General features: G+C 37.0%; 9 protein-coding genes across 22 annotated transcripts; 5 read left to right on the top strand and 4 right to left on the bottom strand.

Moving 5' to 3' along the window:
* The first annotated feature begins 11,738 nt into the window (after positions 1-11,738).
* On the top strand, positions 11,739-14,067 carry LOC121260747 (protein TIFY 10A-like). Its single transcript, XM_041162753.1, has 5 exons — positions 11,739-12,022; positions 12,341-12,527; positions 13,121-13,404; positions 13,506-13,563; positions 13,780-14,067. Exons 1-5 carry the CDS (start codon positions 11,890-11,892, stop codon positions 13,904-13,906), a joined length of 789 nt encoding a protein of 262 aa, XP_041018687.1. The 5' UTR covers positions 11,739-11,889; the 3' UTR covers positions 13,907-14,067.
* A 2,883-nt stretch (positions 14,068-16,950) lies between these two features.
* On the top strand, positions 16,951-22,807 carry LOC121259822 (oligouridylate-binding protein 1B). Of its 2 annotated transcripts, none has more exons than XM_041161605.1 (12): positions 16,951-17,246; positions 18,913-18,974; positions 19,333-19,435; positions 19,591-19,667; positions 19,742-19,803; positions 19,889-19,976; positions 20,196-20,271; positions 20,365-20,395; positions 20,768-20,887; positions 21,120-21,202; positions 21,560-21,736; positions 22,139-22,807. In XM_041161605.1, exons 1-12 carry the CDS (start codon positions 17,142-17,144, stop codon positions 22,421-22,423), a joined length of 1,269 nt encoding a protein of 422 aa, XP_041017539.1. In that variant the 5' UTR covers positions 16,951-17,141; the 3' UTR covers positions 22,424-22,807. The 2 variants fall into 2 exon arrangements, with proteins under 2 accessions (XP_041017539.1, XP_041017531.1); XM_041161597.1 differs by having other exon boundaries at positions 16,954-17,246; positions 21,117-21,202.
* A 752-nt stretch (positions 22,808-23,559) lies between these two features.
* Positions 23,560-28,217, bottom strand: LOC121260580 (protein FLUORESCENT IN BLUE LIGHT, chloroplastic). 2 transcript variants are annotated; one of them, XM_041162526.1, is made up of 5 exons: positions 28,060-28,217; positions 27,313-27,422; positions 26,509-26,677; positions 25,581-25,901; positions 23,560-24,044 (listed from the first exon to the last, which is right to left on the bottom strand). In XM_041162526.1, exons 1-5 carry the CDS (start codon positions 28,154-28,156, stop codon positions 23,842-23,844), a joined length of 900 nt encoding a protein of 299 aa, XP_041018460.1. In that variant the 5' UTR covers positions 28,157-28,217; the 3' UTR covers positions 23,560-23,841. The 2 variants fall into 2 exon arrangements, with proteins under 2 accessions (XP_041018460.1, XP_041018465.1); XM_041162531.1 differs by having other exon boundaries at positions 27,305-27,422; positions 28,060-28,097.
* A 1,785-nt stretch (positions 28,218-30,002) lies between these two features.
* On the top strand, positions 30,003-67,671 carry LOC121257841 (nuclear pore complex protein NUP107). Its single transcript, XM_041159092.1, has 24 exons — positions 30,003-30,193; positions 31,144-31,511; positions 32,104-32,173; positions 33,092-33,207; positions 33,806-33,837; positions 33,965-34,090; positions 35,843-36,001; positions 36,498-36,590; positions 36,669-36,836; positions 37,051-37,149; positions 44,435-44,670; positions 44,766-44,823; positions 45,970-46,058; positions 57,500-57,631; positions 57,971-58,093; positions 59,501-59,599; positions 59,705-59,893; positions 60,384-60,558; positions 60,648-60,804; positions 61,018-61,220; positions 62,007-62,142; positions 66,171-66,331; positions 66,488-66,604; positions 67,230-67,671. Exons 1-24 carry the CDS (start codon positions 30,114-30,116, stop codon positions 67,296-67,298), a joined length of 3,255 nt encoding a protein of 1,084 aa, XP_041015026.1. The 5' UTR covers positions 30,003-30,113; the 3' UTR covers positions 67,299-67,671.
* Positions 67,672-70,883: 3,212 nt separating this feature from the next.
* On the top strand, positions 70,884-81,570 carry LOC121257767 (protein PHYTOCHROME-DEPENDENT LATE-FLOWERING-like). The gene is given in 14 exon segments (XM_041158987.1): positions 70,884-71,116; positions 71,228-71,470; positions 74,612-74,693; positions 74,809-74,873; positions 74,993-75,076; positions 75,541-75,621; positions 76,283-76,435; positions 76,532-76,630; positions 76,714-77,390; positions 77,392-78,099; positions 78,604-78,830; positions 78,922-79,064; positions 79,616-79,654; positions 79,753-81,570. Coding segments are annotated over 13 exon segments (3,984 nt in total). The 5' UTR covers positions 70,884-71,116; positions 71,228-71,344; the 3' UTR covers positions 81,253-81,570.
* Positions 81,571-88,088: 6,518 nt separating this feature from the next.
* Positions 88,089-95,243, bottom strand: LOC121260137 (peroxisomal (S)-2-hydroxy-acid oxidase GLO4-like). Of its 5 annotated transcripts, none has more exons than XM_041161989.1 (13): positions 95,056-95,243; positions 94,038-94,184; positions 93,835-93,959; positions 93,707-93,753; positions 93,559-93,636; positions 93,288-93,412; positions 93,120-93,177; positions 92,899-92,961; positions 92,571-92,640; positions 91,896-91,996; positions 91,468-91,572; positions 88,198-88,388; positions 88,089-88,113 (listed from the first exon to the last, which is right to left on the bottom strand). In XM_041161989.1, the coding sequence occupies exons 2-12, from the start codon at positions 94,178-94,180 to the stop codon at positions 88,209-88,211; spliced, it is 1,095 nt and encodes a 364-aa protein (XP_041017923.1). In that variant the 5' UTR covers positions 94,181-94,184; positions 95,056-95,243; the 3' UTR covers positions 88,089-88,113; positions 88,198-88,208. The 5 variants fall into 5 exon arrangements, 3 of the variants coding, with proteins under 3 accessions (XP_041017923.1, XP_041017925.1, XP_041017919.1); XM_041161991.1 differs by lacking the exon at positions 95,056-95,243 and adding an exon at positions 94,933-94,955; XM_041161985.1 differs by lacking the exon at positions 95,056-95,243 and adding an exon at positions 94,781-94,926.
* Positions 95,244-95,730: 487 nt separating this feature from the next.
* LOC121260175 (peroxisomal (S)-2-hydroxy-acid oxidase GLO4-like) lies at positions 95,731-100,961 on the bottom strand. Of its 2 annotated transcripts, none has more exons than XM_041162021.1 (12): positions 100,730-100,961; positions 100,053-100,201; positions 99,841-99,965; positions 99,716-99,762; positions 99,565-99,642; positions 99,360-99,484; positions 99,165-99,222; positions 98,424-98,486; positions 97,815-97,884; positions 97,047-97,147; positions 96,812-96,916; positions 95,731-96,222 (listed from the first exon to the last, which is right to left on the bottom strand). In XM_041162021.1, exons 2-12 carry the CDS (start codon positions 100,193-100,195, stop codon positions 96,043-96,045), a joined length of 1,095 nt encoding a protein of 364 aa, XP_041017955.1. In that variant the 5' UTR covers positions 100,196-100,201; positions 100,730-100,961; the 3' UTR covers positions 95,731-96,042. The 2 variants fall into 2 exon arrangements, with proteins under 2 accessions (XP_041017955.1, XP_041017958.1); XM_041162024.1 differs by lacking the exon at positions 100,730-100,961 and adding an exon at positions 100,355-100,678.
* Positions 100,962-101,711: 750 nt separating this feature from the next.
* Positions 101,712-106,065, bottom strand: LOC121259188 (zinc finger CCCH domain-containing protein 62). Its single transcript, XM_041160694.1, is given in 10 exon segments — positions 101,712-102,584; positions 102,714-102,841; positions 102,926-103,005; positions 103,008-103,023; positions 103,110-103,221; positions 103,598-103,649; positions 104,335-104,396; positions 104,475-104,589; positions 105,489-105,607; positions 105,769-106,065. Coding segments are annotated over 10 exon segments (1,608 nt in total). The 5' UTR covers positions 105,945-106,065; the 3' UTR covers positions 101,712-101,836.
* Positions 106,066-109,005: 2,940 nt separating this feature from the next.
* On the top strand, positions 109,006-120,436 carry LOC121258886 (3-oxoacyl-[acyl-carrier-protein] synthase II, chloroplastic-like). 7 transcript variants are annotated; one of them, XM_041160427.1, is made up of 14 exons: positions 109,006-109,028; positions 115,595-115,983; positions 116,452-116,663; positions 116,743-116,946; positions 117,081-117,191; positions 117,287-117,382; positions 117,520-117,601; positions 117,691-117,770; positions 118,361-118,429; positions 118,543-118,627; positions 118,908-119,062; positions 119,140-119,220; positions 119,791-119,850; positions 120,168-120,436. In XM_041160427.1, exons 2-14 carry the CDS (start codon positions 115,599-115,601, stop codon positions 120,282-120,284), a joined length of 1,737 nt encoding a protein of 578 aa, XP_041016361.1. In that variant the 5' UTR covers positions 109,006-109,028; positions 115,595-115,598; the 3' UTR covers positions 120,285-120,436. The 7 variants fall into 7 exon arrangements, with proteins under 7 accessions (XP_041016361.1, XP_041016363.1, XP_041016364.1 ...); XM_041160430.1 differs by lacking the exon at positions 109,006-109,028 and adding an exon at positions 115,057-115,406 and having other exon boundaries at positions 115,531-115,983; positions 117,556-117,601; XM_041160426.1 differs by lacking the exon at positions 109,006-109,028 and adding an exon at positions 115,057-115,406 and having other exon boundaries at positions 115,531-115,983.
* Positions 120,437-121,050: the final 614 nt, after the last annotated feature.

Genomic DNA, 121,050 nt, shown 5'->3' with positions numbered 1-121,050 from the left:
ATCTACCATGGTGGTTCCATGTTTCTGAATTATTAATTTACTTTATATTTGTTAAGACTTAAGGCTAAGACCTAGGCCAACCCCACCCCATTTGTCTCATCATCCCACGAGCCAAAGACATATTAATTGCCTTTCTCATGGCACAAGGAAGATTCGATGTATAAGGTTTATAGAGTACAGATAGTTGATTCACTGAACACTTCATTTGTTTTATCCTTTTTCAGAAACTGGGTGTCTCTAATTTATAGCAAGATTTGTAGCAGATCCTAAAGAAATTAAAGAAACTAGCTAAGTCACACTAAGACTGCCCCTTTCAAGTCTATAACCAAAACTCACATAGCATATCATAGAAGAATGATCCAAAACGAACACCATGACAAGCAACAGTTTGGAAGCCATGCCTTCAATCAATCCAGAAACACAATTTGAAGTTTAAAAAAATAGAAAATACTCAAAGAAGATCAGCTCAGAAACCTTGTGATTCATAATAGAAATGCAAGAAAAATGCTCTCAATTTGGGTGCTTAGAAAAATGCAAGAAAATACCCTCAAGCAATGATTTCCTATATTGGGTAGTGATTTCCTTGACCCCTTAAGAGCGATTTACTCGAACGACATCATTAAGATTTCCTCGGGTTCCTCAAGCGCGATTTAGCTGAGGAAGGGTGAGTCTATGAGGTTGGGTTTAGTGAAACCTAAATAAAAAATGGGGAGAATGGGAGAGAGAGAGTGTCGGGCTCTAGAGGGAAGAGAGAAGAGAGAGAAAGAGAAAGGGAAGATAAAAAATGGAGAGGAAAAATTGAAACGGAGAAAGGAAATTTTTTTCGGATTCACGGGCAAAATAAATGGGAGAAAGGGACACGAGAGAGGAAGGAAATGAAGAAAGGGAGAGGAGAAAGAAATGAAATTACGGGCGAAAAGGGGAAGAGCAGTTGAAAGAAGTGATTTTGTAATCAAATAATCGGGATAGATTGTGGCGCCCCCAATCCCCCTTATATAAATACACAGGGATCAAGACGCCAGGATGGTGACAACACGGTCACACATCCCAACGAAGTGCCAGTGTGTGTACATGCAACAGTGTACAAATAAAATAACGCAGCGGATAGTCAACTAAGTACCAGAATTTATTTACAATCAAACATCAATAAAAATTTAAATAGCAGTTATACAGTCATCCATAAAATAATTTTACAATAGTTTTGAAATAAACAAACGAGTGATCCCAGATCACTCCTCAGGCGGAGCCATCTCCTCAGGCTCGCCCTCCTCCTCCTCATCTGCATCAAAATCTGCGTTACCACAAAATGGTATCGCAGGTAAGTATGACCTCAAATAACAACGTAATATAAAATGTATTAAATGCAACTAACATGCATGCACATGATGAAATATGCATTTTTTCACAAAACATCATTTTCCCCGAAAATGATAATTTTCCAACACACGCCAAAATCCCATTTGGCCCAAAATATCCGTAAAACATTTTCCCAGAAAATGATTTACCCAAAAACTAACTCGGACTATTTTCCCAGAAAATAGTGCATTAATTCCAAATGCACCATGCATTATTTCCATATGCACCATGGCCTCCCCTATGGACCATCCGCACGTCCTGGCTTCGTAGCGGTGCTCAGTTCCGCGCCCAGCGCGTACATGGTCAAGCACCCACACTACGCAACGAGCGATGCTCAGTTCCGCGCCCAGCGCGTACGTGGCCAGACATCCTCTAGTCCCCGCCAGCAGAAGGACCACGGAGTCGGCACGAGACCATCTCGTCCGATCCCATTGTCGCCCGGCGACAATCCAGGGGACGTTACTCAGTATATTCCGCTCCCGAGTAACCAGAGGAGCTCCACCGAGTTAATACCCCATCTCGGCTTGGGGTCGTGATACATACGCACCAAAAATATTATCACATAAAATCATAGCTTTTCAAATCACATGAACATGAATGCAATACACGAAAACTCAGTTTTCTTTTACAAACATGATCATGCATGAAATAATGAAATGCACATGTACCAACACAATGTCCAAACCAACAATTACCAATCCAATCAAATTCAACCAAACAACTCCAATCACAAATCCATCCGACCCCCGAACTCCTCGGACTCAGTCCGGCATGCCAAAAATACAGTGAAATGGGTTAGTACAAAAATACATTTAAATTACGAAAGTTCTTTGGAGAAATACTTACAGTGCAATATAATAATTTCCGGAGGATCATGAAGCTGCAAGTGGTGATGTCTGAGCAATACCACAGTGTAAAATACACTGTGGCCGTGGGTCACAGATACCCACTTTTCAACGAGGACAAATGAAGACCCAAAAATGGTAGGGTAGGGCCTATGGAGGTCGGTGAAGCTAGTGGTGGTGGTGGTTTGCCGTGGGTGGCGGCGCAAGGGGTGGTTTTAGGCCAAAATGCACAAATCGAAAATGGGCTTGGTGGGGCTTCACCGGTGACAGATCGGAGGTGGGGTTGGGTCCAATGGGTTGCTAAGAGGTCGAGAATGAAGTGGTAGGAAGATGGTGGTCAATGGCGGTGCGACGGCGGCGCAACGGCGGAAAGAGTGCCGCGGCTTCGAAGGGCTACTGGTGGTTAACGGCGGCACGGATGGAGGTGAGGTTGGTGGGGTGAGGTCGCCGGTGGCTGGGGAAGCTAGCGGGCTGGGCGGTGAAGGCCACCGCCGGCTCACGGCGGTGATGGGGTGAAGGTGGCCCGCGGCTTCGTGGGGTGCGTGTGGGCTACCGGTGGCGAGGTAGGGGCTGAGATTTGGGAAGTGAGGTCGCCGGAGGGAGGGGGAGCTGGTCGGCCGGGCGGTGTCACGCACCGCGGCGCGACGGCGGCGGGCTGGGCGGTGAGGAAGAACGGACGGAGAAAGAGAGAGAGGGAGAGGGAGAGTCGCGCACCGGGGAGGAAGCCAGGGAGAAGAAAAAGAAAAAGAAAAAAAGAAAAGAAGAAAAGAAAAAGAAAAGGAAAAGAAAAATAGAAAGAAAAGAAATGAGGTCCAATCCTCATAACTTAGGTCACAAAAATGATCCAACGGAAACGATTTCAAAACCTCAAGTTAAATAAAATAATTTAAACGTAATGGTAAAGTCAAATTGAAATAATTAAATCCCACAGTAATTAATTTAAATATTAAAAGCAATTTAGATGCATAACAATAAATAAATATTTGGAAAGCACATAAAAATAATTTTCACCAAATTAAAATCATAGAAATAAACTTACTAAAAATCCAACCAATTTAAAATAAGAGAATAAATTTTAATTACATAAAAATAATTCCTTCAGTAAAAATACACTAAAATACGGGGTGTTACATAGATTATGAATAGTGAATCTTTAAATATGAAGATGAAAATAAATTTCCTGCAGCTCAAAGTTTGGGTTTTCATGTTTATCGAATTCAATGCTAGCGTTTTAAAGCTCTCATTCATCAAATTTTGGAGATTCCTTCATTTTAGGGAGACTGATGCGAGTGCATTAGTTAGTAAAACTCTCTCTGTCGATAGCTCTGCAAAAGGACAGAGTGTCGTGTCACAACAGCCCACCGCCATGACTGTCCGATGAACTAATCTTCTAGCTAAGTAGCTTTCCAGTTTCCACCGTCCCTAGGAATTTTTTTCATTTCTTTCCTGATATGAATCATAGACACCAATTTAGTGCATTATATATGGAATGCCATTTTGGGGTAGTCCGGCCACCTTGATGTTGTGTGTCAGTGAGGGTGGCCACTATATTCCTTTTTTTTTTTTCTAATTTTTATAAAAAAAAAATTACATATTTGGTTTTTCTTGCTTATTAAGAATTAATTTGGAAGGTTCATTTTCAGGAAAAAATGACTAAGATAGTTCAAAAATAGGGATACTCATTTTGCGAATACATAAAACATACCCAATATATTGAAGTAGAAAAAATATTCTCTTCAGTCACTATTTACTACCCTACACTCTACACCACACACCCTATGAAAAACATCTTCACACCCTATAAAAAATCTATAGATATGGGGTGTGGGGTGTGAGAGTGAATAGTGGCTGATGCATATTATTCCTCATTGAAGTAATGGCTTATTAATCCATGCTTTACGTTTAAAGGTGTAACCAGTTTGATTCATCTCATTTTGGATATTTTGTAGAACAAACGATATATACTAGTTTTGAAAATTTAAGAATCAATATTGAACCGATTCATCACCAAAATCAAAATTTCTGAGATTTTTAATTTCAATCCAGTCTGATTTCTCACGTTTTACGGATAAACAAAAGTGAAACGCTTTGAAGCAGCCCAGCTGGTAATGGGAGAAAAACAGCCCACCAACAGCACAAAGTCACATCAGAAAATGGAGAAAATATACAATACATAAACTCACACATGATTAAAACCCACAAATGAAAAGAGAAAAGTTCCCCCACTTCAGAAATCCCTTAGAACTTGTGCCTTCCCCATCGAAACCCCTTCCCCACTTCACAACACCGTGAACAACAGCAGAGAACAGTTCATCGCTGCCCGCAATCCATTCCAAACAAAACTAAACAAATATGGGAGAAGTGACACCAGGTGGTAAAGGATCTTCAAATTGTTCCACCATAACATTTATCCTGAAAAAGTTCTTTGAATCAAAATCTGCCAAAAAAAAAATTGCAAACTGAAAGTTCGTCGTCCAAAAACACATCCATGGGAGCATCCAAAACTTTTCCAACCAAATTTGTCCTAAGCCACAAGAGTGCTGGCTGTGGTAGGTTCATATTTCCAGGCAGCTTTTTTGTCTTCTTATAGTAGCGAGCTAGGCGATGGATCCTGCTCTCAACCAAAATAAACCTAAAATTGGAATCTTTGTCCTTTTTATTCCTCTCCAAATGCTTGTGAATCGAGACTGCTTTCTTTATGAGGTGGTATAGATTCTCCAAAATTTCAGGAGCAAGTCCAAGCTTACGATTTAGTTTGATTCAATCACTTAGATTCATAGCATGCAGTGTCCCACATATAATGGGAGTCACTTGGCCTATGCGGCCGAAATCCGATATTAGCTAATACCCACAACCAACAAAATCAAAACATAACAACGAAATTATTAATTGTAACGGTGAGGATAGAGAGAGCGACAACGAGAAAATGAGAGGGCTGTGAAAATTTCTCTGGGGGTCGAGCTCCGTTTGTGCCGGCTGGAGGGTCCAGCTCCGTCACTGGCTCAATGGGTCTAGTTGTCGTCGGGGATAAGTGTGGGGTCGAGATCTGAGTGTGAGTTGGGATAGAGTGGAAGACGAAGAAAGTGATGGAGACACGAGAGGGCTGTATGAGATGTTGATTGGGTGTAAGCAAATGCATAATATGTAAAATAGAAGGCTTACGTGGAGGGTGCTATTGGAGGCTGTTTATTGAAGAAGAACAGATGGACCGGCCTCTAGGTTTTCTCTAAACAAAATTATACTTCAACAAAACTTTAACAAGTGATTGACTCGTTCCCTCATTTTATGTTATATGAAAATCTAAATTTTATATTAAGAATTACAAGATTAATTTATGTTATGTAATAATCAAATGTTATATTAAAATCTATAAGATTAATGTTATGTTATAAAATTAATAAAAATGAATAATAAGATTAACATTTATTGTTATATTAATTAGCATATAATATATATAACATAATAAAAAAAATTATACATAATATAAAATATCATATAAGGATATATATACTATAAAAAATTAATATATATCTAGTGGTCCAGTTCGGTCCGAATAGTGTTATAAATATTAAAACCAAAATGGGACCAGTTTCTAATCGATTTTAATTAAGAGAAATCGGAATCGGACTGAACACATCGGTTTGATTCGGTTCAATTAGTAAAATTGATTAATCAATTTTTTTATAGCCCTAATTACGTTGGATAATTTTGACCATTTACATAAAATAATAAGATTTTTTTTTTTTTAAGGAAATATAGTACGTAATGCACATAATGAGATAGTCTCACCCCCTTTTATTTTATATTTTTTCGACATTTTTCATCTTCATGGCCATGATTAGAGTACTATAATTACATTCTTAAAATATACGAAAAGTTACATCTCGAGTATAGAATTTAAGAATGAAAAATATTATGATTATATAAATATACGAAAAGTTCCATCTTTATGAAAAAATAGAATTTTATAAAAATAAGTTCATGAATTGATATAATTTTATTTAATATATTGATATATTTTATAATAAAAATAATTTTATAATTTAATATATCATATTAAATCACGTTAATTGAAAATATAATTTTATAAAATATCATATTAAATCACATTAATTGAAAATATAATTTTATAAAATATATAAATTACTTTTCTTTAATAAATAAATAGTCCAATGAAAAGATGTAACAACAGTCTCCGGATGATATTTATGATTGCATTGGGATGACCTGGTTGGGAGGGAATAAAGAGGATTTTAACAAAGACTTTTGCATCAACCCCATGAATTATTATTTTTATTTTCTGGGGGTCTTAAATTGCATGGTTCTCTCATTAGACAATATCCCGATCCGACTATTCTTGTAAGTGAAGTGCGACATAAATTGATTATATAAAAATAAATTTATAGAATATCAAATAACACAATATCACTTTATAAATTTATTTTTAAGTGATAACTTTTTATTAAAGTATTATTCTCATATTTTTTAAAAAAATTTTGGATTAGTTGGGTTTTCTTAGGAGATGAGATAATAGTAAGTTGATTTATAAATAGTAATGTAATATTTTGAGTTAAGTATTTATTGAGTTTTGAAAAATAAGAAAAAAAAAGATGAATAAAACATATTATAAAATTTAAATATTATTAGAATATAATATATTATTTTTATTTTGATATTTAAAAAAATTAAATTATTTTTTATCTTTTATTTAAAAAATTTTAAAAGTAGTAAGAAAAATTATAAAAGTTATTTTAGAATTATTTATATTTAATTGATATTTATTCAAGAAATGAAATGTCACGAAAGGAGATATAATTATTTACAAACAACTTCTGAAATGGGTAATGCTAGGGATCCCGCTAGCTGCTTTTCTTTTCTCTTCTTTTTTAAGTTTTGATTTTTATTTAATCATTAAGAAAGTATTATTTAATAATATTATAATTTTTTTAAATATTTAAAAGTATTAAAAAAATAATGTAAAATTTTCACATCATTTTTAACTCTTTTAAATATTTTTGAAAAAGAAGAAAATTTATAATATTATTAAATAATATTTTTTTTAATTAAATAAAAAAACTAAAAAGTAAGAAAAGAATTCAGAGCGGAGCTCCCAGCGGATCCCTCCCTATCATTTTCCTTCTAAATTAAGGCTTCGCTTCATTGTTAAAATTATTTAAGTCAATTTAATTCAGTCTAATTTTAAAATAAATTTAATATTTAAATATTTAATTTTTAAATTATTAAATTTATCTCAACTCAAAATCTTTTTATACGTTAAACCTATAATTATTTTTAATTCAATATTTTTTTATACATGAGACTTACAATATTTTAATACATTTTATAAAACTTATTTTATAATTTCAACTTATTACTGTTTATAATAATTTTAACCCAATTTAACATCTAAATAGAATTTTAAGAGTCTTGTCCATCAATCTCAGAGTCAAGTCAAGTCACTGCTTTTTTGGTGAGAGAGGTCCAACACTTTTAATTGTCTATTTTTTTTTTGTATTATAACATCAATTGTAGGTTAGGAAATGCTATCTTACTGGAAGTTCTTTTGTTTTCTAGTTTTGAATATTCAAACTTTGAGTAATGTTATTACGTTGTTTTGTTTTTGACTATTTAAATTTTAAATTTTTTTGTTTTATTTAGATTCTGTTTAAATTTAAAAATGAGTCAAAATAATTTATAAATAATAATAAAATTTATAAGATGATCTCAACTCATCTTCTATTTCAAACCGATTTTTAATAGTTAAAAGAAGTAATATTGATATATTTTTATTTTTTAAAAATATTTAAAATAAAAAAGAACAATTTATACTAACAACACACAAAATAGAAACATGTAAGCCGCATAGAAACACCATTCTTCAAACTTTAGATCCCAAAAAAGCAGGCCCAAAGGAACTTCCTCTTTGTTTTACCCTTTTTTTTTTTTTTTTTTTTCCCTTTTTTGGGTTGGGTTTGATATCAACTGCCACTAGCTCTGGCCGTAGAAGATGAAAGTGACGAATAACTTACAATGACATTATATCGGTCATCCTTTTTCCTCTGGCCTTGTGTTCAAAGTTTACCAAGTCTCGAGCACCAAAAAAGTCCTTGCCCCTATCCTCCCGCCAAACTTGATAACGATGGTCGATTCAACTACTCTTTAGTCAATTAAAATTAAAAATTAAATAAAATATTATTAAAATATTTTTTATTTAAAAATTTAATTATTTATTTTATTCTGTATACAAAATTTTAAAAAATTATAATAATAAAATAAGATAAAATATTTTCTTATAGAAAAAATCGACAATAAAAAATTTTGATTTTTTAATAGATCTTAGGTATGTCTTACTTTTGTTTGAAAGAAATATAAAATGCTTGCATGTTGTATAACTAGATAAATTATTTATCTATTATTTATATTTTATTAAATTTCTATATTAATAATAATCTTAGGTACTAATAACTTACCAAGTAAATTTTACCTGCAGTGTTTTGTTCCGTATGTTCCTTCCCGTATCTCGAGCCTTTCTCAACAGAGAGAGACATGCAGCCAAGTGAAATGCGTGTCTCACAGCATTGGCGTGCAGGATCATGACACTCTTAGCAAAAGTAGGGCACCGTTGAAATGACAAAACCACCACTAGATTCGTAGACTAGTCGTGCTAGCGTACCGACCGCCTTGACAGCTACGCGTGTCTTAGGACTTTTCAGAAAATATTTTATCACATTTAATTTTATCATTATAATTTTACTAACTTCTAATATAAAATAAAATAAATAATTTAATTTTTTTAATTTTAAAAAAAAATAATATTAAAAAATATATTCTAATAATATTTTATTTATTTTTTAATTTTAATCTTAACTTATTTCATCTTATGCGAAAACAAATTATTCTAATATAAAATTATTTTTTATTTTTCATTATTTATTAGTTTTTAATATATTTAAAATTTAAATAAAAAATATTACTTTATTCATTTTATTTGTATCCTCATTTTGATATCTCATATATTTTATTTTATTTTTTTAAATAATTAAGAATGTGATTATTAGGTATTGATATTTTTTTCATATTTTTTAAAAATATTTTAAAATGATATATAAATATAAATAAAAAAATTGAAAAAAATTAAAAACAGAATTTGAACTAGCGGTCAAAATGAGCTGCTTTATTTAAATATTTTTAAAAAATAAAATAAAATATATATCAATATAATAAAATTTATTTTCTTGATTTTTAAATATACATGAATATCAAAATGAAGAATAAACTCAAAGAGCATATTAATATTTATTTTTTGTATAATTTTTTTCAACGTGCTCTATTAAAAAGCGTAGTCTGTAAGAGCCTCGATGAAACGTGACAAGAGCGCTTGCTTGATTGGAACGCTCGTGGGCCTGCGCACGTCTAGGTCAAGTGTCGGCACGGAAGTCCAAATCAATGCCGCCTAATCCCGTTAGACGTTTAACTCCCGTCAGTTTAGAAAAAGTATTTGCATTTCAAATTACATTAGTGATAAAAATAAATAAAATTCAATTTATAATCTATTTTATTATTTTTTAAATATTTTATTTTCTCTTATCGAATAATTGGATTATAAGTTAAAACTGACAAAAATAATCCTCCTTCATTTTTACATGAGAGTCTATTATTACTAAATTCAAATATAATTTAGAATATTTGGTTGAAAAATAGATTTTCAATACATTAAAAATATTGACAATGGAGACCTTTGAAAACTCGTAGAATCTCAATAAGTAATATTGAGGTCCAAGTGCATATTTGGTTTCAATAATTTCTATAAAATCTCGAGACATATTTGGTATTAAGTTTTGTAAAAATGGGTACGTAAAAAGTAGTAGTTTGGATAAAATTTGTTGAGTATTAATATGGAAAATGATTTACACATAATATTTTTTACAACATTTTATACAATTGTGTTTTAAATTAGAGATATTTTTTTAAAATACCTTATAAAAATAATATCATTTTACAAAAATATCTTTATTTTATAATATTATTGTGTAATATGTTATGTGTATATCATTACTCTTCTCAGGTATTCTATAAATAATAATAAAAATTAATTATAAAATATTAAATAGTAGTGAATAATAATAAAAATTAAGTAATAAATAATAATACAATTATTTACCTGACTACCTAGACTAAGCCTTAGACTAATGATTGGATAAATTTACTTTTAAAAATAAAGAATGACATCTTGTTATTTAAAAAAAAAAAAAACTAATCTAACATGGGATATATTTCAAATGATCTAGGTAAAATAGAAAAAAGTGACTTATTTAATCAAAAGTTGGCTAGAACTTATCTCTCTGAAAAAGAAAGAACAAGGTGATAAAAAAAGATTGGCTATACATGGTGCAAACAATGTTTGTGATTATGGTGAAAAATATAATTGATAGGTTTAGGGATTATAACTTAGAGAAATAATATTTATAATTGTGGAGTGAATAAGCACTGTGTAATTTTCTTTAAAACGATTGTGTATTGTTTGAATATTACACGACTGTATATATTACATTACTTTATAACTTATAATTTAAATAATAAGTTCTACGACTAAAAAGTTATTTACTATTTGATAATCATATATTTAAAATGCTTTTAAATGTGTTATATTTGTTTGAAAAGAATTAAAAAAAAATACTTTCTAAGGAATAAATGATGACCCTTTGAATTTAAAAATTGTAATCATATTCTTCAAAATTTAAAAATTATAATTATCTGAACGTTAAATAGATATTTTTACCCATTGAAAGTTTTATTTTTTAAATTGAAACTACATTTCACGTTATTCAAAAAGTACATCATACTTTTTAACTTATTTTAGATTAAAAAATAATTTGATAAATTACATCCAAATAACCTATTTTTTTTATTAAAGAGCTTTTAAAGTTATTTAAACACTTTTTAATACTCTTAACACAACTCCAAATAAACCCATAGCTACAGTGCCAAGATTAAAAAGCATATTTTATCGTCCAATGCTCATTTAAATCTTAAATGGTCAAAGAAAAATATAGAGAAAACCAGACCAAATTATTTGGACAGTGAGAAGAAATTTTTTAATTTTTAATTAAAGTTTAAATATTAATTTTTAATATTATTATTTTTTCAAGATTTAAGAAAATTAAATTATTTATCATATTTTATATAAAAATTTAAAAAAATTTTAATAATAAAATAAAATGAGAATCTTATGTCTCATTTCAATTGCCAAACATCCAGTGGGCTGATTGTCCCGTTTCCAATAGAGGGCAATCATGTAAATGTGTCGAGTTCCAGTAGCATCTCGGTGATGCCATCGCTGTCTTCGATTTCATTGACTTGTTTGGTTTGAATGCTATGCGTCGAGGACTACTTTTCTCTCCTTAATTTGTAGATGCAAAAAACACGTGCTTGAAACCAATAAATAATAAAAGGATTTGCATGTCCAAATTCAGAGATTTGCAATAAAAAAAATCCGAGGACAGCTAAGAGCCTATCGGGTTCGAGGCACGTGCTATTAAGTAATAATGCAAGTAAACACCTTCCAGTTCCAGGCCCCCCCATATATGTCCCATCCTCGCCTCAATTGTTCTCAAAGCAAAAGCCTGCAAGACACCACTTCATTCTTGTGGAGAAAACATTTCTTAAGCTTCTGTATTTCCACACAAACATGTCGAAGCCCGAATTTAATTCGTCGACACCGGAGAAGTCCAATTTTGCACAGACATGCAACCTCTTGAGCCAGTACTTGAAGGAGAGAGGAAATATCAGCCTTGGAATCACTCGGAAACCGGAACCCAAAGGTGCCATTTTTTTTTTCGTTTATCTTCCTATGTCTTTTGGGGTGGTCTTCTCCTTCACGTTTTCTTTCTGTAAATTGTTTGTTGGCTTGTGCCGGCAGTTCAGAAAACTAAAGCTAATTTTTGGTCTCGAAACTGGGTAATTAAATTCAGATGAACCGATTGTTCTCTCGTGTCCTTTGAATTTCTCATCAAGCAGACGGAAACGCCTTCTTAAACCTATGTTAATTTATATTTTCCGTCAATAAATAAGTCTTGCTAACAAGAAGTCTCGATTTAGGATCAAAGTGTCTTACAGTACTTTGTTTGGCCACGTTTCAGAAAATCCAGAAAGATCTCTTCCGGCGGCAACCACTAAAGATTTATTAACAAAAATGGAGATCAATTCAACCGAGGCTTTGAGACAGAACGCCGTGGCTCCCTCAAATGCGCAACCCATGGAGTTTCTTCCACAGTTGGGCTGTTTCCGTCCTTCAAACTTGGTCGACGTCGCTGCCAATAACTTCAGGTTTGTGGCCTTTTGTGTTTTCTTCTCTTCTCCTTCCGAAATATGCACGAAGATTGAGGAAGATATCCCTATTTTATTTTTTCTGAGGCCCAAAGTTAGTTTAGAGTTGAACTGTTGATGATTGTCGGCCTGTGACTCAATACACGTATGGAGTCATGTGAAATTACTGGAGACCCCTAACTTTTTGCACCAAAAGAATGCAAATGCATTCCTACATTCATATTATAGTTTAGGTTGCATTTGAATATTAAATTTGAGATGGATTGAGATGATAAAATATTGTTAGAATATTATTTTTTAATATTATTATTATTTTAAAATTTAAAAAAATTAAATTATTTATTATATTTTATGTTAGAATTTAAAAAAATTATAAAGATGAATAAGGATGAATTGTGATAGTTTACAAACCAAAGGGAGCTATCGGTGATGGGTATAATAGGGAAAGGAAAGTTCATGCATGTAATATATATAAAGCATAAACTGATTCAACTACTATACGGGCATTCTAGTTATTTTCTCAGCTTTAAGCTTCAATCCTTTAACTGTTTTTCTTTTTTCCTAAAATTATCAGTATTTTTTTATGCTATTAGGAAACTAGCACTCAAGGAGCCTGTAACGATAGCCCAGATGACGATATTTTATGCCGGCCAAGTACTAGTACTGAACGACTTTCCGGCCGACAAGGCAAGGGAGATCGTGGCTTTAGCTAGCAAGGGAAGCTCTAATACTTCCAGTGGCTTTATTTCTGCTTCCGGCATGGACAAAGTTAATTCAGGAAGATCTATGGCTCCTGAATCAACTGTACTTGTAGCCACGTCCGAAAAGAATACCACCCAAGAACGCCTTCAACAACAACCTCATGAAATTGCTTCTGGTAATTGCCTTGCTTTTTTGTGAATGATTTATGCGGAAGGTTAGTGAAGGGTTTCGAGAGATTTCGTACTAATGTTTTTAATTTCTTCTTCTACTTTTCAGATTTGCCAATTGCAAGGAGGGCTTCGCTCCACCGGTTCTTTGCGAAGAGGAAGGATAGGTAGGAAATTTTATAGGAGATAAAAAATTAAAGGAAACAAATTCATATATATGTTCTTTCAAAAAACTTCTTTTGCTCTGCTATCCAAGCTACCTGGGGTAGATTTTAGCAAAAGTTGTTGAATAGTGCAATTTTTTTTTTTCTTTCGTTTTTTTTTGATCGATCAATTACTAGTTTGTACTCGTTTTTAATTAGTTTTTGCTTCTTCCTTTTTAGGGTGGCGGCAAAAGCACCGTATCAAGTGAACCCACTTCCCCGAGCTCCTCCCAAGCCCGAGGAAAGCAATCCATGGATTGAGCTCATGGAAGGTGAATCTTCAAAACAGCTTGAGCTTAAGTTATAGTGACCACCTCGCCATGTTCTATGACAGAGATCATCGCCCTCCTGGGGCTTGAAATCCTAACTATACTTGTGATGTTGTTAATTTTTAATTTGTACCTTTTTTTTGGTTTTCTTATTTAGAAAACTTTGTATAAATTATTAATCCATTAGATCCGGTTTCTGGAAATAACTTGAAATCTCCCTACTGATCTTGAGTTGCTTCGTCTGATTGAAAATTTTTCATGTTAACCTTTCATGATCACGCGCGTGTAACCTAACCTAACATCCTTGCGTGTGGAAGCACGACCAAGGCAAAACCGTGTATGTAAAGAAAATGGGTTTATTGGTCGATCGATTCCTGCCCCCATTTTGCGGGTTGTGCTTCATGGATATATCGAGGATATCCATGCATAGGGGCTATGAATGGTCAGATTCGATGGGGATCTGACAGAATTCCAGTTCGGAGCAGCTATATGTAATATAGTACACGTACTTATATAGATCCATCCAGCCTGGTGGCAGGATCGTGAAAACTGGACCGGGTTTGACTTGGGTATATCCAAGACGATTAAAATCATGTTGGCGTGCATGTTTTGGGTCGCATACGACCTGGGTAAATTAATGTCCGGTCAACTAATCTGCAATAATTAATACGCCTCGACGAAGGAGGAGGTGCCTGATGGTTAGGTTGCTGGCGGGTTTAGGTGGCCATAACTTTGATACCCTGTGCTTAGGTTCGGTTGCTCATGTATGGCAGGCAACTTGGGTTTTGTGGCTTAGCAGATATCTGTTCTTGAGAATCCACATTATCTGTTTATGGGATTGAGAGGTTTGGTTTTGTGGAAGATCTGTGGGCTTTGAGTTGCCACCTGTCTGGACGGACGTATATTGGGTGATTTCACTGATATGTATTGGTGTTGATTGGAGCTGAGGCCGGCCGTCATGGCTTTGTTAAATTGTTGTTGGCCATTTTAGAGAGTTAGCATGTGTTTGGGCTTATATTACAGCGAGAGACAAATAGTTTTTTTTTTTTTTTTTCCTTCCTTTACGGGGTTAAAAAACGTGGGTACATGAATGGTTAATTACATTCTAAACATTAAGCAAAGTTTAATACAGTCAGACATATTAATTATGACCATATCAATTAATCAAATGTTAGGACTGGTTTGGATAGTGACATGAGATGATTTTAGATGAGTTGAATAAAATATTGTTAAAATATTATTTTTTAATATTATTATTATTTTTGAATTTGAAAAAACTGAATTATTTATTATATTTTATATATAAATTTAAAAAAATTATAATAGAGAGATAAAACTATCTCTAAATCCAAACAAAGCCTTAAATTAACTACGAGAAATACCTCCTTTTGATACTACTACGCAGTTTAATAGCTGTTAAACGGGAATTAGCCATCCACAAGCCACTGGATACTCTCTCTCATGCATTGAGAATGTAGCGGAAGCCCCTCTCTTGAACAAATGGATCATTACTCAATTCCTTTGCAACGATGGCTTTGGGCTGAGCCCCGAGCCCCGAGCGAGAGCAGCCAACCATTTGCTGCCACCTCTTAAAGAGTCTGTTAAGTACCATGATGATACCATTTGTTGGTGGTGTAACATTTTCTCTTGCCAAAATTTTCGTCGCAGCGCATTATTAGGTTGCTCTAATATCATTATCACGATTTGGGATATGATCACGATTCATGATATTCTTAATTATGCGATAATCTGACTCAACACATTTGATCATTTCCTTAATTTTTGTAAAACATAATTATATGTATTACACGACCAATTAGGAAACCTAATACCGTAATGCGTGAAATGCTGACAACATAAGGGCTGAATTGTATCATCTCCCCACATTGAAGTGCGTGCCTTATGTTTTGGTATCGTTGCGAACTTGCGTGCATCACTCGTGTAGTGCGCCTTTATTAGAGCACTCTCAATATCTTTTGTATTATATAAAAAATATAAATAATATGAAGAATTATTTCGAAAAGAAATTTCATCCAATTATATAAAATGAATTATAAAATATATTTAGTCATAATATTATGTAGTGGGTACTATTCTTCCTGTAAAAATTTTTTTATTGTTAATATTTTATTTCCTCTCTTATTTTTATTTACTTTAATTTTTATCATATAAGCAAATTCTTTTTATTATTCATCATTCAAAACAAATATATTTCATTTTCTTCTAAAAAATATCTTTGAAATTATTTTTAAACCAATTTTTTCATATTTGATTTTATTTTTAATTTTTATTTGGCTTATATATTTTTATTTTACGTGTATAGGACTGAATTATTTTATATTGTATATAAAAATAAATTGCAAATATAAAAAAATATGGGTATTGTAAATTTATTGGTAGAAATGAAATATTTAAAAAGAATATAATATTTAAATGATATATAGAAAAAATAGATAAACTGATGGATGACATATTGTAAAAGTCAGTATGTAAAATAAAAAAAATGAGTTTTGGTGATATATTTTAAAGGATAAGATAAAAAATCTATTGGGAGTGCTTTTAGTTGCTACTTCCGATTGCCGCTATTCGATGTACATTCATTTGTCGGTCTTTTATGATACGATGATCACGACCTTGGCATCAGGCAAAAAAAATTATTCATATCAGTCATTGTTCATCAATCTACATCTCATATTTTATAAAAAAATACTTTCATACTTATAAAAAACACTCATATCCTATATGAAAAATAAATAAATTTCTACGTTATATATAAGAAGTGTGTGATGTAAACAATTACTGATTTGTAATAAAATTATAGAAAAAAAAGGCCTAACCCTTGATCTATTGTTCATTATTTTTCAATTTTTATTGCATGCGCTCGATTAATAATTGCTGTAAAATTTGTGTTGGAAATATGTCACTCCTTCCTCCTGTATCCTAACCATGCCTAGTGTAGCATAACACTGTCAATAAAATTCTTTAGTCTTTTATTGGCCATACAATTTTATTTTCTTTTAAGCAATTTGTCACTCTCTCGCCCTTTTGTTTTTATCATCAGATTCATCATCCTCCACAGAAAAAAAAAGCTCTATAAATAGTTCTATTTCCCCATTTTAAGAGGCTTTCCCCCAAAAACTAATTTTTATTTATTTGTATTTTTGTTTCCGTCATATTGTTCTGTCCCTTTATCGAGGCGCTTCCTCGACCCTCCTCCCAAACTCTAACCTCACTTTCTCGGACATCGAATTTTCTCAGAAAATCGACTGGAAAATGCAGCAACAGAGGCTGAAGCAGCAGCAGCAGCAGGCTCTGATGCAGCAAGCTCTTCTTCAGCAACAGTCTCTCTACCACCCTGGCCTCTTAGCTCCTCCTCAGGTCCGAGCTCTCTCCTTCACACTTCCTCCGATTTTCGATTTCGATAGTGATCGGGTTTATTTGGTTCAATGATTAACTTCGATTCGCTTCTATCTTGTCTCCGGTTGACGAGTTTTGTATGTGGTAGTGTGGAACTGGATTGTTGGAGCTAGGGCTAGCTCAGTTTGTTTGGACCTGTTTTTGAAATCTAGGGTTTTGGATATGTCGTGTTTTATCTAGGGTTTTCTTTCTTCCAAAGTTTTTTAAAATTAGTGTGAATTGGATGGGGATTTAGTTCTAAAAAAAAAAAAGAATAGGATGGGGTTTCGAATTTGTATCAGCAATTTTTTCCTTGTTCTGTGTTTGTTTACTGTGAAAAGATGGGAACTGATTGGGAGTAAAAAATAAAATAAAATTATGCGACGTGCTGTATGAGACAAGTTATTACTTTTATCAAAACAAATTTATTTTCTTTTACTGGAGATCCTTGTTTCGATGTTTGGAGGCTTTTTGAATAGTCTGTATTACATATTTACCATTTCGTAATTTTTTTATCGGAAAGCTTAAGGTACTGCACCTTGCCATGTGTGAAATCTTCTTGTTAATATATTCTTTTTATTTTCTTTTTTGCATTTTTTTACGCAAATCATTGGGGCTATATCATAGAACTAGTAAAATCCATAAATAAAAGCCAATTCCAAAATAAGACCTAATCGACTAAAATTCTATAAATGAAGACCTAATGAGCCTAAAATAAAGCCTATATCAGAAATACTGGATTTACAAAAATGCCCCCGATTCCAAAAAGAAAATATAACTAAAACGAAATAAACAAGGCTTTTGCTGCCTGTGCATCATGGCATTAATTTTTCATTAGTAAACAAGAAGTTATTGATGAAAAACATAGGCATAGCCCAAGTACACTGGACATATACAAGAGAAATAAGCTTGATATAGTTCAGATTTTTCAATAGCAACATTGATTGTTATATGAACCTGAATTTGTAGTCACAAATGCTGTAGGATTCAATTATCTGACAGAAGAAGGGAAAATGTCTTTCTCATACCAACAAAAGAGGGGAGCATGTCTTTCTCATGTTGTAATATATGTTCTCTCAACTGCCTAAGTGTTGCTCTTGTATATGTCCCATGTACTTGGGTCATGTCTATTTCTCATCAATAAAATTCTTGTTTACTGATAAGATATTGATTTTTTATCAACTTGATCATGACATGCAGTATTTGGAAATAGAAGTGCATAGTAAATACTATTTTTTTGATAAGTAAAATAAAATTTTATCAAAACAAGTAAATAGGCATAGCCCAAGTACTTAGGAAGTATACAATAGAGAACACCTAGTTACAAGTTAGGAGCTAGAAAGTGATGAAAAGTAAATAATATTGATTAACATGATGTCAAAAAGGCATCCTTTTTACCGATATAAAAAAGACATCCTTTTGAAGTTCCTTGCTATTGTCTTGCTTTAGGTTGGAACAGCAAACTGTATTTTATTCATGCGCTTTTAGATCCGTTTGCATTTGGTTCTTTTGCTAGTTTACAAATACCTTCTCAAATTGTTTTAGTTATTGGATTGAAATAGTCTTCATGTTGGTAGATAAAGTGAGAGTTTTTTTTTTCTCCTTTTTATTTTCTTTTTCTTTTCCTTTTCACATTTTGATTTTGCAGATTGAGCCAATTCCAAGTGGAAATCTTCCTCCTGGTTTTGATCCAAGTTCTTGCCGCAGTGTGTGAGTGTCTGTCTAGACATTTTCTATTTATTTTTGTTTGCTTTTGTGTGTTTTTTAATGTTTGTTCCACCTTCATGTTTGTGAGCTTTTTCATTTATGCATCCCTATTACATTTCGTAACCAGAAACTGATGTTAACTCTCTCCAATGAACCTTGAGCCATGTCAATGACTATCATTTTTTAAGTCATTTTATTTTTTACCGTCGCTGCTAAAGTCATTCGGGATGGTGTAAATATTATAATTAGTTGTATGTTATCTTCTGTTTTGAGAAATGAGACTGGGTAGGTATTTTTTCCCTTGTTTTTTGTTTTTCTTTAGTTGTCTACAACTCATAATCTCTTTATTCTTGAAATGCAGATATGTGGGAAACATCCACACCCAAGTAACAGAACCACTTCTCCAAGAAGTTTTTGCAAGTACCGGTCCCGTGGAAAACTGCAAGCTTATTAGAAAGGAAAAGGTAGTGTTTCACTTGTCATGGATGGTTGTCCTATTCTTTTGGGATATTTGAATTGCTGTATATTTATTCAATTCTGAGTTGTTCAGCGTGATAATTTCTTTACTTAATTCACTGGCAATTTAACAGATTGTTGTCTGTTTCTCTGTTTTATGCAGTCATCCTATGGGTTTATCCACTACTTTGATCGCAGATCAGCTGCTCTTGCTATACTGCATCTGAACGGGAGGCATTTGTAAGGGGACTTCTCAATAAATTTTGTTGATCTGGCTGTTGACTCTCTCTTACATCTTTTTACATGATTTTCAGATTTGGCCAGCCTATCAAAGTTAATTGGGCGTATGCTAGTGGCCAGAGGGAGGACACATCAGGTTGATGCTTTTTTCACGTGTGCACTCCTATGCTTGCAATCCTTTGACATTTATCTGTATATCATATGGTTATAATTCTGTGCAGGTCACTTCAACATATTTGTGGGTGATCTCAGCCCTGAGGTTACAGATGCTACATTGTTTGCCTGCTTCTCTGTTTATCCTAGTTGTTCGTAAGCTTCATATCTCTGATCCCTCCATGATATCCTTTTCTTTTCTGGGTAGACCAAGAAGCCTTGATGAGGCCTTTTTGAAAACTTCCGGCATTGAAAAAGTCATTAGAAGCTACATTATTCATGATTGGATGATGCTGAAAAAGGATACTTCGTGCCTGAAAAAAGATACTTCGTGCCTTGATGCGTGGCACTTAACCTGGTGTTTGCTGGTTTCAGAGATGCAAGGGTTATGTGGGACCAGAAGACTGGGCGGTCAAGAGGGTTTGGATTTGTTTCTTTCCGGAGCCAACAGGTGAGAATCCTATCGGTGTCTGCTTGCTTTCATATTTCTTTACTGTAGCTTTATTCTTTATGATCATAATTTGACCTTTTCTTCTTCTACCAGGATGCACAAAGTGCAATAAATGACTTAACTGGTAAGGATGATGGTGCCAGATGCCACATTTTCATTGTTGTGTTGTAATGAGGCTGCAAGTATTAGCTCTTAAGTTTTTTTTTTTATTTTTGGGTGCTACCCTGAGGTAAAGCTGCAGATTTACCTCTTATTCACGAATCCATATGATACACTTGAGATTGTCTCGATGGTAATATAATAAGAAAAGAATTAGGTCTAGAAAATTAAGTTGGGAAAATAAAGTGTTATTAGTTATTACATATTTTTTTAAAGAATAGCTGATTCTGTCGTCTCCATCCATCATGTATATTGTTTCCGTTCAATGTATATGCCTCATAGCTAACTTGCTTTTGTTCTGTGTGACCATAATGTGAACCTCGAATTTAATTTTCAGGTAAGTGGCTTGGTAGTAGACAGATACGCTGTAATTGGGCAACAAAAGGGGCTGCATCCAATGAAGACAAGCAGAGCTCAGATGCCAAAAGTGTGGTAGAACTTACAAATGGCTCATCAGGTGAGTCTAAGTTGGGTGCAGACTACCCTTATCTTGTTTCCAGATATGGGGGGCTTTGATTACCTTGTTTAGTGTTGCATTTTCCCAGATTTTTCTTCAAGGAGAAGTTTTTATTATTTTCTTTATAAATGTGCTCTGTTTTAGTGGGCTACATGGTGGGAGAACAGATTTTTGGTTTACTTGATGGTGTGCTAAGCATGACAAATCTTTGTTTTACTTGATTGTGTAGAAGATGGCAAAGAGACAACAAATAATGACGCTCCAGAGAATAACCCTCAGTATACCACTGTTTATGTGGGCAATCTTGCTCCAGAGGCAAGAAACCATCTTCCTTAAACTAGCTTGTTGTTTTGCTCGTTTACACTTGTGTGTGCATATGAATGCAACACACAGTGACGCATTATTTTCTTTTCTGTGGTCTTTGTGAATGTTGTACAAACTTACTTTAGGTTAAAGCAATGAGGTGAATTTTGCACCTTATGCATCTGAGCTTCTCAGACCAATTCCCTAACTTTTCTTAGAAGAGGGAGGGGGAAAAATATGGCAATTTCTTTTATATATACGAGTTCTGTCCAGGGTTTTTCTTGGAATTGATATAGTATCCTTTTGGAAATGAGAAATACCGATGTTGGCGTTAATCTCTTAGAAATTGTATTCTTGCCTGATTTGCAGGTCACTCAACTTGATCTCCATCGCCACTTCCATGCTCTTGGTGCTGGCGTAATTGAGGAGGTCCGGGTCCAGCGAGATAAAGGCTTTGGTTTTGTCAGATACAGTAATCATGCTGAGGCTGCACTGGCTATTCAGATTGGAAATACCCCGTCATATCTTTGTGGTAAACAAATTAAGGTGTGTTTTCCTGTTTTTTAGTAAAAGGCTGTATTGTTGCTATGGAGCTATGGAAGGAAATAGGATATAAAATTATGCTAGCCCTTGATATTGATGATATGATACATGCGGAGGCATCCCCTGGCTAGTAGAGATATATTTGGTATACATCTTGGGTCATAGTTTTACGATTCAAGAATATTGGACATGAAAAAATATATTTGGTTTGTGCAGACTTCCCTCCTTGTTTGGTAGTGATTTCTTAATGTATACCATCTTTTGTATGATTGAGGAATCGGTAAAATATTCCCACGAAAAATGAAGATTAATGGTAGCTGTCATGTTTAGGGTGCTAATAGTAATTGTAACTGTCATGGAGAGTACTGGGTATTGACCATTTAGTGGGTTTCTGCTTGTTTTCAGTGCTCTTGGGGTAGCAAACCAACACCATCTGGAACAACTTCAAACCCACTCCCCCCGCCTGCAGCTGCACCCTTACCTGGCCTTTCTGCCACTGATCTTTTGGCCTATGAGCGACAACTAGCCATGAGCAAGATGGGTGGTGTTCATGCACTCATGCACCCTCAGGGGCAGCATCCTCTTAAGCAGGCAGCAATGGGAATGGGTGCGGCTGGAGCAAGCCAAGCTATATATGACGGTGGGTTCCAGAACATTGCTGCCGCCCAGCAGCTCATGTATTACCAGTAATATACACAATTGATAGTTTGGCTACATGGTGAAACCTGTATTTCCTGCCTTTGACAGAATTTATTTGAGTCTGTAAACCTCTAGGAAACTTTATATTATCTTTTTTTTTTGTTTTTTTTTTTCCTGTTCTCCAACGGTGAGGTTGTTCCCTATATTTTCACGTGCTTATTTTCTGTATGGATGTATGTATCCTCGTTTATGTTGTGTTCTCTACACCGCAGCGACAAGTGATTATGATTATTAGGGGTGATGCATACGATCTTCTCTTTTTGAAGGCTTTTTTAGAGTAACAATTTTCTCTTTTTAGAGAATATGTATAAATTGTTCCAAGCTAATATTAGTTGATTTACCCTTTTGTGGGTTATATTAATTTACCTTTACCCAGATGCTCTGTTACTCTTCAGGCCTTCATTACTTTTACTGTGGTTAAGGTAATTATTCTGCAAGATTGGGAGCTTGACTGAACTATAAACTTCCGGTTGCCGAGTGTTCTTGAATATAAGTAGTCACCTTTGACGGTGGTAAATCTAATCATGCTTCATTTGTTAGTCACTTGTGCCAAGTGAATGTTTTCTGTTCCTGAGCTCTTATGCTGTGCGTTTAAACACTGGAGACTAGCAAACCCTACCCCCATTACTTTTTGGAAAACACTATAGACACAAATGAATTTATCAAAGGGATTCTACACACTGATGTGGTACATTGCTAGTGTGTCATGTCTCTCTATTTTTTTCTCTTTCTTTCTCCCCCACCCCTCATGCCTGCCACCCCTACCCTCTCTCCGTGCCAGCCATGGTTGTTGAGGACCACCTTAGGGTGGGCAGAAGACGTCGGCAGTCCAAGTGGGCGTGGAGCTCATGGCAGCTCGCCATGCACGTTGATGCACATTTCGCACTGTGTGTGGTCGACCTTATTGGCCGGGGTGGTCGGGATCTAAGTCGACGACTCGTGTGGTCAACGGTCGTCGTCCTTAGGCTGTATGTGATGGTTAGTGTGAGATCCCTTTATCTCTAGCAGCCCTCATAAGCAACAGTAATTTTTTTCTCCTCCTGTGACGGCAGAGGCATGACAGCTGAAACATGAATCGGAAGAGCATTGAGCCATTCAGTATTAGCCCATCAGAACGCCAATGTCGGTTAAATTTTGTCAGTTGAGATGTTGAATCTTGAAGACTTGTTTAATGTACAACGAGAGTTTCCTCTACACAATTTTTTGGATGGCATACCAACCATCAACTGCGTAGATTTGCAGACAAATGGATAACCCTTGAAACCAAAAAGGATTTCCTAATGATATTATTCTGCATTAAGTGGCTTTCAACATCGATACAAAAATGAAATGATCCGCAAGACAATGTTGTTAAGCCAGCTGTCTGCAAACTCAGACTAATATTACAAACTCCCAGTTAGAGGAACATATCAATCTGTTTCCAATCTTGAAATATATTTGTCATAAAATTTCGCTGCCCGTTCAAGATCTCCAAGTTCAGTATAACAGTCAGCTATTGCTCCATAAGCTTCTGTGTTTCCTGAGTCCTCCCCTTCTCGCTCAGAGATTGCCAAAACCATGGAATGGTATTTGATGGCTTCCCGGTACTTGCCCTGCCTTTGCAGTGAGGCTCCTGAAATATCAACTATGCATCAGAAGAGCTTGAGATGGATTGCTACCGTGGAGCAATCACAAACTACACGATCAACTTCTGAGAAATTATGTTATTTAAAAAAACAACAAATGTCAGAAAGCATGAGTCGAGGAAGAAATTTCCATAGAAATTAATTTGAAAATCGTATTTTCAGTAAGGGGAAAAAAACAAAAGTGAAATCCAGAACACTGTACTTTCAAGTTTTCAACTCAAACGTAATGCCTCTAGGGAAAAAAAAATCCTCAAAACTAATGGTCAGAAAAGACGGAATAAAGTCAACTTGAATGGTTCTATGTTAAAGCTTGCAAGAATATATGATTCTGATTCTCAAAAGAAAGAAATAATAGGGTGCATGTACTAAAAAAAAAGGGGTGCGTGCTTAGCTTGTAATTAGATTCATCTCTTGTATACTTCCTGTATACCTGGGCCATGCTTAATTATGTGGATTAATAAATTCTTCTTACTTATTAAAAAAAAAAGGCGCGTGTCCTTGGTTTCAATTAGTTACCTAAGAGTATTGGCATTAGTTTCATCAAAATCATATCCAAAATTTAACTAAAAGTACATGTTTTGCATAAAATCAAAACCATTCAAGATACAACCCCACCTTGGATTAGCTAAAATAATAATATAATATTATTTTTTATTTTCATATTTTGCAATTACACTAACTATATATTAATTAATAATTTAATTTTTACTTAGATTATTTGTTTCCCAACTATTATTTTTCCTCAACTTATTATTTTTCATCTGCAAAAAATGTGCAGGAGGTATTAGTTTGCACAAAACTAATATACAAAAAATGTATATGTACATGAAAAATGTGCAGGAGATCCTAACCTCCTGCTTGTATATTGCACAAAAATGTACATGTTCCTCCTGCACATGTACAGGAACCTTACCTCCTGCTTGTATATTAATTTTAATAGTTTCCTGCGTGTGCAATATATTAGTTTTTCATATACAAAAAATGAAATAATTCTGTTGGTGTAGTTGGTGTATATTTTCAGAATAAAATAATTCTTTAAAGATGAACAGTGTATCTCTAAATTTGATGGAAACTTTGGTGGTACTGTAGTTCATGTGTAGAGTTTCCTTATTTTGACTACTCCAATGTAGACCATTTTATTGATATTTAGCCAAACTTTAGAGATGCGCTGGGATTTTGGCTAAGCCAATGTCAGTGCTCTAAGGATGTTTGTAATATTTCTTAGGCTTCTACCAATAAGGTTACTCGGTGGGAGATAAGAAATCAGGTCTTGGCATTGATTGACCCAAGAGAAGGATTGTTACTTGTAATCCATACCAGGTGGCACTTAGTGAAAAATAATAATAAAAACCAGTACTTCACCTAACCCAGAGTAAGTATAAAATTCTAAACCCCAACAGTACTAGATATTCATGCACTCATGAAAATAAATGCTGTATAACTTGCATTGGCTTAATTTCCTTTTTTGGTATAACAAAAGTATTTGTAAAAGACAAATAACAGGCAAGGGAATGCAAACAGACCTAAACCTCTTGCAGCCTTCTTCTCCTCAGTAGGATCCATTATATTCTGAGCAAGCTCAAGAGCTGTTTTAAACTCCATGAATGCTTTCTCCAGTTCTTGATTCCTCAAAAAATTCTTTCCGGTCTTCAATCGAGAAATCAACTCTTGCTTCTTTGGATCAACAATTACTTCGTTCTCCATTATTCTTCCACCAACAGGAGCATAACTCAAGCTGGGAGCATAGGACTCAATCTTGGCTTGCCTTCTTAGAGCTGCATTGATCTGGCGCAGCTGTTCATTCAGCCGCTTCAATTCCCCTCTCCTTTGCCGAGCAAGCAACCCTATCATAAAAGCACTTGACAATTAGGGGAAGAATGCGCATGACATAGCTATAGATATGCACTTACCATTCATAAAAATAGATCTCAGGCATGGAAGACTCGAAGAGTAGTAATGGCTTTCCTATATAGGTGAAGAGAGACAAAGGGAGTGAAGATATTGGCTCAAGCTGGCAGAGAGAATAACAAGTCATGCATGTTGGATTGGAAATTTAGTAGCACTTTCCGTGTCTCAATATCAAACTTCTATGTGGCTGCCTAGGTCATAAGCCCTGGCCGTGGGCCATCCTTTTGAGGAACTTTCTCATTAAGAGACTAAAATAAATACAACATAGACATGCGGTAAACAATTGAATGTCTTTTCAAAAAGGACAAGCAACCCAACTGAAAAAAGAGAGAAAAACCACACATATGCTTTTTTTTTTTTTTTTTTTTTTTTTTTTATGTCGGGGAACCTCTCCAAGGCAGAGCCCTTGGGACCCACCCCTGCAGAGTAAATCCCGATCCCGTTCACCGCACCCTTGGAAAACCATCATATGTACTATGAACACATTCTTCAAAGAGCTTATAAGTAATATTAGAGGAGACCATGAAGCCCATGGTACCTTACCTCCAACAGTGGCTCCTATAAGGGCCACAAATAGCAGTAAAGGCATGTTCATGTTGAAAACAGAGTTTTCAGCCTCACACGTTTCTGCCACAGCTTTAAAAGGTGTGGTTAACATCAAGGCATTACTGACAATAAATGCCATTGTTGGGGTCCTTAACTGTATGTTCCCCTGCCAAAGTGGAAACTATTGATCAGATGGCATAATTTAATTACGGCAATAGCCATCAAGGAGGGAATTGAGAATGTCTAATGGATGGAGATATAAAACAGACAGAAACTTGGAGCACGTGTATTTTTTCTTGAAGCATTAATACTTAGTAACTCCATTGTTTATGGTGCTATAGTTTGGTTGTTGTGGGTGTCTATTAAATGAAAACCAAACCTGGAAGATTTTATACAGGTAATTGTCTGCTGAACTTGACAGGCGTAGTTATCTTGAGGAGTAGGCCTACTTAATAACAAATTTAGAAACAGCAAAGTGGGAGTGGCTGTAAACGAGTTCTTGTCTTCGCTTTTCTAGTATTAGAATGTAACTAGATGTTTCTTTTGTATACTTTCTGTGTACTTGTGCTTCGCCTATTACATTGTGTTTAATACAAATTTTAACTTATAAAAAAAAAAACAACCTGCAACAAAAATTTACTCGATAATGTTCTCTAAAGTATTTCTTAGAGGGATTGATTCTGCATTTTTCCATTCGTTGTTGTCTTATTCTGTCACTAAAACAAGAAAATGCAACATATGTCGAAACCACAATTTGCAGGAATTACATAATAACTGATATAAGGGAACTTACCATCATACCTGACATTGTAAGTTTGGCAAAATATGGCAAATCTCAGATGGTATATCAAAAGTCTCTCTCGGGGACAACACAAACCTCTCCCCTTTAAATGAAAGAGAATCCATCTTCCCTGATTCAGTTAATGAATATATTTCTGTATTAGTAACAGGATGTCACTTATAAAAAAAAAAAGTAACAGGATGTCTGTCTACATTGCCTTTGCTTTACAAAACCGTTCAACTACACCACATTTTGCCTTCCTTTTATATGGATAAATGATGGAGGGTTTATGATCAATATTATACACGCATCATATAGAGTTCAAATTTTTGTAAAATAGTTGGTCATTATGCGGAGCCATCATCGTGGAAATCACGCAACACTTATATTCTCTTTTCATATCCCCCTATCACCATTCCTCAATGCTCTCAAATACCCTTTATTCCAGTAACGAATTTATCACCTTTTACTTGCAAATAAACAAAATTGTTGAAGCTCCATTTAAGACCTTCAATAATAAAAAATTTGCATCTTACATTTCCCTGTATCCTCGGGCAAACTTATGCTTACATTGACAAACTTATGCTTACATTGAGGTCTACTCCAGTTCATTCTTAATATTTTAGCTTACAGATAAATTAGGCACTAAAAAACCCAGAGCAGTGAGCAATAATTTCTTCATACGTCAAAAGAGATGAGAGCAATCAAAAAGTTCCAATAATGATTGGACGATAAAAAAGTGATATCAACCGACGAGGAGTGCTGACCTGTAGTATGTGATTTTCCGACTAATGGAACGGGCGGTAGAGATCGGCGAGGGTTCGGAGAAGTGAAGAAGCAGGAGCAACGGAGGACAACCGCCATTGCTTCGGATAAACGTTGGGGATTGGCCCGGTGGCCTTCTTTATAAGCAGAATGTTTCTATGTTAAATAACCTCGGATTGTAATGAAACAACACTAGATGCCACTGGCTTGCTGACTTGTCAAGACTGGCCCAACTGGTTCGATTTCTTATCATAATAGCTCCTACAATCCTTAGGTTTTAAGTATATAAATAACGAAAAAATCTTATCGTTGGTTCATCAATATTGATATATAATATATATATTTAATAAAATGATATAAATTAAAAATAAAAATAATTTTTATAATAGAGAAGATTTTCTTTTTCTCTCAAAAAAATTCTTTTCATTTTTTTTAAATTAAAAAAATCAACGATACGCGATATGGTGTACAAACTCGTTTGTACTTAGCAAAATTCATAAATAACATCCTCTTGTATAAAGGGAGATTATATTTTCATTTTTTTCGTACATTCATTTAAAAAAGTAAATAAATATACAATTCATATGAAAAATTATATTTTAATTGTAAATTTTTTTTAAAAAGAAAAGTCCACGTGGTTTACATACACAAAAACTATATCTGATACTGATATATATAAACTATATCTAACACTACTTTATATAAATAAATGAGTACTGTTATATCCATAAAAAAATTACACAAATTGGTATAATTTCATCTGATTTATTAGATTTAATTTATAATAAAAATAGACGAACCATATCAAATCATAACAGTTTGTATAATTATTTTTGTATAAATTTTTTTTTTTGTAGAGAGTATTTTCTTAGATGAATATATAAACACACACAAGATATAACGCTTGCATAAAAATATTTGATAATTATTATTTAAAGTATGAAAGTTGAAAAACTCTACTATCAAGATCTATAGAATCGAGTCTTAATTTTATTTTAATAAATTAGAATATAATTTGTAATCTAGTACAATTTTGAATAAAAATAATAGAATAATGTGATGGATTGTTAGGCTCATAAAGAGCGGTGTTACCATATTTCCTAGGTCAAAATGTCAGTTTTATTTTTTTCAATTTTTTTATTCATATTCTTTTTATCATTTTAAAATAGTTTAAAAAAATATAAAAAAATCAATACACTAATAATAATTTTCTTAACTATTAAATAAAAATAAAATACATGAATTATCAAAATAAAATGACAAATTAAGTGGGTAAACTAACAATTTTTTTTATGTACCAAATGCTGACAAATGATAGCAACCGCAAGTGTATGTTTGAAGTATGGAATGAGATATAAAATTCTCATTTAATCTCATTTTATTTTATTTCTAAATATAATCTAAATACAAAATTTTTAAATTAATCGTAATATTTTTAAAAATGGGAAGAGATAAATTGAGATAAAAATTAAAAATTATCATATTTTAAGATATAAAACAATTCAAATTTGTTCAAATTTAAAATGAAAATAATATAATAAAATTATATTTTTATAATATTTTAATTTTATACTATTTGTATTCAATTTTTTTTTATTTTCTAAAATTTAAAAAATACTCAATTCAAAGTATTTCATTATCATTCACAAATTATATTATTAATATTCATAAACTTCTCATTTTATTTTATTTTTTAAATTTGTTCTAATTAAGGTTTAATTTAGGTAATATTTTTAAAGATGGGAAGAGATAAATTGAGATAAAAATTAAAAATTAAATAAAAATTATTAAAATATATATTTTTAATATTACTTTTATTTTAAAATTTTAAAAAAATTAAATTATTTATCAAAATTTAGAAAAATTCTAATAATATGAGACGATGAAATGATTATAATCGTAAAAATAAACAGGTTAATTGGTTACCGGTTAATAAAACCTGCCCCCACTGTCACCGCGCTGCAGTTTTCTAGGGTTTAACTATCAAGCCACTGGCCAGTGAAAGCCCTAGGGTTTTCCGTTTGGAGTGCAAAAGCGACGTCATCTTTGCGCGGAAATGGACGTTCGCATGGACACTTCTCCCAGCTATTTCGACCCTGAAGACCTCACCATCAGGGAGCCATTCCGCCGATATGGGTATAAATCCGATCGTCCACTTTTTTCTTTCTATTTTTTTTTTCGTTTGATTTCTTTTCCTGCGAGTGTCGTTGTTGGATTCCAAATGGTGGTAAAAAGAAAAAACTGAAATTGGGTCGGATGTTACTTGGCTTTAAGCGGTTACAGTTAAATTAAGCACGTAGACTGTCGTTAGATGCTCTGGTATATATATAAGATTTGAATGATTGCTTTTTTCTATCTAATCAGAATATAATTTTAGGGCTGTTTTGGCTATTCCACGATATTTCTGTTTCATTTTCGTTTTATGGCAATTAGGGTTTTGGCGGCTTTTATTTATTGTAACTCTTTGTTGGGTTGATGGTTGCGATTCTTGAATTGTCCCATTCATACTGGTGCACTTGTACACAACATGTTATATAGAAGCAGAATGTCTCCATTTAAATTCTGTGGGGGTTGGATTGCTTTATAGGAGGAGGGGCCCTATATTTGTTTTGTGAGTCATAAGGCATTTTAGGAAAATTAATTAGTCTGTTTGGGTGCTTTTTTCTTTCTGAAATTATTTCCATGCGCAGCTTCCTTTTGTTGTGAATATTAAATAAACATGGCACGAATTTTTAACCAAAAAAATGGAACTATTCTACGGAGTAGATGTTTATCCTAAGACTCAAATTCAAGGACATGCGGCACTTGGTATTGCTCATTACATGAATACTAGGTTGCCTTTATATCCTCCCAGCTATGTTACTTTTTTGATGTTTGTCTCAGCAGTTAAAGGAAGGGAGTGTACCTTTCTGGGGGTTATTAGAGCACCAAATTTCATACTTATTTTCACTCTCATCAGGTAAAAAAAAGGAGTGTGCCTTTTTTTTACCTATAAAAAAATGACCCTTGATGGAATATGCATGTTTTGCTTCTGCATAAATATAGGCGTGCTTTCTGTCAGGCAGTTAAACATGTAATATGTGCAGGAAAAGGCACTCAGCATCAAGCTCATCATCCCATCATGAACACTCAACTTCTAAGTACAGTGGATCCAGGCTATTGTACGATGGACATAGCATCCATAGCCCAACTAATGCTGCCTTACTTCTTGAAAATATCAAACAAGAGGTGGAGAGCATTGACGCTGATCGCTCGGAAGGAACACCTGCAAGGACACTATCTGCTTCTAAAAGGAGACCGCCCATTGATAGTCACGGAATGGCTGACATGGATGCTGGTGCTGATTCAGTTCGCTATTTGCTGAAAGCTTGCAAGAATGAAGATGATTCATTGGCAGATGGTGGAGACACCACTTTTACCATATTTGCATCGCTACTTGATTCCGCTTTTCAAGGTGCTTGATGTATTTATGTAATAATGCATTGATGCAGAAGCAGCTTTTTTAAAGGGTTGCAAGTCCCTGCTCAATTCACCGCAATGGCACCATTTACAAATGTATTTGGCAATTCTGAATAATAATTCAGTTACAATCCTTAAGCTAGGTTTTATAGGCATGAATAGTCTAATAAAAATTAAATAAATATAAAATCTCAACTATTCGAAGTAACCCAAGCAAATGGACTCAAAAGGACATACAACCGGTTTTTGAAAAGCTACTGCTCTCACTTTGATCTCTTGATATCTCTAGTGCCAAATTCCGACATCAGAAATACTCAAATGTATACTTTTTCCTTCACCTTCATTGTCATCTATAACATCACCTTTTTTTTTTCCAATAATGTTGTCTCTATTTCATGACTGTATTTTGTTATCAAAGTTGGGGTGGGGTATGTAGTTATCTAGTCAAAAAACGTTCTTAGTTTGGAATGATTTGTAAATTAGAACATGTTGTTGTCGATCTGAATTTTCTTCATTTTTTTAGGGTTTTTGAAGTCTTGCAATAATGCTTGACATAGCATACTTCTATGGTGAATTTTCTTTTGCAGGTTTGATGTCTATTCCTGATATCATACTAAGATTTGAGGGATCTTGCCGAAATGTTTCAGAGTCAATTAGGTGTGTCCTGTAAGATTGAAAATGTGTATGTGCTAATACATATGTTTTTAGTGTGCAAATGCTCATATATTTGGCTATATTTTGATAATGATGTCTTGGTGTTAATTTTAGCCACCCATTTTACTAATCTACCTATTTACATTCCTTAAAGATTGTGATAGATGCAATGCCGTCTTAGTGGGTGGGGGGAGGGTCAAATTTTTAAGTTTGTCTCAAGTAGAGAGGACCTTGGTCTTAGTGGTAGGCTCTTTCCAGGTCTTAGGTTTGAACCTTTTGCTGCAAACAATTTCTTGGGGTCACGTCCCATTGATCAAAAGCCAATGATTTACCTTATTCATGTGATAAGGATGCGCTACACAAGTCTGGGGTTTAACCGAGTTAAAGACATGTTTGCGTAATCTTTGGGATTTTTCATCATAAAAATGAAAGAAAAAGGCGAAACAAGGGGCTGTGTGCTGTCTACCAGATCTTTTTGTCCCTATTTACTTTTTCCATTTTCTAGATATTACACAATTTTCTGAGGTTTGAGCATCCAAACATGAATTCCTATGCAAGAACAATGTCTAATATTTTTTGTATGAGTGTATGATGTATAATATTCACAAAGTGGAAGAGCACTATCACTCTTCTTGGCTAAATTATCCCAGATTGCTAGATTAAGCTAACTGAATAAAAGCCGCTCCTTTTTATACCTGTGACGATTAGGCCAAGTCCAAAAATAGATGCTTGCTTATGTATCGGTTACAATCGTACGAGTTTGTGTGATTGTAAATTGATCTGGATATTGAATCAAGCAGCGTTGCATTCCATCACTTGTGCAATTTAAAATAATACATACTCTTTGTTCTTGGCATTATATTGGTAATGTTAGTTTTATTCGGTGTCTGTTTGACCTCTTGATGTGCATTTCTTGTATAGGTATGGGTCCAATGTAAGGCATGGGGCCGTAGAGGAGAAATTGATGAGGCAGAAGGCTCAGCTCCTGCTTGATGAGGCTGCTTCCTGGTCTCTTTTGTGGTACCTTTATGGGAAAGGAAATAAATCTTTAATCTCTTCTACTTTTGATGCTTTTATGGATAGAATTTGTTGATATCTTCGTACGATATGATGAGATTTTTGAGGGTTTTGACTTGTTTTTTATGATAGCTTAAAACTTTCATTTTCTATATAGATTTAAAAGGCAGAGGTTTTGTGATTTTCTTTTTCCCTTTTCTATGTATATTCAGTCGCCCTCTTGTATACTAAGGCGTTGCCTTTTGTGTTTATTAATGAAATCATCAATTATTTATCAAAAAATCTTAGTAGGGAGTTTCTGTACATGTCTGCGTATGTTAATGTTTCAGAAGTGTAGATTCCTGAGTTGTTTAATTGAAATAATAGCATTATGCATTTCGTGTACTTGGCTATGCCTACACTCTATCATAACTAATTGTAGGCAATCCCAAAACCTCTTTATTATATAAGTGCCACTGCATATCTTTTTGCAAATGTGTTGACCATGAGATATTGTTTCTGTATAGATCTACTCTGAAATCTTGTTTGTGTTTTCTTCAGAAACAAAGATTTATTAAACTCTGATTTTAAAGATGAAATATTTGGTTTTAGTGCATGATGATTTTGTTCTTCTTGCAGTGTCTGAAGAACTCCCGAAAGAGCTAATCCTGGTAATGCATTTTTCCAGCATGTGCTGCTTCATAGGAATAGTCTTTCAAATTTTGTAAAGAAGAAACTTTCTGTTATTTGAATTTTTTAAATGACAGATTCTCATTTAAGGTGATTGGCTTATGACAGTACCCCCAAACATCACACTTGGAGGCCTGCCAGTTTGTTGCAGATGATCATACGGCACAATTGTGCCTCCGGATTGTTCAATGGCTTGAGGGTTTAGCCTCCAAAGCACTTGATTTGGAAAGCAAGGTGATCAATTTTGTATCTTTCTTTTGTTGGGTTTGAGAGTGTTATTGCTAATCCGTCGATCGATGGTCTTGTCTGTTTGTTAGGCCCCTTTCTAGACAGCATTCGTGTCTTTCTCGCTGGCCGAATAATTGCCTTCCCTGTTGTTAGTTCGTTGAGCTATAATTATTGCTGCTGCTGTTATCGTTATCATTATTTTTTGCATTTTCCCCTTCTGATGGGCTTTTAGTTGCATTGCCATATATGGTTGGTGACTCGGTGTTATGAGATGTCCATCTAAAAATCCTTTGAGAATTTAAAATTCTTGCAAATTGATACTATTAAAATGATTGACCTGAGGATTGCTATCACTGTAACTAAATAATTTTTTGTGTGCTGTTTTGTTACTATCACTAGTTCATACTGCAATAATGATTGATCATTAATTTACTGTCACACTTATGAAATATTTTGCGATCGTGGTTATATAAATGCTGTTAAAATTTTATCATGAAAAATAATGCTATTACAATTTTTTTTTATAAGTAATGCTATTACAAATTTTAGGTTGTGTTCAGGTAAACAATGGAATTTCCTGGAAATTTTATTTTTTTGGTAAGTAATAATTTTATTCAAAGTAATAGACATAAGCCCAAGTACACAGGACGTATACAAAGGAAACACCTACCACTTCCAAAAACAAAAAGAAACTGACACCAGAAAAACTAAAACAGAAGCTGGAAATTATCCACCATTACAAAAGCTTTAGCCCAAGAACTCTATGTACTCAAGAAAAGATCTCTAAGATCTCCCAAAGAGCGTTCTTTATCTTCGAAGCATCTACCATTTCCTGGAAATGACATGCATAATTGGTGTTTTGATGCTCTATGAAATTAAAGTTTGGGCATAGTTATTGCTAAAGGTCCACTTGTGGTTCAGATTGGGTTTAAAGGATGAGTGAGTTCTAGCTTTGAGGGTGCAGCCTAATGTTTAAAGGATGGACATGGGATGAGCTGCAGACTCAGACATCCTAGGCTCAAGTGCGCACTAAGAGTTCCCTTTGATTTGGTACACGGTTCTGATGGGTAAGATTGTGTATTTTTGTGTTTACTTCCCAGCTCCTATGGGTGGGTCCAGAGGGCCCTGCCTTGAGGAGATTCCATGTTGTAAAAAAAGGATGAGGGAGTTTTGATGTGAATGTGGTTGATGGCTATTGAAATGGATGTAATAGGTGTTGAGCCAACAATAAATATAACTATATACTAACCTATCAAAAAAATAAATATAATTTTTTTAAGTAAAAAATAAATATAACTATATCCGACAAGATTCTTATAAAAACCATAAAAAATATTGAGGCCAGAAAAAATACTCGTGGTTGACTTTAGTTTGTATAGCAGTTGAGCAGATCTTCCAAAATCCAATCTTTTGGTGATATATTTCGCAGGATATCCTTTTTATTGTCAATTATTCTTGAATTTTAAACTTAGGGTATAAGTCAGGATGAATCTATTGGCTCCCCCAACTTTGTGACTTTTGCCATCCACCCTCCCGTTTCGGTATTTCTCTTGTTCTCATTGGCGTGCAAGCTTTTTAATTAGTATCATGCAACAGTGGTCTCTGTTGCATTCTTTCTTGGGTAAAAAGATGTTTTTGTTTTCTTGATAACATTTCTGTTATTATCAGTAATGGTTTGTTGTTAAATTTTTACTTATAAAAAAATCAGTCAAGAGTTCATTGTTTCTGTTTGACATGGGAATTCATCAAGATTTTCAGGTGCGAGGATCTCATGTTGGTACCTATCTACCCAGCTCTGGTGTTTGGCATCATACACAACGGTATCTTAAGAAAGGAGCCTCCAATAAAAATACCATTAATCACTTGGATTTTGATGCTCCAACACGTGAACATGCTCATCAGCTACCTGATGACAAAGTACGCACTTATTATTGTCTTCCAAACTTCTGCAAAGCCTGTCTACATTTACAGTCATCTTTCACTACTAGTGATGTTATGTTTTTTTGACTAGTAATTGATGATTTTATTAAAAAGTGCCAGAAGCATAGATAGCCGAAGTACACAGGTAGTATACTTGAGGAACACCTAAATTAGAAATAGGAAGAGAGATGAAAGTAATGGGAACTCAGCTCATTACAATCTGGCGGTGCTTCTATTTATATTTTATTTCCTTTGTATTTATTGAATATGAATAGGAATATGTTTGAATGATGCTATTGAAAATGCACAACAGCCCTTTTGGGCGCGTGATGTTACTGTAGGGCACAACACAATGCTGAATTTCCGGTGTCTAATCTGAAAGTAATTATTTTGATGTAATTTCATGATTTGGAACTCTTAGAATTTGAAATGTATGCTTCTGAATGCATATGTATTTTCCTTAAATTCACCAATAACAGTCTTGGCTCAACAGAAACAAGATGAATCTCTTTTGGAAGATGTCTGGACTCTTCTAAGGGCTGGAAGACTGGAAGAAGCATGTGAGCTTTGCCGGTCAGCCGGACAGGTGAGCAATGTTCTGTATTAACTAGGTTACAGTTTATGTTTCTCGATGCTGTTCTGATACATGGTAGCATTTTGGAAGCCATGGAGAGCTGCAACATTATGCCCATTTGGAGGGTTGGACCTTTTCCCTTCTGTTGAAGCCCTGGTGAATAATGGAAAGAGTAGGATTTTGCAAGCCATTGAACTGGAAAGTGGCCCAGGACACCAATGGCATCTTTGGAAATGGGCTTCCTACTGTGCATCTGAGGTAGGTTATAAGGACACCATCAGATAAACTTCTTGCAGTTTTAGGTCAAGCCGTTATGTTTTTAATTCTGTTTTCTGTTCTCTATTTCCCTTTATGTGGTTATGCCTTAAATTCTAGACATTCTTAGCTTAATGATATTAGCTCTTGTAAGTTCTCTTTCATCCATCCATCCATTCATTCGGTGGATTGGCTTCTTCACCTTTGTTTTTTGAAGAAAATTGTGGAGCAAGATGGTGGTAAATTTGAAGCAGCTGTATATGCAGCACAGTGTGGCAATTTAAAGCGCATGCTTCCAATCTGCACAGACTGGGAGGTATTTTCTCCCTCTATTTATGCCCGTGATCAACTTTTAATTGCATTTATTATTAAATTTATGTTTATGCATTTTTAGTAGGTTTTTTTCTTCCTTTTGTTTTTGTTTTTGTTTTTTGATAAGTAAGAAAAATTTATTCATCGAATGAAATAGGCAAAGCCCATGTACACAGGAAGTATACAAAAGAAATATCTAATTACATTCTAGGATAATGAAAAGAAAATAAAAACTCATGAACAATCCCTCCGTTAAGTACAATAGCAGAAAACCACTGAAGCAAGTAGAACACAAAGAATTTCCAGATTTCATCTACAGTACGCTCCTTATTGTTGAAATACCGCTCATTCCTTTACATCCAAATACACCACATGATGCACAAAGGTATCAATTTCCATGCTGCTGCCACTTCAGAACAGCTATGAGGCCTATTCCAGCAAGCAAGTCAGTCGACCACTTTCTTAGGCTTTACCTAAAACAACCCGGCTCTACTAAACACACCATCCCATAAAGCCTTAGCCGCCTCACAATGTAAAGGTAAATGATCCACCAATTCACCATCTTTCTTACACATAAAGTACCACTCCATAACAATCATGCCACGCTTCCTCAAATTGTCGATCGTCAAAATATTCCCTAGTGATGCTGTCCAAGTACAAAAGGCCACTTTGGACGGCACATAAACTCTCCAAATACTCTTCCACGGAAAAAAAGTGTGATGCTGAACCGTCAACACCTTATAATATGACCGAACTGAAAACTTTTTTCTCCCCGTATGTTTCCATAACATTCGATCCCCTCTCATCTCCTCCAATATCCAGAGGATACAACAAACTGAAAAATTTTGCAACCTCATCAAGTTCCCAATCCTGAACAGCTCTAATAAAACTAACATCCCACTGCACAGCTCCATTAGAACGAATCAACAAATCTGAAACGGAAGCCTGCTGATTTGCAACCATTTGAAAAATAGCCGGAAAAGCTCTAAAAAGAGCACACTCACCACACGAAACATCAAACCAGAAACAAATTCTTGAACCCTCTCCAACTTTGAACTTAATTTGTTTCACAAAATTGTTCCATACCTTTCTAATAAATTTCCAAAATCTCACACCATAAGTCCCCCTACTCTCCTTTGAACACCAACCTCCCCAACCACGCCCATACTTTTTTTTTGATAAGTAAACAAGAAGTTTTATTCATAGTAATAGGCAAAGCCCAAGTACACAGGAAGTATACATGTGAAATACCTATCTATAATGTACAACAGAAAGAAGAAAGTCATGAACATTGAGTCCATTACAAACAATAGCCCCCACCCAAGAAAACAAAGTTTTAAAGAAAAAACGTTTAAGCTCCTCCATTGTTCTCTCTTGGTTTTCAAAGCTTCTATCATTTCACTCCTGCCAAATATACCAACACATACATATAGGGACCATTTTCCATATTACTGCAACTTGTATGTTTCCACGAAGACCTCTCCAGTATGCTAAAAAAATCCACCAATCTACCGGGCATAACCCATGATAAACCAAGTCCTGTAAAAAAATCAGCCCACAGGGTCCTGGCCACCTCGCAATGTAGAAACAAATGATCAACAGATTCACCATCTTTCTTGCACATATAACACCAGTGTAATACCATTACTCGACGTTTCCTTAGATTATTCGTGGTAAGAATTTTGTTCAAAGCTGCTGTCCAAACAAAAAAAGCTGCTTTTGAAGGAGCTTTGGTCTGCCATATGCTCTTCCATGGGAATGAGAGCTTGCCCTGATTTGATAAAACTCTGTGAAAAGAATGGACCATGAATCTACCCTTTTTAGAAGGGCTCCAAAGCATCCTATCCATCGTACCCTCTATCATACGTACTGAATACAAAGCCGCATAGAATTCTGAAATGACCTCCATCTCCCAATCATGGGCTGACCTAATGAAATCCACGTTCCATTGAGGGGAGCCATTAGAAAAAGCCAAAATGTCTGCTATCGCTGCATCCTTTACTCGTGCTAACTAAAAAATGGCTGGGAAAGTGTCTTTAAGACAGTGTCCACCACACCATTTATCATACCAAAATCTGACGCGAGAGCCATCGCCCACCCCAGAATGTGTCTCCTGAAAGTCTCCCAACCCTTCCTAAGGTTTTTTCACAACCCTACCCCATATGAACCACATACCTCTTTCGAGCACCAACCGCCCCATGCTTCCCCAACCTGTGCATCAATGACCGACTTCCACAAAGCCCCCCTTTCTTGGTGGTACCGCCACAACTATTTACCCAATAAAGCTTGATTGAATTTAGTCAAGTTATGAATACCAAACCCACCCCTAGAAATTGGATTGCATACCGTGTTCCAATTGACCATATGGAACTTGAACTCGTCCCCCAAACCACTCCACAAGAAATCACGTTGTAACTTCTCAATACGGTTGGCAATCTTTGCTGGGAGTGGGAACAGAGACAAAAAGTAAGTGGGAAGGTTAGAGAGAGTACTTTTGATCAATGTAAGCCTGCCATCTTTGGATAAATACAACCTTTTCCAAGATGCCAGCCTACGCTCCACCTTTTCAACCACAGGATTCCAAATCTGCTTTGATTTGAAGGAGGCACCCAATGGTAATCCAAGATACTGAAGAGGTAAAGAGGATACCTTACATCCCAAAAGAGAGGCTAGAGCTGCCACTTTAGGAACATTCCCCACCGGCACCATCTCAAACTTTGACAGATTAACTTTCAAGCCCGAAACCACTTCCAGCCCACTCTTCCCAAACTAGAACTAATTACAAAGCAAATAATTCTTAGTTTGTGGAGAGGGCATCATGTTGGGTGGTCGTATCTACCTTCTAAAGGTGCCTCGGGTGGTGTTCTTATCATGTTCGATAAAAGAGTGGTGGAAAGAGTAGAGGAATATGTGGGTGAATTCACTGTGGTGTGCTCCTATGTAAATGTAGAAGATGGGTTTCGTTGGGCTTTTGCAGGTGTGTACGGTCCTAATGTTGACTCAGAAAGAAGCTTATTGTGGGAAGAGTTGGCTGGAATCATTAGTTGGTGGGATGTACCAAGTTGTATAGGGGGAGACTTCAATGTATCCCACTTCCCCAGTGAACGATCAGGTACATCTCACATAACTCCCGCTATGAGGGAATTCTTTGATTTTATTTTAGAACAGAAGCTTATGGATATTCCACTAATGAGAGGCTTTTATACTTGGTCCAATACTCGAGATCGCCCTTGGTCGAGAATTGACAGATTTTTGTTAACTTCAGAATGGGAATCACACTTTCCGGATGTAATTCAAAGACGCTTACCGAGAGTTTGTTCTGACCACTTCCCTATCCTTTTGGATTGTGGAGGCATCCAAGGAGGTAGAAGGTATTTCAAATTTGAAAATATGTGGCTTAAACGGTTTTGTAGACAGGGTCAGTCTATGGTGGTCTTCGTATGAGTTCCAAGGATCTCCAAGCTACGTTCTGGCAAGGAAACTAAAAGCGCTGAAATATGATCTGAAGTTATGGAATGAACAAGTGTTTGGCAATATTGTATCACAGCGACGCTCCCTTATGGAGGAGTTACAGGGCCTAGAGGGTGAGGAGGAGGCAAGAATTCTTAATGAAGCTGAAAAAGTTCACAAGAGACAAGTAGTTACAGACCTTGAACGAGTGTTACTAATGGAAGAGACTTCTTGGAGACAGAAATTCAGGGCTCTATGGCTTAAGGAAGGAGATAGATGTACAAAATTCTTTCATAGGGTGGCTAATTCGCGTCGGAGGATCAATGCTATAGATACTTTGATGGTTGATGGTGTAGTTTTCTCGGATCAGCCAAGTATTGAGGAGCACTTGGTATAGTATTATGAACATCTTCTATCCGAACATAAATCTTGGAGACCGTTAATAGATGGGTTGACGTTCTCAGTCTTAGACGAACAGTGTGCAGGGTGGATGGTGAGGCCTTTTGAAGAAGAAGAAGTACGCAAAGTTGTTCGTGGTATGGCTGGTGATAAGGCCCCAGGTCTTGATGGTTTTACTATGGGCTTCTTTCAAACCTGTTGGGAGGTGATCAAGGGTGATCTTATGCGGGTTTTTCGAGAGTTCCATTATTATGCTAGTTTCGAAAGAAGCCTCAATGCCACCTTCTTAGCATTCATACCAAAAAAGGTGGGGTCAGTGGATGTGTGTGATTATCGTCCTATTAGCCTTGTGACAGGGGTCTATAAGATTCTCTCCAAAGTGCTAGCAAATCGACTGAGTACGGTGATGGAAAAGTTAATTTCGAAGCCACAAAACGCATTTGTCAAAGGTAGACAAATTCTAGACTCCGTTCTAATTGCAAATGAAGTTTTGGATGGATGCCTCAAATCTCGAGAACCTGGGTTAATCTGCAAATTAGACATGGAAAAAGCCTATGATCATGTTAACTGGAAATTTCTGCTCTATTTACTTGCAAGATGCGGTTTTGGAGAGAGATGGATGAAATGGATAGAGTTTTGTATCTCAATAGTACGATTCTCTATTTTGGTGAATGGTTCTCCAGCGGGCTTCTTTGACTCCTCCTGTGGGTTGAGACAGGGAGATCCGCTTTCTCGATCAATAACCTTTCTCCACATCGATTCCCCTTCCATTTGATACCTTCACAACCACTCTCCCAACAAAGCCTTATTAAAACTACTCAAATTATGAACCCCCAATCCTCCATCAATGATAGGACAACAAACTCTATTCCAATTCACAAGATGAAAATTTTTTCTCCTCTCCCATACCATCTCATAAAAATGCTCTAAATAACTTCTCAATACGATTTGCCACACCTACCAGTAATGGGAATAATGAAAGAAAATAAGTGGGGAGATCAGATAGAATACTTGTAATAAGGGTGATTCTTTTTTTTGATAAGCATGTAATAAAAGTGATTCTACCCCCTTTTGATAAGTATAGCCGCTTCCCACCCGCTAATCTTTTCTCAATCTTTTCTACAACCCCATCCCAAATATATTTTTTTGATAAGTAAGAAATTTTTTATTTATCCACGTGATTAGGCATGGCCCAGGTACACATGGAGTATACTGAAAGTAAACCTAATTACAAGCTAAGCATTGTGATAGACGCCCCCATCCCAAATATTATTAGCCTTGAAAGACGTCCCCAACTGAAGCCCCAGATAATTCATAGGAAGAGAAGCAACTCTACACGCCAAAAGTTCCGCCAAGCTGTTGATATTATGCATACCCCCACCGGAACTTCGACTAGCCCAAGTTCACCTTAAGACTCGAGACAACTTCAAAGCATAATAACATAGCCCTCAAAGCTTGAATCTGCTCACAATCAGCATCACAAAAAATAAGAGTGTCATCAGCAAAGAGTAAATGGGAAATTAAGATAATTTCGTTATTAGCATTTCTCACCGAAAAACCAGACCCCCCCCCCCCCCCCCCCCCCCCCCAGCCTCCACCATTCGGCTCAGCGCCTCTATAACGATAACAACGAGAAAATGAGATAACAGATCTCCCTATTTTAAACCCCTTGAACTCTGAAAAAAACCACAAGGCTGTCCTTTAACTAACACTGAGAACGGGGCAATCAATACACTATGTCTAACCCATCCACACCACCTATCCCCAAACCCACATCTTTAGAGCATGTAGAAAAGAAAATCTCGATTCACATGGTTGTACGCCTTTTCCATATCTAGCTTCCAAAGAACTCTCGGTACACTTTCCCTCATCCGACTAATTAAACATTCATTAACAATCAAAACTGAGTCAAAACTGAAAAAGTTTCTTCCTTTTGTTAGGGTCATGTTTCTGTGGATGCATGCTTGTGTTTGATAACAGTCAGCAGCCTGCTTATGTTTCCAATTTAATGGTCTATATTTTTAGGTTCTTGAGTTTTACTGATGGTTGTGTAGCCTAATGGTATTACTTCTCCTATTTTAGGGAGGGTTTAAGGTTTGACCCAAAAAAGGTTTGGGGTTTATGAGGCAAGGGGTACCTCTACTGTTTGACAGAAAGCAAAGAAGTAATATTTGAAACTGAGGTGAAATTCCTAGCTGGTACCCTTTGAACCCAAATCTTCTGTTTTCCCTTTATGAAAAGTGGAACTGGGACCTACCAAAAAAGGGATTTAGCTCTGTTACCTTCTTGCAACTATAAATATGTTTAGTTCATTAGATAACTAACTGGTTGGTTCTTTTGTTGTTGTATAATAAGCATCAGTTGAATGCATAGGCAACACTCTTGTATATGTGCCGTATACTCGGGCCTTCTGTCTATTTTATGCTCAATAAAATTTTGTTTACCGATAAAAAAAGAATGTATTTTGTGGAAGCTGAAGCTTTATAGAAGCATGTTTCCCCTGATAATATTTTTTACATTGACAAGTAGGTATGCCCAAAGGGCCTTGCCTTGGCTTCACTTCATATAGAAAAGGTCTAATGAGGCTGGTTTCATGGTCAAAGTGCTCTCTTGCATCAATATGTGATGTGTGCAAGGGCCTGGTTTTGTCTAATATGTGGTATGTTCCATAAGCTACATGAAACATTTCAAATGTATTTTTGATAAGGAAGCAATTTAAATGTTTAAGACTGCAGAAGCCATGTTTATCCATTTAAACTTGAATAGAGGAACAAAATTGGCACTATTCCTACTAAAATTAATGTCCTCCATTGGTGACCATATCTGTTTAGTTTATGTTATATGCTGATCATTTAGACTATGACTCTATATGGTTTTATATCTTGGGTTTGCTGATATAGAACTACTGAAGCGGATTTTGAAAAGCTTTGCTGACTAATCGCTTATTGTATAACTTTATCACCACAATGAATCTTCCTGCTTTTGAAGCAATGATTAAGCAGTGATTCATTGTATGCATTGAATTTGTTGATGAGTGAGAATGGATGATTTCTGTTCACTTATTATGCATGTAAAATAGTGGGTTGTCAAGGTACTAGGAGAGAGACAATTGTTTGGCTGTAATCGGCAACTAAATATGGTTGTGTACCAAAATAGTGTGGACATGTGGATCCTTGATTTTGGGTCATCAAGTTGGTGATCTGCCTTTGATTAGATTTTCATGCTACAAATTTCACCATACTGAAAATCTTAGTGCTTTCTATAAAATCGTGAGACATTTTAATTTTTGATATTTGCTGTATCCTGTTGCTTTGTGTTTGAGGTGTTGGCATGGATTATTTTTAGGTTTCTGATCATATTAATTATTTGCTGTCACATTCTTTATGATTACTTTCAATGCTGGAAGCTTTTTTTAAATTTTCTACACAATATCGATGCAGTCTGCATGCTGGGCAATGGCAAAATCATGTCTAGATGTTCAGGTGGATTTGGAACTAGCTCGTCTACAACCCGGGAGAGTGGATCAGATGAGCCGTTTTGGAGATGTAGCTGATGGAAGTCCTGGAAATCTCGATGGCAGTCATCAGCCTCCAGATGGGTCGGAAAGTTGGCCAGTCCAAGTTCTGAACCAGCAGCCTCGACAACTTTCTGCTCTTCTTCAGAAGCTTCATTCAACGTATAATGCAGTTTTCATTCAAATATTGAGTTCCTTTCTCTTTAGTAATGTTTAATCTGTTTAATCTTTTGGTTTAAAAATATATTTCTGATTAGGGAAACAGTGCACGAAAGTGTTGCTCGAGGATGCAAAGAGCAGCAACGTCAAATTGAGGTACTTCTGAAGAAGAGTATTTAGTTTAATTTAGCTGGATAATCCCTGTTACTTGCTTCATCCTGCCCTGCCTGATCATCGTTGAATCTGAAATTGAATTTCTTCTGGCATCTATAATGGCCTAAAGGAGGCCCAAGTCACATCTGGGCCTATATACTAAAAGGACTAGACAATGGTACAATTGGAGTCCTTTGGAATTAGTATGAAGAGCAAGAACTTCTTCTTCTCAAGCAATGTGGGATCCCATTCACCACCTATACACACTCACTATGGGTATGACAGGATTTGTCCCACTGGCTGTTGAAGGTGCTGGCTGATAATCCACCTTTCATTGTTTAGATGTTTTTTTTATAAGTGAGAAGATATTTTATTGATGTTGAAATAGGCATAGCCTAAGTACAATTGTTTAGATGGTTTCGCCCCAAAGAAATGTGTAGAATGATTTACTTAAAATGATCTGCGGCTGAATGTAGCTGGACAAGTCCCTATGAGATTGCAGTGCAAAGATATATAGGAACGTCCTGCTTGCTTAAGTTATTTCCTCATCAGTTTCCTTTAATTTCAAAAGGTAGTAGCCTCAAATTTATCCCCAAAAATGCTGTTGTCTCTCTCATTAAGCATGCATTCATGTGAGGGTGACTTGGAAGTAGTAACTAAAAGCGACTAGGATATGTTTGGCAAGTGGGATGAGACACAAAATTCTCATCTCATCTCATTTCATCTCATCATTACAACTTTTTCAAATTCCCACACAAAATATAATAAACAATTCAACTTTTTCAAATCTCAATTCAACTTTTTAAAATCCCAAAACAATAATAATATTAAAAATTAATATTTTAAACTTTCATCTAAAACCAAAAATTCTCTTCTCACTATCCAAACCTTTCCGAATTAAAGTTGGCATTTTGATTAGGATTTTATCGAGTGAATTAGAGAGGATTTTTTATATGATTGAAATGTGTCTTTCTTCACCTCCTTGCATATCAAAGATAGCACTTAGCTCAGCAATGGCTCTATATTTTTGTCAATTACTTTAGGTCCTTAGTTATGTTATTCTAATATTTCAAAGGAAAGAGACTGGTTTTCTTCTCATTTTGATTAACTTTCATTGGCTGTTTTCTTTAACAACACAATGCTTCACAGATGATTTTGATGTTAGGGGATGTACCACGCCTGCTGGACCTTATATGGTCGTGGATAGCACCTTCAGAAGATGATCACAATGTATTCAGGTAATGCCAAGTGTTGGGTCCCTTTATCTATCTGCTAGAATGGTGTGCACAAATTTTTTTTTTTTGATAAGTAAGAAATTTCATTGATCGAACAAAGCTAGACAAAGCCCATGTACACAGGAAGTATATAAAAGAGACACCTAGTTACATTCTAGAAAGCTGAAAAGATAGCAAAAACTCATGAACATTCCCCCCTTCAAAACTACAGCAGAAAGCCATTGAACCAAAGAAAGTACAAAAAAATTCCATAATTCACCCATAGCTCTCTCCTTGTTGTTAAAGCACCTCTCATTTCTTTCCATCCATATACATCACAATAAGCACAAATGAGCCATCGTCCACGTTGCAGCCAGTTGAGGGCTATGATGATGCCTATTCCAACATGTTAGGAGCTCCACCATACTCTTGGGCATAACCCAAGTCAACCCGGCTCTACTACATATGCCATCCCATAGCTCCCTTGCCACCTCGCAATGTAGAAAAAGGTGGTCAATCGATTCACCATTGTTCTTACACGTCTAATTCCACTCCATTACGATCATCCCTTGTTTCTTTAAATTGTCAACTGTCAAAATCTTTCCTAAAGTTGTTGTCCAAGTAAAAAATGCAACTTTGGGAGGCACAAGAACTCTCCAAATACCCTTCCATGGAAACGCAATGGGCTGATAATTTGTCAGCACCTATAGAAAGATTTAGCAGAAAATTTTTTACTCCCTGAAGGTTTCCACAGCATTCTATCGCTCCCATTGCCTCCTATCCTCGTGGAATAAAGCAAGCTGAAAAAACCTGCTATCTCCTCAATTTCCCAATCCTGTGCATTTCTAGAAAAGATCATATTCCACCAATGCACTGTACCATTTGCTCGACACAATGCATCTGAGACAACGGCCTGCTGATTTCCAGCCAATCTGAAAACACCTGGAAAAACAGAAAATAAAGCTCTCTCACCACACCATTCATCAAACTAGAACCTAATTCTTGTGCCCTCTCCAACCTCAAAATTGATGTGTTGCAAACACCTTCCACTTCTTTCTAATAAATTTCCAAAGACTCACACCATAATACCCCCTACCCTCCTTGGAGCACCAACCCCCCCCAATCACAACCATACTTCTGACCCACAACCATTCTCTACAACAAAGTCCCTTCCAATTGGAATCTCCACAACCACTTTCCTAATAGAGCTTATTAAAAGTGATCAAGTTACGCACCCCCAAACCTCCCAACTCCTTTGGACTCGACACTTTTTGCCAATTCACAAGATAATTTATTTTCCTCACCCATGCCACCCTACAAAAAGGCTTAAATAATTTTTCAATCCGATTAGCCACCCCCACGGGTAAAGGAAATGAGGAAAGAAAGCACGTGGAAAGATTGAAAATGGTACTTTTGATGAGAGTTACTCTCCCTCCTTTTGAAAGATAGAGCCGCTTCCAGCCTGACAACCTTTTCTCTACCTTTTCCACGGCACCATCCCAAATATTTTTCGCTTTAAAAGAGGCTCCCAAAGAGAGTCCAAGGTATTTCATAGGAAGAGCAGCTACTTTACATCCCAACAGCTCAGCTAGAAGGTTGATATTCGCCACCTCCCCTACCGGGACCAATTCTGACTTGCCCAAGTTCACCTTAAGTCCCGAAACAGTTTCAAAACACAATAGAACTTCCCTTAAGGCTTGAATCTATCTGCTTTCAGCATCACAAAAAATAAGATTATCATTCGCAAATAATAAATGGGAGATGGATAAAGCCTCATTATTAACGTTACCCACTGAAAAATCAGCAAGAAAACCTCCCCTAACAGCAATCTCCACCATGCGACTCAGGGCCTCCATTACTACAACAAAGAGGAAATGAGATAACGGGTCCCCTTGTCTCAAACTCCTCGAACTCAGAAAAAATCCACAAGGTTGGCCATTAACTAAAATAGAAAACCGAGTGGTCGAAACATAATGTTTGATCCATCCACACCACCTATCCTCGAAGCCACATCTTCTCAACATATATAGCAAAAAATCCCAGCACATGTGGTCGTAGGCCTTTTCCATATCCAACTTGCAAAGGACTCCCAGAATGCCATCCCTCAACCGGCTGTCCAAACACTCATTTGCTATTAAAATTGAATCCAAAATTTGCCTACCCCTTACAAAAGTGTTTTGAGATAATTTTTTTATCACCAAGCTCATACGATTTACTAACACCTTTGAAATGATTTTATAAATCCCACCTACCAAACTAATAGGACGGAAATATTTCAACGCAATGGCCCTCTCTATCTTCGGGGTAAGGACAATGAAAGTAGCATTAAGGGACTTCTTGAACTTGTGACAAAGAGGGAACTCATGAAAAACCCGCATCACGTCATCCTTCACTATGTCTCAACACTCTAGAAAGAAGGCCAAAGAAAATCCATCCGGACCCGGGGGCTTTATCTTGGCACATACAACTTACCACCTGCTGCACTTCGGCTTCCTCAAATGGTCTCTCCAACCAGCTTGCTGCACTAACATCTAGCTAATAAAAAAACAGCCCATCCAGTTTAGGACGCCACACTGCAGTCTCTTTGAGAAGATCTTCATAATAATTCACGATACGGTCTTGTATAACCTTCGGGGATTGGTGCACCGTGTTACCTGAGTGGATCACCTCAATCACATTATTGCGCCTGTGAGAATTTGCCATTTTGTGGAAGAACTTAGTACATTTGTCTCCCTCCTTCAACCATGTTATCGTTGATTTGTCTCCAAGAAATTTCTTCCATCAACAAAACATTTTCTAACTCGGACACCACCTCAATCTTTCTCAACGAGGACTTCTTGGTGACCTCCCCAACTTCTAGAGAATGCAACCCATTCCAAAGAAAACTTTTTTGCTCATCTCCGTGTCTAAAAATCTCAATGTTCCACTTCTTTAGGTCCAGCTTAAGGGCTTTGAGTTTACGAGCCATAATAAAAATGGTGGTACCATGAAAGGAATAGGAAGCCCACCAATCACTCACCCTCTCTACAAAACCAACCGTTTGTAACCACATATTCTCAAATTTGAAGTAATGTCTACCTCCATGAATGCCCCCACAATCTAATAAGATGAGAAAATGATCAGAGCATAATCTCTTTTGCTTAGGTCCGGATAATGTGTCTCCCAAGAAGTACAAACTAGAAATCTGTCAAACCTTGACCCCCCTCTACTATTCGACCACGTGAAAAACCCCGCCAATCAAAGGAAGGTCAATCAAATTAAAATCCAAAATCAGCTCCGAGAAGTCTTTCATTGACCTTGTCAAATAAGTAGCCCCCTCCCTCTCGCATGGGAAACGTACAACATTAAAGCCCCCGCACACAACCCAAAGTGCATACCTGCTAGTTCCTCCCACAAAGAGCTCCTTTCTCGAATTGCATTAGGACCATACACACCTGCACGATCCCACCTCCACCCATCCTCAATATTCTTGAAAGACCCAGCCACTGAATAATTCACAATACAGTCCTCTACTAACTCCACCACTCTTGTATCCCGCATCAACATCACCCCTCCTAAAGTGCCCAAAAAAGCTAAATAACTCCACCCCACACAAGAACATCCCCATAGGCTTCAAATAATATTTTTTTTGATAAGTAATCAAAGTGTATTAATAAAAGAATAGGCAAAGCCATGTGTAATACAACGGATGCCCTAGCTACGTAGGGACATTAGATACAAGGAAGTCATGGAAATCTTGTCCATTAAAATTAACGGAAGAGGCCCAAGTACAAAGGGTTCTAAAAAAGAAAGCAATAAGTTCCTCCATCGATCTCTCTGTCCTCGAACGTCCGTTCATTATGTTCCTGCCATACACTCCACATGATGCAAATAGAAATTATCTTCCAAATAGCCTTGATCTGCCTATTTCCTCTTAGATCTGTCTAGCTAGCCAAAACCGCCATTACTGACCCGGGCATTACCCAACCCAAGTCTAGTCTTCTAAATACCTCATTCCATAACCCTCGAGCTACTTCACAGTGTAGTAGAAGATGATCCACAGATTCACCCCCATTCCTACACATGCAACACCAATCTGCGATGATCACCCCTCGTTTCCTTAAATTATCCGTTGTGAGGATCTTATCCAAGGAAGCTGCCCACACAAAAAAAGCTGCTTTGAGAGGCGCCTTGTGTCTCCAAATTCTTTTCCAAGGAAACTGAATAGGGAGCTCATGTGAAAGGGATTTATAGAACGAGCGAACCGAGAACGCACCACCCGAAGGTATCCACCATAATGAGTCGGCATGTTGGTTATTCGGTTTTAGAGAATACAAAAGTCTGAAAAAGGCTGCAAAGCTGTCCACTTCCCAATCATTTGCCGCCCGGCTAAAATTGATGTTCCACTGGATATGTTCCCCTACTAACACCATGACATCCGCCACTGAGACCTCTGTATCATTAGCAAACCTGAAGAGATCAAGAAATAGATCCTTTAGAGCACCATTATCACGCCAAGCATCATACCATAATTTGATCCTAGCCCCATCTCCTAAGCATAATCGTGAGTGACGAGAGAAGACCTCCCATCCTATTCTTATATGTTTCCACAACTCCACTCCATATGCCCCTCTCACTTCACTGGTACACCATTCCCCCATAAACCACCATATTTGTTCTCAATCACCATCTTCCATAGAGCTTCTGGTTCTTTATGGTATCTCCACAACCATTTATCAAGCAACGCCCGATTAAAAATTCTCAGATTTTGAATGCCTAAACCACCACTAGGGAGAGGACAACAAAGCTTCTCCCACCTGACTAGGTGGAATTTAAATTCCTCACCAATTCCACCCCACAAGAAATCCCACTGTAATTTCTCAATACGTAGCGCCACACTTGCTGGAATGGGGGAACAAGGACAAGAAATAGGTTGGTAAATTAGATAATGTACTCTTTATCAGGGTAATCCTACTACCTTTAGACAAGTATATTCTCTTCTAGCCTGCTAAACGACGCTCTGCTTTCTCAATGATTGTATCCCATACAGAAACTGCTCTCGAGGCAGCCCCCAATGGAAGACCAAGATATGTCATAGGGAGTGAGGCAATCTCACACCCCAGAGTGTTAGCCAGCTGTCTGATATGCTGGACACCTCCAATAGGCACCATTTTTGACTTGTCTAAGTTCACTTTCAACCCCGAGACCGCTTCAAAACACAGTAAGAGAGCCTTCAATACTCGCACCTGATTATTGTCTGCCTCACAAAATATAAGAGTATCATCTGCAAACAGTAAATGAGAAATATTAATAACTCCCCCTCCCGAGGATCTGATCGAGTAACCAGTCACACGCCCATTGGTGACCAAGGTCGTCGTCATCCTACTCAAAGCCTCCATCACAATAACAAAGAGTAAAGTGGACAGCGGATCTCCTTGTCTTAGACCTCGTGAGCTATTGAAATAACTTGTTGGACTACCATTTATTAGGACTGAAAATTTCATTGTAGATATACACTAACGGATCCAAGATCGCCGTTTCTCCCCAAAACCACACCTCCTAGTTAACATGATCATATGCTTTCTCCATGTCCAGCTTACAAATGATCCCTGCACTACCATCTTTCAGTCTACTATCCAGACATTCATCTGCAATGAGAACCACATCTAAGACCTGTCTATCTTTTACAAAAGCATTTTGTGGTTTTGAGATTATCTATCCCACTACCTCACTAAGGCGATTTGCCAGTACCTTAGAAAGAATCTTATATACCCCATTTACTAGACTAATAGGTCGAAACTCCCTAATCTTCGCAACCCCAACCTTCTTTGGTATCAATGCAAGAAAAGTGGCATTTAGACTTTTCTCGAATTTACCGACCGAGTGGAATTCCTGGAACATCTTCATGAGATCTTCCTTCAAAACGTCCCAGCATGTTTGAAAAAAACCCATAGAAAACCCATTGGGACCCGAAGCCTTGTCTTTAGCCATTTTCCTTACTACACCAAACACCTCTACTTCCTCAAAAGGCCTTTCCAAACAGTTACCATCCATGGGCCCAATAGAGTCAAAGATCAAACCATCAGGCTTAGGTGGCCAAACCTCTTGCTCAGTTAGTAGCTGTTCATAAAAACAATTACATGATTATTAATCACCTGCTCATCCTTACTGATAGCCCCATCAATTTTCAGCATCTCAATATTATTGGATCTCCTGTGTGAGTTGGCGACCATGTGAAAAAACTTGGTGCTTCGGTCTCCTTCCTTCAACCATAATGCTCTAGACTTTTGCCACCACGAAATCTCTTCTAGTAGAATGATCCTTTCAAGATCTGCAGCCAGTACTAACTTTTGAGCTAGTTCCTCCTGTGATAAGGTCCTAGACTCTTGTAACCTTTCTAACTCATGGATTTCCTTTATCTTACTATCCTTGTGCTCCCCAATGTTGTCAAATGACTGTAAATTCCAAAGCTTCAAATCTTGTTTTAAAGCTTTTAATTTACCCGCAAACATGAAGCTAGGGGTACCCTGTATCTGATAAGATGACCACCACAATTTGACCCTATCCACAAAACCTTCTGATTTCAGCCACATGTTCTCGAACTTGAAATACCGACGTCTTCTTTGAATCCCCCCACAATCCAATATAATAGGCCAATGGTCTGAACACAAACGAGGCAATCTCTTTTGCCAAACCTCCGGATAATGAATTTCCCACTCTGGGGAAATTAGGAATCTGTCTAATCGAGACCACGTCTGATTATTCGCCCACGTGCATGTACCCCCCGCCATTGGTAGATCCACTAAATTCAACTCAAAAATGCATTCTGAGAAATTTGACATTGCTGGACGCATTCTTCTATTACCATAGCTTTCATTGGGAAATCTGACTACATTGAAATCACCCCCAATGCACCATGGCAGATCCCACACGTTGTGAACTCCAACTAGTTCATCCCACAATAAGCTACAATCAGTGTCTGTATTAGGACCATACACACCTGCAAAGGCCCACGAAAAGTCATTTGACACACTCCTGAAAGAGCATGCTACCGTAAATAACCCTATAAACTCCTCCCTTTCCTCTACCACCCTTTGGTTCCACATCACCAACACATCTCCTGAGGCCCCATCAGCTGCCAAATATACCCAATCTACATGAACGCAGCTCCATATACTTCTTACCATTGTAGTATTAATTATTTTCAGCTTCGTCTCCTGTAAACAAACAATGTCCGCCTTCCACCCTCGCAGTAAGTTTCTTATTTGAAGACGTTTACTGGCCTCATTTAGACCACGGACATTCCATGAGACAATTTTTGGTTTTATTTGGGATAGGCCAGTCCCTTTCCCTTAGACCTATCCCTACTAGAACTACCTTCCGAGTTCATGGACCAAGTTAGCCTCCTAAGTTCACGTTGTCTCTTAGAGAGCCAACTTTTCTTTGTTGTTGGTGCCCAACTTCAATGGCAGTGAGTAGTGCCATGAATTGCTCCTCATATCCCTCACATTTCAAACCCACCAAGTCCTGTATATCCTTTACTGTGTTAAAAACCCAATCTGATACACTAGACTGATCTGGAAACAAACAATTCAGAGGGATAGGATTCTGAGTTCTCATCTCAAACTGTTCCTCCAAAACCTCATCCCCGAGAACAAAACCCACTTCCCCTCCCAAGTTCTCTTCGTCTGAGAGGAAGATTTCATCACTGGCTGAGTCCTCGACACCCTCACACCCCAACAACCCACTCCCCCGAGGAAGAATATTCTGCCCAACAGTGGAGTCACACAGCAGCTCCAGAGGCCTCACCGGAACTATATCTCCATCCTCACACCTCGTCGACTGGTTCTGCCCGTTCCCCAAGTTCTCTTCAACTCCATTGAGCATCTCGGAAGGCCTTGCTGGACCCTCAACGTCATCCCCATGCTTCGTCGGCGTTTTCTGTCCATTCCCCGACCCGTCGTCTCCACCCCCGCATCTCGGTTGTGATGGATGAGACTCCACCAGCTCTATCGGCTTCCCCTAGAGTACCAGCCCAGTCACCGACGAGGCCACCACAAAGTTTCCGGCACGTCCACCACCCTCCGGTGGCGTTGCGGCAAAATCTGCGACAGTGAAGGCCTCAACACTTCTCTAGCCAGAACCCTCCACTTGTTGGGCTTATTGGGCTTAAAACCCTAGTACTCAGAACGGCCCTTATAGCTATTTCTAAACTCATCAGAAGAGTTGCGGGCCTGGAAGCCCAGCCCGAAACCATCTGAGTAACGGGCCTGGTGGCCCAATCCTTTATGCATGACTAGAGACCCCTTAAACTCACCGTTTCCCCCCCTGCACGCACCGTTTCATTATTTTCCTAAAACACCCCGACACTCCTTACCACTTTATCCATCTCCCTCTGCAGATACCTCAACTGCTCTGCACCTCCTTCACCATGCAGTACACGTCTTTGCCATAATCACGCTCCCGAGAGAAAACATGAAGGGCTCGCTGCACGTCGCCCTCAAAGTGCCCCCTACCAGTACCTTCCCAGCCCGTACCTCCCCCGCCAGCCCCAGTTCTCAGGCCACTGTGACTTCCTGCCGGAAAAAGAGCATCTTTGTACGACTTCGAACCCTCAGTTTCTCTCCATGGCTACTGCTGTAAACCACCCTCAAACCCTATGTTTTTTCTGTCCACCAGGGTAGCCTCCACTAATACCTCCTTCATTCTTCTCCAACCCCTAGCCCCCTCACCTTCAGGAATAATAATACAACTTCTGCGATTCCCTTCACCGTACACTGCCACTTCCAAGAATCTACCCCAGTTATTCAAGCATCGCTAAGCTATGACACTCCGGTGGCCCTCCCTTATTGACGTATAAAAGTCCCTCCTTTCGCTTATCGCGCAATCCTCCAGAGCTCTTCCAAGCCATTTTGCAGTGCCCAGCCCCAGTAACAGCTCCTGCTTGAACCTTCTAACTCTCTCAAATATACAAATCAGTCCACCTTCTCTCACCACTGTGAAGAGCCTTGATTCAATCACAAGCTCCCTTGCAAATCCCATCTAAACTACCGTCAGCGTAAAACACACAGCACCTAACTAACCACCATTCTTAGCATCGAAGAGAGGAAAAAGAAGAAGAAGAAAAAAAAAAAATCAAATAATATTTTTGTCAACATAGCACAACTTAATCTCTTGAAGACAAACAATATCAGCTTTCCAACTACGAAGGAGAGATCTAATGCGAAGTCGCTTGTTAACATCCTTATTACTATATAAAATTCTAGGCTTCATAAGATAAACAACTCCTCCGCCTCTTCAACCTTTCCCTCCCACTACTACTCTCCTTGTTATCATAATTAATAGAACAAATCAATCTTTTCAACTCTCTGTCTTTTTTGGCTGCTGGTGTCAGCACCGTTGGTCTACTTGCTTCTATAGCAGCTAAAAGGGCCTTAAATTGCTCTTCAAAGCCTTCACAAGAAATCTTCACATACCCCTGTAACTCCGCCACCTTTTTTAGCACCCAATCCGAAGATTTGGGAACTTGTGGAATAGCACATAGTGGGGTAGGACTACCCAGCTCGTTTTTATCGCCCCCTTTCTCACAAACCACCATTTGAAAAACCATTTGACTGCACAACCCCTGTATCTCCGCCGCCTATAACAATGCCCTCTATAAGCCAATTGACATCACATTCCCTGAAGAGCAGGCCGACTATGACTCCCCAAACAGCACCTCTGTTGTGCTCCCCAAATCATCCACAACCTTTCCACCCGAAAGGAGCTGGTCACCCAACCATGGGACAAGCTCCGTGTGGGTACCTCTGCCATCAGGAAGCTGGGCTGCGTTGAGAGCTCCCTGATCTCCCCGTAAAAAACAACCCCACCCTCGATATCCTCAACCTCGATATCCTCCTGTCGATGTGACTGTGTTGACGCACCAAGATGGTCGCCGGTGACTGGCGGAAATTTCTGTGTCGGGGCTAGGTCCGGTAGGACACTTTTCGGTGTCGTGGGGGAGTTGCTAAGACTCGAGACCAAAATATCGGCCGAGACCTGATTGTTCACCATCCAGACCCTTTTTGGGCCTAAAACCTGACTCGGCGCAGTGTGATCAAACAACCTTATACCCCCCGTCCCTAAACCCCGGCCCAAGCCTAGGCCCATCCGCATAACCCCTTTCCCCTTAATGCACCGTTTAAGCCAAGTAATATTATCCCACAAACAACCCACTTGATTCTCCATTTCAGCCAACGTTTGCAACGACCATCCCTCTTTCTGACCTCCCACGTCCCTGCCAACCCCCCTCGCAACTCTGCGCCTCAGCCAAAATGGAAAGATCGTTTGTACCTGGCAGACCTGCCTTCTTTGCAAGCTTCGCAGCTCGAGGTAGCGCCTTCTACCCTAGGAGTACCTCAATGTAAGACCGAGGAGCTGCTTGATGCACCATCGACGATGGTGGGGGCACCTGTGGAGCACCTCTTCTAACCTCCTTCGACATCCCTGTTTGTTCCAACCTTCCCGTATCTCCTCTGATTCTGTTTTCCTCGCACACACCAGAGGACGAAGAAAGCTGCTTCAAGGTGTCGCTGAAATTCCTCCAGCCCTCCCCCTTCCATCCTTCCGGCACCACAATCAGGCCTCGCTTCTTCTTGTGACCAAACTTTGATAGAGAAAAGAACCTGCCATGATAATTTTGACCCCTCTACACCACAAGCACTTGGTTCCCTTTTCTACGAGTTTTGAGAAACTTTGAGGAGGCCATTGAAGCCACACATTCCCTCACCATTGAAGCCAACCACACCAGAGCTTCATGATCGATAGAGATAAATTTCAACACTCGGTGACTTCTTTGTGATTCTCCACCACATCGCGTTTTCCCTCTTAAACGCAAAAGTCTTGTGATCAATAATAGCATCTCTGCATGACTCCATCACAACCATCCAGATGACTAACAAAAGACAACGAACACTAAACACCACAAAAAACTTATGCCATTACCTGAACAGCATTAACGATTTCGCATGTGTACGGAGAGAAAAAGTGTAACTCCCTGTTAAAATTTTGTAATTTGTAATTTTATTTTTTTGGTGTGCACAAATTAATTGTGTAATGTCCTTTCTGTTGTTCTAACCAACCTATCTATTAATATGAACCTTCCTACTTTTGGTGACCTCTTGTATGGCTACATACTGATGATAATGATATGGTCTCTTTTCATTCCTACCTACTGAAAGTCCATAAAATGATGGTTAAAGGAAGGTAAAGTGTTTGAAAGCAAATTCTTCTATAGCTCATCATAACTTTTTGATACTGAAATTGATCTATTTTTGTTCTCTTTCTTTTGGTGGTTCGCTGAGTGAATTTTCTGGTTTGAGTCATTGATTTGCTATATTTATTGTTCTGTCTGTCTGGGAACAAATATGTCCTTGTAAACTTTCCTAGAATATTTGAATCTGTTCAGAATAAGTTGATTGACCGATGGGTAATGTGGTTCCTGTCAGGCCTCATGGAGATCCCCAAATGATTCGATTTGGTGCACACCTAGTGCTTGTACTTAGACATTTACTTGCCGACGAAATGAAGGATACTTTCAGAGAAAAAATAATGAATGTTGGTGATCTCATTCTACACATGTAAGTAGCTTGAAGTTGTGTTACATTAACATACATATACCAAGGACCAATATAACTTGATGAATCCTATAAGCATGATGCTGTAACTAGGGAGCAGATAACCAGTAACTAGATTCTTAGCAGGAAAACAAATGAGCTCGTATAGTAGGATATTTTGCAGGCTTATGACTACTGGTAACAAAATGCATCGAAGTTTCTTCTGGTTTTTTTCTCTTTGATTGATAAAAATGCACGCAATTTGACCATGTGCATAAGTGGTTTATGAAGGATTATTATGTTTGTGGTAATAGACAATTTTACTTTGTTTCTCATTTATATCATTGTCTTTTCTGGTTTCAGGTATGCAATGTTTCTTTTTTCAAAGCAGCATGAGGAGTTAGTGGGCATATATGCTTCGCAGCTTGCACATCACCGTTGCATTGACCTCTTTGTGCATATGATGGAACTGAGGCTGAACAGCGGGTATAAATAACTTCTTATCAAGTTTGTGCTTCTCATCTCTTTGTTATTTTTTTTCTCAAAAATAAAATCATGGCACTGGGATTTGAATTATAGATTGCCTAATAATTTTATGTGATGAGAACTTGAGGGCGTTATTTTGAAGAGTGATATATTTTTCTGAAGGGAGGGGGTTGTGCAGTTTTCTTTCCAATTCACTACTTGTGTTCTAAGAATGTTCAGAAACTTCTATGAATAAAACTTCTTGATTACCTATAAAAAAAAAAAAAAAAAAGAATGTTCAGAAACCAACCCTAAGACAGTTAAGCTGAAGATTAGGGATGAAGAATGCAATTGATATCTGTCAAGAACATATTGTCTCTGGGCACGTGATATTATCTTATCCTGACTGGGCCCAAGGGGAGTAAAGTGGGATTACTAATCTCATTTTACACGTGAACAATCTGTTGTCTTACACTTGTGACTCACTATGCCTTTCATCTACTTTGAAAATCGGATCTGTCCTGATTTTCAGAGATGAATATATTGGATTTTAAACACTAAATGGCAATAAACTTCGAGACCTGTCATGGCATATATTTGTCCCAGTTTTGAAGGATATAAGTTGTATGTGTAATTGAGTGAATCTAGATTGTCTTCCAAGACTTCCGTAGACAATGTTCTGACACGATACCCTTGACCATCAGGCACATCCACAAAATGAGATGCCTGTGTTATGTCAACTTTACATTATCTGTGGTCTAGCTTTGAGCTTTTAGTTTCATTCTTTTATTTCCTCTCTGTGTACTTTTATGTATCTATGTTTCTGTATAACACGAAATAATACATGTGGTAGGCATAAGGAAATACATATAAAAAGAAAAAAACTCGATTTTGTTTGATATTACTTTGACGTCATACTTTTTTCTTATACTTTTTCTTTTATTTTTTTGGTAGAAAATATTGTTTGTTGCATAGATGATTGAGGATGATGGCAAGCACAGAGTAATAAGAATTGTGCCTTAATTGGTTTTATGAACTAAACACCTTAGTTGGTGGGATCATTGCCAAATGCCAACTTCAATTACTGTAATGCACCTTTGAGCGCAATGCACAGTGGGTCTGAATGCCGATTCTTATGCTTAAACCCAAAAACGGTTGCCCCGATAGGGAGGGGAAAAGGTTTATAGCTGAATCATAGCCAACTCCTTCCCCAAGAGGGGAAAAAGTTTTGGAGTCACTGTCAGTATACTTCTGTTGTTGATATTCTGGTTGAATATGCAATAGTGATGGATGTCTAAGAGATACTCATTTTGCAATGACTAGGATTGTCATCTTATAGTGGTGTATCTAGTTGCATCTGAAGTATTCTTTTTTCCTTATTCTGTTTTGTGTGAATGTTTTATATTATAGTTTTTGGAATGCCAACAGGGTGCATGTCAAATATAAGATCTTCCTTTCTGCCATGGAGTACTTACCATTTTCTCCTGGGGATGATTCAAAAGGCAGTTTTGAGGAAATTATTGAGAGGTATTAGTATCTCTTCAACAGATTCTTGGAGTTTTGAGGCAGAAAGAACGCAAATGATGTTATTTCTGTATACTGTTAAAAGAATTTCTAATATTTTTTAAACAGGGTATTGTCAAGATCTCGGGAGATCAAAGTTGGTAAATATGATAAGTTATCAGATGTACTAGAACAACACCGGCAGCAGGGTCTTCAAAAAGCTATGGTTATCCAATGGCTTTGCTTTACACCCCCATCCACAATTGCCGATGTTAAGGATGTTAGCACAAAACTTCTTTTGCGAGCCCTAATACATAGGTAGTTGATTTCAACTTGTATAGCTGGATGTATAATAAAATGTTATTGTTATGTTATGTTACAATAAAATGTTATACGTTATAAGAACAATAAGGGTGATCTAGGTGTTTCTTTTGTATACTTCCTGTGTACTTGGGCTTCGCCTATTACATTATGCTTAATAAAATTTTTAACTTATAAAAAAAAAAAAAAAAAAAGAACAATAAGGGTGATGCCCCAGTGTAAAAGTTATATGCAAGGATTAATAGCTGTTTGATGGAATTTGTTGATTGGTATCTTTTGTTCTGGCTGGCTCACAAAAGCTAATTCCAGGAGAATTGTGTACCTCACGTGTTAATTGAATATGAAGAAACAGAATGAGAATCATATACTGGTTTTTGGGGTGTTATTCTGGAAGATGGGTTTCTGCCATGACTTTATTACAACCTTTATTGTTCTTATATTGTCTCACTTGATTTTCCGGAATCTAACCTTTGGTTTTTTTCTATAGCAATATATTATTCAGGGAGTTTGCTCTGATTTCCATGTGGAGAGTGCCAGCAGTGCCTATTGGTGCGCACACATTACTCAGTCTTCTTGCTGAACCTTTGAAGCAGCTTTCAGATAATCATGATATGTTGGAGGATTATGATATTTCTGATAATTTGAGAGAGTTCCAAGACTGGGTATGCTTCATTCTTACTCATTTAGTTGGATTTTTTTAGCTTGCTTTAATATAGTTCCGCACAATAATTTGCATTTTAATATTGTATAGAGTGAGTATTACTCTTGTGATGCAACATATCGGAATTGGCTCAAAATTGAATTGGAGAATGCAGAGGTTTCACCCATAGAACTCTCACTGGAGGAAAAACAAAGAGCCATTTTAGCGGCCAAAGAGACACTGAATGCATCTCTCTCACTTTTACTAAGTAAGTTGAATTGACTATCTTACTTATCAAAAAAAAAAAAAAGTTGAATTTACTATCTTTTTATTGTATGCAAAAGCATAGGCCAAACTTTTATTCTGAATTTGCAAGAATGTTCTTTTGTGGTATAATTTCCGTCAAGAATGGTGGATTCAGGCTCATAATACTTACTTTTAAGAAGTTCGTTAAATTATCTTTTTTAACTGCTTTCTCTAGGAAAAGGAAATCCTTGGTTGGCTGCAACTGAAGATCATATATATAAATCTGAAGAGCCTTTATTTCTAGAATTGCATGCCACAGCAATGCTCTGCCTTCCGACTGGTGAATGTATGTCTCCAGATGCCACAATGTGCACTACTTTAACAAGTGCCCTTTACTGTTCAGTGAGCGAGGAAGTTGTGTTAAATCGACAACTAATGGTATGCTTAATTTTTCTGCTGTGGGTGACAACTGATGGGAAATAAGTGGAAAAAATAATTTTTTTTTTTTTTGGTATTGAGGTGATGTTACAAGTATGCTTTCGTCAGTCTTCATTTTTCTTTGACTCTGGAAAATGATAGTCAAATTATGGCTCATTCCAAGAGGTCATATATCATAGGTAGAAGGAGATGAACCTTGAGTATAAAGAATCCGTTTGGCTTGATTTATATAGACTTATAAAAGCTAAAAAACTACATTTTTTTCTTTTATCATTTAGTTGATTTTAATTGCATGACTTTTCATGAATTATTTGTATCACTAAACTAGCACGTTTAGGCTATGCTCTTGGTTATGTCCTGTATACTTGGACTCTTGCCTATTCTTATGATCAATAAAATTTTGTTTACCAATTATAAAAAAGCGTAACCTTTAAAAGAGAATTCATTGGGCTCAGCGATAACCTACAATAAATGTAGACTTATTGAGGAACGTAGTCATGGCCAAGAACAATGAAAATGTATATGATTATTATCTTTCATACATTACAAATGAAACAGACTAACCTAATCAATTCTACATTACCTAACATCTTACAGAAATTCAACCCAGAAATCTGGGCCTGGCTCTGTACCTCACCTTAGAAAATGTAATCCATGCTAAAACCTAAGCATACACTCCACATAAATCCTTGTTGGCCTTTGGCAACGAAAATTTTAATGTATCGACACTGTTTATATTTTTGTTTGATATTTGCTTTTGCTCACATTCTGAACATTTCTGGGCAGGTGAATGTCTCCATATCAACGAGGGACAATTACTGCATTGAGGTTGTACTACGCTGCTTGGCAGTAGCAGGTGATGGAATTGGGCCTCAGGAAAATGGTGGCATACTCAGTACTGTTTTGGCTGCTGGCTTCAAAGGTAAGAGGCACTATAGTGGTACAAACTTGGTAAGTTTGCATGTGGGTTGCTCTTGTATCACTAGAACTTCACTCCTAGGTGTTGCTCTTGTATATGACCCGTGTACTTGGGCTTTTGCCTATTTCTATGATCAATAAAATCTTATTTACCGATCCAAAAAAAAAAAGTTTGCATGTGGGTTGCTATTTTTGGCTGTTGTGAAGGGTTGATTTCTATAGTAAGTTGACAAACCATGTGTGAACATAGTTCATTTTTAAGGAACAATGGCAACATAGACTGTTTTTTTTCTTACTATAGGGGAAGCTGATAATTCTTCTCAGACTACCCTTGTTTCCACCTAAAATTGGTTTTTCTGAAATATTTTTGTGCTTGTTGGTGTTTGGCTGCTACTTACTATAGTCAATTATGAAAAAATAACTCTTTTGGAATATTGTATTGAATCGGGGAGAATCTATCAAACTTGATCAACCATTAACGAGTAATCCTAATGTGGGTGGATTTGGTCAGGGGGATGCTGAAATCGTACTTCAAGATCCATTACGTGTCCAAGGCCTTAATATTTCTATTAGATTTTTTATATTTTATATTCATTTTCTATTTCATATTAAGATAAAATAAGTTATAACTATAATATATAATAAAAAAAAAGCGGGAACAAGCAATATGTGACTTGCCCATTATGTTAAAAAAGGATGACTTTTTGCAAAGTAATGAGTTGTGGGAATATTATGTTTATAGAGGACATTTTCGATGGATTGGCAGTAGTGGTATGCAAATGACGTTTAGCCAACCAAACGCCTAAATATTTTCCATAATATTGTTTCGAATCTTCACTAAGCAATGAAAAATGAGTGTGCATGTGCCAGGTAATGATACTTTACCTATCAAAAAAAAAAAAAAAAAAAACAATGAAAAATGAGTGGTTTTACTCTGATGTTTTCTCCTTTTTCTCCCTTTATGACTTTCCAGATTACTTTTTGGCCACTTTCCATCGGTGCTTGTCTGTGCTGGTAAGGTGTCGAACAAACAGTCCTTTAAGGTTTGAGAACATTCAAATAAGAACTAAAAGCTTTGTGGATAGGGTGCGACATTGGTGGGGTCCTATAGTTTCTAGGACATGCAGTCTTATCTTAGATAGCAAAAGCTTTGAAGTTGGATTTTAAGAAATGGAGCAAGGTATTTGGTCATGGTGGGGAGAGGAAACGACACTTTATGGAGGAACTCATGATCTGGATATTCATGCTGAACGCCCGTTGTGTGAGGCCTAATTGATGAGAAGGGATGAGGTCTCTAGTAAATTGGAAAGGATTATTCTGTTAAAGGAAACTAGTTGGAGACAGAAAACGAGAGTTCTTTGGCCCAAGAAGGTAGACAATAATACTAAAATTTTACATCTTATGGTCAACTTGAGTAATAAAAACAATTATATTGATGCCCTACCTATTGATGGGGAACTCTCTTCAAACACCAGAGAAGTGTGAGACATTTATGTTGTTTTTTTAGACACCTGAGAAGTGCAGGACATTTCTGTTGTCTTTTTACCCAACTCTATTCAGAACGATTAACCTGGAGGCCTTGGTCTTGGTTCTATTAGCGAGGAGGATGTGGGGTGGTTGGAGTGAGCTTTTGAGCCTTTCTGTTTTCTCACTAGCTTTCTTTCAGTCTTGTTGGGACGTTCTCAAAGTAGACTTGATGAATGAGTTTCATGCTTGTGGCAAGTTTGACAAGAGCATCAATGCTACTTTATTTCCCTTATTCCCAAGGTAGCCAAGGCAGTGAAGATCAAGGCCTGGTTGGAAGTGTTTGTAAGATTATCTTCGAGGTCCTAGTTAGTCGACTATAGGTGGTATTGGCAAAGATTATTTTCAACTCTCAGAATATATTCATCAAGGGGTGACGGATATGAGATTCAGTTCTGATAGCCAACGAATATTTTGATAGCATAATCAAATAAAGGATACAGGGGTTAACTGGACTTGGAAAAGCCATATGATGATATGAATTGGGCCTCTTTTATGTATTTATTCAGGAGATGCAATTTCAGGGAGAGATGGTGGGGGTGGATTGCTCATTGTGTTTCTACGGTGCAGTTTTCAGTTTTGATAAATAGTACCCCTCAGGTTTTTACAAGCTCTTGGAGATTGTGACAAGGGGATTCTTTATGTTCATTACTCTTTGTAGTGGAAATGGAGGCACTAACCAGAATGTTGTCAGCTGTTGAAATTAGAGGGCTTTTATCAGGTTTTCATTGGGGGATAGGAAGAACGAAGTGTTTTTCCTGTGTCATCTCGTGCTCATTGATGATAAATTCTAGCAGCATATCCATCATTTGCATAGTTTATTCTTATGATTTGAGGCTGCCTTAGGATTGAATATCATTTTGGCCAACTTTGAGTTAGTTCTAGTTGGAAAAGGGGATGGCATTGGCGGGTTGGTACGTATCCGTGGCTATAATGTGTCATCACTTTTTATAAAGCTTCTGAATCTCTCATTGGGGGCGCTTTTAAGGTGAAATCGATTTGGTATGTTGCATTTGTTAAGAGTACTTTTTCAAACCTTCCCATGTATTACTTATCTCTATTCCCTCTGCTCGTCTGAGTAGCTCACCATTTTGAGAAGCTTTAGAGGGCTTCTTGTGGGGGAGGAATAGGCAATGAGTTGTTTCACCTAGTCAAGTGGTCCAAGATATGCACTCCATCGTTATTAATCGGGTTGGGGATTAGAAATATGTTATTTTTCAACAAAACTTTGTTGGGGAGTTGGATTGGGAGGTATGCTACAGAGTTGGTAGCATTGTGGTGAGTGGTGGTTGGAGCCAAATACAGTAACATGTGGGGAGGGGTGTTCCAATGAGGTTAGCGGGTCATTAGGGGCTTAGCTGTGGAAAGATATCAGGCAAAGGGGTGCATTTCCCATTTATTAGATATGTCATATGAGGTGGGTGTTGGGTCAAAAGTTAGATTTTGGTTTGATGTAGTGCGGGGATCAACCTTTGAAGACTATCTTTTCAAAGTTGTTTTGTTTATCCCAATGCAAGACTGCAGTTGTGAACAACCATCAAAGCAGCCCAAGATTGGGAGGGAGATGGAGATGCTCTCTTCGTTCTTCAACAAGTTGTAATCTTTCAGGGGGAGAAGAGGTGATCTAGTATTTTAGATATAGTCCAAAGACATTTTTTAGGTTAAGTCTTATTTCACTGTGCTCATTCTTTTAGTTGGCTCTTTATATCCCTGGAAGTTTATTTGGAGAAACAATGCGCCTTTGAAGGTTGCCTTTCTTTTTGGTTGTCCACCTTTTAAAAATTCATAACCACTAATAATTTGAGGAGGCACATTGTAGTATTCGATTGGTGTTCAAAGTGTAAGCAAATTGGGGATAGTATCGGTCATCTTTTGCTACATTATGAGTTGGCTAGGGAAGTATGAGTGGTGATATTCAGCAGTTTTGGCTTTAGTGGGTTATACCCCTACGAGTGGTGGGGTGCATGAATCCTCATGGAGGCCATAGAAATTCAGATGTTAGGAGGATGGTTCTCCTATGCTTAATGTGGTGTATTTCACAAGAATGCAATGTTTGAACTTTTAAAGGCCGAGAAATGATGGTGCCAGAGTTAAAAGCTACTATATTCAGCACCCACCCTCTTTGTTTGGATGGCTGTTCACCCCAGCTTTAAATCTCCTAGTTTTTTAGACTTTAAAGGCTTTTCTCTTTTTGTTCTCTTCAATTAGGTTTTTCCTTCTATATACTTCCGGTGTACTTATTTTGCCAGGCAATTTTTTAGGAGGGCATTTTAGCCCAGTTTTAGGGGGGGATTCAAACCCCCCAGCTGATGGCCCCATGGTCCCTAAGTCCCTTAGGACCTGGGTAGTGGCCCGTTGACCCACAAGCCATTGGCATATTTCTAATTATGTCCTTCTGTGCTCCTAATAAAATTCATTAATTTTCAATAGAAAAAAAATGTTTGTAGATGTTGGAGGGTGGGAAGAATTGTGTAGGTTTTTATACCGTCTTGCTTGTTTCTAATGCAGGTGAGCTTCTTCGATTTCAAGCTGGAGTTACGATGGAGATCTCACGATTAGATGCTTGGTATTCAAGCAAAGATGGTTCTTTAGAAGGCCCAGCAACATACATTGTACGGAGTCTTTGTCGTAGGTGCTGTCTTCCAGAAGTCATTCTTCGATGCATGCAAGTAAGCTTCTCCCTTTAGAGAAGTCTCTACTTAATGTCCATCTTTAAATTATCATTTATAATACAGTGCTCCCCTACCGTTTTTATTTTTATAGGCTCCTCTTTCAAATTTCCTTACATTAGCAGCTTTTAATGGTTGTCCTTGTCTCATTTGTAGGTATCAGTTTCGCTCATGGAGTCGGGTGATCCACCTGAAAGCCATGATGATTTGATTGAACTAGTTGCGTGCCCTGATAGTGGATTTCTTCATTTGTTTAGCCAGCAACAATTGCAGGTAAGCTAACAAATAGTTTGCTCATTTTTTCTGAGGAAAAAAAAATTTAATCCCTTGCTTGAGTTTTTTTTTTTTTTTTTTTTTTTTTTCTCCAAAGCCAAAGGGTAAGGTACACGATCCAAGGTTGGTACCATCCACCTTGGTCTGAGCATGGCAGTTCTCTATATTAGTCGGGGAGACCCTTGGTAGGGCCTGTATGGCGGGAGAGCTGCATGCATTCACTCCCTCGAGAGGAACTTGGACTATAACTTGACCCCAGCCTTGTCGTAAAGCGGCATTAAGTTGGTGGATAGGGATGATGAGCACAAGTCTGATCTTCTTAACACCATGCCCATGGATTTTCTATGGATTGGCAATGCTTTCCACTAATAATGTTTGCTTCTTTCCGGACTTTATTTTGCATTTCTTGAGAATGGTCTACTATTGTTGGCGGGGGTCGCAATACTTCTCTTGAATTTCTTGTATATCTTATAATTTGTTTTCGTAATTATATAGGAGTTCTCAAATATATTTTGTGTGGGCTTGAGTTTCTTCTCCCCTAAATAAAATTAGAAGGCCAAATTTTTGTTATAATAAAGCTTAAGAAACTGTGATTTCATCTATTTGATTGCTTTTCCATATTCAGGAATTCTTGCTGTTTGAGAGGGAATACTCAATATTCAAAATGGAGCTTCAGGAGGAACTTTGTTCTTGATCACGGCGAGTGGTGTAAAATCAAGGTCCCTGGTTCTTAGTACAAACAAGGCTTGGTAGTGTTGTAGAATGGACGAATTGACGTTTTATGTCATCGTTTAACGTTTTGCTTTTCTTCTCGTAATATTTGTTCTTTAACTCAAAAGGGTCGTATCATCTGCAATTAGTTCATTATCTGTGACAATCCACTGTTTCAAAGTGTACAGAGCTACATTTGAGTCGATCCTCAAGCTCAACCAAGGAAATGAGGTCTTTAAAACGTGTTTTATGCTGCCAGGGCTTGCTTCATTTCGGCTATTTATTGTGTCCGATGTATTTCTGTTTTGCACCTTTTGTAATTTAGTTTTTGGTCGAGTTCTTCACCTCCTTTTGTATCTATGTTTTAATTGATAATCTTCTTCTTCTTCTTCTTCTTCTTTTTTTTTTTTTTTTTTTTTTTTTTTTTTTACATATGACGTGAAATCCATGGCTAATAGATTTGAATTGCATCGTGTCGCTATTGCAATTTTTTCCTGATAATGGGTCACTCCAAATAACGCAATGACTTGAGATAAATCTTGAGTCGACTAGATTAATGCAAAATCCACAAAACCTTAAGGCATTATTACCCAAATTTATTAGCTTACCCTTGTAGTGGATCGTGGCATTAATTGAACATTCTGGTATAATTGTATATGCAAATACATTGATTTGGTGACATTGGTGAGCAGAAAAAAGTTGCTCAATAGTCTCCTGCTTTAGTTGGAGCCTTATATGTGAGTCTCCCGCTTTAGTTGGAGCCAGGGCTGCAACCCGTTAAGAATTTAAGCCTGACCCGCCCGACTCGTCTTTCTAATATGGGCAAACAGAATCGACCCAACCTGACCTGCACATTCCTGATCATTTGGTTTCTTCGAGCCAACAGATCTGGTCAACATATATTGTTCCAAAATCAAGAAACAATAGGCTCAACTCTTGGATTCAGGAAATCTAATCTTGACCTATAATGATGGTAGAAAGATGAGTTGTTTTCCATCTAGATGACGGATGGACGAAGGGGAACGGAGGCGATGGTGATGGCATCGTGATGAAGAGAAATGAGGATTCTAGGAGGGGCTAGCTGGCTGGGCTTTTCATTTGTAGAGGAAAACGTGTTCTAAAGTTTTATAAGTGGGTTGTACGGGTCGAACCGAACAATAGTTAAAACCGCCTTTTTCGGTTTGGTTCGGGTCGGATTTTATAGACGGACCGGGTTGTTTGATTTCCTGCACAGATCTAGTTGGAGCATTAAAAAAAAGATATTTTAGAAGAAGGCTGATGATTCATTAGCATTTATCTATTACTTTTGCACTCAATGTCAATAAGTAAAGAAAAATAAAGAAAGGCACAGAAATATGAAGAGAGAGGTGCAGAACCAATAAGAGTACTAACATTGGTTTCTCTCTATGTGTATATGTAAAATCATATTTTTTAGAAATTGATTTTGCATATTAATAAAAATTCTTACATTGGATTTTGCATCTTTGAGTCAAATAATAAAAAAATATTATTATTTATTTTTTTCCTAATTTTTTTATTTATTTTGCAATTAGCACCACTGCAAATTCTATCATTTAGAACCTACTAGAATATTTTTTCTAAAATTCTATATGTTGGTGGAGAGAGAGAGGGGGAGGAGAGAGAACAAAAATAATAAAATAAGATTTGGAGATTGAAAAATGCATCTTCAAATTTGTAGAAATACTGTTTATAGCTATGCAAAATTTGGGACATATATAATCCAATATAGCTTAATTTAAAGTCATATTATGCAAATATATAGATGCATAATCTAATGTATTTCATCATAAGCATGCTGAATTACTATTTTCGTTGAAGGGTTTTTTGCATAAAATTATAGATAACATAGATTTATAAGTAGCTAGTTTACAAGAGTAGAAGGGGAAAATACACATCTCCAAGCAATCAATTTTGGTACTCACTATCCAAAGTCTAAACTACTAAAACTTTACAATGCAATCTTCCTTTCAGAAAAAATAAATTTTTTTTTTTCTTTTTGCATTTTAATGTTTTAATTATAATCTAAGAATATGTGTATCAATTTTTTTTTTAGCTATAATATTTTTGAATAATTTAAAAGTGATTGTCGAAAATTCAAAATTGATAAATCTGAAAATTAGAGGGATACGGGAGACGAGTGCTCGAGAGTTGCTGACTAGATTGACAGTTACTACGGAATAATCTACAATCAGCAGGCTGTAGATTTCTTTATTTTCCTAAAATCTATGCTATTGTACACGCAATGTTTTTAAAATAGAAAAGCAAGAAATAAATTATGGGATCCAACGTTAGATTTTCAATAACGCTGTCTCAATTAACTTATCATGTACGAGGGAAGAGTTCGGAAAGTCAAAATGTGAAATTCTTTAACCAACAATTATTGGTTTAGGGTATAGTTAGTCATTTTTTTTTTTTAATAACACAAACCCCATATTTTTATTTAGGATAATGCTTCGTACAATCATAAAATGCATAAACGTTATGCAATCGTTTTAAAAAATAATAAGATTTATTATTTAAAAATTAATTAATTTTTTCATATAAATCTGTATTAATTTACTTTAAAAAAAAAATTGCGTGACGACCGTAAAATATAATTTCATGAAATTCTTTCTCTAGTCTGATTTTAGTAGTCTAGTTCAATGGGTTGGAAACCAAACTTTGGCATCCAGAACATGGCCTGACACATGGGTTTGACTATATTCGTTTCTAATTGATCGAGAACTAGCAGCAGTGTATAATTTGATTGGACCATTGTGTTTTGCTTGACTTTAATATGCATTTATACTCGTGTTGTTCTTGTACACGTAATCAATTGATAAATGTTCTTGGAGAGTGTATCAATTCGCTGTCTAACTTTTTTTTTTATCCTTAATTTAAGGAAGATTAATATTTTAATATAAAATTATAAAAATAAATTTATAAACTAATATTAATTTAACGTATCATACAAAATAATATTAATTTATGAATTTAATTTTATAAAATCTTTATAATTGTAATACTTATGCGGCTATATTCATGCAAATTATGGTGTCACTGATATAAATTGTACTTTTTTTGTCTTTTTTTTAATATTTCTTAAACATCTTTAAATATTTTTTAAAAATAAAAAATGCCAATATATTAAGGACTTGTTTAGAAAAAGTTTTCAACTCAAAATTCTTATCTAATCTCTTTCTCAAACATCACTCAAATACAAATAATTTCAAGGTAATCATTACAAATTTTTAAAATTTTAAAATAAAAAATAAAAAATAATTCAATTTTTTCAAATTTTCATACAAAAATAATATTATAAAATTATATTATAACAATATTTTAATTTTATAATAATTTTTATTCAACTTTCTATTTCCTTTCTAAAAATTAAAAAAATAATCAACTCAAACTATTTCACTATTATTCATAAATTATCTTATTACTATTAATAAAATTTTCATCTCATTTTTCTCTCAAGTATACTTAATGGTCTATTTCTTAATTATTAAATAAAAAATAAATAAAATACATAAGCTATACAAATTTATGCCCTGTAGTATCAGTTTCCTAAACTTAAACTGATATATGCTCCAGAGTGCAGAGTTCAGACCACCTACGGACTTCGAAAAAGGTGCTGCATAAATTGCAAGTCTCCAGGTTGTTTTGGTCGAGACTCGAAACCAAACAGAATTCCTTCCCCGCGTCTCTCTTATCCTACTTTCTGTGAACAAACCCTCAGATACACCACGAAGAATTAAGAACCTAACAAACTGACATTCCTTTCCTGTTAGGGTTTATGTTTTGTAAAAATATAAACATCGGTTAAAAAAAAAAAAAAAAAAAAAAAAAAAAAAAAAAAAAAAAACATCACGTGGGTGTGCTGCGGCTGATGTATAGAATGGTTCGTATGTTTTTCCCCCGTACAATTTCCATCATCCGTTCTCTTCCTTTTATTTTCCTCTACCTTCACACGACCCAAATTCCACCCTGACTGAGGCCTTACTTTCTCAGTCAATACCCTACGTTATGGGTATCTCCTTCAAGGTCTCGAAGACCGGTACAAGGTTCCGCCTGAAGCCCCCGCTTCAATCAGAGGTCGACGTTGTCGACAACGTGTCGGAGAATTCCAAAGAGAGCTCAAGGAAGCTTCAGGTAAGATATCGTGAAATGAGTCAATTGTTTGATTTACTACCCTTTTTGGCTCGTAAGAAGACTGGGGGAATGATAGAATTTGGAAGTGGAGGGGAGCATAGAGCTGGAAACGGAATTCTTGGTGTTAGATTTCAGCTTGGTTTTGTGTCAAAAAGCAGAAAATTGTGGTACCTGCGTATGTTTACATACAATAATTTATATTGAGCACAGTTTAGGGTTTTTTTTTTTCTGCATAGGTGTCTGCGTGAGTTCCGTGATGGGGATGGGGATGGGGAAGAGCGTAGAATTTTGGATTTGGCTTATTCTTGTTTTGATTGCTAACATGTTCTTATGTAACTAAATAAAGGATTAGTTCCGTACTTCGGTTGTCTGATGTGCTGGGATTCTGTTTGCTTACAGATAACAGGTAGGCAAAAATGAAGGGTAATAATTTTGAAATTCTTGGATCTTTAATGTTATTGTTTTCTCGGAAGCAAGGCTAAGACTCTCAGCTGAGCTTAGCGCAACCAATTGGGATTTTTCTGGATTTTTTTTCCTTTCTTTCTTTAGTGTTTGATCACCGATTTTTAAATTGAGGTGAGATTTTCGCAATTTATTTTTTTGGAGTTTAAAGAAGATGATGTAAAACGATCAGATTGAACCCATTGTTTTATTACTTTTCATAAGGTTTCATTGGAACAATGAAATCAAAATATTTTCTAGTAAAATGGATTGTTATTTGAAGAGGATTTTTGCTTGGTTGCTAAAGTTAGGGCTTATTTGGAAAAGGTTTCCATTCCAAAATTATCATCTCATCCCATCTCTTTCGCAAAAATCACTCAAATACAAATACAAATACTTTCAAATAATCATTACAACTTCCTCAAACTTTCAAACAAAAAATAAAAAACAATTCAACATTTTCAAATCCCCAAACAAAAATAATATTAAAAAAACTATATTCTAATAATATTTTAACTTTATAATATTTTTTATTCAATTTTTTATCTCTCATTTCCTAAAACCCCATAAAACATTAACTCAAACTATCTCACTTTTATTCACAAACTATCTTACTACTATTCACAAAATTCTCATCTCATCTCACTCTCCAAGCTTATCCAATGAATTGATGTTTTTATGCAAGGTGAAGTTCTATGCTGAATTCAGTCTTTTTTCTTTTGGGAAGGGAGTGGCTGCTATTAAGAGTTGATATGTATTCTGTGCATATTTTTGTGACTGAGAACACAGAATCTTAAAATTAAGCTTAGTTGGCTAATACGACTTTTATGCTCTGAGTTTAAGAATAAAGTCATTTTTAAAAAAATCTGGGGAGCCGGAGTGCTACTACTGACCCTGACTTAAAAATATTTTTTTTTTTTCTAAAGGAAGTGTCCAAGTACAAAAATTCCTTAAAATAAATAGAGTCGTTTTGTATTAAAATACTGAAATCACAAATGAGAGTGTGTGGAAGCATTTATTAAAATTTATTAAAACCTTTGCCATAAAAATCATAACTTAAAATCTATGTATATGATCTAGGCCATGATCGTGCATTTCTGAACTAAGTCCCATCCTGCAGCTCTACCTTCACAAATATTCTGACTTGTAGTGGTTTATAAACATAAAAACAAATTAAAATGAGTCGATGACTTAGTAAGAAACCCATCATAAAACATACTTAACATAAGGTTTTCATAAAATATTTCATGCTGAGCTTAAAATCATGACTGATCATACTAATGCTTATGCTATGCATAATTGATTTATTTAAATTAATTGACTTATCTGACTACTTTAACTGACCAACACACTTAATTCTGTGTACAAGGTTGTGCACCGACCCCACGCCTGTAAGGGGAGCCACTGATAGTATTCTAGCATACTATGGTGGATCACGCTTGAGTCCGTGGCTTGCACATCTACCTTGAAACTGCATTGGTACCATGCATCTGAATGACCATTTGATTAACTGTTCTGAGTTTATCTTACATTTAATTTTATGAAAGTTTACGCGTTTTATGCAATGTGAGATGCATGATACATACATATAACTATAATATGAGGAGTGAAACATGATGAATGATGTGCTTGAGAATATCATGACATGTGTGGTACATAAACACTGATTTCGAAAGAACTTACTTTAATAATAATATATATAACTAATTAACGTATGCTAATCTTAATTTATGATCAAGCTACTTACCATATAGTGTTGCTTCTTAAAATTTTCGATACAAAATCAATCACAGTGTTGGACTGGGTATATTGGCTTCGGTTGCTACACTTATGGAGGTTTATGTTTTTTTCAAATAACACGCGAAATTGAGATATTTATAAAGAGATTTGAGAGAGGGTACTAACAAATTCAAGTTGGACTCGGTCGCGATTATTCAAGAAGAGAGTTTGAATTTAAAAACATGATTTAGTGGTTCATTCAATATAGGATTGACAGTGACTGGGACTGCATAGAGAACTTCAATCAGTGATGATTTTAAATTGAAATAAATTTCTAATGACCAATTTTTAAATTCTAAAAAGAGTCTAACTCGTTCAATAAATAATAAATTGGATTTAACCTAGTTATTGAGCCTAATTAAAACTCCTAATTAACCTCAATAATTTAGCGCTCGTGGGCTTATCCAATATGACTCATTAAATATAATTTAGGGTCCAATAAAAATTATCAATATTCCGACGTTAGAATTACATCGAGCATGAGAAATGAGATCAACATGAATATAAAAAATGAGAATAGAAAAGCTCTCTCTTGTTCACCCAGCAATTGAAATAGATGGCTTGATATTTCCTTCTTTCTCAAAGAAAATGATTTTACTTTCCCTTATATCGCAATGAGCAAAGCTCTTTTTTATGGTTCGAGGGAAGACCCGATCAGCAGAATGGGGGTTAGGTTTAGGTTGCGTTTGGATGTTGAACTGAGTTGAGTTGAGTTGAGATGATAAAATATTGTTAGAATATTATTTTTTAATATTATTATTATTTTGGGATTTAAAAAAGTTGAATTTTTTATTATATTTTGTATTGGAATTTGAAAAAATTGTAATGATGAGTTGAGATGGGTTTAAGAACCAAACGAAGCCTTAATCTCATATTTATGTCTCTTGCTTGTGTGATAGTTTTGATTTTCTTATGTTATAGGGTGACCTTAGGGAAGGAGGTAAAGATGTAGCAGGAGTAGCTGCACCATCCATGTCTTCCGAAGGCCTTCTTCCATCTGCAGGTTAGAGGCACAGTAGGTTTTGTTGGTCATTTCTCATCATATTTGGATCCTGACTACATATAAAAAATATATATATTTGGATCCTGACTATATTTTTTTTTTCCTGTTTTGACAGAGAATGAAGTTTCCTTCACATTGAACCTCTTTGCAAATGGATATTCTATTGGAAAACCAACAGAGGTTTGTTGAAAGAATGTTAAGACAAATGAAAAAAATTGAATGCAAAAAGATACTCCTTGTATTATATTATATTATATTAAATATTGCTTTTTAAATATGAATATTTCATGAATTTTCAGAATGAAGCTGCACATCAGGCTGGACTTCAAAATGTTCCAAAGTTGTTGCATCCATACGATAGGACGTCTGAAACTCTCTTCTTGGTAAATTTCTAGTTGTTTCTCCCCTTTCAATTCAATTTTCTTTGGAGAGGTGTATCTTTACTATTGTTTGAAAGGACTCATGCCTTATAATGAAATATCACCATTTGCAGCTTCTTTGGTAGCCATTTGTTGTGCATGCACTTCAGGAATGCAGTGTTTTCTTTTTGGGTTTTAATCATTTGGGTAGTGCAAGAAGGTTCTCTATATGTAGTTCGTGATTTGGATTCACCAGCATTGGATTTACATGTGCAGACCGTGGCTATAAAAATTTTGTAATTTCTAAGAATTACTTCATTTACCATTTTATGAATTTGTGCAGTGAGGCTGTCTCTTTACACAATGCACTGTCTATTGTCCGCCGCATTACAACAGTGATCTCGGTTTACTTACAATTCTGAATATATTTGTTATAGGATTTTCTTACTCTAACTTGTTTCCCTCTCTGTTTGTGAATTCATTTGGAGGCAATTGAATCTGGCCGGTTGCCTGGAGATATTCTAGATGATATACCCTGCAAGTTTGTTGATGGGACACTCGTATGTGAGGTGAGTCATCCATGGAATTTTACTTCGGACCTATATTATGGGCAGTTTGGCTCATCAAAATAAATGATAAAGAAATAGACAGACGAATGGTATGAATACCAATATTCATACATGCATGCAAACATACATGCATGCGGGAATGCATATGTGCAAGAGGCAAGGAATTGTCACAGCTGGCTAAGTTTATTTATGATTTTACTGCTATATGGTCCTTTACCACAATTGTTGATGTCAGTGTTAGTATTGAATCCTATTCTTCTGAGGTGGCCCTTTGTAACCATTGGACAAACAGCAACCTTTCTCATTACTTTTACTGTACACCTATGCTTTCACTGGTTTAACCGCCAATATGTTGGTGCACATTGAGTTTACCCATTGAGAAGCATACCACCTCCAGTGGTATACTATTTCCATCCCTGATGTAGACACATCATTTTGGTTTGCCTGTGCGTATGTGTATGAGAGAGAGAGAGAGAGCAACTCTTCTAAGATCCAATGTCAACTATTTTAGCTATTAATAATAATGACGATTTCTTAGACTTTAGGTTAGGATATAAAAAAAAAAAAAAAGGTGACTATTTTAGGTTACTTATAAAAAAATGATTATCTAGTGACTTTGTATTCAGTAGTTTTAAAATTGAAAATGTCAAGAATTTTTCAGGTGCGGGATTATCGGAAATGTGAATGTTCTGGTGATCCAACATCCAATGGATCCCCCATTGTTAGTAAAGTATGCCTTAAGATGTCATTGGAGAATGTAGTGAAGGATATTCCATTGATATCAGATAATTCTTGGACTTATGGTGATCTGATGGTAAGTATGATTGCCTTCTCTCATCTTTGGTTGGCTACTAAATTCTATCATGTGGTGGGTTTGCGAATTCATTTATTTATATTCACTCAACTGCAGGAAGTGGAGTCCCGCATACTGAAAGCCTTGCAACCACAACTTCATCTAGACCCCACTCCTAAGTTGGATAGGCTTTGTAATAACCCAGTCGCCACTAAGGTAATGCATTTTCAGACGAGAGTTCTTATTCCTAGGCTGGAGGATGATTTATCCATCTTAACTATGTTTAACTTCATTTGCAGCTTGATTTGGCTCTTTCTAGTGCCCGGAGAAAGAGATTGAGGCAGATGCCTGAAGTTACTGTCACATCTAGTATTAAGACTCATGGGAAGAAAGTTTGCATAGACAGAGTACCAGAAAGTTCTAACTCTAGGTTGGGGGATACAGGAATCATTTCAGGAAATGTGGTGCCACGGCAACATGAGAATCTTACAGCTCCAAATCTTGTCCCAACAAACATGTTAGCCATTAGGCCCAAGAACTTAGTACCAGATGCCTCAGTTCCTGCACTACCACTTGCTTCACATCAATCAAGATATCAAATGGGGGTTGGGACCCCCAGAAGTATGCAGGATCCTGGTTCAGGGCCTACTATTAATGCACCAGGGGCTTCTCCTGCTGGGCATGACATGATGATCTCATATGCCGACAATGTGAATTCAAGTGCCTCGCTTCTTGGAAAGAGGGATAATCAAGATGGGCAAATGTCACCCTTGTCCAACTTTAACAAGAGGGCAAGGCCTACACCAGTGGGTCTTGATGGAATGCAACAACAGCAAATAGGGTCACATATGGATGGACTCCATGGCCAGGATATAAATTGGAAGACTACGTTATTACAGCAGCAAGTAATGGCAAGGGGCTTTCCGTATTCAAATACAAACATTCAAAAGTTTCCCCACCAGGTGTTTGAAGGGCTCTGAATCAGGATGCTGGACAATGCCATTTGCTGCAGGACAACAAGGAACACGATATGGTGCCAAGGAAGAGCAGTTCGAGATGGATAAATTAGATGGGTCGGAGCTCAACCGCAATAAAAATGATATGCAGATGGTGGAAACAGAAACAAGTCATCTGGACACACAGCAATCACGGCAGCAAAGACTACCACAGCAAGCATTCATGAGATCTAATTTCCATCAGACACCTTGGAATAATCTTGGTCAACATATGGAGAAAGATGCGAGAAAGGAGGAGCAGCTCCAGAAAAGAAAAGCAGCTCAAAGTCCCCGGTTTTCTAATGCAGCTTTTTCTCAATCTCAATTATCGTCAAAATCTGGGGAATTTTCTAGTGGTTCAGTTGGACCCCACTTTGGAGTAGTTGCAACAACTGCTGCATCACAAAAGGAGAAAGCAGCAAGCACCTCAGTTGCTACTGTTGGTGGGACCCCATCTTTGACTTCCAGTGCTAACGATTCCATGCAACGGCAACACCAGGCCCAAGCTGCTGTGAAGCGGAGATCAAATTCTCTCCCCAAGACCCCAGCAATGAGTGGAGTTGGATCTCCAGCTAGTGTTGGTAATATGAGTGCTCCATTAAATGCAAACAGTCCTTCAGTTGGAACACCACCACTGGTAGATCAAACCATGCTTGAAAGGTTCTCAAAGATAGAAATGGTGACAATGAGGTATTCCGTTCATTCAACATTTAAAACCTCGTCTAATTTTAATTGTTGCTTTGTCCTTGTATTGTTATCTATCTGTATACTAACTATAGGAACTTGTAAATATCATATGCATCACAATGGACTGGACAAATGTATTCATCCTATTGTTTGACATATTAAAGCTCTTAATATTGATTCTTTACTGACCATTACAATAGCACATGAATGGTTAGATGAAAAGGGTATTTAGGTTAGGTGTAATCCCCCTCCCCTTTTTTAGGTCTCAACTTAAGGCATGAATGTTTTTTTCTTTTCTGAGATGATAAAGTATTCACCACTCGCAATTTTTTTCTTATTTTCGTTTCTGTTTAAATTCCTTGATCTGCAATGAGCATGTTTAATCCAATGCTGAAGGTTTGAGGATGCATACATTTTTCAAAAACCCTATCATCTTTTCATGTACATTCTATGGAGTTTAGTCAACCCCATCCAGTTTTATGCATATTTGGTGGATTTCTGTTTCAGGCATCAACTGAACGTCAAAAATAGGAAGGTTGATGATCACCCCATTAGGAAGCCCAACACATATTCCACTCGCCCTCTGTCAGCATTCCTCTCTGCTGCCTCCAATAATGAAGATTTTAAAGATGATGCAAGCACAAGGTGTTTATCTAAGTCACTTGTAGGTGGCAACATCAATGCCTGCAAAATAAGGGTCTTAAAATTTATGCAGCCAGAGCGTATACCTCCAGGTTTGTTGTATCATGGGTTGTATAATATCTGATCCATTGTGATGCCTTGATGATTCTCTTCTTTCCTAAAATTCCACTTTTGCTTCTGCAGAAAATGCTGTTTCTTATCGGGTAAGAACTAGAATGATCATGTCAGAGAAGCCATATGATGGTACAGTAGCAATGCATTATGGAGAAATAGAAGATGGCGATTTTCTTTCTGCAGAGGATCACCTTCCTACATTGCCCAATACAGTAAGTTCTGCACAAATTCTACTTTTGCAGTCTAAGAAGGATCTGCTTGTTGAATTTGTTAACACCAGCTATTCTCAGTTAGGCGGCGCTATCAACACAGAGGATTCTCCGATATTTGTTCACATTACCATCTCATCAATTAGATGATTCTACTAAATTATATCTTCTGCTTTTGTGGGTTTTTTCTCTTCTTAGCACTTTCAAATGTCCACTAGTCTTCTTGGGGACCCTCCCATTGTAAAAGAGTGGATGCGGTGATCACAACTGCCTTTAACCATATGATAGATCAATCCTTGTGGAAAGTCATCGATATATTGCATTGGTCATTTGAAAAGTTTATGTTGTCTGGTTATTTCCCTAGCATTCAATTGCTACTGAACGAGGGGGCTTTTTGGTTGGACTGTCGACAATCAATTTGGATAGTGACTGGAAAGCTTTTCTAGCAGCATTAATTATGTGTTTTTCTGATATTTGAGCCTTTTTTTTGTACCCCTTTTCATTGCAAGTTTGTGCCTTCTGTTGCTCTGATCCATATCTACTTCATGTGACAGCACTTGGCGGATTTGCTTTGCACACAGCTTTGTTCACTGGTATGTTTTCAGACACGGTCATGACGTTAAAAAATTAGAATTATGATCTATTGGGGGGTGTTTTCCTTTTTAACATATTATGATATTTGCTGATGCAGATGATGCGTGAAGGATATGTTGTGGAAGATCAAGTCCAACGAAAACCAACTCGCATGAATCTTGCCTCGGCCAGTCAATCGAATGTTGCTGGAGTCCATCATAATTCAGTAGCTGACATGCAGAAATATGCGGCAATTCCTGGTCAACAATCAAATGAGGTTGCCAAGCAAACTAACAATGGCAATGCATCTCTAAACTCACCCCAGAATCTCTTACCGGATGCAAGGATGCTGCCACCTGGAAACCCCCAGGCTTTACAGATGTCTCAAGGATTCTTTTCTGGGGTTTCAATGCCCCAGAGATCAACGCAGCCAGACCCACAACCATCTCTTCATCACCATCAACAGCAGCAGCAACAGCAACATCAACAGCAACATCAACAGCAGCAGCAGCATCAACAGCAGCAGCAACAGCAGCAACATCAACAGCAGCAACAGCAACAGCAGCAGCAACAGCAACAGCAGCAACAGCAACAAAGCCAACACTCCTTGATTCAACAGCAGCATTCCCAGTTCCAGAGGCCATCTATGATGCTCGCAACAAATCCACTTTCGCACTTGTCTGCAATTGGACAGAATTCCAACATGCAGTTGGGCAACAGAATTCAGCTGTTACGGCAACAACAGCAGCCGCAAATGCAACGGAAGATGATGATGGGACTTGGGACAGCTGTCAGTATGGGAAACATGGGCAATAACATGGTTGGTCTTGGAGGCCTTGGCAGTGCAATGGGCATGGGAGCTGCAAGGGGAATAGGGGGAACTGGAATGTCAACACCAATTGGGCCTATATCTGGCATGGGCAATGTGGGGCAGCAACTTCGATCTGGATTAAATCCACAAGCTGCTCTCATGGCATCAAAACTTAGAATGGTACAGAACAGAGCAAACATGTTAGGTGGCCCTCAGTCAAGTATAGCAGGGATTTCAGGAGCTAGACAGATACATCCTGGCTCTACTGGTCTTTCAATGCTTGGTCAGAGTCTATCACGAGCTAACATGAACCCAATGCAACCGGCAACAATGGGGCCTATGGGTCCACCTAAGTTGATGGCAGGGATAAATCTTTACATGAACCAGCAGCAGCAGCAGCAACAGCAGCAGCAACAGCAGCAACATTCATTGCAGCAGCAGCAATTTCAACAGCAGCAGCAGCAGCAATTTCAGCAACAGTTGCAGCAACAACAAGACACCACTTCACCGCTACAGTCTGTTGTCTCACCTTCACAAGTGGGCTCACCATCAACCGTGGGAATGTCACAACTGAACCAACAAACTCAGCAACAGCAAACTAGCCCTCAGCAAATGAGCCAGCGAACACCAATGAGCCCACAGCAGTTGAGCTCTGGAGCAATCCATGCCATGAGTACGGGTAATCCAGATGCTTGTCCAGCTAGCCCACAGCTGAGTTCTCAGACCCTTGGTTCGGTTAGTAGTATCACAAACTCTCCTATGGATCTACAAGGTGTGAATAAGAGCAACTCCGTAAATAATGTATAATGAAGCTCAGGAGGCTTGAGGGTTTTCTTCTCGAGCCAAGTTTTAGCCGTGCCCTTTCAAAGCCTTTCTCCATCGCCTTTATGGGAAGTTCGTTCTTATTACTTGGTTTCAGTTGGATGCACTGATACCTACAAAAAAGTGAACCAGATTTCAATATTCCACATGCTTTGGAAAAGTGTATAAACTAGGTTGTAGGCAGTGCAGTGCAAGCCTGCAAGGGGCTTTTGATATGTGAATGCTATTTGAAGATTATTATCTTTAGTGTTTATATTTAAGATGAGCTTGTAGGCTGGAATGACAAAACTTGATTATATGGTAGTGTATTTTTGTTGTGGGGTGAAATTGCAAGGAAAGATGTGGATATTTTTTTTTAGGTCAAGGAAAGACATGGACATTAAAGACAGAATACTTGATCTTCATAAAAAATTAAAAACAAAGTTATTTTAGTGATATGGTATGTCAAATTGTAAATTTTCTATTTTTATTTTTTTAATTCTAAAGTAGATATACCATATACCATCCACCCAGTATACTTATATACACCTATAAAACATTAAAAAAAAAAAAGGTCCTCACAGTCTATCTTCAGTCAGCTGCACTCGAGTCTTCTCCTTCCTTCTCTTATTTTCCTTTGAGCGGTGCTACTTTTGCCGCCCGAGTAGAACCACTCGGTATTACTGTTAGTTGTAAAATTAGTTTTTTTTTAATATATTTAAATATTTTTAAAAAATAAAAAAAATACATCAATACATTTACAATCACTTTCTTCATCATTCGATAAAAAAAAATAAACACCGAGCGGTATAATTTGGGCGGCATAGTAGAGTTTTCCTTTTCCTTTTCCTCTCTTTTTATTCTTCTCCTTTCTCTTTCTTCTCTCTCAATATGCAGTCTCTCTAGAGGAAGAGACGCCATGGGTCAGAAGGTAGAGAACTACGTCCATGTCGACTTTCTAGAGGGAGAGACCCACAACCATTTCTTGAGACTTAAACCCATTGGCCATCCATGGCGGTGGGTCTCCTTTGAAGAAGAGACCCACGGCATGAGTTTGAGTTTCTAACTATGCGTGATTGAAAATTCTTGGTTTGTAGGTAGGGGCTCTCGACAGTTGGACTGGGCACCCTGCCTATTTGTCAGGCGGGCAGAAATGTGGGCAAGGTAGCACCCTATTTACTGTCTTGATGCTCTTATCAAGACATGCAGGCATGATGTTATACGGCAGCTCAAGTGCGTGGATGGCTACCAGGGAGTCAAAGGTTGCATCTGGGCGACAGCATGAAGAGAGAGGTAGAAGATGCGATGCATGAGGAGAAGTAATTTAGGACTACTTTCGGATGGGTCTTTGGGCCGGATAGGCTTCTCCTAATATTTCCTTTAAAGTTCAATAAGCAAGAGTTATTTCAATTGTTCAAGAGTCTGGGTTTGGCCCATAGTAGTTATTGTGAGCCCATTTATAAGGGACGTCTGTATGTCATTTTCATTACCATGCTATTAGGTAGCTTTATCCTTATCTCAAGTTAGTTGCAGATTTACAGCATATAGCGTCTGTGTATGGAGGTGTCTCCATTATCAAAATAAATCAATTCAAACAGAATTCCTTTCTTTATTCTTTGGAGGCTCTCACCCTCGAAGTGAGCTATTTTCCTTATCATCTAAACATGCGTATAACAGTTGGTATCTAGAGCTAGGCTATCCTTGGCTACTTCATTATCAATGGCAGAAGGCACTAGAATGAACCAGTTGCAAGAAGGCTTGATCGGGTTGAAGACATCCACAGAATCTCACTTTAAGACCTTGGAGACGGAGGTGTTGGCACTGAAGAGGCAATCTGATGCGGTGGTCCAGCAACTTGCGGCATTGACTTTAGAACTGTGGAAAAAGAATGCTGAACAACATGAAGATTCTTCATCAAGAACCCATTACAGAAGGGAGGACACATGGGAGAACAATGGGGAGTTAATCCCAAGGTCAGTAAGGTTGGAGTTTCCCTCTTTCCCTGGGGATGACCCCATAGGTTGGCTTTACAAACCCAATCAATTTTTCTTATTCTATAACACACTACCCAACCAGAAACTCATATTGGCCTCCTTTCATATGGAAGGTAGGGCAATGGTTTGGTTTCAAGATATAGAAATTTCAAGATCCATAGAGGATTGGGAAGGATTTGTTAGGGCCTTCCTCATTAGGTTTGGTCCTAGCACATACGATGATCCTATGGAGGCTTTGACCAAACTAAGACAAACCGGGTCAGTAGAAGAGTATAAGGTGGAGTTTGAAAATTTGTCTAATAGGCTGCATAGATTGTCTGATCCACACAAACTAAGCTGTTTTTTGAGTAGACTAAAGGATGAAATTAGATTGTCAGTTAAGATGTTCAATCCACCTGATCTCTTAACAGCCTTTAGTTTGGCTAAGATTCAGGAGGAATTTGTGAGAGTGGGTAAAAAAGTCTTCAGAAACCCTTCAACAAGGATGGGGGAATCTAGTCATTTTAAAGGAAGTGGAAACCAAGCTGGACAGAATGTTAGTAAAGCTATAGTACCTGTGCAAAAAATTAACTCAGGTCAAATGAAGGAGAGAAGGGAGCGAGGACTGTGATATTATTGTGATTTCAAGTGGAATCCGGGGCACAAGTGCAAGAGTCCCAAATTATTCCTTATAGAAGAGGTGGAGGATGAAGAAGAAAAGAAAGTAGAGGAAGAGGTAATAAACCTAGTAGAGGAAGGAAAAGAGCTATTAGATGTTACTGAAGTAAGCATGAAACCTGAGATATCCTTACATGCTTTAATTGGATCCAATAATCCGAAAACTATGAGAGTGAAGGGTAAGTTGGCTGGTCAGTGGGTAGTTATTTTGATTGACTTAGGTAGCACTCACAATTTCATTGATACCACAGCAGCTAAAAGATCTCGGCTGACAGTTTCCAAGGAAGACACAGTGAAAGTAAGGGTGGCTAATGGTGAACAGTTGTTGTGTGAAGGTAGAAGCAAGGGGATCCAAATTAAAATCCAAGAAAAGTCATTTACTATGGATTTTTTCTTGCTGGAACTAGTAGGGTGTGATGTGGTTTTAGGTGTGCATTGGCTACAAACCCTAGGCACCATTTCATGGAACTTTGAAAAACTTACCATGCAATTTAACCATCATGGCAGAATGTTGTGTTGCAGGGAATAATGTCCACACAGCTGCTGGAGGAGAGTTTCTGTAGCAAAATCAGCAAGTTAGAGAAGAAAGGAATAATACTACAGCTAATCAATGAGCCAGAAATCATTACTAGCGTGCAGAAATGTCCCAAGAATGTGCAAAAAATGCTGGACCAGTTCTTTGATGTTTTCAAGGAGCCCAAAGGACTACCACCATGTAGGGAGCAGGACCATTCAATCAACTTACTACCAGGAGCACAGCCCGTGTCAGTAAGACCCTACAGGTATCCTTTTTTCCAAAAAGATGAAATTGAGAGAATCATTAAGGAGCTTCTGAATTCTGGGGTGATTCGCCCTAGTCAAAGTCCCTATTCATTCCCTGTTTTGCTGGTAAGAAAGGCCGATGGCACATGAAGAATGTGTGTAGATTATAGGGCCTTAAACCAAGTAACCGTAAAGGATAAATTTCTCATTCCCGTGGTGGAGGAGTTGTTAGATGAATTGAGTGGTTCTAAGGTGTTTTCTAAGCTGGATTTGAGGTCTGGTTATCACCAGATCAGGGTGAAGCCCGATGATGTACACAAAACAGCCTTCCGAACCCATGAAGGCCATTATGAATTTTTGGTCATGCCATTTGGGTTGACCAACACCCCATCCACTTTTCAGAATCTGATGAATGAAGTATTTAGACATTTTTTAAGGAGGTTTGTGTTGGTATTTTTCGAAGACATTCTGATCTATAGTAAGGATGAGAAGGAGCATTTACAGCACTTACAAATAACCTTAGAAACCTTAAGGAAACACCAATTATTTGCTAAGGAATCTAATGCTGTTTTGCATGTTTGGAGGTGGGATATTTGGGCCATCTAATCTCGGCCCAGGGGGTTAGAACCGACCCTGAAAAATTGAGGGCCATGGTAGAATGGCCTCAACCCAAATCTATTAAGTCTTTGAGGGGCTTTCTTGGGTTGACAGGGTACTATAGAAGGTTTATAAAAAATTATGGGGTGTTGGCTGCCCCATTGACAGCTCTGTTGAAGAAAGATAATTTTAGATGGGGGGATGCAGCAGATGAGGTATTTTCGAGGCTTAAACAGGCTGTAAGCAGCCTGCCAGTGTTGACTCTTCCAGATTTCAGCAAGGCATTCGTGATAGAGTGTGATGCTTCGGGTAAAGGGGTTGAGGCTGTACTCATGCAAGGTGGCCAACCCATATCTTTTTTCAGCCAAGCACTCAAAGGTAGAGCCCTCTCCCTATCTACTTATGAAAAAGAATTGTATGCCCTGGTCACAGCTATTCAAAAATGGAGGCCATACCTTTTAGGCAGGTCCTTTGTGGTAAGAACTGATCACCATAGCCTAAAATACATTTTGGACCAGAAAATTGGTACTCCCATGCAGCAAAAGTGGTTAAGTAAGATGCTTGGGTATGACTTCGTAGTGGAGTTTAAGAGGGAGTAGAGAATAGGGTGGCCGATGCTCTTTCTAGACAAATGGAAGAAGATGAAGTTTCTGTGGCCCTGCTGTCCGTGCCCAGCTTAGAGTGGTTGGAAGATATTCGACAAAGCTATACGAGTGATTCTAAGGCATTGGAGCTGCTGACTAAGTGTAAGGAGGGGCAAGCACGTCAACATTATTCTATGAGGGAAGGGGTGTTGTACTACAAGGGAAGGATTATGTGGCTGAAGATCTCTCACTTAAGAATAAACTCTTGGAATTTTTGCATGGGAGCTCATGGGGGGGGTCACTCTGGAATGGATAAAACCATTCACAATGTAAAGAGGGAGTTCTACTGGCCTAAGATGAAGGCTGAAGTGAGGGCATTCATCAAAGGATGCCAAACATGTCAGCAGCAGAAAACATATCATAATTTTCCTAATGGTCTATTGCAGCCTCTCCCCATCCCATTACAGCCGTGGACTCACATCACCAAGGACTTCATTGAAAGGCTGCCTAATACCAGTGGTTTCAGTACTCTATGGGTGGTGGTTGATCGCCTAACCAAATACAGTCACTTTGTACCCTTGGGTCACCCCTACACGGCTAAGTCGGTGGCCCAGCTATTTGTGAAGCATATATTCAAACTGCATGGTTTACCATAGTCTATAGTTTCTGATCGAGACATCACTTTTACTAGTATTTTCTGGAGGGAGCTATTTAAGGTGCAGGGGGTTAAATTGGAATTGAGTACAGCTTATCACCCACAGACGGATGGGCAATCTGAAGCTGTGAACAAGAGCCTAGAGACCTATTTGAGGTGTTTTGTAGGTGACCGACCAAAGGATTGGGTCAATTGGGTACCCTTGGCGGAGTGGTGGTACAACACTACTCAACACACCTCCACCAAGCTCACTCCATTTGAAGCCTTATACAGGTATAAACACCCGAAGTTGACTTCATACATCCCAAGAACCACACAAGCAGAGGAGGTTGAAACATAATTAATAGACAGAAATCTCATCATCCAACTACTTTGTTACAATTTAAGCAAGGCTCAAGAAAGAATGATCAAATACGCAAACTTGAAGAGGAAAGATCGAAGCTTTACCGTGGGCGACTGGGTATTTTTAAGATTGCAGCCTTACCGACAGGTTTCAGTAGCTCAATGCCGTGATTTGAAGCTTGCACCCCGCTTCTATGGGCAGTTTCAGGTGGAGACTAGAGTGGGCGAAGTGGCATATAAACTGAAATTCTCGAGCCATCCCATATTCACCCGGTGTTCCACATTTCTCAGCTAAAGAAAAGAGTTAGGGAGCAAATCGTGGTGTCAACCATCTTACCTCCAGTGAACCAGCGTGGGATTCTTCAACCAAAACCGGTGGAGATCTTGGATCGGCATATTCGACCCTTAAACAATCGGCCAGTGGTGGAAATTTTGGTAAAATGGCAGGGGCAAGGCAAGGAGGATGCTACATGGAAAAAGTACTACAAGTTGAAGGAATCATTTCCACACCTTGCGGGCAAGGTATTTTAAGGGGGGAGATCTGTTATACGGCAGCTCAAGTGCGTGGATGGCTACCAGGGAGTCAAAGGCTGCACCTGGGCGACAGCATGAAGAGAGAGGTAGAAGATGCGATGCATGAGGAGAAGTAATTTAGGGCTACTTTCGGATGGGTCTTTGGGCCGGATAGGCTTCTCCTAATATTTCCTTTAAAGTTCAATAAGCAAGAGTTATTTCAATTGTTCAAGAGTCTGGGTTTGGCCCATAGTAGTTATTGTGAGCCCATTTATAAGGGACGTCCGTCTATCATTTTCATTACTATGCTATTAGGTAGCTTTATCCTTATCTCAAGTTAGTTACAGATTTACAATATATAGCGTTTGTGTATGGAGGTGTCTCCATTATCAAAACAAATCAATACAAACAGAATTCCTTTCTTTATTCTTTGGAGGCTCTCACCCTCGAAGTGAGCTATTTTCCTTATCATCTAAACAGGCGTATAAGTATAAGCTTTTAGTCGCATGAATTGCCTGCGATTACTCCTTATACGTATTATTTAGGCAGGTACATGATATATGATGAAAGCATTACTCTCTGGTTTGCTTCAAATGTCGCATCCTGCAAAGAATCTAGGTAGCCAATATGTTTTCCATCTTCAACATTGACTCTAGACTGATCCTTTTACACTCGGTTGAACAATTATTGAGATTCCACATATAGCACATATTGCACAGAAATGGTCGGTCTAACAGCTTAGCATGCATACACATTTATCGAGAACTGTTCTCCATTACATTATTTCGTGCAGGATCAAGCGTCAGAGACTCCGAATCATCTGTCTACATGATATTATTGGAATGAGTTCAAATCATGTTATAGCATTGAGTGGAGTATCTCCTGCTCCGTTTTTATGTGACTCCTACTTATATCCTTCACACCAGGACAGCCTGAAAGGGTCATAGTCAGCTCGAGCTCATCCTTCAGCATTTCAATAACCCGTTTCACCCCATATTCCCCCTTCGCTGCCAGCCCATAGACAACGGGCCTTCCAACCTGTAGTAACATACATCAGTTGCAACAAAGAAAACAAAATACACATTTCACCTCCTAATTAGTAAGTCTTGTACACCTTGCATCTCAAACCACCAAATAGTTATACTAGGCACCCTCTATTGAGATCTGACATTTAATATTGTGTCATGTCACCTATTTTCATTCATTTTGACTATTAGAATTGGACGAATGTACTATTTGCCAATTTTGGGCAGTTAAGGGTGGAATGTTCTAGTTTTGATAGTTTGAAGTGTAAAGTGTAAAGCTCCTACTCATATGATGGTGGAAAATGTATTTTTTGGAAAAAAAAATAAGGGAAGTAATCTAAGAACCATAGAAATTTCAAGGACCGATATATTTGGCGCATGCACGCACCACAATCTCAATTTAGTCAGTCCCACCATGTTTATAATGTTGGGTTTGCTTCTTTGGAGTCCCACATCTGTGGGAGAGAATTGAGGAGCAGGCCTCAAGGCCTATAAATAGGGTGCTTGACCTCTTAGTTAATTACACTAAGTCATAAACTTAATTAGTAACTTGTGACTCTAAGAAAAGTCTTTTATTAGCATTTTCTTGTAAAAATGAAAAAGGTGAGAATTAAAGTTTTACTAGTAGTGAAGCTTTATGGGTGTCATTTGGGGTAAGGAGAAAAAATATGTGATTGTAATAATTTTTTACCTAGTGTATTTTCTTTTCTAGGTCTGGTGGTTTTTCTCCTGTTTTTGAGAGTTTTCATGTAAATTCTTTTATTGTTATTATTTCTCTGTTTTTCTTCATATTTCACCAAAAAGTAGATCCTGTGGGTGAATTTGGGAGGTTCAAATTCCTAACAAGTGGTATCAGAACTACTAGGTTCTTTTTTGGTGGGTGAAGCTTTGGTGTGGTAGTGTAGATACGTACAGTCTAAGGAGGTTTTGTCTAGGAGATTGGTATTTAAGTGGTTCAGTGTGACCCTCCAATCTTTCCTGGGAACCTTGAAGTTCTGTTTATGAAAGAATAATCTTTCCTAGGAACTTACTTAGTGAGTACCATTCATTTCTACGGTAAAAATTCATCGAAGCAATGTCAGGAAGTAAGGCTTCAAATTCTATCAGATATGAGGTGGAGAAATTTGATGGGAAAATTAATTTTGGCTTGTGGCAAGTTCAAGTCAATGATGTTTTGATTCAATCAGGATTACACAAGGCGTTGAAGGGCAGACCAATCCCTGAAGTAAGTAGTGATACTAGCGTGACTGATGAAACAAAGAGCAGATCTGTAATGAGCGATGAAGATTAGGAGGATCTGGATTTGAGAGCAACAAGTGCGATACGTCTGTGCTTGGCCAAGAATGTTCTTGCAAATGTGCATGGAATATCTACAGCAAAGGAACTCTGGGAAAAGCTCGAAGAGTTGTATCAGATGAAGGGCGTCTCGAATCGGGTGTACCTGAAAGAGCAGTTTCATACACTGCATATGAGCGAAGGTACAACTATTTCAGATCATTTAAGTGTTCTCAATGGCATTGTCTCTAAGCTAGAATCTATTGGAGTTAAAATTGATGATGAGGATCAAGCCTTAAGACTCATATGGTCTCTTCCACCTTCCTATGAGCATATGAAGCCTATTTTGATACATGGGAAGGAGAAAATAATTTTTTCAGAGGTTACCAGTAAACTCTTTTCTGAAGAGAGAAGACTAGGTGGTGGAAGAAATGGTCCACCTGGGAACTTAACATTGGTAGTAGCTGGTAATGGGAAGAAGAAGAACTCCATGAAGATGAAAGTAGTCTGCTGGGGGTGTGGACAATCTGGGCACGTCAAGAAAAATTGTCCAAGAGCAGTAGCAGGTTCGGCAAGTGGCTCCAAGTCAGTAAATGGAGATACTAGTAATGAAACTAACGTTGTGTCTCTCTCCATGGAAGACGATGTCTGTTAAAGGGACATGTACATCCTCATGGCATGCCTTTAATTCTCAAAGTTGCCATGATAGAGGATGTGTTAATGTTAGTGGGTTCACAAGTTTGCACACAAGCATTGATTTGGCATTAATGCAAGGTGTGTGGTAGAAATTCATGTTAATGGCTGATGAACTTTCAGGAAAGCCAAACGTGGAAGTTGCACCATAATTTTTCAGCAAGGTTATTTTCGACATGGGCCAAAATTGAAATGTTTGGAATTGGTTTATTCTAAGTGGGTATGCTTTTATGGTGGAGCATGATAGCGGAAGCTATGAAGATGTTCATTGCGGTGGAGCGTGGCTGTGGGACCAGCCAAAGTCACAAGGTGGAGATTGTTGGGTTTGCTCCTTTGGAGTCCCACATCGGTGGGAGAGAATTGAGGAGCAGGCCTCAAGGCCTATAAATAAGGTGCTTGACCTCTTATTTAATTACATCAAGTCATAAGCTTAATTAGTATCTTGTAACTCTAAGAAAAGTCCTCTATTAGCCTTTTCTTGTAAAAAGGAAAGAGGTGAGAGTTAAAGTTTTACTAGTGGGGAAGCTTTGTGGGTGTCATTTGGGGTAAGGAGAAAAATTATGTGATTGTAATAATTTTTTACATAGTGTATTTTCTTTTATGGGTCTAATAGTTTTTCTCCTGTTTTTGGGAGTTTCCACGTAAATTCTTGTGTTGTTATTATTTTTCTGTTTTTCTTCATATTTCACCAAAAAGTAAATCCTGGGAGTGAATTTGGGAGGTCCAAATTCCTAACATATAATTTCATTATTGAGGATTATCACATATGCAAAAGAGAGAGAAGATAGAGAAGTCAACAACAAACACCCCCCCCCCCCCCCCCCCCCCCCCCCCCCCCCCCCCCCCCCCCCCCCCCCCCCCTCCCTCATTTTCTCCATTCAAATGTATTTAGCAGTCCCCAGGTCTAAATGGTTTCAGTTAAGCAGTGAGTTAAAAAGCAAAGATGGTGGGCAAGCAGCCAATAATATAGATTTCTATCTTTGCTACCAATCACCAGTTAGTTTGAAAAACATAAAATGGCAATGGAAAGGCCTCAGGGATTGCAAGAGCAAATGATGGTTAGATACTACTCATCCTTTCTGATTAATATTGTAGACGAAAAGAGTATGGGATGGAGAGCTTACCAAGACAGCTTGTGCACCAAGGGCTAATGCCTTGAAGACATCTGTTCCTCGCCGCACTCCTCCATCAAAGAGAACAGGAACTTTTCCTACGACAGCATGAACAACCTGCAATCCATGGAGTACAAATATCCTAAACAAGCATTGAACATTGCTGATTTAATTTGTCTACTGAAGGTGATACTATCAACATAACATTTAAAACAAGAAGCTCACATGCCTAACAAAGAGGTCTGCAGGACATGTCCCAACGCATATGTTTCATGGTTTAAGAGCTATCAATTTATGAGAAAGGGTAATGTTAAGGATGACTTGCTACAAGAAATCCTTCCTAAGTCCCTTGGGTATTAGCAACACTTAGTGACACCATGAAAGACTACATGAGTTTGCATCACCAAACCTGCAAGAGAAAATTAGAAATAGAGAGTGACCTCTTCCAGAACACAACTAGTGGCGGGGGTAAAATCTAGCTGCCGAGCTCCATGATTTGAGACAATAATACCATCAACGCCTACTTCCATAGCCTTTATTGCTGCCAATGGTAGAAAACACCAAATATTGAGCAGGACTTCTCAACAGTGGAACAGGCAAAAAGTTAAAAATAATACCATGACTTCGATAGTCACGATCTACTAAAAGAATTTTCTGAGGATGCCGAAGAACCTACGGATTCATGTGAACAATTAAAAGAAAAGTAGTGGGACGGTAATATGACAAAGAAGATAGGTAGTTAGGAATAACAAATGTTTGATTGAACTCCCATTTTAGGAAAATGAATTATCTTTATATTTCTTGTATATGTGATGAAGTTCCTTTCCCTTTTCATTTCAATCTTGACAATAGCCACATGCTTGGTTGATGTTTTCAAGTTTAGATGCAGAGAAGGTTTTCTTTTCCAGACATATATACCTTACCAAATAAGAGTCATAATAGCGATTGTAGTCGAACATAGAGAGAGAGAATGAATTCGTATTTTCATTAACATTCAACATCCTATACATACTACATATAAATGACCATTGTATACTCATAAACTATACTAATTACAACCATGTCCTCTAACAGTGATAATATAGTAGCAAAATAACACAGAATGGAGATCTTACCATCTTCACGGGTGAGTACCCCCTTGATCAGAATTGGCAAGTTTGTTATAGCTCTTAACCATCCCAGGTCCTGCAAATGTTGTGATGCACTAGTTAAATTATAAGCGGAAGAGACCATGGGGCTTTGCACGCACCCTCAGCAAAATAGCATCTTACAGCCCCAACCTTTATGTGAAGTTGTAAGAGGACTAACTAACAATCATGAGTTCAAAAGACAAAAACTAGTTTTGAAATTTTCATGCAAGGAAGAGCCTATCGTCTGGGTTAAAATTTTCCTTAGATTTTGGCAACATAATGTTACACATCAGAATAGTTTACTGGTCTATACCCTCCAGCAAAAAGAAGCATCAAAGGTCCCTTTGGCAAAAGCTTCTAAATTTGAACCTTCATCCTGCAGAAGATTAGTTTGTCAAATAATTGTAGCAGTACCCCCAAAAAAGTTTAAACAACATTGACACTTCAGTGAACATACAAAACTGTGTTCATATCCGTATTTTCACATGCACCTGTCACATTTAATTCTATTGGGAGTTGAACATTTCAACTCACATGGTCAACTTTAGTTGATATGAGGCCTTCAAAATTGTTTAATTGAGGTGCAATCATTCTGCAGAATTTATTGCTCATAATATCAGATACAAAAAGTTGTTCATCCTCATCACATGAAAAACTCTACATCCAACTACGCAGGCAGTAAACAAAAAGAGAGGATGTTACTTGTTCTTTATGTCTGCCTCCCTTCGACCAAGTCGGGGAGCATCAACGGTTAGGACAATAGCCTTGTATCCGTTTCTTTCAGCTCTATGTACTAGCTGAGCTGATATATCTCGTCTCTTGTATACCTATTTCCAGAAGAATACCAGATTACACAGTCTGTGTTTCTATCAACAAGATCTCAAAAAGAAAGATAAGAACAATTAAGAAGGTTCTACTGCTAAAAATAAATGGAGTTCCCAAATGAAGTTGTAAGAGTTAGAGGATTAGATACATATAACTGAAAAAACCGAACAGCATTGCAGCTGGAAGCAACCTCCTCCACCGTGCAGGTAGACATACAAGACAAAACCTGCAAAGAAAATAACTTGCAATCATTCATTCCAGCAAGCAAACTAACAAATGTATTTTCAAGTCAATACCATTATCGTGTTACTTGCAGCTGCTGCTCTGGCAGTGGCGACCTCTCCTGGATTAGACAAAATTAGAAGTCGATTAGAATTGAGACAAATTTCCAACTGATTGAGAACTTTTCCAAGAAGATTTAAACCTTCAGGATGTGCCAGCTTATGAAAAGCAGTTGGAGCAATCATAATTGGCGCTGAGATTCTGTGACCCAATATAGTAGTTGACAAATCTATTCGGCTAACATCTACAAGGATTCTAGGCCGCAACCTGAGAAGCAACGAAAGTCATCAGTAAAATGTTATTTTCATTTTGTGAAAATAATAATCAATAGATTTAGCAGCATACACGATTTTACGAAACGATTCCACATTCTCCTTTAATGTGTACTGATCCTCAGCTCCCCCATTATAGTAGTCATAGTACATTTTTGGAAGAGCTAGCCTAGCCAATTCTTGAAACTCGTTCACGTTAACGGGTTCACCCTCCATTATCCTGGAAACATGAGCATTACTTTATGTTTACTTTCTAGTAATCTAGTACTGGATGTTAGTGAGCGTCTAAAGAAACTAAACCATATATCATGGTACCCGCTATGATTGCCAGGATTTCCTAATATAGGTGATTGGTCCCTTTAGACAACGTTGTCTCAAAAAGGTTTGCTTGATCTATATCTCATATCAGGACATAGCTGCAAACCATCTTCAGACACGTTGGGTTCACGAATCACAAGCAACTCAAGATTTCTTTCACAAAGTAGAAAACTTGAATGCTTTGATGAACATAACCGAAGCCATTACAATCTTTAAAAAAAAGACAGATATTTCGCACATCGTTAGAATATACTCCCCAAAATTCAAATAGCTTCTAAATGAAAATTACATACATCAGCCATTCCCCTCTGCCAAAGCTTAAACATGTTAGTTTTCACATCAGAGACAGTTAACTAACGATGGGTAAGCATAATAATTTTGGACGTACATGAGTCGCTGAGATATTCCAAAAAAAAAAAATCAGTTCTTGTTTCTGATTTATGTTTTGTACATGAGCTACAGAAACTGCAGATCTAGTAGACAAAGGATGGTACTCACAAAAGTAGCATCATAACAGCTGCTAAAAGCCTAAAAGTGCTTCGACGACATTAAAACCAATAAAAAGTAGGATGACCACTAAAGCATAACTTCATTGAAGCTCGAAAGATGGTCAAGTAAGTTGATCATAATCAAATACAAGCAGCACATACTTCTAAAAACTGGGAAACCACTGCAGGTTTCAAGCAATGATTTTGATATAGCTTAGACGAGAGAAATGTGTAGAGTTCAATTACCCCAAAAAAAAAAAAAAAAAACCGTATAGAGAGAGGTACCTGGTACACTAATTTAATCCGACCTGAACAATATATGTAGGCAGCTTAATCTAAAATCTAAATCAAGATGAATATGCCATTAGGAAAGAGAGCAGGTAATATATATTAGAATGCCTGCTTTGGCCATTTACAAACGTCAAAACTCAAAGCAGACAGGTGCCTGACAACTGGCGAAGCAATCAACATAACTGGGATAAACTATAAAGAGTCAAAAACTTTTTAACTTCCTTTAAAATTACTTTTAAAAAATTATTTTTTTCTAAAATCCAACAACCCCTATTAATCTATTATAAAGCTAAAAAAAAAAAAGCACGAGTCGAAAAAAAAAAATCAGAAAGTCATGCGTTAAGAAAAAACTAATAACTTCAATGAAAATTACTAACTTGATAAGATGTATTGCTTTTCATTAATAAAGTTAACTTAATGACATATATTATTTTAATTTAATTCATAATATAATTAGGAAGTGGATGACATGACTTCATAACTAATAAATCCAAATCAGTTTGATCGATTGAAAGTCTTCTTTTTCAGAACTATCTGTTATGATACTTGCCATCTTATTTTAGTCGCGGTTTCTTATAGGTTTTTTTTTTTTTTTTTTTAGTATTTATTCTCGTAGTTATAAAGAAATTAGAGAAATCAGGAAAAAAAAAAAAAAAATCAGTCGACAGGTTTAGTTAAAAATATTTCCTAAGATTTTTTGAAGAGTCGGGCAAGGTAAACTTAGATATGGATTACAAATAATGTATGTGTAGGAGACTTAACAATACCTTCTGTAATTGAAATGAAATGTTCAATTCACTCTACCACATTTATTGAAAATATAAACCAAGATATAGCAGATGGAATTTATTTTCATGTTTCAATCCCGCCAACTTAATCATTGAAAAAATGGCAGTGTGCACGGATGATTATGGTCATGATTTGGTTATCTGAATCACTTGTCTCCACTCCAGGATATCATCTTTATGCTTCATTTTGACATCAAAGCATTGAGAGTAGTCTTTCACGCTCTGTTCTCACGTGGCTTCTAGTAATATCCTTCACACTTGGACAGCCAGATAACGCCATGGCGAGCTCAAGTTCATCCTTCAGCATTTGGATGACTCGTTTCACACCATGTTCCCCCTTTGCTGCCAGCCCAAAGACAACAGGTCTTCCAATCTGCAATAAAATGCATATCTTATAATAGCCTTGAGAGAGAAATCATGATTACTTAGCACAAAAATTTCAGCAGCTCTGGCATATTCAGCTTCAAATTTGAGAGAGACAGAGAAGCAAGAGTGACATAATATAGACCACAAATTGAGGAAAAGAAAAAAAATATCACCATACTCCTGATTTCTCCTCTATAATGTATCCAACAGTCCCAAAGTGCAACTGTTTCAATGATTTAGATATATTTAGCTCCTACATCTTAAAAGTTTCTACAAATTCAATTTAGTTGGATAGTAGTTTGGAAAAGAAGAAACAAAGCCTGCAACAAAGTACAATTGTGCATTAGTGCCATATCTCCAAAAACCATCCTTTGGATGCAAAGATATCTACATACACTTGAAACTCACACCATTGTGATTATGCAGAGTGCATGATTGAAAAATACTACTTCCTTTTAGATAGCCAATTACATATCCCACATTGAAAATGCAATTGAAAATGAAAAAAAAAAGAATTGTAAGAGAAAATCCTTAAGTTGATGGATTAATTAGTTTGGGGTGAAGGAAAAAAAAATAGTTTGGGGTGAAGAGCTTACTAGGACAGCTTGTGCACCAAGGGCTAATGCCTTGAAGACATCCGTTCCCCGCCGCACTCCTCCATCAAAAAGAACAGGAATTTTCCCTCCCACAGCATGAACCACCTTCAATCACAAGGTAAACAAATATCCTTCGACATGTACATTAACGTAGCTGATTGAACAAGGCATGACAAAGTCCTCTGCAGAAATGCATGAGCACAGACATTATTAAGCTATACAGATAGAACCTCACCTCTTCCAGAACAGTAATAGTAGCAGGAGAATAATCAAGCTGGCGAGCCCCATGATTGGAGACAACAATCCCAGCCACACCTATTTCTGCAGCCTTTATTGCTGCCCATGTTATTACATCAAATGTTAACGAAATTTGAATTCTGAACAGCGAGAAAAATTCCTTGACTTTCAGGGATCTGAGTTAATATCAAGAGCACCTAATGAGGCAGCTTTTAATGGATTTATATAAAAACGTTCAACCTATTGGATAGTGGAGGAAATAATAATCGAGAGCAGATTACTTAACTATGATAACGGGCCCCTATAATTGAATTTCCTAAGGAAAAAGCATTTTTTTTGGTCTTGGCATGTAACTAAAACTTTTAGAGTTATTTTGTTATCAAGCCAGTGTGTAGAGCACACTATCTACATCACTTAAATGGTAAAATGTAATTTGTAAGATTCAAATTTTAAAATTTATCTTTCAAATCAAATTATGTCAGGTAAGTACTTTAATACGTGTATCTATACCGACTTATAAATAGAAGTTTTTCAGACTTTTAATCCAAAAAATATAAAATCTTAGAACGGAAAAGTCTATAATTTCAATTGTTTAATAAATGATAAAGGCAGAGAAGGTTTTTTCTGTTTTATACATTCAAAGGGAAGGGAGAGTGGGGAAGGTGAAGTGAAAAGTGAGCTGGGTGATACATTGATATTTTTCAAAACAAAAAATAAATAAAATAAATAAAAAAATGTGAATATTACACGTAAAGCTTGATCTTACCATCTTCACGAGTAAGAATTCCCTTGATAAGAATGGGCATGTTTGTAATTGATCTTAACCATTCTACGTCCTGCAGATGTTGTGATGCACTAATTAAACATGGTTTTAGAGTGCACCCAGCCAAAAGTAAAATTTGTTGGAATAAAATAGAACTGCTAACAGACTTGCACTGATATCTTTCCAGATGCAGTAAGATTGTGTTTTGGCAGTGAGGTATTCTGTTAATAGTAATGATAAAATATTGAATAGTAGTGAATAGTATATGAAAAATAATAATAAAATAATAAATAATAGTGAGATATTCTGAGAGGTATTCTCAGTAACCAAACTAGTCCTAAGTTACTGAGAAAATAAATAATTTGCACTCATTTCTTAACTAAAGCCATATATTCCCCCCCCCCCCCCCCCCCCCCCCCCCCCCCCCCCCCCCCCCCCCCCCCCCCCCCCCCCGCGCAAGAGCCTACCTATCTCCAAGGTCCCTGGCGTAAAAGCCAAGAAACTGTGCCAGCTAAGTAGACTGGCATCTCTTTAACTCGCACATTTTAACCTTTCTTGGCATATTTCTACGAGTGTGTCAGAAAGTTACCAAAACCTTTGCTGGTTCTTTACCTTCCAACACAAGGAAGCGTCCATTGTCTCCTTAGCATAAGCTTCTAAGTTTGAACCACTATTCTGCAGAAGTTGAAAGATTCTGAGTTAACATATTAATTAAAAGTCTTGCGTATGAATACTAAACAAGCCCTTCCAGAGCACACGCATGAGCACACGCAAAGATAGAGATGATGATTTCTGTAAATGATCAGACACATTTCTAGATGAAAGTGCCTGTTAGATTGAACTACTCCATTGTAGTCATAAGGGGCCCTAAGAACGGGGATACAATAATAGACACATTTCTCTATTACATTCTTAAGAATCTAAGCTAGTTTGGGCAAAGGCAGACAAGAATGCCATACTGATAATTTATGGGTAGATCAGCTGAAGTGGTGGCCGTGAATCACTGACAAAAAATTATAGTGAAACCCCACAATTACTTTGAAACAAAATTAGATTGAAAATGAATAATCAATGCTAGTCCATGAGCACGTCAACCTTGCTTCTTTATCCATTTATGATAGATATGGCAATAACACACTCAAACGCTGATCCTTTTATTATGTACTTGTTTATTTATTTAATTTGGTAAGACAATGATCAGACTAATAGAGGGTTTTGTTGCCTATTGAAGGACAAATGATAAGCTACAGTTAAAGAAACCTGTTGTTAAAAGAATATATCAGACACATTGATAAATAGGAAAAACCTCGTCATTCAAAGCCAGGATATTTAGATTCAATGAATTCCACTCACAGAATCAACTTCAATCGATAAGAGACCCTCAAGATTCTTCAATCGAGGTGCAATCATTCTGCAGAAGTCATCGTGTTTTTTTAAGGGGATGCATAAGACATTAAACATTCATGCGTCAATAAGACTCAAGGAAGTTTATACCAAACTTTGAAGGCAATTAATTAAATTTAACCAGAAGGAAAGATGACACTTCACTTGTTTTTTATGTCTGCCTCCCTTCGACCGAGTCTGGGGACATCAACAGTCAGGACAAGAGCCTTGTATCCGTTTTCCTCGGCCCTGTGCACCAACGCAGCTGCTATATCTCGTCTCTTGTATACCTATTCGCAAGGAGTTCCAAAATTTCAGTCTTTCTACCGAACAAAGTGTACAGTATAAGACATAAGGAAGGTTTTAATACATATAATTGAAAGAACCGAACAGCGTTGCAGCTGGAAGCAACCTCCTCCACGGTGCAGGAAGACGTGGTGGATAAAATCTACAGAAAAATATAACTCAGCCGTGCCAAGACATTATGCAAGTTGATGAGTTCGAATTCGTTATGTCATTACCATTATGGTTTTAGATGCAGCTGCTGCTCTGGCTGTGGCGGCCTCTCCTGTAACAAGATAGCAAGTAGTATAAGCATTTGTCAGGGGAAGGAAGGTAGTTTCAACTGATCATAAGGGATTTAGACCTTCAGGGTGTGCAAACTTATGCAAGGCAGTTGGAGCAATCATAATCGGTGCCGAGATATTGTACCCCAATACAGTAGTTGACATATCTATTCTGCTTACATCCACAAGAACTCTTGGCCGGATCCTGCGGAAAGAATGAAAACTGATAGGTGATCAAACGCCACACCCGGTTTGCTCTGTTAAAGATTAGCCAGGTAAATTATCACATTACGTGATTCTTTTAAATGCTTCCACATTATCTTTTAATGTGTACTGGTCCTCAGCTCCACCAGCATAAAAATCATAGTACATTTTTGGAAGTGCTTCCCTGGCCAATTCTTGGAACTCGTTCACGTTTACTGGTTCACCAGCCATTTTTTTCTGGAGATGCAACTGTATAAAATTTCAACAGCAAGAAGAAACTCAAAACTTTGACAAGAACAATAGAAGATCCAGGCCACATTTAGATCTTAATTACAGCAATCTCCCAAAGGTGATGCTTGCAGTTAAACAGTGCCTTTTACTTAGACTAACCTTAAGTATGCAGTTTCACAATATTCACAGACACAATCGGTGCAAAGTCACCAAAGTGCACACCAAGAAAATCAATTTGCAAGCATACCATCCATTTTAGAAAATCTAATTGATATTAGCAGTCCACACACACAGTCGTGGGAGAGAACATCAAATTAATTAGGGCCTTAAAAGCCTCCAGGCACTTCACAGATGACTTTTCGACGATAAAAAAAAGGACTTCCACTCCTACGTAGCCAATACGTAAACCGATCTCAATAATATACCATAACCCACATAGCAACAAGGACCAGTGGAAAACATGAAGATCTCCCACATAGAAACTACTGTGCGTTTTCATGATGATCGATAAAAGTTGGAATTATTTAAGCTTACCAATGAGAGAACTAAAAACCTTTGGAGGTGGATGGCAGCTTCTGGGCAGTAGTTTTGGCTAGAAGTTTGCTGAAAACGTACAGGCCAGAGATACCGTGAAGTGTGAAGAAGGGATTGAAATGACCATCAGAAAGCCGGCCTTCTCAATGATGGAGCTTCTTCCACTAGTTTTTTTGTCCACATCGATAAGGTTGATTGTTATGAAACTATGAGCGATGATTGCCTGTACGAGAAGGTGGCCAATGACGAAAACGGTGGCGATGGCAAGACAAATAATAATAATAATAGTCCATCTGGTTGGACTGGACCGAGGCCCGCACAAGCCCAAGTTGAACTCATCTAATCTATTTTTCAGCCCAAAACTGCCTCAATCGGAAAAGAGCCATCCTCTCCCAATTTCAGTCACTCGTCAACATCGCAAGCCATTTTTATATCAATGAAAGTAACTTGAGAATTTCGAATTTCTCGAATCTCCACTGCAAATTTCATTCAATGGGATTAAGTACGGGGGCATGTACTTCCTTTTTTTTTTTTTTTTTTTTTTTTTTTTTCTGGGTAGTTGACAGATGTTAGTACAGAGATGCACGTGACATCAAGTCCAAGTTGGGGGAACGTATTATCGGGTACGACATGGATTCCACCACCATGACAACTCTCGGACTTGGACCTTTGATCACATGCCGCTCGTCGGTAAAGATATAAGAACTGTTATTTATAATTTGCAATGAGTCATTATCAAGAGGAAAACAAAAGTTTTGAGAGTTTATTTACCATGCAATCAATCATCTGCATTTCGCTTGAAGGGATTGAAAAGAGAGAGTGCATCAAGCAGTTTGCAAGAGCCAACGTAATAGCAATGAGATCTTTGGTATGCCCAATAATGCGCATTACGACGTCCATTAATAATATTTAAAAAAAAAAATTTGCAACAAAAATTGGCAAGAGAGTTTCCAGGTAACTCTCATCTACCACCATTTAAAGAAGCACAAAATTCAACAAACTCATTGAAACTCGCGTTCGCACTCAATATCCTTCAAATTCAGAATGAGCACCTTCCTGTCTTACTCTGATCACAACAAGGCCACCTCCGTTTCCTCTCTGTCCACATTATCTTCTTGACTGGTGCACAAATTTGCAATTGTCACCAAAATGGCACCTCCCTTGAGCATAATATCGGCACAGCTGTGGCGGCCGGTAGCCTTGTCTCTGTGGTTGGTTCATTGGTGGGAAGTGGCTGATGCTTGTCAATGGCTGTCTATTATAACCCCTGTCCGATAGCCCGCTTGTCCAGTCATTATTTGGATATTTATTACTAGTAGTTTGATGGTCATTCAGATACGAGTTCAAGTTGGGCCGCTTGAAGTTTGAATGCTGAACCATGCGACTGCCACTATACATTTTTTCTGTATTACTTGAGTACCTACAATCAACAGAGTTCTGAGAAGGCTGCTGGTTATAACTACTTTGTCTTGTATTAGTTTGCTGTTGTGGTTGCGTTACAGTCTGCCTTGCTTCACAGTATAAACCTGCTTGTTGAGCTTGCATCGTTGGCTTTCCCAAATCAGTGAATATGCCCACCTTCTGATATCTCGTTGCTAGTTTCTCAGGATCAATGTAAACACCAAACTGTTGCTGGGAAGCTGCTGGTTTTCCTGAATTAACAGATGAACTCATCTTTTGAGGTTGAGATTCTGATTTGCCTGAATTATTATATGGCCCAGGCTGTGAATGTGAACTAAATGACGGTTTTCTTGAATTGACGAATAAACCTGACTGTGGTGGTTGGAATGCAGATTTTACAGTTACGGTTGAATTGAAGTGAGATTGGTTCCCATTTGACTCCTGTCTTGAGATCCTGAAGTAGGTACAAAAAACTTGAGCACGTAATAATACCAGAATCCCTAAAATGATCCAACAAGGCATATTCAATTTGATAATGATAGAAGACAAATAACTTTTCCAGCTCATAATTAGAAAAGAGTACCTGGTTGCCTTGAGCACTTTCCTCTTTTCCTTCTCTTGGATACGTACTTCTCTATCAGACCTTGCAACAGACCCCCTGGAGTGCTTTTCCATCAAAGCTTTCTGCCTCTCCCATTCATTTTCCCATCTCTGAAGTTTTGCAACAGGATTAGTTTAACATGGAACGAAAAACGGATGACTGGGAAAAATGAAATTTGTTTATGTGAAACAAACCTGTCTCAAAGTTTTCAAACGGTAAAGGTTTCGACCCTTAATTAGCAGGGGATGAAGTGGAGGGAGTGGTTTCTCCCCTTGCTCCAGAGTACTTCTATCTGTTCAGATCAGCCAGAAAAATATTTAGAAACATATATATTCTGCTTGCTCATATATCTCATCAAATGCAGCGAGGTTGATCCACCGTGAAAGTATGCTGTTGCTTGGCAGCACCATAACTTTCTTTCACAATGCGGCCCACAACAATCCTTGTGCCGCAAGGAGGACCACAGGCACTTCGGGATGCTATGTTGAACCTGAGAATTCGATTTCCAAAAGAGAAATAAGAAAGGTAATTAATTTCTGAGGTAGAAAAAATGGCAGTACAAGCATCATCATCAATTGGTCAGGAAAAGAGAGAATATCATCATCAATTTTATCACAACCTTAGACCCCCTTGAGTGAAGATTATGAAAAGCTTGTGCAAAGCATTTTTTTAAGTAAGCAATCAATTGGACAGCAACAAGTAATTGAATATGGTAATTGAGTGTTCCCGGTACAAGGCTGTCTACACAATTAAGTGCCACTTCCATATATTTTCTTCTTGTAAAATAAAGAGGGCAACGGGAATCATGCTCTCAAATATACATAAGAATGCAACAAAACAAATCAAAACAAAAGAAAAATTCTTACATTTCATAAACATTTTGTTCAAACATAACAACATCACCAGTGCATGCATCCCCTGCAAATCCCAATTAGTATTTCAAGTTATACACAAGAGAGAGAATAAATATATTTTACCAATAACCACAAAATTAAACACTCTAGGCTTGATAAAAGAAATGTGAGACATGACCTGGAAGAAATAGATGAGATCATGGTAAAGGTTTGGTCCCATGATTCCATGAGACAAATGATATGTACCCCTTCCAAACCGTACAATAAATATTCGACAGGGTGCAGATTAATAGAAATATCTCATCTTAAATGCCCAAGCTACTACTTAATGCAAAACCGTGATTAGTAACTACATGTGATTCTTTTTAATATGTGCATACATTAACAAGCCAAATGGTATCATATGGTGAAGGTGAAATTTTGCATAGTCTTCAAAGCAGGGTGGTGAGACAAGCACCTTTAAACCCACAAATTGGTGAACTGGAAATTCAATGTGCAATACCAGCTAAAATGTTTAACATGTGACGTATGCAAACTGCTAAAGTTATCAATTCTGCGAGAGGAAAATTCTTGTGTAGATTGGCTAGCCCCAGGATGGTACTAAGAAATAATCAAGTTGGGGTTGCTTGGCCACAGATAGACAGTCATATGTAATCTACTATTTTTCGTTTTCTAAGGGCTTGGTTATCCATAGCACCAAAACCAATAAATAAATAACCATCCACGAACTTTTAAATTAATATGTCCACCTTTACAATCCAATACAAAGCTAGAGACTGGATATTTCTTCTCCCCTCCACCATTTAAAATCCTGGAAAATAAATAATAGTGAATATAAGAAATCACAAAGTTTTTCAAACATTGCCACTATTAAAGAAGATGATATTACTCTAGATGCTCCTTAATGCGCTGAATGAGTGTGCCTTTATTGCCAGTAAGTCTCAATCCATTCTTCCTCAGATAAACTTTACATTGGTCCACTTTTAGTTTCTCTAGCTGACCAGCTGCCTCCAAGTAATGAAAGTAAAACCAAAACGTCATATATCAACAAAAAAAATCTATGCAAAGAATCATCATTGTAGAAAATAAAAATAAAATAAAATATAGAAAAGAGAAGGGAGATGGAGAGAGATAGAATGAGAGAGACCTTTAAGGGCTACATCTTTGCTACATTGAAGTGTCTGAATACATAACATATATCCCTATTTATAGGGGAACGAGACTAGAGAAATAATAGAAATACAATCAATCATTGATACTAATTGATATTGATTGATTTACACAATACACCAAATATGGTAGAGAATAAGTCATATTACCATACATACTAGAATATTATGAATATATTCTAAGTATGGTAGTAATATTGTATAATAATATTCTAACAATCATGTTGTGCTTTTCTGCGCAAGCCTGTCCAAATTAACTTTCTCTTGTTCTTGTTCTTCCCAACATAGCTGTCTCTTTTAATTATTTGCCATATACTGCCCCCATCCCCCCCCCCCCCCCCCCCCCCCCCCCCCCAACCCCCCCCAAAAAAAAAAAAAGAAAATCCTAAACACAGTGAAGTTTATATTTCTGCAACAATCTCTATTGTACCATCTATACTCCATTTTCTCTCTGAATGATCATCCACCTCGACGTAATGACCGAAATTCAAAACTCCACTCATAAACAAGAAAACCCAACCTAGTGATTATCCACCTATGTACTTCTAGGATGGGTTGCTCCAAATGTGAACATTTTGATGGTTCTTTCGCCTCAACATTGGTATATTTAAGTGTTAAAATATAAATTAAATTATTAAAATCTACCCATTCCATTAGCTTAAGCCTTTTCCCTAGTCTTCATCGTTTCCAAGAGCCCAAACAAGTGGCACCAAGAAGCAAATTCTTGGACTAACCTTCGATGATCTTTTGCACTTTCTCAAAGCTTTTCGCATCTTTCTCATCAAGTTCCGGCACAACCACGTCCAGCTCATCCGAGTCTCCCTCAATATCCAAATCCAAATATTCAACAATTCTGCACATACAACAGCAACCACAACGCCCCCCCGCCCCAAAAAAACATAGAAACAGAAGAAGGAGATTTCAAAATTTAAAACTCGGACCATAAATGCTAAATCATAATCTCAAAAGCCATTGAAAAAGAAAATATGATAATACAATGGATGAGATACAAACCGAGCCTTCGATTTCTTCTTCTCGATTGAGAGGTTAGAGAACTTGGCATGGGTTTCTCCAAGAATGCCGTAACTTGGGTCTCTAGACGGATCGTATTCTGGGTCAGATCCTTCACTTTCACAGTAGACTTCCACTTCTTCAGACTGGTAATCGTCGGACTGCTCAGAGAAAGCCATCGTTTGTTTCTCAGCCTATTTTACGCCTGTCTCGATGCTTAAAGCAAGTATTTTCCTCTAGTTGTATTGGTTTGGTTATGCATAAAGTAAACCATGACACCTTTTTTTTCCTCTACCTTTTTCCTTTTTATTTTATTTTTTCCTTTGAAAGGACGAAAAAAAATATATGAAAAACTAAAAACAAAAAAAGCAAAAAAATAAACCCGAAAATGTAACCGTTGGGGATTGTGGTCCGGAAATACATTTCGAAATTTGAAACACACATTTGTAATGGGCTCCATCCACATGCAATGGGCCTCTACACTTTTTTTTATTGAAATAATGGGCCTGTATACTCGATTGAGGGAACTTACTGTTTTTTTGTGCCTAGGAAGCAATTAAGACTGATTTTAGAATGATGATTTTGAAACTAACATTATGGTTCTGATTAATGTTTTGTTTTGATTAAATATAAATTTAAAAAAAAAACTCTATTTTTTTGAATGTTTTTGAAAAAAAAAATGATCTACTCCATATTGAACAAAAAAAAAAAAAAAATGTTATTTATACTTACAATTTTACTTACATTATCATATGTGCTTATCTATGTTTTCTCATCATGTGAGTTCTGTAAGTCAAATTGAAGACCTTAATTTATCTATGCCTTAAGAAGTTAGGAGACATTTGACCATGTCACGAGTTGAAGTTTTATATGGCCATTTCCAATGTCTACTATTTTGACATGTTGTATATGATCATAGATGAAACGGTCTAAATAAACATTGCTGGAAAAATGATTGGACTGAAACTCAATGATATGACGGCGAAGGAAAGACTATTTAATAACACATCAATATTGTATTTGTACTCAAAACTGGCAAGTTATGTTGCTTCTTAGAAGTTGCAACATAGTTATAGGTATATCATATTTTATGGAGATAGAGTATTACTCTGCGTCATTTGGACTCATGAAAGATTATGAATAATTAGTTTGATGTGATCAAATGAGTCAAGGCATAACGAGAAATTTTTAGAGATGTAATTATGATGGTGTTCTTTTAAGGGAGGTTTGGATAGTGAGTTGTGATGAAAGTTGAAAGTTGAATACAATATTGTTAAAAATTATTTTTTAATATTATAATTGTTTTATAATTTAAAAAAGTTGAATTGTTTATTGTATTTTGTGTAGAAATTTGAAAAATTTATAAAGATTAGATGAGATAAAATGAGTTAAAATATTTTTTATATCCAAACCTCTCCTTAGAGAGATTTGGTATGGTTATAGTGCTCCTATTTTTCTTTTACAAGTATGCTTGGTGGTTGCACAATTTATTTATTAGTATGAATAAGATTAAGAACATTACAAGATGCAGGCTAAGATTGTACCCACTATGTACAAGTGGCATATGTAATAAAGTGGGGGTGCCCATATGAAACGCCCCTTTGGCTGCAAGCTTAGTAACACCTGGCTTAAACGCCAGACGTTATGCCTAGAAATTTAGGGCACTTAAATTGCACTTTAATGGCTAGGTTTTGCCCTGACGTGTAAGATGAAATTGAGGGGCTAAATAAATAGTCCCTCGTTCCTTTGTTATGTAGGCTACTAAGAAGGAGAATGTTGAGATCTTTCTCTAGATGAGTCTCTCTTAATAGAGTATTTAAAGCTAAATGTTTGTCTGGTTTTTTACCACGTAACATACTCCACTTTCAAGTACGATGAATTTGGACAAACAATCACGTTGGAAAAGTATGTGGAACGACCACATCCATAATTTGTTGGTTGAGATAATATTGTTTCCGCTATACTCTGATCTAATTTTTTTAACTACCACGAATAAATCATTTTGAAAATTAAGAGACCATCATTTACCCAAAAAGGGGAGAGAATTAAGGGACTATTAAGATAGAATAAAAACAATAAATTAATAACGCACATTAAAAGTCTCATTTGATAAAATGAGATTAAGAGACACTCTTTAATTTGCACGCAAGAATATATTTCTTGGTGTTGTTCAGCGATTAATAGCTTGACTACTTTCGGTTATATATAGTTGGAGTTATTATAGAATGAGCAATGCTAAATAACTTCTCAATCTCCGCATACTATATTTTTATATAATTTTAATATTTTTTAGTTTATTTTTTTAAAACTAATTAAATTCTTCTATTCATTATTTATATATTAAATATTTAATAAAAAAAATAATAAAATTAAAAAAATTTTAGTGTGTAGAAGTTATATGAATAGTACGAGGTCGTATAGATATTTTCTTTAATAAATGCCCTTTGCTTTTGGTGGCTTGCATCCTTTGGTAATGGGCAATGTTAAATGCTAATGCAATTACCGTCCCACGGTGGAATGAGGAGTCGGCGAATAAAAATTAATAAACGGGGATTATTAATTACAGCCACCAAAAAAATGTCTCGAATAAATGTTTCGAAAAGTCTATTTCATTTTTTTTTATTTTTTTATGTATTTTTTTAATCATTATAAATATTTTTAAAATAAAATTAAAAAATTCACAATATTATTATAAAACACTTCTTTAATTACTAAATAAAAAAATAAAAAAATTTCAAGACACTTTCGAAACTCAAATTCGGTGGATTTAACATTTCTGATTCGAATAAAGAGGTTTAATGCATCATCAACTGTCAATGCACCGACTGATATCCACTAACAATTTTTTTTTTAAATACTGTTTGTATACCTAATAATTTTTAGAATTGTGTTACTTTATAATTTTACTTATAAATCTCATTTTATTAATTTTTTAAAAAATTTAAATTTTATAATTTTTAACATATTAATAATTGAAATTTTTTTATAAATTTTTATTAGATACAATTAATACTTTTCTTATTTATAATCTTAAAATAATATTTTTCTTAATTTTAATCATTTTCATCCTTAGTCATATGTGATAATGCCTTGAATTTTGAAAAAAAAAAATAGTGGGTATCGATTAATGACGAAATAATATTATTGGAGAAATGTGTCAATTTCATTTGTGCCGATCTCATTAATCAAGTACTCTGCCATCCCATAGAAATCGTCGCCTTCTGTAATTAGTTTGTTGCGCTCTCTCTCTCTCTCTCTCTCTCTCTCTGCATTTGCTCCGCCGAAATTTCTTAGGTTTTTTTCTCTTCGTAGTTTTTCATTTGTAATGTTAATATATACCTAAATTAGTAATTTTTAATTAAAAAATATTAGTATGATTTTTAAATATGTCCTACTCATATATTTTGATTTAGGAAATTGAATATTAATGAATTTGTATTTTTTTCTTGAGAATGCTTAAAAGAAAAAAAAATATATGTACACTCGTGTGCATATTTGGGCTAGCATAGTAGCATTGTCATTTTTACTTACTTAGTATATGCTTGAGATTGTGGTGAGAAATATAATTTATAATTTTAGAGCATATAACTTATAATTTAAATAATAAGCTCTATATTTCAAAAGTTGTTTACTATTTAATAAATATATATCTAAAGCATTAAGTTAGTTACATTAATTTTTTTAAAATATACAGTTACCTGTAGAAGCTTTTCGATATAAGCTTCAATTTGGTGCTTTTTAAAAAAGTAGATTTTCAATATTTTGGTGATTAAAACACATTTTATAAATTTACCAAATATATCATTTTTCTTTAAAATAGCTTTTAAACAGTTATAAGCATTTTTTAAGCTTTCAAACTCAATCCCAAACAGGTTCTTAATCTCCAAAATTATAATTATCTAAACAAATCCACCTTTCGGTAAAAAATTGCAGGATTATAGTGGCACCTTCATTTTTTTATGATATAGGGTTTGTTTAAGATTGTGGTATGAATCTTAAAAATTATTTAAATAGACTTAAAAACTCTTTAATGAAAAAATTAGTTTGTTTGAGTATTACATATTAAAACAGTTTTAATTTAAAAAAAAACTAAAAAATACGTTTGAGAAAAAATATCATTTCCTCAAACGTCCTTGTTAACGTTCAAAAAGGGCACAGCCCGAAAGGGAGAAAGATCCATTACTGGGCACGTTGAGGTGGACTGGGCCTTGATCGGTGAGATGTGGAGCCCTCAGGTGTGATCCGGTTAGGGGTGCAACCCGCCCCCTACGTGGCGGGGTCACCCCTTCCTCGTCCCCCGCCCTCGCATGGGCGGGGGTAGTGAATTTTTCTCCGCAATCCGCCTTCTCTCATGCAGGAGCGGGGTACCCTGTCCGCTGCACGGGTGCGAGGGTGGACCTCCATCCGTCCGCCCCTGCCCCTCCCCTCCCCTCCCCAACTACTCTGCCATCTGTGGAGCTCATGGACGTGTACTTGGTTTCGTATGGAAGAAACAACTCCACTAGCAAAATCAAAGTTTCAAGAATACGAAACTGATCATAGTAAAAGGCTAGCCTTTCCAATTGAAAGAGAGACTACAAACGAACCTGGTTGTTGGTTGCTGTTTGTATCAAGGAAAAGTGATGAAATGGTGCACAACAGCTTAACACGAAACGGTGCGCAGCACCTTGACATAAACGATAGCTTTGACCCAGGTATAGATTGCTCGACGACGTCGTATCCTCTGGACCCCTTGTTCTTCAAACTTCATCACTTCGCAACACACACACTTCAGCAAATCCTTCAGAGTTTAGAAGCCTCTTATCAGTTCTCAAGTCCTTGTCTTTCTTCTTCATCTATTATGTCAAAACCCTAACAAATCATAAGGATATCATAAAATTGTGGGAGAGAGATCGACAGAGAAGAGGGACGAAGGTTACGATGTCTTGGAGTTGGAGTAGGCGCAATTAGTCTGGGAGAGAGATCGACAGAGAAGACTCATAAGAGGCCGAAGATTTGAGAACAGAAAAGTGAAGGGGGTTTTCCCCTTCTATATGCAGGGAGCGGGGCGGGGTAATCCCGGTGCGGGGGCCACCCTCATCTCGCCCTCACCCCTGCCCTCGCTTGGGGGCTAGATGCGGGCGGGGCCACCCACCCCCGACATCTGGAGGACGGGAGATCCGTCCGCCAGATGCGGGTGAGGCCCCAATGCCCACCACTAGATCCGGTGCCGCTGTATAGTGTCTGTGCGTACATCCTTGGCGATGAAAAGTATTTAATGCATAGAAAATAATGAGAGATCATAGACACATAAATTTATGTGGTTCGACACTAAGTCTACGTCCATGAAGGTTTGGGGAGGAGAAATTCCACTATAATATGTTTGTTTACAGTCTCTCGTAACCTCTTTTTTTTCACTGTATAATGGGAGCTGGAGATCTACTTGCTGCAGAAAATGTTCTCTCTAGAGCTCTCTATCTAGAGGTTGAAGAAGCAACCGAAAAAGTTTGGTAAAAAATCCCTCCAAGCATTCAAAAGAAAGGGTTCCTCAAACCGTAGGCACCCTATACCTTTTATCTCTTGCCCCCCTTTGTTTTATATCACTTCCTTTTACTTCACGTCAAATTACTCATTTTCTCTCCCATTGCCTTTCGTTGTCCCTTCTTTGTCAGCCTTTCCCTCTCTCTTCCTTTATCTTCTAGTGATGACCCCTTGATGAGCTGTGCCTTGAGAACCATTTTGGGTCTAGTATATTTTACCCCCTCCCTATCCTTTTCTGGATAATGTAAAACGTAATTCAAATTTTGAAAAAACTATCAATTGACGAAAATACCCATACAACTTTAAGATAATTACAACTTTCAAAATTTCAAATATATGATCATAATTTTTAAAAATTCAAATAATCGTCATTTCTACCTCATAAATCACTTTTTTAATTTGTTTCTAAACAAACGTAGCATGTTTGAAAGTACTTTAAATATATGATTATCAAACAGTAAATAAATATTTAATAGTAGAACTTATTATTTAAATTATAAGGTATAAACTCTAAGCTCTAAAACTATAAGTTATATTTTCCACCACAATTTCAAACATGCACATAATGTTATGAAATCTGAGTTGGGCTTATATAATATATATATATATATATATATATATATATATATATATATTAGACATGTCATATTATAAAAAGAATTATTCTATTTGTAAATATAATTTTTCTTATAAAAATGAGCGGATGATTTATTAGTTTATTCACACCTATTAATCTTGTCCATTCATTTAGACTGTGTTTGAATGTCAAATTCATCTCAAACTAATCATTAATGAGATTCATTACTTTTTTAACTTATAAAAAGTTAAACATATCTCAACATATTTCATACGTTCAAACACATATATAAACTTATTTCATATATTAAACACATTTTAATAGAACCATAAAATACTATTCACATATCAACTCGGATCATCAGAGATCAACTTAGTATCCAAACACAGTCATATGTCACATACCAGTTGTCTTTTTTCATTAGATGTAAACCAGACTCACAAAGTTTGTACTTGATGGTTTACCTTTATCTAACTTCAATACTAGGTAGCACCAAGACTTATTTATATTTTTAATGATCAAGAGTTAACAAAATTAATCATATATGTTGTCAAGTTTCTTTTTTTTTTTTTTTTTGTTTTAAGGAAAACTGTCATCATTCATTCATTAAAAAAACTTACACCATGACCAGATATATCCTGGAATGTCTTCATATCAAACATGACATCATAAACCAAAATAATGCATTTGGAGCTCTACCAGTACACTATTTTCTTTTGTGACTAGTCTAGTCTTCACTATTGCTAATACTCTTTATAGACAAGAGTCTAAGAGACAACACTCTTTGCCTAAATAGAGACTCAACCTCACCCTTCATAGAAAAAGATGACTCAACCTTTAAAGACAAAAATCTAAGAGACGAACTCTTTTTCTTTTTCTTTTTTTAATTAATAATAAGGAAACCAAAAAAGAAAGCAGTAAGATATATGCGAAAAATGACAGATTATAATTTGGACCAACTCCGATAAATTTTAGAATTTGTGACGACCTGTGAAGACAACACACTTGTCTTTTTTCAATCACAAATGTTAAATTTGAAAGGTTTGGTGGTGGCGAGTGTGTCGAGAAGAGCTGCTAAAAGAGGCGGCGTGTAAGGACCATACGCAAATGTGGGCAGCGCATGAGAACCATGCGCATTGATTTTTGCAAAACCACCACTTTCTTTCAAACGATTTTTGACATATGAATCTGTTTTTGCCGCGCGTGTCTCTCGGGAGTTGTCGGAAAGCTGTAAATCTATATTTTTTCGGCCTTGAAGAAAATAAAATAAAACCAAGCAAAAAAAATCTTAATAGACAATGTGGGTGAATGAAGCAAAGAGGGAAGGAGATGGAGGAGGAGGAGAAAGCCGAGGTCTCCTCCCTCTCCAGAGAAAATTAGAGCTAGAGCTCTTGACTGGTCTGGTTTCAAGTTTATCGAGTTAAACTTACCAAATGAACATAATATATGTAATTAATTACTAATTTCTTAAATTAAAAGTATTAAATACAAAATAACATGTTTAATTTATATTTAAATTAATAGTATTTTTAGTTTTCTAGTGCGTTTTTTGTTTTTTTTTTAGCATATGATCTTTTAGTTTCGTAGCTAATAGGCTCATAAACCGTGCTAAATTTTTAAGGAAGTTTAAAGAGTGTTTCCATAATGATCTACTTCGAGGGCCAAGGTTATTTTGACACATTATATAAATAGCTATTGCTTTATATTTTTATCTAAGTATTGTTTGTGATATTTCTCGGCAGAATTAACATAGAAACAAACGACAATAATAATAAAAAATAAAAAATTTGAAGTTTAAGTTGTCAAACTAAGATTTTAAAATCAAAATATTAATATTGGTACTTTTTAAATTTAGTAATATGAAAAGTTTTTTATTTTATAAATTTAATAGTTCAATGGATGGCATAAATAGGAAAAAATCTATCAAGCTTTTGTCTGAATTTGAGGACCTAAATGAAGAAGAGATAGAATATAAAAATAGATCTACAATATTTATTGATGTACATTCAGAATTCAAATATTTAATAAATATTATAAAATTCACTTCACATATCAATCTTATTCCATTTGAGACTCTCGGATAATTTGAAAGTATTTTTTTAATTTATACATTTATCTCACGGCCAGTTATCCCTATATACTAATGATAGTTTCAAGTGAGAGAGACAGACTCATCAAATAAATCTTATAATATTTATTAAATATTTAATATTATTTTAAAAAATTACTAAAATAATTCGTAAATACTGTAAACTCCACTTTCCATATCTATATTTTTCGAATCATCGTAAGTTGGGAAAATCATTGGTCCGTATCACATTAAAAATAGAAGACGAGTCGGGCTACTCTGTCGCCCAGGGTAGCCCGCTCCATTTGATCGACTGTATTTTTTAAGGTTTTTTTTTAATTTTTAAATATATTTAAATATTTTAAAAAAATAAAAAAATTTTAATACACTTAAAATTATTTTCTTAATTATTAAATAAAAAAATCTGTCAAGTGGTGAAATGGAACAGTAGATTAGGGAGGCAGAGTAGTTTTATTCATTTTAGACTCTAGTGGGAAGTACTACTTATAGATATCCCGTCACAGCTCCACTTTGTACTAGGGTTGGGCTCCGACTCCGACGGAGTTGGAGTGCTCGTTTCCGACCTCCGACTCCGACAAGAGTCGGAGCCAAATTGGAGCTCCGACTCCGACTCCGACCTCCTATAGGAGTTCCGACATAAGATCGGATCTCGACGTGCGCTCGACGTGGCGCTTTAGCGGAACTCTTTCAGAGAGGTTTGCTCGACTTCCGCTCGACATGTCGCTCTAGTGAACCTCTCTGGAAGAGATTTGCTCGACATCCGCTCGACATGTCGCTCGAGCAGAACTCTTCCAGAGAGGTTCGCTTGACTTCCGTTCGACATGTCGCTCGAGCGCTCGACTTCCGCTCGACATGTCGCTCGAGCTAATGTTCAATACAACGTGTGCTCGACTTGCGCTCGACACCTCGCTCGAACGCAAGTGTACAGTAAAAAAAATTTCGGAGTTGGAATCGGAACTTCTTGGAGCTCCGACTCCGAATACATATTCGGAGCTACTCCGAATTCCGACTCCGAATTTTGATGACTCCGACGAAGTCGGAGTCGGAATCGGAGCGAAAATCGGATGGAGTCAAAATTTTCGAAATTTTGCACACCCGTACTTTGTACTCGTAAGCACTTGGTAGTTGGTATGCCTTCACGCCTTCCATTCTCTGCCTCACACGGCACTTGGCGTCTCCTTTGCAAGGATGACTGATTCCCGAAACTAGAGCGTTTCAAATGGCTTCACTCCTATGCCATTTTCATTTCCGTCCTGGCTTTCTCTCCAATATAAAGCCACTATATTCTTCTTCTCCCTCTAGAGCCCACGAAACCCACTGCTCCTAATCAATGGAAATGATACTTCTCCCCTGTTTCCAGTCCATTTACTGCTGAATTTCTCAAAGTTTTCGAATTTCTCAAAGTTTTTTTCTGCTTGGCTTGTCTTGGTTCATGGTTGGACTTTACGCAATTGGGTATTACATAGTTTCTTCAACATTTAGCCTCTTTGCCGCCTTGTTCCTCTGCTTCCATTCCTTCTATTGCTGACTCTTTATCTGGGTCTGTTCTGCTTTGTCTGGTCTATTCGTGAACTCTCAGGAATATCGGTGTCTTCATCTGGGTCTTATTCTCTCTCTCTCTGTTTGTGTCAATTCTTGATGTTTCTAATGGCGTCTTCTGCTTTAGCCTCTCCTCTCTGTACGTGGCTTGTGGCTGCCTGCGCTTCCGTTGCTTTTGAGAAAGACCAGCTTACGAGTTCTTCTATGTTTCACTCTCCAAAGAGACTGAGCCAATGGGCTAGGAGAAAGAAGCTCATGTCAAAATACATTACTCGTGGTGGTGCTGGTTTTGCGAGTAACTTGCTTTCATGTAATTCTGGAGTTCGAAATCTGATGAGTTCTGTCCTCGCTTTCGAGCTGTGCAACGAGTATAATAGTTCTAAAGGGCATTATTCGTCTATAACCTTCTGTGGCGACACCGGGTTTTCACTTTTCGGGTCTAAGAAGGCCAGGAATCGAAGGCAAAGGTGCATAAATCGTGGTGCAAACTCAGGTAATTTTCCGTGTTCTTTTGGTTTATTCTAAACGTCATATAATGGTTTGATTTTGGTGGTTTCTGTTTTCTGTGTATGCTATGTTGTCATAACTTCAAAGATGCTTGTAGGTTAAGGTTTTGGTTAATGGGCGTATACCGTATATGTATGTGTTTGGGCGTGTTTGGATTCTAGTTCATGTCAAGAGTTCGTCGTCACTTTTCTTTTTCTACTTTCGGTATTATGTACGGCATTATTTAGGGAGTTTAACTCAGTTAATTGCTGCTTGTCTCGGTTCGTAAAATTGAAGCTTGATATGAATAGACATGAAATGCAATTTCGGTTATTTTACATAATCCAATGATTTTAGTGCTCATGATAGTATTTCAGGACGTTCTGGAAAGTTGATAGTATGTTATATGCTGTTGAATCTAGCTTCTGGCATAAATGCCTACCAAACTTCAAGCTTAGGGACTCTTTTGCTACAGTTTCAGGCAATACTCTGGCAGTGGCCGTGAGACCTGCAAATGGGGTCATCACAGAGAAGAAACAGCTTGTAAAGCAGCGGCGGGTTGTCGTGACAGGGATGGGTGTGGTAACCCCTATTGGTGACAATCCAGATGTCTTCTACGATAATCTTCTTGAAGGTGTCAGTGGCATAAGTGAGATACAGAGTTTTGACTGCTCTCCGTTTCCAACGGTACATATATCTTTTTTGCTAATTTCCAGACTAGAAACGGGTTGCCTGTAGGTGTTGATTATAGTAATCTTCCTAACAGAAAATTGCTGGTGAAATCAAGTATTTCTCGCCAGATGGATGGGTCTCACCAAAACTTTCAAAGAGGGCAGACAAATTCACTCTTTACTGTCTCGCTGCTGGGAAGAAAGCATTAGCAGATGCTGGCTTTACCGAGGAAGTTCTTGGAAAGTTAGACAAAAATAGATGTGGAATTATTATTGGCTCTGCGCTGGGAGGCATGAGGGTAAGTGAAAGTAGAGAGCATGAGATTCATTCCATATTGCAGCACCATTTGCTTCAGGACTTCAATTCATTAAAACACATGTTTCCATTCTCATTTTTTCTACACCATCTATATTAATGAGACATTTGAATCAGATTTTTCATGATGCAATAGAAGCACTGGAGGTTTCCTACAGGAAAATGAATCCTTTTTGTATACCTTTTGCGACAACCAATATTGGTTCTGCCATTCTGGCAATGGATTTGGTAAGTTCAATGACAGTGTTGCTAGAAATTTAGAACGGGTCAAGAGCTGATAGTTGCTGCAACCTTCTAGATGTTCATAAGTTGGTGAATTTCAGGGATGGATGGGTCCAAACTATTCAATCTCTACAGCTTGTGCAACAAGCAACTTTTGTATACTGAATGCCTCCCACCATATTATGAGCGGTGAAAGTGTAAGTGCACAACTTAGTCCTATGCAAACATTAGGTAGAATTTGCATTAGTATTTTACATTGATTTGAAAGCTCGTGTGGTCGATTGTCTTTCTTCATTATACTGACTGAGTTTTCATATCCTAAAATGGTAACTAGGCCAAATACTGCTATCTAATTTGTGGGCATTTCCAGGACATGATACTTTGTGGCGGATCTGATGCAGCAGTTCTTCCAATAGGCAACATACATGCCTTTCTAATCCTGAATTTGATTTAGACGTTATGCTCGCTGTATTTTATTCATCCTCTTTGTGAATTGCTACTGCAGGCTTGGGAGGTTTTTCGGCATGCGGGGCTCTTTCACAAAGAAATAGTGAACCAACCAAAGCCTCCCGCCCTTGGGATACTGTATTGCTTCTAAATTTCCATCGTCTTCTTTGATCATACTTTGAATTTTGATATTACTAAATCAGATTCATAAGCTCTGGTTCACACTTAAATGACAGCTCATATATGATAGTATGTGAGTTAAGGCTAAACTCATAAGCTTATTTTCTCAGGTTGTAAGAAGTTGATAGGATTCCTTTCCCCCTGTTGTGGGGAAGGGGAACATGCAGCTTAGAAAAGGAAAGATATGACCAGGGTTTCTCTCGCTTTTGTGGCATTGGCTTGAGGATATGTCAAAAAACTGGAAATACTTGACTTTAATATAGCCCATAAAAATTGATACAGTTTCATAATGTTTGTCGAAATTTGTGTTCTCCAAAGTACAACTCAAATGTTTTCTTTGCCTTATTTTTAGAGCGAAGGGAAGACCAAAAGAGCGAGCGACTAGTAAACAAAATATAACAGTAGTTTCTGAAATGATTATTGAACCATAGTCTGTCACATCACTATCAACCACAATTTAGAATTTTAGATTTCACGTTTGTAATTAGGCACTTCATCTTCTTCTACCTATAACTCATTACTAGAGATACAATTTTGTCTATGAGCAGAAGCGGGACGGGTTTGTTATTGGAGATGGAGCTGGGGTTTTGCTCTTAGAAGACCTAGAACATGCTGAGGTATTTTGTTGTAAATGAACTTTTTTGCATTTTCCCAAATGGCCTCAATGTCCCATATGTTGAGTTCTAGTATCTTAAATTCTTTTGTGTTACATTTGTTATAAATATGACAGAGAAGAGGTGCAAAAATCTATGCAGAATTTCTTGGTGGAAGTGTCAGTTGTGATGCCCATCACATGACTGAGCCCCATCCTGATGGTAGGTACTCAAGTCTTTTGGATAACCCTGATAATGCTGGTTGACTTGTGTATTAGAATCAGAGTTCATATTTTCCCCGATCCCTTTCTATCTTTTCTCTACTCTATTTTGTTTCTATCAAGTAAGCTACCTATACAAATTCAAATCGGCTATTTTTCCATGGGGCTGGCTAGTTTCCCAGGTTTTGCTGGGAATATTATTTTGGCTCCTTATATTACAAAGTGCGTTTGATCCAGATGAAGGTCTAAACTTATGGGCACTATTTTATGCCCGAAATCAGGGACTGGCATTGTTGTGTGCATAGAGAAGGCCTTGGCTAATTCTGGAGTAGCTAAAGAAGATGTAAATTACATAAATGCATATGCTAGTTCGACACCAATGGGTGATCTGAATGAATACCGAGCCCTAATCCATTGTTTTGGAAAAAATCCAGAGGTATGAGGAAAACAAATTTACTTAATTTGTAAATTATCAGACTTACATTATTCTAGTTGGATTACTAATTTTTGCAGCTAAAAGTAAACTCTACAAAATCCATGACTGGTCACCTGTTAGGGGCCTCAGGTGCTGTAGAAGCTGTTGCAACAGTCAAGGTAGTTAATTTTTGCTTTCTTCATTGCATATTGGGGAAAAGCACTCAAACCTGGGATTTGAAAGCTAGAAGCTCTGAAATACTAAATAGCATTCAATCCTTTGATGTCCCTAGACTTATGGACATTAACTAAAACAGAGAGAGTAAGTGGACTCTGTTTTAATAGATGGTCATAGTTTATTCGTATGCCTCTATATTACAACTAATTTTTGGCTGACTGCCGGAGTTTCTGCACTGCATTATTGTGACTGAGGTTATCTGCTCTAGCTATCCCCTTTCTTGTTTTGTTATATCATGAACAGCTGGGGCTCCTGCATTTTAAAATTTTAAGCTGAGTAAGTGGTTTTTAAAGGGATTGATTTAAGGATTGCGTGGGATTATGATAACTAAAAATGACTTTCAGACAAATTTAATGACAGAAACATAGAGGAGAGGGAAAAAAATAGATTATTTTCCTCCGGTTTCGTACTTTAGTAGATGATTGGAATTGATCCATTCATACGGAATTCAATGGGTTTCCTTTCTTTACATCATTCTTGTCTGTAAACTGGGTTTTCCATATAAAATGCAGGCAATACAGGCAGGATGGGTGCATCCAAACTTGAATCTCGAAAGTCCTGATGAAGGCATGGTACGCTTCTGTTATTGTTGTTGTTCTTCTCCTTCTTCTTTTTTTGAAATCTAAGATCACCAAAATAACATTTATCATTTTGATAATAAATTTATATCCATCTTATCAGTCTCCCAGGACCATTTAAGTTTGGGTCCCTCTACATGGACTGACGGTTTTGACCGATCGGTGCATTTCTTCTGTCAAAACCTTCGACCCCCTAGCATTTTCCTTTTAAGTTTCATGGTGTCCGAAAGATCATCAAGGCTTGTTCTTTTTGAATATTGAAGAATCTTTGACTTGGTTTTAAACTTTTAAGCTATCCGAATCTGATCCAGGACATGAATATGCTTGTCGGCCCGAAGAAAGAACCTTTGGACATAAAGGTGGCACTGTCTAATTCATTTGGCTTTGGAGGACACAATTCATCCATCTTGTTTGCACCTTATAAGTGAACTTCATGTGTGAACTCAACCTGAAACTAATGAGGATTGAGCTGATTTAGAGTAGTTGTTTCGGTTAATATTGATTTGTTTGACGTACGGTATAAAATGGCATGTGGAATTCTACGTGATAATTGATATTGTCTTTTACTTTGCATCGATTAGCGACAGATGCTTCCAATAGTTGAATTATAAAGCAAACCAACCGCATTATGAGTGACCGATGCTTAGCCCCGGGGGGCCTCATTCAAAAACAGGGCCCCCAATCCTTGTGGGACACCGTGCATTTTGATGGCTACTGAGTTAAAGATGGCCCGGTAATTGAACTTAGCGAAAGCTCATTATAATCACTTGTCCCACGATGACCCTGGCCTTCGGCATCAGAGTCACACTGTTCTTTCCCCCCACTTTATGCTCTTTCATGTAGCGCTGTAATGAGTCTCGGCCTTTCAAGTCTTGATCAAGCTCATGTACTTAAAAAAGAGCCTCAAGTGAGAGATTAATAAACATAAAGTAGATCTTACAATATTTATTACTTATTAAAATAGGCATACAGACATCAATAAATATTGTATGACTTATTTTATGTGTCTCTTTTTCACCTTTAAAAAAAAAAAAAAAGAAAAAAAAAAAAAAAAAAAAAAGAGGCAGAAGCCCCAACTTTATTATAAAACCTCACTTAAGGCCGAGGAAAGCCACAAAAACAGCAATAAAAACGCTAGCGCCTAATATAGAGAAGACACCATTTATCAGTACGTAGACCACAAAAACGCAAGTC

This window comes from Juglans microcarpa x Juglans regia, chromosome 1D (assembly GCF_004785595.1).
Source record: "Juglans microcarpa x Juglans regia isolate MS1-56 chromosome 1D, Jm3101_v1.0, whole genome shotgun sequence".
Taxonomy (NCBI): Eukaryota; Viridiplantae; Streptophyta; class Magnoliopsida; order Fagales; family Juglandaceae; genus Juglans; species Juglans microcarpa x Juglans regia.
This window is presented reverse-complemented; position numbering and strand designations above follow the sequence as displayed.

Coding starts and splice junctions, on each gene's coding strand:
- LOC121258886 (XM_041160426.1), top strand. CDS start 115,590: ATGTTTCTAATGGCGTCTTCTGCTTTAGCCTCTCCTCTCTGTACGTGG. Junction 116,664..116,742: donor ACTGCTCTCCGTTTCCAACG/GTACATATATCT, acceptor TCTTCCTAACAG/AAAATTGCTGGTGAAATCAA. Junction 118,430..118,542: donor AAGACCTAGAACATGCTGAG/GTATTTTGTTGT, acceptor TAAATATGACAG/AGAAGAGGTGCAAAAATCTA.
- LOC121260580 (XM_041162526.1), bottom strand. CDS start 28,156: ATGGCGGTTGTCCTCCGTTGCTCCTGCTTCTTCACTTCTCCGAACCCT. Junction 27,423..28,059: donor CGGAAAATCACATACTACAG/GTCAGCACTCCT, acceptor TAACTGAATCAG/GGAAGATGGATTCTCTTTCA. Junction 26,678..27,312: donor TGCCAAACTTACAATGTCAG/GTATGATGGTAA, acceptor CCACTTTGGCAG/GGGAACATACAGTTAAGGAC.
- LOC121257841 (XM_041159092.1), top strand. CDS start 30,114: ATGGACGTTCGCATGGACACTTCTCCCAGCTATTTCGACCCTGAAGAC. Junction 33,838..33,964: donor TCCCGAAAGAGCTAATCCTG/GTAATGCATTTT, acceptor GGCTTATGACAG/TACCCCCAAACATCACACTT. Junction 37,150..44,434: donor CAATCTGCACAGACTGGGAG/GTATTTTCTCCC, acceptor ATATCGATGCAG/TCTGCATGCTGGGCAATGGC.
- LOC121260175 (XM_041162021.1), bottom strand. CDS start 100,195: ATGGCTGGTGAACCAGTAAACGTGAACGAGTTCCAAGAATTGGCCAGG. Junction 99,223..99,359: donor GAGGCAGACATAAAAAACAA/GTGAAGTGTCAT, acceptor TGACTTCTGCAG/AATGATTGCACCTCGATTGA. Junction 96,223..96,811: donor TTGGTGCACAAGCTGTCCTA/GTAAGCTCTTCA, acceptor ATTTTATTGCAG/ATTGGAAGACCTGTTGTCTT.
- LOC121260747 (XM_041162753.1), top strand. CDS start 11,890: ATGTCGAAGCCCGAATTTAATTCGTCGACACCGGAGAAGTCCAATTTT. Junction 12,528..13,120: donor GTCGCTGCCAATAACTTCAG/GTTTGTGGCCTT, acceptor TTATGCTATTAG/GAAACTAGCACTCAAGGAGC. Junction 13,564..13,779: donor TTTGCGAAGAGGAAGGATAG/GTAGGAAATTTT, acceptor CTTCCTTTTTAG/GGTGGCGGCAAAAGCACCGT.
- LOC121259822 (XM_041161597.1), top strand. CDS start 17,142: ATGCAGCAACAGAGGCTGAAGCAGCAGCAGCAGCAGGCTCTGATGCAG. Junction 19,804..19,888: donor CCAGAGGGAGGACACATCAG/GTTGATGCTTTT, acceptor AATTCTGTGCAG/GTCACTTCAACATATTTGTG. Junction 20,272..20,364: donor TTTCTTTCCGGAGCCAACAG/GTGAGAATCCTA, acceptor TTCTTCTACCAG/GATGCACAAAGTGCAATAAA.
- LOC121260137 (XM_041161985.1), bottom strand. Junction 93,413..93,558: donor TTCGGTTTTTTCAGTTATAT/GTATCTAATCCT, acceptor TTCTGGAAATAG/GTATACAAGAGACGAGATAT. Junction 93,178..93,287: donor GAGGCAGACATAAAGAACAA/GTAACATCCTCT, acceptor TAAATTCTGCAG/AATGATTGCACCTCAATTAA.